This window comes from Lissotriton vulgaris, unplaced genomic scaffold (genome assembly GCF_964263255.1).
Source record: "Lissotriton vulgaris unplaced genomic scaffold, aLisVul1.2 SCAFFOLD_6136, whole genome shotgun sequence".
NCBI classification, from domain to species: Eukaryota; Metazoa; Chordata; class Amphibia; order Caudata; family Salamandridae; genus Lissotriton; species Lissotriton vulgaris.
Window position 1 is genome coordinate 5,001 of NW_028254148.1, and position 102,220 is coordinate 107,220.

Genomic DNA, 102,220 nt, shown 5'->3' on the forward strand with positions numbered 1-102,220 from the left:
TCACTCTCACTCTCACTCACTCTCACTCACTCTCACCCTCACTCACTCACTCTCACTCTCACTCTCACTCACTCTCACTCACTCTCACCCTCACTCACCCCTCACTCACCCTCAACCCCCTCACTCACCCTCACTCACCCTCACCACCTCAGCCTCACCCTCAACCCCTCACCCTCACTCACCCTCACTCACCCTCACTCACCCTCACTCACCCTCACTCACCCTCACTCACCCTCACTCACCCTCACTCACCCTCACTCACCCTCACTCACCCTCACTCACCCTCACTCACCCTCACTCACCCTCAACCCCTCACCCACCCTCAACCCCTCACCCACCCTCAACCCCTCACCCACCCTCAACCCCTCACCCACCCTCAACCCCTCACCCACCCTCAACCCCTCACCCACCCTCAACCCCTCACCCACCCTCAACCCCTCACCCACACTCAACCCCTCACTCACCCTCACCACCTCCGCCTCACCCTCAACCCCTCACCCTCACTCACCCTCACTCACCCTCACTCACCCTCAACCCCTCACCCCTCAACCCCTCACTCACCCTCACCACCTCAGCCTCACCCTCAACCCCTCACCCTCACTCACCCTCAACCCCTCACCCTCACTCACCCTCAACCCCTCACCCTCAACCCCTCACTCACCCTCACTCACCCTCACCACCCTCAGCCTCACCCTCAACCCCTCACCCTCAACCCCTCACTCACCCTCACTCACCCTCACCACCTCAGCCTCACCCTCAACCCCTCACCCTCACTCACCCTCACTCACCCTCACTCACCCTCACTCACCCTCACTCACCCTCACTCACCCTCACTCACCCTCACTCACCCTCACTCACCCTCACTCACCCTCACTCACCCTCACTCACCCTCACTCACCCTCACTCACCCTCACTCACCCTCACTCACCCTCACTCACCCTCACTCACCCTCACTCACCCTCACTCACCCTCACTCACCCTCAACCCCTCACCTCACTCACCCTCAACCCCTCACCCACCCTCAACCCCTCACCCACCCTCAACCCCTCACCCTCAACCCCTCACCCTCAACCCCTCACTCACCCTCACTCACCCTCACCACCTCAGCCTCACCCTCAACCCCTCACTCACCCTCACCACCTCAGCCTCACCCTCAACCCCTCACCCTCACTCACCCTCACTCACCCTCAACCCCTCACCCTCACTCACCCTCAACCCCTCACCCTCAACCCCTCACTCACCCTCACTCACCCTCACCACCTCAGCCTCACCCTCAACCCCTCACTCACCCTCACTCACCCTCACTCACCCTCAACCCCTCACCCTCACTCACCCTCAACCCCTCACCCTCAACCCCTCACCCTCACTCACCCTCACCCACCCTCACCCTCACTCACCCTCACCCTCACTCACCCTCAACCCCTCACCTCACTCACCCTCACTCACCCTCAACCCCTCACCTCACTCACCCTCAACCCCTCACCTCACTCACCCTCAACCCCTCACTCACCCTCAACCCCTCACCCACCCTCAACCCCTCACCCACCCTCAACCCCTCACCCACCCTCAACCCCTCAACCCCTCACCCTCAACCCCTCACTCACCCTCACTCACCCTCACCACCTCAGCCTCACCCTCAACCCCTCACCCTCACTCACCCTCACTCACCCTCACTCACCCTCACTCACCCTCACTCACCCTCACTCACCCTCACTCACCCTCACTCACCCTCACTCCCCCTCACTCACCCTCACTCCCCCTCACTCACCCTCACTCACCCTCAACCACTCACCCTCAACCACTCACCCTCAACCACTCACCCTCAACCACTCACCCTCAACCACTCACCCTCAACCACTCACCCTCAACCACTCACCCTCAACCACTCACCCTCAACCACTCACCCTCAACCACTCACCCTCAACCACTCACACTCACCCTCACTCACCCTCACTCACCCTCACTCACCCTCAACCTCATGCTAAAGATTTACAAAAAAAACCATAAACAATTCTAAAAGCACTAACTCTAATGCTGCGAGACCTATTGCATTTCTAATGCTTGTCTCTTCTGTTATTCTACATTGGAGGACACGGCCAACACGCACTTTTCACAGCGCTTCACCCCTGACAGCTGTGTTTTTCATATCTTAACATGCTCAAAGCCCTGAAATACTTTTTCTCCTAAATGCTCTTCCTCATGGCGCTCTACTAACAATTTTCTCTGAGACTTTCTGGTCATTTTTCATGCGCCTCAGTTATTTCATGATGCACTTCCACATGCTCCCATTTTAGTCACCCTCTCTTTTGTAGTCACTAAATATTTTTTTCGCTCTAATTCCCTGACGCTCTCTCATATAAGTTACAAGCACTTCCTTAGGAGATACCTACGTCTTCTCATCGACATCTATTTTTCGGAGTATTTTGTACTTTATGGTGCTTCACCCTCTCTCCAGAGGTATTTCTGGAACATTTCAACCGCACCTTTAGTTGCCTCTCAGGGAATTGAGATTACTTAGTGGCACGAGAACTCATTTCTATGGTCAGACTACGTAAACCTCAATTTGTCTTTACGCCCTCAGTGAGTACTTCGGTGGCTTCTTCATCTTGTACAAATAAAGCCAATTCCTCTACAAAAATGACTTCTCAAAAATCATCATTGGCTCATGCAACTGCCAGTAAGTCTTCCCCACCTGCTCCAGCGGGCAAACGCCTTAAGCAAAATTCTCCTACGCCAGAAGACAATCCTTCAACTTCTCCTACTGACCACATTCTGGAGGAGCTGCGAGCACTGCGTCCATTTATTGAAAAAACAAGTACAGATATGCAGCTTTTAAAGGACAAGTGGGAGAATATGGATGCCCGACTTTCTACTGTTGAACAACACCTCCCTGAGCTTCAGTCCAACACACAACGTATAGCCACCTTAGAAAAGACTGTCCTCTCACTGCAAAAACACACAGAAGATTTGGAAAATCGCAATAGGAGGAACAACCTCCGTATTTACAATTTGCCTGAAAATCTTGAGGGTGACAATCCAGTGTCTTTCTTTACCACTTTCCTGCCGAAACTTCTGGACCTGCCACCTTCTACCTCCATTAGTATACAAAGAGCTCATAGACTAGGCGCCAGAACGGATTCCTCTTCGAAACCTCGTGGAGTCATCATCCTATTTTTGAAATACACGGATCTCCTATTGATTCTCTCAGCTGCGAGGAATAAAAAACAAGTGACTTGGCAAGGTCAACGAGTCTATTTATCTCAAGATGTCTCTAATGTCACTGCCTCCAGACGTAAAGAATTTCTGGCTATGCGTCCTTCTCTACGCTCCCTGGGAGCAAGATATGGCTTGTTTCACCCTTGTACTCTCAGTCACCTATCGGAATAAGACTTGGTCATTTCAGGAACCTGGAGAATTAAGGAACTTTCTTCTTCTACAAAGTGAAGAAGGGATGGACGCCTCCTCCTCTGCTTCGAACAGTGGCTGAAATTTGACTTTTATTGTCTGCATGTCTTGTTCTTCTAGTAGTTTGTCTCTGACTTCATGTACTTCTCCATTCTCCTTATCTCAGTTTCTTACCTTCTCATTTTGCGTATCTTCTCTCTGAATATCTTTCTCTTGCGTATCCTATATATATCTACTTTCTTTTCTAACCTCTGGACCTATACTTTACGTCACATGTTCTGTATGTTAACAATTTTTCCTTTTTTTTTTTTTTTCCCCAGACGGATATGTATCGGATATTCCTTTCACCATTTTGTCCCATCCTATGTTCCTTTTGTGCGGTCTCGATGTGGTTCTGCTCCTGATCCTGGTCCGTCCGTCTTGTAACGCATTACCACCTCCCCACCTTCCCTTTGTGTATACTTCCCCTTCCAGGTATGTTCAATACAGTCATCCTTTTGGATTTGTACTGTCTTCTATGCCTTCTCTCTTTTCTTCCTTCTTTCTCCTTCCCTGATCATCTTTCCCTGTTCCTACCCCTCTCCCCTTCCCTTTTTCTTTTTCTTCTTCATTCTCTACCTGTTCTTCCTTCTACCTTTTTGACGAGCTTTATGGTTATTATCTCTCTACAGTTTGAATTACTAAATGTACAGTATGTTTTTGCATTTTTCGATTTTGATCAGTTTAATAAGCTTTCACCTTCAAAGTTGTTTCATGGAATGTGAAAGGATTTAATCACCCTATCAAAAGGCAAAGAGTACTCTCCCACCTCTCCTCTTACAATCCAGATATTGTTCATATTCAAGAAACCCACCTCTCAGATATTGAATCCTTAAAACTAAAGCGATTGTGGGTTGGAACTGTCTTATTTTCTCCTGCTTCTCAAAAAAAGAATGGGGTGGCTATTTTGATTCATAAACGCCTTCAGTGTAAAGTAGAAAGAAAAGGATGATGAGGGGCGCTGGGTTTTAGCTAAACTAATCATTAATAATATCCCAATTACGGTATTCAATGTTTATGGTCCTACATGTTTTGACTCCTCTTTTTGGCCCTCCATTACAGCAAAATGTGTTCAATATAAAGATGATTCTTTCCTATTAGGTGGCGACTGTAATCAGATCGTTGACCCATTTTTACACCGTAGATCCTCTGTTCGCTTTTCCCCTCACAAACCACATAAGCAATTCCTTGACACTATCACTCAAACTCATCTTGTGGACTCATGGAGACTCACTCACCCAGATGTTATGGATTTCTCCTTTTTCTCTCCTCCTCATGCTTCTTTCTCCCGTTTGGACTACATTTTTCTATCTTCATCTCTATCTCAACACCTTATATCCTCCTCTATTGAATCTATAGTTATCTCTGACCATGCTCCTATTATCACTGTTTTTGACCTTCTTCCTCCTACTCCTAAATCTTCTCGCTGGCGTTTTTAACCCTTCTCTTCTTGCTGATCCTCTTTTTTCTTCCTCTTTTCGTTCTTTCGCTTCTGAATTTTTTCACCTCAACTATACACCTGATACCCCCCCTCATTCTTTGGGACTCTTAAGGCCACAGCCCGAGGTTTTATTATTGATTTTGTCTCTAGAAAGAAGAAAAAATTCCTTCAAAAACGTAAAGTTACCCTTGCACACATTAAGTCGCTGGAACATCAATTCTATACTTCCTCTACTAAGATTATGTCTCCTGAACTACTTAAAGCTAAGATTGCTTTTAACAAGCTTACTACAGACTCTGCCTCCTCTTTTCTCCTCCGGAGCAGCGCACGATACTATGGAGGTCGCAATAAATCAGGTAAATTATTGGCTAACTATTTATAATCACGTAAAGAACGAACTAATATTGACTCTATCTATTCCCCCTCTAATACTCTTCTTCATACAGACGCGGAAATTTTAGAACAATTTCACTCTTTTTATGAGACTTTATATACTCCAGAACCCCCCCCCCCCACCCCAGAGCTTATTCAATCTTATTTTGACAACATACCTCAACCAGATACCTCCCACCTTAATTTTTCGTCCGTTGATTCTGATCTCACTATTTCAGAGTTATCCTCTGCTCTATCCTCCCTCACTAAAGGCAAGACTCCAGGACCCGACGGCTTTCCAGTTGAATTTTACCTACATTTTTCAGACCTCCTCTTACCTAAACTTCTATCTCTTTTTCAGTCTTTTTGTTCTACTGGATCAGCCCAAGGCTCATTTCAGGATGCTACCATATGCCTTATCCCTAAAGATGGTAGAGACCCTAAGTTTTGTAAAAATTATCGAACTATATCTTTAGTTAATGTGGACTATAACATTTTTTGCAAAATTACTAGCTCTTCGCCTTGACCCGCTCCTACCACATCTTATAGGGAAAGAGCAATGTGGCTTTGTTAAGGGCCGCCTAACATCGGATAACTCTAGACTCTTCCTTAATGTTTTAAGTAAAGCCCCTTCACCATCAATTCCCCTTGCAGCCATTTCAGTAGACGCTGAGAAAGCCTTTGATCGGGTTGACTGGTCCTTTCTCATGGCCTCCTTAAAATGGCATGGCTTCAATCCTAAATTTATATCTTATATTTCTTTGATATATTCTATGCCCAAAGCCTCTGTTCTCGTCAATGGTCAACTCACTTCCCCATTCACACTCCAACGTGGAGTTCGTCAGGGCTGTCCTTTATCACCTCTTTTATTTTTTTTTGGCGCTTGAACCCTTCCTTACTTCCATACGTAATAATCCCTCCATCTCTGGTTTCCCGTATGGTAAACAACATCTTAAATTGTCTGCATATGCTGATGTTATGTTATGTTATGTTATAACAATTTATTATGCGCACAGCGACTCCAGCGAAGGAGCATCCCGGCGCAGAGACACTAAGCAGTCATAACACAGCATGGAGATAGTGCTACAGAAAGTACTAAAAACAGGGAAGCTAAAATAGGAAGGTTTTTATGGCTCTACGAAACGACAGCAAGTCCTCTATCAGCCGAATTTCAACTGGGAGGGTGTTCCAGATTGACGCGGCTCTCACCCTGAAGGAACGGCCCCCCATCCTGCTGAGCCTAAATCTGGGGACAACAGCACGGGCCTGCCCTTGAGATCGAAGATTGCGGGTAGGGACATAGAAGGAAATGGAGTTGGCCAGGATCTCGGGGCCTATGCCTCTAAGGATTTTGAAGGTCAGACACAAGACCTTGAAGAGAATACGCTTCCTAACCGGGAGCCAGTGCAGGGAGCGGATGACATGAGACACCGGGCAGAACTTAGGAAGTCCAACAATGGCTCTCGCCGCGGCGTTCTGCACCCGCTGCAGACGGGTTAACTCAGCCTGGTTGGCCCCCGCCAGCAAAGAGCTGGCGTAGTCCAGACGAGAGATGATGGTTGCCTGGACCACAAGCTGTCTGGTAGGGGCGTCGAAGAACTTAAGCACCGGCCTTAACCCTCTTAGGAGACCGAAGCAACAGGCTGCGATTTTTTTGGTGTGCCCTGTAAATGTAAGACCAGCGTCTAACCAGACCCCGAGGTTCTTCACCTCCAACACTGGGGTCGGAGTGGGGCCCAACTCCGAAGGCCACCACTGATCGCCCCAGAGCTCCACTCCCTTCCCGACAACCATAACCTCTGTTTTTGTGGCATTAAGCTGGAGACAGTTACCTGTCAACCAGCTGGCCACCGCCTTCAGTCCGGACTGAAACCTGGGGGCATCCTGTTCCGCATCCCCGCTGAGAGTAACCGCCAGCTGTGTGTCGTCGGCATATGAGACCATGGTTAGGCCCCACTGCCTTGCGACATCAGCCAGCGGTCTCACGTAGAGATTGAACAGCGTGGGACTCAGCGAGGATCCCTGCGGAACCCCCATGGCCAGAGGCTGGAACCTGGACTTGAAGGGAGGGATGGCAACACAGAAGGAGCGGTTGTCTAGGAAGGAGCGGAACCATTGCAGCGCCTGGCCGCCGATACCAATCTCCTCGAGCCGCCCAAGGAGGATGCTGTGCGATACAGTATTGAATGCGGCGCTGAGATCTAACAAAATCAGCGCCGCCGTCTGCCCAGCATCCAGCCTTGCACGGAGATGTTCCACCATCACCAGAAGGGCAGTTTCTGTGCTGTGGCCAGCACGGAAGCCATTCTGTGTGGGATCGAGGGCATTGGACCGGGCTAAGTGTTCAGACAGGGCCAGATTGACATGGGCCTCTGTCAACTTAGCTGGCCAGGGCAGCAGCGAGATGGGACGGTAGCTTTCCGGCTTGGACGGGTCAAGAGATGGTTTTTTAATGATCGGAGACACCACCGCCTGCTTCCAGCTGATGGGAACGACCCCAGTCTCTAGGGAGAGATTGACAAGAGAGCGTATAGCCACGCGCCCCACAAAGGTCTGGTCTCGAAAGAGGGCAGGCCTCACTGGATCGGATGGGGACCCAGATTTAACTTGCGTAGCAAGTTTGTCAAACCCTTCCAAGGTGAGGGGGGGAAATGAGAGCAGAGCGGGCTGGTAAGATGTCTCCTTAGGGCTACCCAGCGCTGTACCAGTGCTCGGGAAAGGCCGATATATAGACTGGACTTTTCCCAAGAAATAGGAAGCGAGGGATTCACAGTGTGTGACAGAGCTCTCAACCGTTGAGATAGACCGCTTAGACATAAGATCTTTCACCGCCTTGAAGATGGCCTTCGACGGGTTAGTGCTGTTCCGGAATTCCTCGGCATAAAATGCCGCTCGGGCACGACAAATGGCCCGGTGATAGATCTTGACGGACGCGACATATGTTGCTTTTAACTCAGCCCCATATGTCTTCCGCCAGGCCCTCTCCGCCCGTCTACAGGCTCCCTTCAGAGCGCGCAAAGCGTCGTCGTACCAGGGGCTTGACACTCGAGGGTTGATCTTCGTTGTTACAACAGGTATCAAAACATCCAGAGCCCTGGTGAGCCAAGAGCAGAAGAGATCATACCCCTCCTCTACGTTGTTAAATGGGCCCAGAGGTTCCACTGACAAAAGATGGTAAAAGTCATCCAGCCTGAGTTTACTCCAGGATCTCCTGGGTACCCGCTTGGCTGAAGAGGTGGAAATGTTGGTAGTTATAGGGCAGTAGATGGATACCAAAGAATGGTCAGACCACTCTACAGGAGCCACCGACGTGACTTTAGCCTCGGTCAAGTTGGTAAAAAAAGGGTCAAGAATATGCCCCCCGGAATGAGTAGGCTGGGAGACCAGCTGAAAAAGTTGAAAGGCCTCTAAGTCCATAAGAATACTACGTGCTGTCAGGCAAGATGGATCATCGAAATGCAAATTTATATCGCCCAGAATGGAAAAATTAGCACAGTCAGTGACCAAGGTGGCGACAGTCTCCGGGAAAGCATTCCTGAACGCCACATCACTGCCCGGCGGACGATACACCACCATCCCAGAGAGTGTATATTCTGGGCTGACAAAGACTTTAAAAGAGGCGCTTTCACAGCCAGCGATCTTAAGAATGGTCCACACACAGGAAAAACTAGATCTCACTATCAGGGCTATACCCCCGCCTCTAGATAGCCTATTCGCAATATACATAGAGTAGCCGGGAGGGCAAACAAGATTGGGAATAGCAGTGTCGGCTTCCTGAAGCCATGTTTCGGTTAAGGCTAAAATATCCGGGGCTTCATTTTCAATCAGGTCGTACACATTCTGTCGATGTTTAAGGATAGACCTGACATTAAGATTCAAAATCCGCAGTGAGGGCGGTAGTCCCGTGTTGTGCCGGACGGCAGAGGGACAAAGCCGGGAAAGAAGCTGCGGAGGGTCAAGCACCAGGCCATTACAGGGACAGCGGTAGGGGCCGCATAGAGGATGAACGGGCTGTAGAGTGCAATGACCGCTCACCTTGCCGATGGAGTACAAACGCTCCCTGGAGTATGTAAGCATGGCAACAGTGCTGGGTGGACGAGAGCAGGCCAGAGCCCGCCACGTCCCGCGCGTCCTTAGCGCGGACGGGCGCAGACGGGCAGGACTCTGGCACGACTCCGGCCACACGAGGACACGCCCGCTGCGCGATCCCGCTGCGCTAGGGGGCAGAGAATATGTAGATTGGGAGGTGAGGGAAGACTAGAGCGTCACCCTCTCAAGATGGCCGCCCGCCGAGGGACAAACAGGAAGTAGGAGCGCTCTATCTCCCTCCACTCCAACAGCATCAAAGAGCTGCGGTGGACCGGGGAGACAGCGCTATGCCTGGCAAGGTAACAGTAGTATTAAAATAAACTTTGCAGTTTTAAGAATAGCCCAAAGGTTAAGAACACACACTTTTAAAAATTCGACCTCAGTAGTGCAGACACGCTCCACACCCAAGCGCTAACGTGCTAGTAGTCATTCAGCACGAGCGCCAGTGTAAACAGCCCTAAATAGTCAGGGAGGGAGGGAAGACTAGAGCGTCACCCTCTCAAGATGGCCGCCCGCCGAGGGACAAACAGGAAGTAGGAGCGCTCTATCTCCCTCCACTCAAACAGCATCAAAGATGATATCCTTTTATTTATTTCAGACCCGACCACCTCTGTCCCCTCTTTATTGAATGAATTTGAGAAATTTTCTTTGGTCTCGGGTTACAAAATAAATTCTGACAAAACAGAGATCCTTCCCTTAACCAAATTTTGCCTTCCCCACTTTTTCACAGCCACTGGCTTTGCTTGGAATTCTACGAAAATTAAATATCTTGGTGTTCTTTTTTCTAGCTCTATTTCTTCTTCTATTCAACTCAACATGAATGCAGTCATCTCTAGAATAGACTCACTACTCACTTCTTGGAACCCACTATTTCTTTCCTGGTGGGGCCGTCTTGACTCCATCAGGAGGATGATTGCCCCCATTTTGATCTACTTATTATCCATGCTTCCACTTCGCATCCCAACCTCATATTTCCGTCGCATTGACTCTGTGTTGTCCAAATTTCTTTGGAAGCAGAAAAAAGCTCGCATATCTCTTTTACACCTACGTAAATCTAAACTTAATGGTGGAACCAACTTTCCACACTTTCGCCTTTACCACAAGTCCTTCTCCCTTCGACAGGCCTCCCGCTGGTTATCTCAGGAATCCTCCCCTTTTTCTCCCCTCTGGCTTTCTGTTGAACAGGAGTTATTGCTTCCATACTCTTTACAAGAGGTAATTCGCTTCACTTCTAAAGCCCCATGCCTTAATCCCCTTTTATTCAAACATACTTCTTTTCTTCTACGACCTTTAGTCTCCCCTACCTCGGTATCACAGGAATCCTTCCTACTATTGCCTATATGGTACAATTCACTCATATTAATAAATAACAGACCTATTGCATGGCCCTCATGGAGAGCGAAAGGTATCATCTGGGTACATCATCTTTTTGATGGTTCATCCCCCTGCTCATTTCCTAAATTTCGTTCTCAATTCCACTGCCCTCCTTCTTTTGCAAAGAAATTCCTCATCCTTATGGAAACCATTCTAGATCGTTATTATTCTCTTCCTTCTGAAAGCCTATCAGCTTCGTCTTCCTCCCTACTCACCGTCCTTTCTACTATTCCTAAAGCTTCCATTATTTATCGGACTTCTCAGCCCCCGATCCGGACCGTCTCAAATCAAAATTGGAATTGTCTTGGGAAACAGATTTACATTCTTCATGGCCAACTTCTCTTTGGGACAAAATATGGGCCAGATCCTTGAAGATTTCCCGTACTGCCTCTCTTACTCAATCCCTATTTTTCTTCTACCGCAGACTATACCTTTCTCCTCTTTCTATTTCTCGCTTTCAACCCAATTCTGTATCTAATTGTTGGACCTGTAATGCTCCCTCTGCAGATCTTTTACACCTCTTCTTTTTCTGTCCTTCAACTCGTATTTTTTGGTCTCAGATATGCTCTCGCCTTTCTCGTATTTTTAACATCTCTATTCACTTCTCCACCTCTTTTGTATTTCTTGGTAGCCTTTCAGAAGACTTAGATCTCCCTCCACATTCTCACGGTCTTTTTGATCTTATGCTAGCCCTTGCATTACAGCATATTGTCTCTAATTGGAAATCCTTGAACACTTTGTCTCTAAATTGTTGGTGGAATTTTGTATGTCAATCACACAGACTTGATGTTGCCTTTGCTTCCTCGTGCAAACCCTCCCGAAATGTTGAACTTTACTGGTTACCTCTTACTTTATACTTAGATCAATCTGCCAAAAAGATTTATTCTCCACTTTCCTCGGATAATTTCAAACCCCCCTGAACACATATGCTCTTGCCTGTAGTTTATGATATTTTTCAATTTTGCTATTGTGATTTTTTAGCTTTATACTTGTCTCCTTTGCTACACGTTCTTCATTCAAGTAATTGCTAAATATGATGTTTTCTACTGTACTTTCTGATTGACATCCAGTGTATTTTCTATTTTTATTTATTCATTCTCTATGATAATACCATGTTTTCTTTCCCTCCCCCCCCCCCCCCTCCTCCCCGTCAAATAATTCAAAATGCTTTGTTTTTCATTGTGATATTGGTTGCTTCTGTTTAATTTATCCCATCATATATCCTTTTCTCATATTCTGCCGATGTCACCTTATTGTAATATCTGTTTTTCTTTTAATAAAGCTTTCAAACATAAAAAAAACAAACAAGTGACACAGATATCACACTATTTAAGTTATGTAAAATATGCTGAGCACAATACTGGCGCAGACTGGCAAGCGTACTGTTACCCAATTAAAGAGGAGGTCTCTAAGATGTTGGCGTTAGGGGTGATCGAGCCTTCCAACAGTCCTTGGGCCAGCCCAGTGGTCTTGGTCCCAAAGGCTGCTGCACCGGTGCCACTCTAGAACTGCGGATTTGTGTGGACTGCTGTGGGCTCAGTGCTGTCACCAGGACTGACGCACACCTCCTCCCCAGAGCTGATGAGCTAATTGATTGGTTGAGAGCTGTCAAGTTCCTCCGCACATTTGATTTAACGTCTGGGTACTGGCAAATTGCCTTAACCTGTGGGGCCAAGGAGAGGTCAGCATTTTCAACCCCAGAAGGACATTACCAGTTCCGGGTGATGCCCTTTGGTTTGAAGAATGCCCCTGCCACCTTTCAGAGGTTGGTGAACCAGGTGTTGGCTGGGCTGAAGGATTTCAGTGCCGCCTACCTGGATGACATTGCAGTGTTCAGTTCCAGCTAGGAAGAACCATTGTTGCCCCCTTAACCGGGCTGACTTCCAGGAAGAGCCCAAGAAAGTGATCTGGACTGAGTCCTCCTAGAAGGCTTTCGATGCCCTGAAGGCCACCATGTGCACGGCACCCGTGCTCAAGCCATCCGACTTCTCCAAGGAATTTGTTGTGCAGACTGACGCTCCAGAGCATGGAGTGGGAGCGGTCCTCTCACAACTGAATGAAGAGGGCCTAGACCAGCCTGTAGTCTTCCTTAGCCAGAAACTACTCCATAGAGAACAGAGGTGGAGTGCCATAGAAAGGGAAGCTTTCGCTGTGGTCTGTGGTCTGTGGTCTGGGCGCTGAAGACGCTGAGGCAATATCTTTTTGGGACTCACTTCCAGGTTCAGACAGACCACTGGCCCCTTAGATGGTTGCTGTAAATGAGGGGTGAGCTGCTGCGGTGGTCCATCTCCCTACAAAGAATATACTTTACGGTGGAACACCCTCCTGGCACAGGACACACCAATGCAGATGGTCTGTCCAGGTTCTTCCGCCTCAGTGAAGAGAACTCCCAGGAGGGTGGGTAGTTCTCCCTACTTTCAGCTGGAGGGGACATGTGTTAGACTTGGCATCTTTTGGCGTGTTTCCCCTGAGTTTTTGCTTTCTGACCTCCAAGTTTTGACTCTGTTTTTGCTGGCGTAGTGTTTTTGCGCACTTTTGCACTGCTGATCAGTGGTAAAGTGCAAGTGCTCCTGTGGTAAAGTGTGTTATGGATTGGATATTTGATTTACTTGTCAGTCCTTAGTAAAGTGCACTGAGTGTGCCAGGGCCTGTGAAACAAATGCCACTCGTGGGCCTGCAGCACTGACTGTGCCACCCATGTGAGTAGCCCTGAAAAGGTACCATAGACCTGCCATTGCAGAGTCTGCGCGCAGTTTGTAACTGCCATGTCCACTTGGCCAGTGCACACACTGGCCGATCCCTAAACTTCCCTTTTCTTACATGTCAGGCACCCCTAAGGTAGGCCCAAGGTACCCCTCTGGGCAGGGTGCAGAGTATGTAAAAGGTAGGACATGCCCTGGTGTGTGTGGCGTGTCCTGATAATGAATTACAGCCAATTTCATTTTTCACTATTGCAAGGCTACCTGCCCCCCCCCCCCCCCCACCTCCCCCCCCAATACGACAGATGGGAAGTTTGTTTATAACTGACTGACTGAAGATATTTGTAGAGCGCACTATTACTGAGGCATCTTGGCGCTGGATAATGTGGAACCAAAACAGCCTAAAAAGATTAGATTTGTGTGAAGAGCCAAGTTTTTATACTTTTCCTAAAAAGCGTGCAGCAAGACTGGAGTCTCATTTGGACGGGGAGGGAGTTACTTAATTTAGCTGCTTGGAATAAAAAACTTTTTCCTCCCCATCTTACTCTTTTTATCCTCGGAAGAAGTACTAGTGCAGTGTCAGTGGATCTCCGGCAACGCAGTGGGACGTAACTGGGAAATAAAGATTGTAGGTATGTCGCCCCTCCTCCGTAGAGGGCTTTATGCACTAGGCAAACGGCTTTAAACTCCACCCGCCATCTTTATAAGATAACATCTTATAAACATAACTGGCCCGGGGAATTAGGTAGGAAAATAAAGTTTTGTATGCCTGAACTCAGAATATAAAGTGTATCTTTTACTGAAGGTGATTTTTACATTCTTTGTTTGAAAATACCACTTTTAGAAAGTGGGTATTTTCTTTCTCAGTCTTCCTGTGTGCCTATGCTGGAATGTGGATTGCCTGTCTGGGTTTTAGATGACAGAAGACTGGGGGAGTAGGATTGGTGCCAGATAGTCTAGATGGGTCAGGAAAGGTCTGAATAGACCTGGGCTGCAATGAGGGAAGAGGGATGAGATTTCCTTGCACCTCCAAGGGCCTGGTCTGCCTCTGACAATACCTTCTAAACCTCCTGCCAGGAAATCACACCAGAAAATGCAGAACTGGTTCTGCCTGGGCACACTCTCTGCCTAATAAATCAAAGGATTTTGAGATATAAATATTGGGGCCTAGAACACTGAACTTTAGAACTCTTTTGGATCAAGAAGACTGCCAAGAAGAGCCCGAGAAGCTGTGAAGATGAACTACCACTTTGTTGTGTGCTTTGCTGTGTTGGCCTGCAGTGGCTGCTTCTGTCTTGGGGCGTGAAAGGACTGGACTGAACTTTCTGCAATCCACTTTGTGAGTCTCTCCAAGGGCTGGAGGTAGAGCCTCTGCCCTCGCACTGGGAACTATGTGTTTTGTGCTGCAACTGAAGAAAAACAACTTGACGACGTCTAGGATGCCGCTGCCGACTCCGTGTCCTGAACGCACCGCAGAGGGCAACACAGCGCAGAGGGCAACACAGCAACGCTGCACTGCGACCCTGGTCTCACAGACTACGCCTGCTGAGGCCGCCACCGAGCCGCTGCTCGTACCGCAAGCTGTGGGCACCGCACTCTGCCCCGCTTCGCTTCACGATGACGCCGTGGCACCGCATAGTCAACAAATTAGATGCCAGTACTGCACAACTACTACAAAGATGCACAAGAAAATGAGTTATAAATCTCTCATTTTCACAGACCACTCTTTCAGTCAAGATTTCATCTAATCAAATGATTTTATTTTTTGTATTTTAACTTATTCTTTTTCTTAAAGATTTTTCTAGTATTGCAAAAGAGGAAACTATAGATATTTGGCTTTTTACTCAGTCCAACATATCTTGCATAAATACATGGAAAGGGGAACAGGGGCCCTAGGTGCTAAAAGTTTAAAAAGGTTTGTTTGAAGTGAAAGTGAGTGAGAAATTTAGTGAGAAATTTAGAAATGGAAGAAGGTTGACCTGACTCGATTCAAAACATTCAACTGATACACACAAAATTACATTCAGACAAACAAAAAGTGAGGGAAAGAGAGAAAAGAAGGTGTTGACGTGTGATGGCCCTGCACTGGTCCTATTTAAAATGGCAGGTGAAACCAACTCCACTAAATTGTGAAAGATATTTTCTATACAATCAACAATTAGACCATCAGCAATTATTTCATTTGAACAACAAAGTTACAAGTAATTGGCCTAAACATTAAGGTAAACAAGGTCCACGCGTTTCGAATCCCCTAGAATCATGGGATTCTCCTCAGGACCGTGTGACAATCAATCTGAAAGACATAAATTCAAAAACCATACTGTCAGTCATATTCTCGGGCAACTCTCAACTTAAACATTCAGTCCAGCAAACACTCAGATCGTACCTTTTCTTCTACTGAAGCCTTGTCTGTCTGGGAGTTGTGAAGGAAGGATGGAGAAGGGGGCTAAAAGTTGTCATAATCAAGTGAGATGTCCTTGGTAGAGGAAGGGCGTTTTTTATGTTACTCACTTAATTGCTTCTGAAAGCGGCCTCCTGGGTCCACTGTGATCCGGTAACGTTGTACAGAATGCGGATTTAATGCAGTTTTTGTAAATGTTTCTGAAAAAGATACCAAAGAGGTGCGTGAAACATCGTGCTTTGTTGTTCGTGCTGAAAGTACATCCAATCTCTGTTTGTTAAAAACATTCTGGTAATCAGAAGTACTCGGTCAGCGGCAAATCGTAACGCGCGCTGTATTATGGAAAAGGTGACATTTCCTCTTTCTTAAAAAGCTGGTTACTATTTTAGAAGAGCGCTGTTGCGCCTATTGAATTCGGGGAGGTGTCACTAAGTACGTCTGTTACGAAAGACGACTCGTACTCGCAAGCGTGAGGAAGTTGTGAAAGTTGCACATACCCTCACTTTACATAAAGTTACTAACTATCGCCAAGCAGACGGCGGTTACCTTTTTACTTGAGAAACCGATTCCTCATGGGGCGTTGCTTCAATCGGTGAAACGCCGTGAAACTGTTCCGGGTAGGCGGGTTTAAATCGGAACTCCGTTCTGGGCCAGTGGAGCACTGGGAATTGTAGTCAAAATTCTAGTGCGCGTTGAACACTAGAAAATGAAGTTGACTGTCAAATGCACGTGAATGGACTGGCGACAATTCGGAGGGGCTGGAACGAACGCATGCTCTTGTGTGTGATGAATCCGATTTATTGTAACTTTGCGGACATGACCGATTCCTCATGGGGTGTTGCTTAAATCCATAAAACGCCGTAAAATTGTTCGAGGTAGGCAGGTTTAAATCGGGACTCAGTTCCGGGCATGAGGAATCGGTTTCTCAAGTAAAAAGGTAACCTCAGTCTGCTTGGCGATAGTTAGTAACTTTATGTAAAGTGAGGGTATGTGCAACTTTCACAACTTCCTCACGCTTGCGAGTACGAGTCGTCTTTCGTAACAGACGTACTTAGTGACACCTCCCCGAATTCAATAGGAGTTTAGCAACAGCGCTATTCTAAAATAGTAACCAGCTTTTTAAGAAAGAGGAAATGTCACCTTTTCCATAATACAGCGCGCGTTACGATTTGCCGCTGACCGAGTACTTCTGATTACCAGAATGTTTTTAACAAACAGAGATTGGATGTACTTTCAGCACGAACAACAAAGCACGATGTTCCACGCACCTCTTTGGTATCTTTTTCAGAAACCTTTACAAAAACTGCATTAAAAGCCGCATTCTGTACAACATTACCGGATCACAGTGGACCCAGGAGGCCGCTTTCAGAAGCAATTAAGTGAGTAACATAAACGCCCTTCCTCTACCAAGGACATCTCACTTGATTATGACAACTTATAGCCCCCTTCTCCATCCTTCCTTAACAGCTCCCTGACAGACAAGGCTTCAGTAGAAGTACAGGTACGATCTGAGTGTTTGCTGGACTGAATGTTTAAGTTGAGAGTTGCCGGAGAATATGACTGACAGTATGGTTTTTGAATTTGTCTTTCAGATTGTCACACGGTCCTGAGGAGAATCCCATGATTCTAGGGGATTCGAAACGCGTCGACCTTGTTTACCTTAATGTTTAGGCCAATCACTTGTAACTTTATTGTTCAAATGAAAAAATTGCTGATTGTATAGAAAATATCTTTACCAATTTAGTGGAGTTGGTTTCACCTGCCATTTTAAATATGACCAGTGCAGGGCCATCACACTTAAACACCCCTTCTTTTCTCTCTTTCCCTCACTTTTTGTTTGTCTGAATGTAATTTTGTGTGTATCAGTTGAATGTTTTGAATCGAGTCACGTCAACCTTCTTCCATTTCTAATTTTCTCACTAAATTTCTCACTCACTTTCACTTCAAACAAACCTTTTTAAACTTTTAGCACCTAGGGCCCCTGTTCCCCTTTCATGTATTTATGCAAGATATGTTGGACTGAGTAAAAAGCCAAATATCTATAGTTTCCTCTTTTGCAATACTAGAAAAATCTTTAAGAAAAAGAATAAGTTAAAATACAAAAAATAAAATCATTTGATTAGATGAAATCTTGACTGAAAGAGTGGTCTGTGAAAATGAGAGATTTAGAACTCATTTTCTTGTGTATCTTTGTAGTAGTTGTGCAGTACTGGCATCTAATTTGTTGACTATAATATTGGCGTAACCTTACTGCGCGTAAGCCAAAACCCTTGTTGTCTACTCATTGGCACCGCATAGGGCAACGCCGCAACGCGACCCAGGTCTCACTGAAGACGCCTGCTGACGCTGCCACCGAGCTGTTGCTTGCACCGCGACCTGTGGGCACAGCGCTTTGCACCGCCTTGCTTCAACACCTTGGTATCCTGGACAACACCGCTCTACGCCAAAATTGACGCCACTGCTTGCACCGTGGTTCAAGGGCACCATCCGTAAAGTTACACGACGCACTGCAGCCTTGGCTTACCAATGCCGGCGCCATCGACTCCAGTTCGTCAGCCGACTACAGCGCTTCAACAATGACGACTCAACTGCTTGCACCATGACTTGCCAGCACCATGACGAGCACTGCCTTCATCTCGCACCTCAACACCGGTCTCACCAACGACCCCATCTGACTCTGCCACCGAGCCGCTGCTCGCCCCGCGACCTGAGGGCACCGCGCGCTGCACTTCGTACTGCAGCACATGATGCCTGCCTATGCCAGCGCTCCAACAGAGAGGAGATCTACCTGCAATGCATGTGACTTCAAGGGCCCGACAAATCATAAACCGACCTCCGGAACTGGCGCCTGCAGACGCCATTTTTTCGGAAGCTCAACGAGAGGTCAACAATGCCCTGCATTTCTAAAAGGTATTGTTTGCAGGTGTTCCTGACACTGTAGCTGGCCCGCGGCGACGCGGTCAGCCAGAACTGTTTGGATTTGTATGCTCGAGCCGTGAAAGCTCCGGACGAAGCTATTGACATCAAGGAACTATTTTTAAAGCGTATTTTGATAACTGTAGATTTTTACTGTATTGTGGATTTTTATCGTTTTTGGTCTTGTCTTAAATATATAAAAGTACTAGCTTGACATCGCACGTTGCGATCTCAGAAGAAAGGAAATTCAAGGAAACTTGTTATGATAACATTCAATTTACATTGTGTCATTTTTATTGAAACCTAGCTTACCCGTCGCGCGTTGCTGCAGTCTCAGAAGAAAGGAAATGCAAGGAAACTCGTTATGATAACATTCAATTTACATTGTGTCAATTTTATTGAAACGTATTGATTTTAAGATGGAGAACGTTTCAAAGTATCGTTTTAATTCTATTTATTTATTCGAGTGCTTGTGGATACACGATTTTTTGTTTTTCCGTCTGGTGGGTACATCAGTATTCGAAAGATAATGAGCGCCCTGGGGGGCCGATATTGAAAAAAAATGTACGCCAGAAACCTTCGCGAGAGTGTACTCAACAACTTCCCAAAGTTTCCTGGCGATCGGATGAATGCTGCTTAATTCCATTTATTTATTCGAGTGCTTGTGGATACGCAATTTTTTGTTTTTCTGTCTGGTGCGTACATCAGTATTCGAAAGATTATGAGGGCCCTGGGGGGGCAATATTTAAACAATTTTTATGCCAGAAACCGCCGCGGAGTGTACTCAACAACTTCCCAAAGTTTCATGGCGATCGGATGAATGGTGTAGTAATGCATAAAGGACAAACAGACAGACATACCTTCGTTTTTATAAATATAGATTGGATATTTTTCTAAACTGGTGTGGTATCCTTTTTTAGTGCTTACACTGTATTACTGTTGGTTATGAGCAAATACGTTACACACTGCCTCTAAGATAAGACTGACTGCTCGTGCCAAGCTTCCAAGGGGTTTTATTTTAGGAGTGTAACTCCCTTATCCTGACTAGGAAGAAGGGTCCCTATTTGGAAAAGGTGCAATCCCTTGCCAACTAGATACCCCTATTTCTAACAGTGTGCATCTGACTTGTTTCTTCAGGTATTAGATCCTGAGGCAACATGTAATTTTTCCTGTTGCAATCTTCCTGGTGTGTTTGAGGCTTGTTCCATGTCTGATGTTTCCATCACGGTAAGTGCTCGGGATGAACAGAGGACAACTGTGTTATGTTGATCTGATAAAGGATCACTCTGAAACCGTAACAAGTCTTTTATGGTGATTTAGGTGGTGCAGGCAACAGTTATTCACTGGTGTGTTGGACTCCTAAGATCTGGCCCTTTCTATAAATTAATCCAAATCTAACATTCCCCCTCCCTAATTGAGTTATCTACTACCCTGGCTGTTTGTGGCTGTGTCTTGAGCATGGATGGTTCCTGTTTCTGGCTTGAGGTGCGAGTGTTTCCCTTGGCATTGTGTGTCCTAATCAGGTGTATTCCCCCTATTTTCAGGGTAGCCTTCTTCATGCAGCCCCATATTAGTTGCAGGGTGCTGCACAGCAAGAGTAAGATTGTAACCACTGGCAAAGAGGCCTTGCTTAGACCTGCGATCCACTTTTGTAGCCAGGTATACAAACCTGTAAACCATTCAATGTTTGAGGCACCTTTTTTTAAATCCTGATCCACTGTAGGTTGTATAGTGTTTGGAAGGCGATTGACAGTGTGTCCTTGTCCAGGTCTTTCATGGGAATGAAGGTACAGCACACTGTACATATCTTGACGCATATGCCCCCTTCCATTGTGGTATTGAATCCAAGACATACAGGTGCCACATCACAATGAGGCAGATGGTACACATTTCTTCTTTGCATTTAGGCCAGTTTCAGTGGTGTTCATCATTTTGAGCAGTTCTCACCTGATGATCTGCAGCCACCAACCTGCCACTTTTCTGATATCCACGATCTGGTCCTGGATCACAAGCTCAGCGTCTTATTCCTCACCGAAACATGGCTCACTCAATCTACAAATGGTGACCCTGTTTGGACTCCCCCTCTTTGATATCTCATTCAAAGATGCGATAGACCCTGTGGCAGAGAGTTTGGTATCCCAATCATGCACAGAACCTATATTAAGGGCATTTTGTCCCCTGGTCTTATTTAGGACTGAAAGCATGCCATTTAAATTGCATTTTAGCAAAACTATTACATGTGCATGCTTTCTGATTTATAGACCACCAGGCACCTCTAAACAGTACAGGGAATCTCTAATAGAGTGCCCTACCTTGCACTCAATTAATCAAATAAGTTTACTAGCATTTGGCGAAAGCATAAAAGTACAAAGAAATATCACAATGCAAATTGATTGAAAAGCATTTAAAATCAGTAGTTATTTTTAAAATAAAAATATTTGCAAGCATCCTCGCCAATAAAACTAACAACAATTCATTATGGATGTATAAACCTAATAAGAACACATTTTTATGACAAGCAATTTAAAATGACGCCAACCGTACGCAAACTCTTCCTAATCCTGTGTCGAATTCTAGTTAACATGTTTAAAACCTTACAACAATTCATTATCAGTAATTAAGCATTTAACGACAGGCTAATGAAAATGATCAAATAAAACAACCCCCTTCTCTAATGAACGTTTTCCTAGTCCGAATGACTGAGTATAACACATTTGCAGTCATAAAACAGATGAAAGGGGGTTCCAGGGAATTAAGGAAGGCCTGAAGAGTAAGAAAATAGACTCAGCGCTGTTAACATTGGGAGAATTCTTTTTTTTTCTTTCCATTTTATAAAAACAACATAAGAATAAAATGAGACATTGTTTGAATAGACTTGCCATCACAAGGACATAGCAATAGATTATTTAGTGAATGTTCTGCCGAAGGAGTCCACCCTGATGGCATTTCATAAACTCCTGAAAACTTATCTTTTTAACATACCTTTCTAACATCTGCTCCTTGCCCGCTTGATCTGTCCACAGTGCTGGGAGGTCTCAGGGTAGCCATGCGCTATATAAGTCTCATTTCATTTTTTTCAAGCTGGATATCCTACCATCAGGGAAAAATTCAATCTCATTCTTGTTAAAAGATATCGATGCATGTCGTTAGAGACAAGGGAGAGCTATGAATCATATCCTCTGGGCACTCTAGGCAGTGTCTGGTCGAATATAACTGTGACTTTACTTTGATTACATTGCCATCTTTTAACTCACATTTATTAACTAAAGCCTCTCTTAACTCAATTTTGGAGAAAGATACGCATTTAGAGGGTGTTGTGTACCCAAAAGCTAGGCCCAAATCTGTGAAAGACTTCTTGACATTTGCTAGCCAAGGAATACTAATGGCTCGTTCCAGGTTGATTATATCTTTATTACAGCTTGATTCAACATAACCAAGTTTCCAGCCATAAGAGGCGCGGGCCATTTTGATCAAGTCAGTAATAAAAGGGAGGTCAATTTCTTTGTGGACAATCCGATTCGAGCAAGCCAGAGTAACTGAAAGCAGCTTGTTAACATACATAGCCTCCACTTAATGCAGAACACCCACTTCAGCTGTGCCCCATATTTCTGCTCTGTAAGGGGCTATGGCTAAAGAGTTTGCCAAATAAACTTATACCATTTCCCTAATTTATGTTTTACCCAGTTTAGAGGCAAATTTCCACAGAGCAGCTATGCTTCTTTGCAATAAATAATTCTGTTTCCTACCATAGCAGACCAGTCAAGTTTTGAATCGAAGAAAAGGACTAGAACACAAGCATTTGCAATGCAATAGGTTTTGCATTCATGCAAGTTTAAGCTTTTGGCAATGTAAATGACAATGCCTTTTATTTATGTTTTGAGTTATAAAACCTAAATAAAAGGCATTGTCATTTACAATACTAATAGCTTAAGCTCTAGCAAGACCTTTTGCATTGCAGTAAAGGCCTTTTCAACCGCTTGTTAGATTGTAAATATCGGAGGATGCGACCGGCCTGCAATGTCTTCAAAGTAGTGATAAATAGTGCAGTGAAGAAGATTTGTAAATGTTGTAAATTACACACACAAAGTGTGAAGTGAGTTACATATGGTCCAAGCTATAAACACTAACTAAGCGCTCCAACGCCTTTCGCTCTATGATTACACTGTCGTGCCTCAGGAGGAAGAGCAGGGGGTGGGCTATTTCCTGACCTCTCCGTGATTTGAGTGTGCAGTGTGGTATTGCGTAATGTCATTGCTATCTTTGGCCTAATAAAAAACACTCCAGCTGGGCCCTGGCTTCACCTCCTGGTGCAGGGCGGGCTGTGCTTTATGGCAGGCATGGAGGGAGGGAGGGAAGGAATCTGCACAGCTCCGGCCTCGTACCGAGCTCCTGCTATTACTAGTGAGCGAGAGGCACTGAAGTGGTGGTATTGGTACTGGTGGTGGTGGTGGTATTATTGGTGGTGGTGGTGGTGTTGTAAATAAAACCGGCTTTTGAAAACAAACGGTTATGTGGCTTTAATACAGATGACGTGTAACACAAATTTGCTATTTTCAGCTTCCTGCACTGAATATGGAGGGTGGGGCATTTTTTTCAAGGTTAAGAAGCAGAAAAAGTATATTGTTAGATTAATGGAAGAGCTCTTGGACTTACTGGGAAAGGCACTGCCAACTCCATATTATTTGTGGTCAATAGCACATTCCTATCCAGAAGTTGAACCAAATGCAGAAGATAAGTAGTCTATGCTTCTATATGGGCTCAGTGCATGTCCAGGTCCAGTATTCAATTTACATACAAACCAATCACGTTGAAAGTTACCAGATTTCCCAACTGAATACGAATTTAAATAAATAAAACAAAATTCATTGCGCACGCTGCAAAGCCAAATGCGAAGAAGCGTGCTCAAAACAATTTGTGTTTATTTATACGTTTTCTTACATGTAATCGGCCATAATCTGCGGTTTACTACTCCCCACCCTGTCCCTCCCCCGGCACACGTCAGCGCCCGGCAGCACTCCCACCACCGGCCGCTACTGATCAACAGGAAATTAATAGCAGCATATTCCACAAGGCAAGCCATGGGTGTTTGCTAAGCATTTTTTTTTTAAACAATTTTTATTATTTTCAGCGTAACAAACATACACGTTGACATTTAATACGACCACTGTAGTATGTATACTGAAATCCACGGGTACACATTTACAAAATTTCAAGGTATTGTAGCAAGCATGATATACCACTATTCATTTTATGCAGGTCATTAGCCCCCCAAGACGTATCTTATTCTAGATCTTCTTCCTCGTCGGAGCTTGTAACGTCCTCCTCCGGCAACGGGTCACATATTTCTCCTCTATATACATTCCACGAAGTCCACACTTTGTTCCATTTGCGAGGACACACCCTAGTGATATACACCGCCCGTTCTGTCAACATTAGTAGATCCATGTTTCTGCTCCACTGCGCCAAGGTGAGTATGCCGCTTTAATAGCTCGGACTCCCATAGGTCTACAAAAACTTTTAAATGCTTTTAATGATTTTATGTTATCATTAGACCTAGTGATAAACAACTCCAAATCACACGTCATGGCTTTTGGGGCTGGTAAAAACAACTCCAGACAGTTTTATTGTAATGGTGACGTGATCACTAATGTTAAAATTTTTACATACCTGGGTGTAATTTTTGACACCAAGGGGAGTTGGGCTCCGCAAATTGTAGCTAAAACTAAAGCGGTCAGAAGCTCAGCCACTGCTATCCTAAGTTTTGCTAGGAGACTGGGCGGGAAGCCAACAGGTGCCTTACTTAACTTGTACAGGGCAAAATCAGTGGCAATAGCCAGGTACGGCTCTGGTCTGTGGGGCTATGTAAATAGTGAATCAATTCAAAGGGAAGAAAATAAATTCCTGCGTTCCACCTTAGGGCTTCCCCAATCTACAGCCACGTTTTCAGTCCACCAGGAAGTTGGGTTTGGTTATATATCGGACACCCTTCTTATGGCTCCTATCTTGCTATGGATAAGGCTTTGGACCAATAAAAACTTGGGTCTTAATCATAAAATACTGGCGCACTGTTTAAAACTGGATAATTATAAAAATATTAATTGGCTTTCACATATAAAGAAGTGCTCTTTGGATCTGGGTCGCCCTGATATTTTTTTTACCCCTCAGGGTCTTAAGAAATCAGATTTAGTTTGGGTGAAGGCCAATTTTATAACTAGGAAAAACGTGGAGAGGGAAGAATGCCAACTACTCAAGCCCACGGTCAGAGCCCATTATCTGACCATTACGCGTCTTACCATCCAACCGTACCTTACTATCGTCACTATCCCCTTTCATAGGTGGCTCCTGGTTAAACTTCGGTTTAACCAGATTTATACAGTTTTGTGTGACAGTCACGGTTGGTTTAAGGAGGAGGATGCCCCTGTCTGTAATTGTGATAGTTTTTCTGCTCAAAATAATATGCACTTTATGCTATTCTGTAATTTCTTCATTGAGCCCAGACAGAAATACCTTGTACCATTATTGAAGGAAAAAGCTTTTCTTCAGGCAAAACCTGCTCTCCTGTACCTCCAATTAATGGATTCTACGTTGGCCATGTTTAGCGTGGCCAATTATCTTGTTGCTGCGGTTAGGATCAGGAGGAAAAGACTTAAAGATGTAAATATTAGTGTCTTGTGAAGATAAATGAAATGGATGTTGTTCTCATTTTAAATGTCTATTTTATTGAGTATTTTCTCTTTTACGATGTACTTTTATAATGTATATTAATTAATTATTATTGTTGTTTCCTCATATCATGTATTTTTATGAAATTATTACTGATTGATGCTTTTGTATTTGCTTATGAATTTGTTCTGCCCTTCCTGTGATGTGATTGTAGAATGCTTTTATGATTTTTAACTAAATCGAATAAAGTGGTTTTGACTTGACTTGCTCCACTGCGCCAAGGTGAGTAGTTCTGCTGCACCCCACTTTTGCGCTATATCTCTTTGCTACCATTATAGCCAATGTACCCCATATTTGGCCACATCTGGATAAATCATTCGGATCCCAAAATATTCAAAATACATTTGCGTGGCTCTGGTGTCAGGGAGACCTTAAGTGTTTGTGAAATAGTGCGCATCACCTGTCGCCAGTATTCAGTTATGAATGGGCAGTCCCAGAGGGTATCAAGTAGTGCACCGTAAAGCACAAGCAGTGGTTTGGTATAGGTAAATCGGCGCCACTTAGAAAGTCTCACAGTTTAATTTGATGTGGAAGTTATCTTTTACGGTGCTATAAGGTAGAAGGAACCACTTAATCCTCCCAAACATGAACATACGCTTCTAGCAAGAACAACTCCTTAGCACACGTATATCACAGTACAGTTATGTTTAGGCGTTGCCACCCCTTTGACACAATCACAGTACGTAGTTCTTAGTAAATGCACGTATTATATTTATTCTTGAGTTCTGGAAGTTCTCCACACAGCCGACACGTGTTTCGTCGTGAATGGGAGTATAACCCAACGACTTTCAAGGCTATTTCCAGATCTGTTCTCTTATTGTTGATATGCGGTGATAATTCCAACCCGCATAGGGGTTCTACCGGGGTCTTCCGTTAAAATATCCACTGTCTCCTGTCCAAATGACTCAACTTCGCACTTTGTTTAAGTTAGCTTTCGCCCGTAGCGTAGTGTATTTCGGTTCCCCGGTTCGTAATCGGTGTGTATGCTCGATTGTGAAGTAGTGCACCCTTTGCTAAGCATTTTGATACACACTGTTATTCTTAAACAAGTATGGACACTTTGAGGAAACAGAAAACAAAAATCCAGCAGAAATGCAAGGTGCAGGAAGACTAACAAACTCTCAAAAAATTAAATTAACAAAAAACACTATTTGTGAATTCCTTTATTCTTCCCGAGTGGGTATGGTGCCAGAAAACTGGTTGTAATATTGTCGGATGTTAATATTGTGCCCTGTTGATTCAAATCCATTGCTACACTGGAGTAATAACATGAAATCTACCCCAATGGGACAATATTTTTGTAAACTATATTTAGGACAAAATATTTGTCAGACATTATTTTTCATTACGATATTCAGACATAGAGCCCAGAGTCGGTTGTACGAACTTATAATGATATTATTTGCAGTTTTATATAAAATACCGCCAAGATTGAAAAGGAGTAAGAGTGTTTGCTTCTTAAATACTAATTTTTCAAGAAGAAAGTTGTTTTTGAAAGTCTGCAGCCCAAGTAAAATATCCAATTTCTAGAACAGATAGTTGCGGGTTCTCAAAAATATGCCTGATGACTTTTTTTGGGGAGCTTAATATAGCTCGAACTAGACCTGAAGGTATCAGAGCCCTTTACATGAGCACCAGTTGCTTACAGACAGACACCTTAATTTTTTTTGTTTGTAATGCATGGGGAGATTAAGTGATTTGCCCAGAATCACAGGATGTTGAGCATCCCTGCTGAGACTCGAACCCAGCTTTGAGCCTTCACTCTAAATGTTTTTAAAGAGGCCATCCAGTGTAGAGATAAAAAAAGGTTCACTTTTGCAATTTGCATCTTGTGTTTTTACATTTCTTAAAACTTACTTACTCCTCCCCTGAGGTTAACTGCACCTTTTAGCCTAATTCAGGGCACCCCACGAGCAGCGGAGCTAGCGCTGCATCGCGGGAAAGACAGGGAAAGGGCCGCCATCGCTGCTTCGCGAGGCCACGCCCATCTCTCTGGCCTCGCCCACTCCCTCCCCAAATGTGCCAGCCTCGCAAGCGCAGCGGACGAGGGCAGCGGGAGCGCCGTTTGCGCGCCGAAGGCAAGCCCGTCTGCGCCCGTCCGCGTCCATCCGCGGCCCAGGCCCTGTCCCCCTGTCCAAACCATCTCAGACCAACATGGGAATATAACATATACGAGGCAGGCATTACTTCAGCTGCGCAGGAGGCTGCCGACGGAATGCTATCACAAGCTGCGGGTGGAACAATGGCCCCTGAAATGTGTGGGCTGTGGCCATACTATCCGCAGAGACCTAGCAACGAGTAATGAGGGTAAGGAACTATCTGCCGTATTACTGAACTGCCGCTCAATGAAAAAACATAGCCTGAATATCTATGACCTACTGACTGACGACAGACCCGACTTGGTCTTCTTGACCGAGACATGGCTGGATGAACAATCCATCCCTGATATAGTAGAGGCCCTTCCTCCCGGCTTCGATATTCTTCACATCAATAGAGGGGACCAAAGAGGGGGGGGGGGGATAGCTATTATTCACAAAAGCGACCTACCAGTCTCTCTTGAACCAACTTCCATTAGTAAATGTGAATCAGGACTCTTCTCTATCACGGTCAGCCCTAACTGTACCATTAAGGGCTTCCTTATATACCGCCCACCGGGTGTGGCAACGGCGTTCATTGAAAGCCTCCTGGATGTTTTAACGCAATCGGCCTTACGCCATAATAAATTCATGATTGTAGGAGACCTCAACGTGCACTTAGAGGATGTCTACTGCAGAGAGGCCGTTTCCTTAATCAATGAACTCAGAGCTCTTATGTTTGAGATAGCTGACAATAGAGCCACCCATCAAGCAGGACATCTATTAGACCCTATTTTCACTAACTGGGACGATATAAGGGTCTCTGCTCCGATTAAGATCCTATGGTCAGATCATTATCTGATACCATTTCAATTCAGAAAACTGCCCAACAGGGGGCCCTTACGGAAACCTCCCGCTATTAGACGCAGGGACTGGAGGAAATTCAGTCACAAGGCCTTCCGTCAAGCCCTTCAACAGGACCCCCCAAAGCATAGTGACAATTTGGTGGAGGCATACAAGATGTATGAAGAATGGGTTCAAGGTGCGCTGGATAATGTAGCCCCTTGGACTCACAAACCCATGGCAAGGAGCACGAAATCCGCTCCGTGGTTCACCGCTGAGCAACGCGCCGCCAAAACCAAATGCAAAATCTTGGAGCGTAGATGGAGAGTGGATTACGCCCCCTCACTACGCGAAGCCTAGAAGAGCGAACTCAGAGTCTACCACAGCCAGATCAGGAAATCTAAAAGAGAGTACTATAACAACAGGATAGGCTGTGCAGAGAATACATCGAAAGAGCTCTTTATGATTCTAAAGGAACTCTCCACTACTCCTGCGAGCTCAGGGGAAGTCCCACCCACGACCGAGTCATGCAACGAGATCGCAGACTTTTTCATAGGGAAGGTAGAAAAGATCTATGCTTCTTTTCAGACTAATTTAGAGGCTACTAACTTGCCCGACCCTAACCGCGGTAATATGGTCAATAAAGAACTCAGGAAATTTGCGGTTCCCCAAACTGAGGAGTTTATCAACATCTTATCGGACATCCACTCGGGCTCTCCCCTTGATGCGGTACCAGCGAGAATTCTCCGTAATCATCTTCCCCAGGTGGCGAAGCAGATAGGCAATATGGCCACGCTTTCCTTCGATGAATGTCTAGTGCCGGACAGCTGGAAACTGGCCCAAGTCGTCCCAATAAAAAAGAAAGCCCACTTAAGCATAGCGCAACTCGACAACCTAAGGCCTATCTCCCTTCTCCCCTACTGCGCGAAGGTAGTAGAAAAACTGGCCAATCGACAGCTGGTACGTTTTATGGAGGAAAACTTGCTCCTGCACACGTCTCAATCGGGTTTCAGAGCGAAACACTCGACTGAGACTGCCCTCCTCCTATCAACAGAATTGCTGCGGAGCAAGGCGGATGAAGGTCACACGGCCGCACTAGTCCTATTAGACTTAAGTGCGGCGTTTGATACCGTATCACATCCCGTACTACTGGACCGACTGAGGGAAAAGGGAATAACCGGTCCTGCTCATGAGTGGCTGGTATCCTTTCTGAAAAACAGAAGATTTCAAGTGCATTGCCCACCATGCAAATCCAGTGTAAGGTGTCTCAGGCAAGGGGTTCCCCAGGGCTCTATTTTGAGCCCTACATTATTCAATCTGTACATGGAACCCCTTGCCAAACTGGTGGAGTCATATGGTGTGGCAATAGTCTCCTATGCAGATGACACACAACTGGTGATCAATTTGTCCCGTGATCCAGTTGTGGATGCGGAGAATTTCTCGGCTTGCCTTGTGGCTCTTGACGGCTGGATGAAACAAAACTGTCTCCGCCTTAATGGTAACAAGACGGAAGTTCTTATTGTAGGTCCACGTCCTTCCATCTGGACCTCTGCTTGGTGGCCCACTGAACTGGGCTCTGTCCCGGTCCCAGTGGACACAGTTAAGAACCTTGGCTTTCATCTGGACTCTAATCTCGCCTACACCAATCATGTGGGTAAGGTTGCGGGAAAATGCTACGGACTTCTGAAGGTCCTAAGGAAAATCCTGGATCTATTGCCCCCTAGCTCCAGAAAAACCATGGTACACGCCTTGGTCACCTCCCAGTTAGATTATGGGAACTCCCTCCTATGTGGACTTAGTAAAAAGGGCCTCACACAGCTTCAACGCGTCCAGAACGCTGCAGCGAGGCTGGTCCTCAACCTCCCTAGGAGAGCCTCTGGGAAACATGCATTACGCACCCTTCATTGGCTCCCAATAAAGGAAAGAATCAATTTCAAAACCATGTGCATCACCCACCGTATAGCCCACAAAAAAGCACCTCCATATCTCCAGGACTTGCTTCCAGTATATCTCCCTACACGTTCTTTGAGGTCGATGGGTAGCATGCAATTAGTGGTACCTCGGATACATAGAGCAAGGATGGGAGGACGCTCTTTCAGACACCACGCCAGCAACAACTGGAATAACCTACCTATCGAACTGAGGATGGAGCCCTCTGAAACCAGGTTTAGACAGAGGTTGAAAACCCATCTCTTTCCCAGGTTAAACTCAGCATAGTGTACCCTTGCCCCTGTGTCCAGCCTCTTTGAGCCCGGCCGAAGAGTTGTAGGTAGGGTTGTCAGCGCGGGGACGCACTGTTCTCTGTGCAACCAAGCGCTTAACAAATGCCATAAACTAAACTAAACTTTGCCCAATTCTGCATCTTCATCAATAGGCCTTCCAGAATGTTCCTTTGTTCGAAGAAATCAGTTTGGGTGTGGATATCCAGTGTAACATAGTTCACCGAATGGCCCATTTAATGCTTAACCACACTGTACAGATTTTTGTGTTTCCAAGCTCTTCAACAGCAGAGAACCAACAGAAACTAGAGTGCTGCAAGGTGGCACCGGATACAGCATAACACTTCCTGCAAAAACAAAGTAACCGATATTACAAATTAGCAAAAGGATATTCACCAGGAGAAAACAGAATATAATACTGATTTATTGACTCGCGCACATTAGACTAAGCTTGGTTGGGACAGATTTTTAATCGCAGCTGCTAGTACAGAATCACAAAACAATAATCACTTCAGATGAAGGAGCCATTTAATTAGACGTGGTGGAAACTGGAAGACAAATTATGCCACCTTAGCATTATATGTAAAACACAACAAGTTTGTGAAAGGATAAAGCAACCACCCAATTTATATAGCATTGCTAGTCAGTCAGTCAGAAATACTTTATTTCGACTCCAAAAGAGCCATAAAAGTTTGTACACACAATTTCATTTTTATAATAAAACACTATTTCAACACGATCAATAATTAAAGTTTTAAAAACAGTTAGTATTTGCTTCGAATTTTAAAAGCAATAAAAAGATAATTTAAAATACAGTGCATTAGCTCAACTGTACCTAGGCAAAATAAAAACTCTATTGCCATATTATGATTCGCAATCCCTGCAGCAAGTAATAATGGACAAATAAACTGCTTTCTCTGAGGGAAATAAAATCTACAGAAAAGAATAAAGTGCATATTGCTTTGAAATGAGAAGTTACCACATGGACAAACTGTGAGTGAGGGAAACCACGAGCCTTGAATAGGGAAGGCAACTAAGAAGTGTATTATTTTTAGCCCCAGCCTTGTCAACAAAAATGTCCTTCTATTTAGATTGATTCGAAGGTACAAGGCAGGTTCTCTTCATGGTTGCGCATGACACTCTAACTGATTGGTCTCTCTACTTGTGAGGCCAGCCTGGGTGTAGCTTTTGAGAAAGAGTGACTTTATAGTAGCAGAGGATACATTTTGTAAGGTGTCAGGGTTTGTATAATGTTCTGGAACACCCATTTTGGAAAAAACACTTATGACATACTTAAGCCAAGGTATGTCTAAACTATTGTCCAAATTCATGCAGTCTGTCAATATTGTTCTACAAAGAGCAGCCTCAGGGTTTTTCCAATTTTTTTGTCAGAGCAACAGTGGTTGAATCGCAAAACAGTCTTTCAGATAATTCAGACTTACTTCTCGTGACCGAATAAAATAGAAATTTATTCTCTACTATTTGCAATGATTTACAATTTACATATCCCCAGCCCTAAAAGTTGCCACAAAGGCTTTTGCTCTTGTAGATACATAAATCTCCTTAGTTGGTTAGCCTCCTAGCCTTTTAGCAAATCTAAAGATTGCATCAATCGACTTTTGAAATTGCATAATCCTAATATCCCCCTTGAAAGAGTGGCAGAATTCGATTACCTGGGAATCCGTTTAAGTGATGCGATGAGCTGGACCGCCCACATCAACAAAATGACAATTGGTCACAAAAGGGTGGGGGGGCCCTCCTCAAGGAGTACAATAATTCAACCAAACAATGTGTTGCCCCTCTAATAGACATTTATAAAGCCCGAGCCGTATCTGCGTCACTTTACGGAGCTGAACTGTGGGGCCTAGGTAAAGTGGATTCACTGAGCAATGCCGAGAACAAATTCATTAAAAACCTCCTTGCCATCCCGATGAGTAGCCCGACACTCCCAGTCCTAATGGATGTAGGCTGTAAAGCAATTGGGGACCAGGCCCGCCTCCGACCTCTCTTGCTTTGGGCTCGCCTGTGGAGGGTTCCGGAGCTAAAATCCTACGCTGACGGACTAGCAGAGGTGATGCGCTCCGATGGTTGGCACAAGATCAAATGGCTCCGGGAAATTAAACAACTTTTAGGGGATCTAGGTCTGGACTCCTGTTGGCTTAGTCACTCACCCAACCCCCCCCCTCCCCCCCCCCCCCCCCCAAAGGAGTCCCTAAAAAAACTTTCCTGGGAATGGGTCTTCGCGAAGCGCATCAGCAATCAGCAGCACTGCAAAGCCACCGTAGCCTTCTTGCTAATAAAAGATGTCGTTGCCTTCAAGCCTTACATGGACTTAATTGCCATCGCCATGGACCGGTCTTTGTACATTAAATTCCGGTTAGGAACCCTACCCCTTGCCGACCTTTGCTCCAGGTGGAACAAATCCCAGCCCGCATCACGCCATTGTGCCCTTTGTCCTGACAAACCAGAGACGGTGCCACACTTTCTTTTTGAATGTCCGGACTATGGGCGCCCCAGATCACGATGGCTTAAACCAATTTGCAGAGAATTGGGCACTCGCCAGCATTCGGTCGCTCTCCGGATCCTTTTAACCAATACAGCCCCTCCCATTGTTTGTGCCGTTTCCAAGTTTTTAAAATGGGCTTGGTTGATTCGACTTAAAAGACTGTCCATATCAATTTAATTCTGTCTTAGTTAATTTATGCTGATCAAATGTGTTTTTATTCTTTTTATTCTTAATGTACAGTCATATTTTTTCGACATGCTGCTTTTACTCTTTGTATTGCTTTTATGATATATGCATATCGAAATAAAGCAATCAACCAACCAACCAACCAACCAACCAACCAACATCTAAGGCATGTTTCCAATTAAAGTTAACATTGAATGGTATCCCTAAGTAGGTAAAGCAAGTAACTTTCTCAATTACTTCTCCCCCTATAAAAATGTTCTGGTTTTAGCATTTTTAGGTGCACATTTCATGACAAATGATTTAGTGCGATTCACTTTTAACCCCAGGTTGTTCATAAAAAATATTAAAGGAATCTTGCAGTATTTCTAGTGCATTTGCTTTCCTGGCTATCAGGACAGCATCGTCCGCATATAAGAGCATGGGAATTGGACCCTTATTACATCTTGGAATATCCTTTCCCACCTTACACAGTTGATCTCCCAGCCCTTTAATATATAATAAAAAGAGAAATGGGGCCAAGACACACCCCTGCCTTATACCCATTTCAGAGGGAAAGCCTTCCGTCAGATCTCCCTCACAGCTGTAACGGACTGTGGCGTGTTCATAAAGTCTACTAAACAGCATAATAATTGGTTTGTCAATCCCCATTTCTGACATTATGGACCACAACTGACTATGGTTAACTGTGTCAAAAGCACAGGTTAGGTCCATAAAAGCTAGGTGAACACAGCCTTAGTATACTTTTGAAAAATTAATGATGAATTAATAGATTGTTCCACAGTTCCAAGCCCAGGTCGGAATTCAAACTGGTAAATTGAGAGTGCCCCACATTTCGATGCCCAGAGTTCCAATTTCGCCAGAATTACCCCACCAAATATTTTTACTGAGCTATCAAGAAGGGAAATTGGGCGATAGCAGCAGGGTTGCGTTTTATCACCTTTTTTTTTAAAATCAGCACTATAATTCCCTCCTGCCGGGTCTTGACTAATGGGCCTACTATTACAGCTTTTAAGACATTTGTAATCAGTGGTGCCCAGAAATCTGGTAAGTGCTTGTATAGATCCACGGGGATTCTCTCTGGACCAGGAGCTTTCTCTGGGTGGCTTTGTTCTATGGCTAAAAGTACCTCACTCACCTCTATAGAGTTACTTAAGCCCTGGGCTAAACCCATATAAAAAGGAGCTTCCATTACAAAGGGTAAATTTACTGTCCTAGGCTGCGGGGAGAACATTTTTGAGAAATGGGTAACCCACGCTTCAGCTGGAACTTTAGTATCAATTTTGTGCACCTTGGTGCCGTAAGTAGACACTGAATTAACCACCTCCCAGAAATCACAAGAGTCTTTCCGAGCTGATGCTGCTTTTAAATCTTCCCAGGCCTTTTCCTTCAGGGACCGTTTCCTATCCTCGATTACCTTCTTATAGTCTTTCCTTACTCTAGTTATTTCATCCTTGTTCCTCGGGTTCCTTTAAGTGCCACCCATAGCTCCTTATGGGCTTCAGAACTACTCTTATTGAACCATCTCGGGTATGCGGACATTTCCTATGGCATTTCGTTAATTTGTCTGCCGTAAGGCCATTTATATTTGAGAAAGCAGATATAATGTCCACTGGGGTGGCAGTATCTGAACTGTGACTATCTCCAGCTGTAGGAAATGGGACCCCCGGCCGGCCAGGGCTTGCGCCACAGCCAGTCAGAGACCGCCACTCCTATGTAAAGTCGACCCCCTGCTCACCCATCTAGGTAACGCGGCGCGAGCAGCCAGGCCTATCTCGGAGGACATGTGTGAAGCATTTGCGCACGCACCCACCAACAACATCATCCCAGGCCTCCCACAAAAGGAACTCCACACAAAGTATATATGAAAATAGTCTTTGTATTAGGAAGGACACACAGGAACATACACTTTACAATGTGCTCAAGGCACGGCAGGGGTTACCAGGGGAAAGGTACAGAGCAGGGCCAAGGGGCCCCTGCCAGGGGTATGCACATGATGGATCTAGCATTAGAACACATATCCACTGGGAGCTTCCTCGGACTAGGACTAGAACACATAATCACCAGGAGCTTAGCATTAGAATACGTCACGCCCCGGGGTCTCATAGAACTAGCAATAGAACTCACTCTAACCAGTATAGACATACATGAGGCAACTTATACAGGTGACGTAAATATTTTAATTTACTCTCTTAATTTCTATGCAGGTAAGTACTTAATCAATAATAACTCAGATCGGAAGAAAAAGACAGAGTCCGTGGTGTTAGAGTTCTTAGGGGTTTTATTCCTTAAAAAGGAATGGTCATGGCCAGGATATCATGTTCTGACCACCACAGGGGTGTCAGAAGGGATAGAGCGCTACATTTTATTAACAGTACATAGCTTATATACTTAATTTACACCATTGGAAACAGTATAGAAGGCGTAACAGCTGAGAGAAGACAAGATAACAGTATACACGTGGTACAAGTGCGTAATCAAGAGGCGTGAACTAGAGGTGTGTGCTAGAAACGTCACAGGTAGGTGTCACAAAAGGGGTGGCACTAACAGAAAATATTGCAATGTCAGCAGAAATCGGAAGCTTGGATGCGCGCGCAGCTGCATGACGTGTGATTGACGTGAAGCTGGAGGGTGCAGGGGACTTGACATTTACACTGACGGAAAGAGACAGAAGTCTGGCATGTCAGATCAACTTGTGCTTCTATCATATCTGATATCTGGTGTTTAGGAACTAAGCTATCTGGGCGGAAAGGTCTCTAGGGCAGAAGCTATTCTATACTTGCTGTGAGTGCGTGTATAAGCGCCTGAATGTCTGTATGAGAAGCGTGGGGGCATGGGCCTTCCACGGGAGCATGGCAACAAGGGCTATGAATTACTTGAATTACTTGCATAGAGACAGGCCGGCCCTTTGGCTCTTCAGCTGAGGGGAATGTTTACTGAGACTGGCAGGCAGGAATGTATTTTCAGGGAGCGGAACAGATAACTCGAAGGTTATAGTCGATCTTGGCAGGCAGCAGGCTGAGCTGAGCGCGAGGGGCCGCGCTGAAAGTAAGTCAGAGTTCACGGGTACAGAGGCAGCCTGGGCAGAGGCCCTCGGAGTCAGAAGCCAGAAAAAGGCTCGGTGGCAGAGATTCAGGGCCTACTTCAGCCAGAGCTGAAAAACGTAGAAGTACACTACGAAAAGACGTTGGCATAGCATACTTAGGAACGGACCATTCAACCCATTCATGGTGGGTCTGAAAGAAAACATGTTAACGTTGGACGCAAATGTATTTGCGTCTTCATAGCTGGTACAGGAGGGAGGTTACATGCACTTTAACTCGTACATGGAGACGGTGGGGTACGCGCTAGGGAACACATCTTGACCATAAAATTTATATTTCCTCATTCCCTCCTTGTTCCCTACGGACCCTTCATGATATATCAATTCTCATGAATCGATCAGTCTGTTCTTGTAACATTATTTGTTCATCTTTCTTTCTTTGACGGGTTGAGAGGAAACTGGAATGTTCAATGCATGATGTGGCACACAGTCCACATATCGCCGGCCCACACTGTAGGCACAGGCAGCAGCTAAATACTATGACAAGGCCAAAACCTAGGAATGATAGGATCTTCCATCCCCAAGCGGATAACGTTGTCCAGAACCAACCGGACCAGGTCCAGGTGCCTGGATTCTGATGTATCTGATTTGCAATTTTATGTAGACGGGTAATAGCTTGATATACAGATGGCGCGTTTTGTGGGATGAAAACGCAGCAACTTGACCCGATGACCTTACAGGCTCCACCTCTGTCTGCCAAGATGACGTCAATAACAAGACGATTTTGAAGGACAACAACCCGCATAGCAGATTGCTCCTCTGTTAAGTTACCTAAGGCGGAGGCAGTTTCATGTACTACAGCTTCAAGTGTTCTAGTTAATCTGCGTATTAATTTACTGTTTTGGACAGGTCCTAGAAAGAAAAAGAATCCTTTATTGAAATCAGTGTACTGTTCCCATGCCGTTTCTGTGTAGTCGACAAGTGGAATATCTCTTCTGGGTCTATTCTTTACTAGATTCGTATTTCTATGGTAATCTGGGGGAGCTAGAAAAACAGGTGGCAGAAGGAATGCAATATAACAGGTACCATCCCAATCTGGGGGCAAACGTATGTATGCGGTATGACCACAAACAAAATAGGAATGATTGATAGCTTTAAAGGACGACTTACCATGGTCACTGAATTCGACCACAGTAGTGCATTTACTATGACCTAAGTGTACTGAACCTTTCTTCCGGACACATAATTCACCAGTGACTGGTAATACTAGCATGTGGGCCAGAACTGGAGCAGCTTCGGATTCAACAGTAAGGATCATGAGACTAATTGTGTAGTTACCTAATCCATATACTTCATTTTCTAGATCAGTTCCTATTCGAGTAGGGAGTCCCTCCTTATCAGGGTAACAGACGTCGAGCAGGACTAAGTTCAAGTTTCCCCAAACCCAGCCCCCATCGAAAACAGCAATATCAGGATCTAAGGAATTAATTATTTTAAACCATGCCCCACAGGAGTCGTTGTGAGTGAACGGGTACGGAAAGAGGGGCAGAGCTCCCTTGTAATTCTGGTAGGGAGGGAGTCGGCCACATATCCAGCAGTCTGTAGCATTGTTCGTCTGATGGGAGTGGTGTAGCATACTAATGAATGTGTTATTGCGCAGCGCAAGTCTGTAGGAGAGTTCGTGTGCAGGTAATTCACTAAAAGTGTGTTCAGCAGAGACATTGTAAACAGATTGTTCACGCCTGAGAATAGGCCAATAGATAGGTAGCAGAATACTGGCAATAATGATTAGAACACTTGGAAAAAACATTATTAACAACGTCACTATACAGTGACTACGCAGTGATTTGCAATATGTATTTCTTTTGACTTGTCTCTCTCTCTCTCTATCTCGATCTAGGGGATACATGTCAGAAACTATTTAACCGATTCACCTAGGGGAGGACTTAAACAATTAAACTGTCTGACTTGCTAGATCGGAGTTTCATACGGTACTCTTCTTGGGGAGTTTTTTCTCGTTCGGATACTGTAAAGTCTTTTTCCTCAACACAGTCTTTGGTGGGGGTGGACGAGTCTCGATCAGGTTTCAGTCCACAAAATTTCTTCACATGACTCGTGTGGACCCACCCCTTTCTCCCCTCAATCTTCACGGCGGTCCTCGTGGTGAGAAGGACGGTCTTCGGACATTTCCAGCGGGGCTCCAGCGGACCTTTCCGGTCGAAATTCCGGACGAGTACCAGGTCCCCAGGACGGACCTCGTGCGGCTTTACATCAGTGTTGTCAGGGAAAGCTGCGGCAACCTGTGAACGACATGATTGGAGTGCAGACATCAAGGAGGCAAGGTAATCTGTCAACATATTACAATCAACATCAGTGATTTTCTTCGGAATGGGCATCCCCCACATATTCGGTGGTCTGCCAAAGACCACTTCGTACGGGGATAGCCCTGATCTCGAGTGGGCGACCATCCTCATGTAGAATAGCGCCACTGGCAGGGCGACTATCCAGTCGACCCCTTTTTCCTGACATATCTTTGCAAGGCGGATTTTTAGTGTCTGATTATGCCTTTCTACAAGGCCTGCTGCTTCAGGATGTCGGACACAATGGAATTTCCACTGGTATCCTAGCAAAAGGGAAACCTGCTTCATTAACTCGGATGAGAATGGCTGTCCATTATCTGAATACACGACACGGGGCAAACCGTACCGTGGGAAGAATTCACGAACCAGCTGCTTGGCAGTGGTCGGAGCAGTGTAGTCTGGAACTGGGTATGCTTCGGTCCAACGGGACAGAGCACAAACAATTACAAGGACATACTTGAATCCTCGACAACTGTTCATCTGGATATAATCCATCTGGAGGACTTCAAAAGGGTGATCGGGAGGATGAAATCCACCTTGCTCTACAGGGACGCTTTTACCTGGATTGAACTGACAACAGATCATGCAAGTACGCACTTTCTGTTTTGCTGCTGCTCGTAAGTGTTTGTTGTACCAGAGATTCTGTAGACTGTCTAACATCGCTTTCTCTCCTAGATGTGCCGGACTATGTGCTGTATTTATCATGCTTTGAACCATTGAGTCGGGGAGAAACCATGTAGATTTTCCCTTCGTCATCCAACCTTGATCTGTCTGAACCCCTCCTAGTTCAGTCCATTTCTTTATTTCGTCTGGAGTAGCGTGTGTCTGGATATCGATTACGTCTAGGGTGGGATCTCTAACTGCCATACACTGTGTTGGTACTATTGTCTTTGTCACATCAGTAATCTGGGTGTGAGTCAGTGCTGTATGTTTTGCTGTCTGGTCTGCCAGGCCGTTACCCTGGGAAACAGAATCTGTAACTTTAGTATGTGCTTTACACTTCATGACTGATATGCCCGAGGGCAAATGTATTGCTTCTAATAGTTCTTGAATGAGGGGACCATGTTGTATCTTGGCCCCATGAGAGGTCAGGAAACCTCGTTCTTGCCAGAGGACTCCGAAGTCGTGTACAACTCCGAATGCATAACGTGAATCTGTGTATATGTTAACATTTCTGTTTTTGGCTAGAATACAAGCTCGGGTCAGAGCGATGAGCTCTGCTGCTTGAGCAGACAGTGTGTCAATACGATGTGTTTCTTTAACTTCAGTTTCAGTGGTCACGGCATACGCGGCCACTAATTCTCCTGTATTTGTTCTCATGCATGAACCGTCCACATAAAGTGTCAGGTCTGGATTTGTCAGTGGGACATCTGTTAAGTCTCGTCGTGGCTTTGTTACTGCATTAATGATTTCTATACAATCATGCGGGACTGAATCTGTCATAATTGTAGGTAACAGTGTTGCTGGGTTCAGGATGCTGCAGCGTCTGATTTCTATGTGTGGCTGGAATAACGTTAATTCATAACCTGTCAGTCGTGCTATAGTTAAGTGCTTAGTCTGGGTTCTGTTTAACAAAACCTCTACAGAGTGTGGTACTTGAACTATTAATTGATGGCCTAAAACAATTGAATCACTTTGTCTGATTGCTAACGCTGTTGCTGCTACGGACTTTAAGCACGCAGGGAGTGCCTGGGCTACTGAATCCAATGTACTAGAAAAATAAGCACAAGGCTTATGTGAACCTGCTTGATCTTGGGTGAGGACAGACAATGCTGTACCATCACGTTCTGTAACGAAAAGTGTAAACGGTTTACTGTAACATGGTGTCGCTAAAACTGGTGCTTGGCATAATGCTTTCTTTAATTCTTCAAAAGCTTGTGTGTGTTCCTGAGTCCAAGGGAGGGCAGTCGAAGTCGCTGCCTCCTGCGTTAACTGGATGAGTGGTTTAGCTAGGAATGCATATTGAGGAATCCATTGTCTGCAGTACGAGGTGAGGCCTATGAAGGCCCGCACTTCCTTTTGTGTCTGGGGTTGCGGCATATTTATGATTAACTGAATGCGATCGGGAGTGAGCTGTCTCCCCACTTTGGACAGCAAGTGACCCAAGTACACAACTTGCTGAACACAGAATTGTAGCTTCGAAGGGGACACCTTGTGCCCCTTGTCGGCCAGGAAATGTAAAACTGTCAGTGATGCTTTTTCACATTCGGGCTCACTTCGTGCGGTGATCAGTAGATCATCGACGTATTGCAGTAAAGCGGTGTTAACTGGCATTTGAATACAATCTAGTTGTCTTTTCAGTGCTTGACTATAGATGCTGGGGCTTTCTGTGAATCCTTGAGGTGCGCGTGAAAATTTGAAGCTGCGTCCATTTAAACTGAATCCGAAGAGATATTGGCTCTCTGGATCAATAGGCACGCTGAAGAAGGCGTTCTTGAGATCAATTACAGTAAAGAACGTTGCTTCTGAATCAATGGCAGTCAATAGGGATGAGATATCGGGGACCACAGGATACTGTGGAATAATGCATTTATTTAATTCTCGAAGATCAATCACCAGCCGATATACTGGCGGTGCATTGGGATCAGTACGTTTAAGAATCGGAATGATGGGTGAATTACAGACATTGGAGTCGGTCTCTACGACCACTCCTTAGGCAATGAGCTCTTCAATTATTTTCAGTAAAGCCACTACAGCATCGGGTGGTAACTTGTATTGTCTGATTCGGGGTAATACAACACCTGCCTTGAGTGTAACACGGTATGGGGTGATATGCATGCAACCTACATCAGTTGGGCCTTTTGCCCACAAGTAATCGGGTACATTTTTCAATCTGACATCGAATTCTCGCAAAACATAATGACCCTTGAAATCCCGCAGAAAGAGTCTAACTCCCTCCGGGGAACAGCATATTATAGCTCCTAGAGCTTTCAATGTTTTAATTCCTAACAGATTTTCTGGACATGATTTTGTAAGTAACAAGTCTGTAACACGTGATAACGGACCCACAGCCAGGGGGACTGGTTCGGATACTTCGTTTACAATGGGCTGTCCTGAAAAACCCAGGGAGACGTTCTGTGAGCCTGAGAGGGGTGCCCCTGGGACTTCATTATGGCTGATCGTAGTGCGACTTGCCCCTGTGTCAATTAAAAACTTTCTGTCTTTTCCCAATACTCGACTGTGTACATAAGGACCTTCTTGATCTACAGGAATCTCAATAAGAGGCAAGCCACCTTCCCTCTCTAGGCTGTTTTCATGTGTATCGGGAATATTCGGGATAAGCGGACTGGGCATACTGATACATCTGTTGTGAGACTTGCTGAGACGCGGCAATGGGCTGTGGCTGTGGTACCGCTACTGTCTGTGCTGGGGGTGAAGAAGCATGCATAGGCTGCGTATTCTGTGTATTCTGTGAAGACTGATGCTGGTTATGGTCTTGTCTAGGCGGATGCGGTCTTTCTTTAGTTTTACCTGTCGCTATGTTATGTTTCAGAACTGGGCATTCATGTACGTAGTGACCTGGCTGCTTGCAATAATTGCATGTCCCTTTAACGGGAGCTGCGGTGTGACCTGTCTGGGTCGTACCTTTTCTATGACCGTCGGCTGGGACCGTCTGAGCTACTAACATTTTCATCTTCGTGTCTTTCATACGTTTCTGTTCCTGTTCTTGTTCTTCTCTAATTCTGTTCTGGTGATATTGTAACATTTGTAACATCTGGGATGGCGTATTTGCCTGCCAAGTACTTTCAACTTTGTAAACTCAGTTTTTAACTAACGGTAGGGAGTTCTCGACTAATTTTGATACAAAAAGATGCGGATATGATTCGCTACTTGGTTTGAGACCACTATTAATAATGAAACATTTCTCGAATCTTGAATAGAAGTCACTAGTATCTTCATCATGTTTCTGTTTACAGGACGAGATGGCGTCCCAATCTTCCTTTCTAGTCGTCAATAATCTGGGCAGAACCTGTACTATCAAACCTGGTAATGCTTTAGTTTTGTCCCCAAGGCCTACCCCTGGGACCCGTTTCTTTTCTTCCTCTTCTATTTCTGCCCATGCAATCTTTGTGTCCCCCACCTCCCATTCCTTTTCCTTCAATTTCTCGAATATACCCGTGGGCAATAATACTTTTAACATTTTCATAATGTCATCATATGTGTAATCCCCCATCAGTAACATGTCTTTAAGCTCTCGGTGAAAACCTGCAGGGTCTTTATCATGACACGGGACTAGTTTCTTCATTTCTAACAGTTCTAATTTAGTCAATGGCGTGTGTACATACACGCGTTTCAAGACACGATCCTCACCCATAACCGGGTGTACTTCTCGTAAGGGGTTCTGACTTTCAACGCCACTCAGGCGTTGCATGTGATACATTTTCCTTTCTGGGGGCGGGGCGGGAACATATTCAGAACTTACAAAGGTATTATATCTGTGTCGTTGCTCTAGAATTATTTGAATTAATTTGGTGCTTAAACCTCTCCATCTATCCATGAGTAGTGCTTCTAGTGTTTCGTGTAAGGGACCTGGATCAGAATAGTGTTTTCTGTATTTGATGAGAAGGTGCTGAATCATGTATACACCTGCTAATTTCTGCTCGTCTGGGGAGAGGTTCAGAAATGTCTGCGCTACTGTGTCATCATTATATATGTCCGCATTTTCGGCCCATGATACAGCTGATCGGGCTAGTTCTTGTTCATCCATAGAGTTGAGTACGTGGTACCCAACTCGATCTCGAAGCCTTTTATCAGTTTCCTGGAACTGATGCTCAGCAGAATTCGGATTTGTCAAAGCAGAGAAGAAAACTCTCTTGCTTTCTGGACGGATGCCCTTCCTAAGGTAATTTCCCTTACCTACATATGCTATAGTACCTGCAGCTCTTTCTGGTTCTTCAGATTCTCCTTCCTCCTCGGAGGAAGCTTTGTCTTTCTCTTTTTCGTGTATCTCTATTACTGTTTTTCTTATTTTCTTGTACATGCTAGCTATGCAATTTTGTCTATCATGTTTACCTTCCGATATATTTTGACCCCACTTGTGGAGTGCCTCTATTTCATCCTGGTCTGTCTCAGGCCTGTCTCGTTCTCTTATTAGACAATTTATGAAAAAACGTAATATATATGCTTGAGTGTCAACTTTCTGATGCTCCAAAGCATCTTTAATGCTTTCGGGATCTTTTCCAGTCTGTATAAACCGGTAGATTCTGTCTAGGTGTTCTTTCATACCTGGAAACATTAACAGAAAATCAGTAGCAGCTCGTAACCGCAATGATGCCATCATCATTCTATCCTCTTTTCCGGGTACTGGATCATATCTGCAAACTGTAAGTTGTCCTTTCAGTATATCAAGACGGGGTGATTTGTACATAGTGGGACTCCGCATGTCCCCTAGGGATAATCTGTGCGTTAAGGGCGGGGTCTGAAGACCCGCGGTCGCACCTCCTGAAGCGGAGGCTTGGGCATCATCTCTGCGTGGAGTCTGTATTTGAATTTGTCTTTTAGTAGGATCTGGTAGACGTGGTTTCGGTAGGTCTGTTTTGAGTGCAGGAAGTGGCGGGGCTGGCGGAACGGGGGAGGTCTGTTGCGGTACCGGCGGAACATGACCTGGGGGCGGAGTGCCACCCCCGTCCCTGTCAGTAGGCAGGGCACGAACGGGCAGATTGGTGTAAGCTGGTGCTACATCCTCTAAATATGAATTTAGGAATATGTCTTTAGTAGTCTTATGCATTACTTTAGTTGGAACTAATGGTGGCGGCAAATTTTTCGGTATTTCTGAAATGGCGTCAGGTGTACCCTCGGCCATAAGATACATGCCGTTTACTTGGCTACTTCGGATGCGATCTATTTGTTCTGTTTTTACTCGGATTCCTTCAGTAACTAATTCGTTTTCTTGAGCTTTATCTGATTCTTTAAGTCTGTCTTCTCTACGGAGTGCTCTTTCAGCACGTTTATGTGATTCCTTACGCCAAAATTCTATGGCGTCTTTCTGAGATTGTCTGGCTTTCTTTTTCCGTAATGCCTCTTCTACCTTCATGATGCACTCGGCATCCCATGTTCCATTAGCTGGCCATCGGTGTCTTTCGTCTAGGTGCTTTGTATAATCGGTCCATAATTCTAGATATAATATGGCATCTATGCCATGCTTGTTATACATAAAGTTACCTGGAGTGTCCCTAGGGGGGATAGGAATTTCTTCCTCTAAATCCCTTTCCTAGTTCCTATCTGCTTTAACTTGTTGAAAAACGGCATTTTGCCTACTTGAATGCGAGATCCTTGATACTTAATTCTGAATATAACTAGTTATACAAGAAAACACAATAATGCACATAAAAACAGTCACATTCATACCACGACATTAATCACATGAAAAGACATTTGAGACATAGATGACTACCCCCTATACCGGATGTACTGCTAAACAGTACAGATACACTGGTGTAACAGTGCAGAAGTTAATACTAGATATACTGCTAAACAGTACAGATACACTGCCTAGAAACAGTGCAGACCGGACTTGTGTACCCAAACCCGTCTAGATACGTCCCAGCAATGGTACTCACCGGGAAGCACGGAAACAGAAGGCCTCGGAGAACTCGACTGGACTCGACTCGAAACTTCGGAAAACTTCGGGAAAACTTCGGAAAACTTCGGAAACCTGGTGGGCCTCTTGACACCTCGGACCTTGTTTCTTTCGGCTAGGCTCTGGTCGGGATCCTCCGCACTCCTCACCGCCTCGTCTGGGCACTGATCGCAGTCTTCGTCACCTCCGTGGGTCAGAGGGAGATGCAGGAAATCCTGCCGGTACGCGTATGGTCCATCTAACTGATGGCAGGGGACAGAGCTTGCAATGCGCCAACCGGCGCGTGAGGTGGGGGAGGGGTTCCTGTTCGGGCGCCAAAATGACGTAAATATTTTAATTTACTCTCTTAATTTCTATGCAGGTAAGTACTTAATCAATAATAACTCAGATCGGAAGAAAAAGACAGAGTCCGTGGTGTTAGAGTTCTTAGGGGTTTTATTCCTTAAAAAGGAATGGTCATGGCCAGGATATCATGTTCTGACCACCACAGGGGTGTCAGAAGGGATAGAGCGCTACATTTTATTAACAGTACATAGCTTATATACTTAATTTACACCATTGGAAACAGTATAGAAGGCGTAACAGCTGAGAGAAGACAAGATAACAGTATACACGTGGTACAAGTGCGTAATCAAGAGGCGTGAACTAGAGGTGTGTGCTAGAAACGTCACAGGTAGGTGTCACAAAAGGGGTGGCACTAACAGAAAATATTGCAATGTCAGCAGAAATCGGAAGCTTGGATGCGCGCGCAGCTGCATGACGTGTGATTGACGTGAAGCTGGAGGGTGCAGGGGACTTGACATTTACACTGACGGAAAGAGACAGAAGTCTGGCATGTCAGATCAACTTGTGCTTCTATCATATCTGATATCTGGTGTTTAGGAACTAAGCTATCTGGGCGGAAAGGTCTCTAGGGCAGAAGCTATTCTATACTTGCTGTGAGTGCGTGTATAAGCGCCTGAATGTCTGTATGAGAAGCGTGGGGGCATGGGCCTTCCACGGGAGCATGGCAACAAGGGCTATGAATTACTTGAATTACTTGCATAGAGACAGGCCGGCCCTTTGGCTCTTCAGCTGAGGGGAATGTTTACTGAGACTGGCAGGCAGGAATGTATTTTCAGGGAGCGGAACAGATAACTCGAAGGTTATAGTCGATCTTGGCAGGCAGCAGGCTGAGCTGAGCGCGAGGGGCCGCGCTGAAAGTAAGTCAGAGTTCACGGGTACAGAGGCAGCCTGGGCAGAGGCCCTCGGAGTCAGAAGCCAGAAAAAGGCTCGGTGGCTGAGATTCAGGGCCTACTTCAGCCAGAGCTGAAAAACGTAGAAGTACACTACGAAAAGACGTTGGCATAGCATACTAAGGAACGGACCATTCAACCCATTCATGGTGGGTCTGAAAGAAAACATGTTAACGTTGGACGCAAATGTATTTGCGTCTTCATAGCTGGTACAGGAGGGAGGTTACATGCACTTTAACTCGTACATGGAGACGGTGGGGTACGCGCTAGGGAACACATCTTGACCATAAAATTTATATTTCCTCACAGGAGGGAAGGAATGGCAAGGTACATAACACAACAGAGGCCCCCATCAGCAGGGCAACACATAAGAATTCTCAGCATTACTTTGATCATAGTCAGTAGCCCCCCCTAGGCCAGATGGCCTTCCTGGGGCGAGGGCGCCTTAGAGTCTCGATGTCCAGAGTGGGCTGCAAGGGACCCGGGGCAAACCTAAACGTGGCAGCGGCCCACGAAGTGCTGGGCCGCTGAGGGACTTGGACATAGCCCGGCAGGCTTGGGGGGACAGGGGGGCAATGGTGGAGCCCCTCGCAGGCTCGGCAGGGTCAGGGACACGTGGTGGGGCCTCTCGGGGCCCAGGCAGAGTCAGACACGTGGTGGGGCCTCTCGGGGCCCAGGCAGGGTCAAGGACACGTGGTGGGGCCTCTCGGGGCCCAGGTGTAAAAAGGGGTTCAAAGAGAACCAGTAACCAAAGACCCTTTTATGTTGCCCGGCGGTGTCGCCTCTATGACCCACCAATATTAATCAATGAAGAAGCAGGCGCTGGAGACTGGAAGGCAGGAAACGAGGATTTTATTCTCTCCGGAGGAGAACACATCAATTCAGACAGCAAGTATCATCACGAGGTGCTCTAACCACATTTCTGAGGCCTGGCCTCTTATACTAGGGTTTATGACCTTTATTGCACGTAACACATTCTCGCCACATTTTGGTATTTGAAAGAACATCCTCGGAATCTCCCCTACAGGCCCGTTCCCACATACATTTACAGTTGAATTCCCCACCCCGGTCACAACAGGTGATGATTGTCACGCAGCAGGGCATTCCGCCGATTCACGGAATGCATGGGGCTGATCGGATCTCATAGGGTGGGGGCTTTGATCGGCTCGAGGGTCTTTTGATGGGGAGGGGAAGCTTCCTACGGTACGGGGTAATAAACAGTATCCGCAGGGCCAGGTGGTGGCCTGGGAATAAGGAAGACAAACGGGGACGCAGGAAAAGGGGGTTTGCATCAAAAGGATCTGAGACCATGAAAGGAATGAAGGGAGGTGTCGCGCTGGGAACAGGATGGGATTCTGTGGCGGAGCTGCGCTGAAGAGGGGTTTATGACCCAAGGCATGAGAGAGCGGAGGTTGTCAACGTGCGGGGGATGTTTGCGAGGTTAGGAGAGAGAGAGACGCGCTGGCTGTCAGCGAGGGGCCGGGAGACCATGATGCTCAAAATGGCTGCTGCTTACGCGCACGAATGGGCTCGAAAGGGGCAAGATGGCGCCGATAATGTTGACGTTTGTAGTCTAATCTTTAACAGTCCTCCCTTTTCAACATATCTTAGCCAACTTGCTTACTCAATGTCAATCTTCATCAAATTCCTAACCTCGGCATCATATATTGCTCTCATATGTTCGTTCCCAAAGTCCACAGTCTTGAGGCAAATACAATTTACGCATAATGTACACAGAGGTGGCAGACATTGAATTCCTAAGCATAGACCGCATATTACAACTATAGGAATCAGGATAATGGTGAATAGTCTCCAGCCCCAGTTCTTAACAGTGCTCCAGAACCAACCACCAAGCGACCATTCTTCTTGCTCTTGGTGGACTTCCGAAGAGAGCCTATGAAGATGTTCGATGGCTTTGTACACTGAGGGTGAGTTGTCTGGTATGTACGTACAGCAGCTGGACCCAATAATGCGGCATGCTCCACCTCGATCCGCAAGAACCACATCCAGGACAAGGCGGTTCTGGAGGGTCACCAAGCGGACCGCTTGAAGTTCAGCGGTGTTGTTAGCAAGGATACCAGCCGTGATGTTCATTGTCGTCTCAACTGCTTGAGTCAGATGTCGGATGGCACGGCTGTTCGCCATCGGGCCCCAGAGGGGGACAAGTCCCTTCATAGCATCGAGGAACTGTGCTCCTGTTGAGTCGGCTTGTTCAATGTCTTTGGCTCGTTTTTGTCTGTGATGATTTGCTGGTGCCACATATGTCGGAGGAAGGATGAAGGAAATGAAACCAGTGCCCCCCCAGCCTTTGGGGAGCCAGGTGTAAGCCTTCGTGCCGCAGACGAAATACGTGTTTGGAGATGCCACAAAGGAAGGTGGGTCGGTGGAGTCCAGAGTTCTGGAAAACCGGCAAGCACTGTGGCCTACCAGTTGAGTCCCAAGCCCTTCCATGCACATGTGGCCGGTGACGTTGATGACTGACAGGGCCACAGTTAGAGTGGCAGCCGTTCGTTTTCGCAGGTAGGAGAAGGTGGTTCTGGTTGGATTATTGAACACTTGCATTTCGATTTGTTCTTTAGCCGGGATGTCCAAGTGGATTGTTTTGTTGGTGGTCTGTGGGCAGAAGTGTGTCTTTGTTCTGTTCCGCCAGACCCCGTGGTAGAAATGCGTTACGGTTTTGCTGGAGGTGGCATTGTCCTTAAAGCTTTCTTGCAGAAGCATCAGCCAAGCAAGACAGGAGCCGTGAACTGAGAAAGGTGAAGGGATGAATGGTATCGAGTGTCCAGTGGCGTGGGGTAGCAAACCACAGATCCAGCAGTTGGTGGCATTGGTGGCGAGGTTGTGCTGGTGAAGTAGTTGTACGAAAGAGTTATTCCAAAATTCCTTTCGCCTCTCTCTGAGTTGGGGAGAGAGCGAAATCAGATAATGTCCCTTCATGGTGGTAGGCTGAGCAGTGGTCAGGAATGTTTCGTGAGCAGGTGCATTTTCTTCCACAATCCAGAGTGTGGTCATGAGGAGAAAGCAGAAAAGGATTGTGATGAAGAGCGCAATTGTCTTTGAACTGTGGAGTCCGTCTGCTTTTGGGTTTCTGTGGTGGGTATTTCCTGTTGCCTTCGTCATCTTCTTATTTGGTGCTTCCATCATCTTCTTATCTGGCGCTTCCATCATCTTCAAGGTGCTCGGTAGCGGGCAGAACCACAGATTTTGTTTTGTTTCTCTCCGGGTAACCCTTGGTAGTGTTTAGGTCACCGTTCTGAGATTTAACTCAGTCCGTGGTCTACTTAGCCGAGGCTCCCTCCTTTCGACGCAGGAAATACCCTTCTCTCGATGGCACAGTGGGATCAGAGAATTTTGAAAGTTCAAGCGTTTCGGTATCAGGATAGCAGGTTAGTGATGGTCGGTCCTTGTTCAGGAGCTCTTCTTGGTTGTCGATGTTTTCGGTCGAGGTCAGGGTCGAGGAGACCTTCTTACAGTGGTGTGCATGCAGCCAGTTGCGTTTTCCCTCCACTCGAAGTGCTGTTCGGGTGGTGATGAGGACTTGCCAGGGGCCCGTCCACCGGGGTTCCAGACTCTTGGCGCGCTGAAAGTTCCGGATCAGGACGAAATCCCCTGGCTGGATGGTGTGTCCGGGACCCCTGGAAGTGTCAGGGATGGCATGCAGCACCTGTTGATGGATAACAGACAGTGTTTTAGTCAACTGGCATAAGTAATCAGACATTAGGACGTCCGGGACGTCATGAATGGAAGTTGGTTTCGGTGCAGACCAGACATTCATAGGCCGGCCGAACACAACCTCGTATGGTGTCAAGTGGTGTTTGGTAGGGGTGGAACGCATTGAGAGCAATGCCAGGGGGAGTGCGTCGGGCCATTTCAGTCCTGTGGTAGCCACTATTTTGGCCAATTTTAGTTTCAGTGTGGCGTTATGTCGTTCAACTAGTCCGGCAGATTGGGGGTGGAAGACTGCGTGGAACTTTTGTTTTACACCCAACCCCTTCAAAATGAGTTGGATAACTTCGGCTACGAAGTGGGGGCCATTGTCGCTCCACAAAATTCGACAAAGGCCGTAACGGGGGAAGAACTCCTTTAACAGTACTTTTGCTGTGACCATAGCAGTGTTGTCACGGGTTGGGTATGCTTCCACCCATTTGCTAAATGCGCATACCACAACAAGTACATATTTCAGGCCTTGACATCTGTCTAGTTGGATGTAGTCCATCTGCAGGACTTCAAACGGGTGATTTGGGGACCCCAAACCCTCCCCGGGGTACTACAGTTCCTTTCCCGGGATTGTGTTGCAGGCATATCAAGCATTGTTGGACCAGGCGCTTGGCGGACTCTGTGATCTTATCATTGTGCCAAACTCTGGAGACAAGCTCAATCATGGGGGCTGATCCTATGTGGGCAGGGGAGTGTGCCATCGTCAGTATGGGGATCAGATACGAGTCAGGTAGCAACCATTTGTTTGTGTCTTTTGTCCGCCAGCAGCCTTCGTCATCTTTCAATCCCACCCGTGTCCATTCAGTCAGTTCGTGTTGTGTGCTAGCCATTTGAATGTCTCTAATAGTGTCCCTAGCGTCAGACCATTTTTCTGCTTGTGACCTGGTCGCGTACATGCGTGTTGTCGTCCTATTTTCAGCTGTCGTTCGGGCAGTGATGTCGGCTAGTGCATTTCCCTGTCCAATAATGTCTGTCACCCTTTTGTGTGCCTGGCATTTGATGACTGCAAGCTTTTTGGGGAGAAGGACAGCTTCGATCAAGGCGGAGACTAGATCCCCGTGCAAAATGGGGGTGCCGTGTGAGGTCAAGAATCCCCTCTCCCTCCAAAGGAGCCCAAAATGGTGAACCACCCCAAAGGCATACTGGCTGTCGGTGTAAATGTTTGCTGTGGTTCCTGCTGCTAGAATACAGGCCCGTGTCAGGGCAATCAGTTCCGCTGCCTGGGCAGATCGTTGCGTTATGCGGGCTGTCTCGACTACAGTTCGAGCCGTGGTGACTGCATAGGCAGCTGAAGTGGTGCCATCGGGGAGTTTGATGCAAGAACCGTCCACCCACAGCTCTCCGTCGGGGTCGGGAAAGGCCGTGTCTCTGAGGTCAACCCTACTTCTGGTCTGTTCGTCTGTGAGGGTCACACAGTCGTGTACAGGGTGTACATTGGGATCGTTTTCTGGTAAGGGCAGCAGGGTTGCTGGGTTCAGTGTGGTGCATCTCTTCAGAGTGATGTGGGGTGCGAGCAGAGTCAGTTCGTATCCAGTCAGTCGTGCACTTGTCAGGTGTTGCGTTTTGGTTTGGTTTAGGAGGGTGTCAACTGCATGGGGTACCAGTACTGTGAGGGAATTCGAGAGCACGATCCCCTCACTCTGTCGGATAGAGATCGCAGCTACGGCTCGAAGGCAAGCAGGCAGGGCTCTGGCTACAGGATCAAGGGTGGCTGAGAAGTAAGCGCATGGTCGTTGCTTTGAGCCGATGGACTGGGTCAGGACAGATAAGGCGCACCCCTCCCTTTCGTGAGTATAAAGGGAGAAGGACTTTGTGTAATCGGGGGTACCCAACACAGGGGCCGAGCAAAGGGCATCTCGTAGTTGCATGAAGGAAGCCTGACACTCAGGGGTCCAAGGGAGTGGGAAAGGGATATCCTTAGCTAGCAGTGAAAGCAGTGGTTTTACTACGAGGCTAAAGTTGGGTAACCACTGTCGGCAGAAGGAGGTGAGGCCTAGTAGGGAGCGGACCTGTTTCTGGGTCCTAGGGATGGGGGTGTCGAGAATGGTTTGGATTCGGTCAGGAGTTAGTTTCCTTCCGTCTTTGGATAAAAGGTGGCCTAGGTAAGTGACCTGGGGTTGGCAGAATTGCAACTTCTTCTTAGAGACCTTGTGGCCATTTTCTGCAAGGAAGTGCAGGAGTTGAATGGTGGCTGTGACAGCTAGTGGAGTGGTGTCGGCTGCCAAGAGGATGTCATCGACATATTGCACTAACACCACTCCATCGGGTAACTGGACTTGATCCAGTTGTCTCTTGAGGGCTTGGCTGTAGATGCTAGGGCTTTCTGTGTAGCCCTGGGGTGCTCGGCAGAACCTGTACGAGCGGGCTTTTAGGGTGAAACCGAAGAGATATTGGCTGTCCGGGTGGATGGGGATGGAAAAGAATGCGTTTTTGAGGTCAATGACAGTGAAGGTGGTGGCAGTGGAGGGAATCAAAGTCAGGATGGTGGTAATGTCCGAGACCACAGGGTACTGGGGTACCACCACTTTGTTGATCTCTCGAAGGTCAATGATGAAGCGGTATGCTTTCTCATCTCCTTCTCCCTGTTTCTTAATGATGGGCAAGATTGGGCTGTTGCAAACGTTGCTAACCACTTCCTCTACCACTCCTGCGTCTATCAGTGATTGGATGATTTCTACCAATGCCTTCTCGCCCTCGGGCGATATCCGATATTGTGGAAGTTTTGGGAGTGTTGCATCTGGTCGGACAGTAATGTGCACTGGGTCAATCATCATGCGCCCTACATCCGAATCCGTTTTGGCCCATAGATACGGAGGCAGAGTGTCAAGCAGGGAAGTGTCAGCGTCGGTGATGGAAAACATGTGTCTGGGAGGGCAATGTCTAAGCAGAACAGGATTGTCGTAAAGGAAAACTCGGACTCCATCTTGGGAACATCTAATCGTTGCTCGGAAGTGTTTCAATAAGTCAAGTCCCATAATTGCGTCAGGGCTGTTGGAGGAAAGCAAAAACGTAGTGTCAGTGGTGTTGTTTTCTAAGTCAAAGAGGATCGGGGCGGACAAAGGGTTAGTGGAGGGCGTTCCATCGAAACCTGTCGAGGTTATTAGTGAGCCAGACAAGGGTGCCCTTGGAATCAGTCCTTTAGATAATGCACTACGTGTTGCGCCAGTGTCTACCAGGAATGGTGACTTTGTACCCAAGACCTTAGCAGTGACATAAGGGCCTTGCTGGTCAACATGGAGCTCGACTGGATCCCTCCCTTGCCCTAGGCAGTCCTATGCAAAGTCATGAACATCATCGTAGTCAGATTGTTGGCATTGGTTCTGTCGGGGTCGATCAAATGTGTTTGGCCTACTCGATCTATCATTAGTTGCGTTGTTTGGGGGCCCTCGCTGTGGTCCCCTATTTCTTGGGTCGCTTGCTGTATCTCTAGGATCTCTATTTCTGATGAGATCCAAAAGAACTGGGCACTGGGATTTCCAGTGGCCCGTTCCTTTACAGAAAGCACACTGGTCCTCTCTAATGTCTGTACGTCCAATGTGGGGAGTCGAAGTACGGTCTTTGGGAGGTGCAGTTTTAGGGACGTTCATCTGATGGTTTCCCCGGTATTGGTCTCGTCCCAGAGTCACCCCTTACAGTTGAGCCATCATCACCCTCTCTTTTAAATCTTTCTTCTTTCTCTCTGTTGTCCTATCGTTTTCGTTTTTCTGATGTTCATAATATTGGGCCATCTGGAGGATAGCCGTAGGTTTGGAGGCTGCCCAACTACTTTCGCTGGCCTGCAGTTTCTGTGAGACCTCCGGTGATAAACCCTTAACGTAATTCTGGACAAACAGATGGTGTCCGGTTGCAGTGGTCAGGTCCTGGCCGCTGTAATCGGAGAATACCGTTTCAAACCGGGAGAAGTATTCCGATACATCCTCCTGAGGTTTCTGGCGACAAGCCGTTACTATCGACCAGTCCACTTTCTTTTCTGGGATCAGGGTTTTTAATTTCTGTACGATTTTATCCGGGAGGTCTAAAATGGCTTTCAAAGGCTTTTGTCCGGGTTCTCGCTGTCTGTCTATGCCATCGAGTTGTGACCAGTTATGTCCAAACAGCTCAGAGTGGTCGACTTTTCGGATTTGTTTCCACACATCAGCTGGTAGACATAACCCGAAAAACAAGTCGATGTCAGCCAGAGTCATAATCGTCGATCCTAGGGCTGTACCCAACTCAGTATAGAAGGCAGTGGGGTTTTTACGTAGGTCAGGCAGAGATTTCCGGAAGGTCAGAATCTCTTGCCGGTCCCATGGTTGGTAGACCCAATTGTACACTACCCGTCCCTTTGCGTCTTTGTTGTTTGCGTCATCGTGAGTCCCTTCACCTCGTGGAGGAACCCAGTAAGGGGCAGCCTCTCGTATCGGCATCATGGTGTTAGATCGTTCAGTCTGTGGTTCGGTTGCTATGGAGGTTGTGGATTCGATTTTCGGCTTTTGTTCAGTGAGGTGGCGGAAAACCTCAAGCGTACGCGTAAGGAGGTCCGTCACATCACTCTCACTCTCATCCCCGATATCGACCTTCCGGTACAGAGTCGTTAGGCTCTGGGGACCTTTTTCTTGATACCGGTCCTCGTATGCGTTTAAGACGTGGTAACACAGTTGTACAGTAAAGTGTCGTCTGTGACTCCCTGTATAAGAATTAAACACATCCGTGACGGACTCTTCATCTTCCCTCTTCTCTACCAGTATCTTTGCTATCTTGTCGACCCCTGCTTGCTCATTTTTGTTTAGTCTATATGTTCTTGCAGGACCAACCCTTCGGGCCTCTGGGCCGCCCAACGTTGTCGTTTGCGTAGCATCTAATACAAGGAGTTCAGCCGGCACAGAGGCCATGGGGGCTGAAGCCGTGGTGCTACCCTCGCTTGTACCTGGGGGTAGTGGGTGCTGTGCTAAGGGTTGGGAAGGGGCATATGGAGGGGGCATGTGGATGATCGGAGGACCTAGCAGCAGATCATCGTTGGTTCGCTGTTTCGAGTGTAATTCAGGGTAGAGCGCGGAGGGTGTTCTAACCAGACACTGGCTTGATGTTTCTATTTCTAGTTTCTGTTTGGTATCCTCTCTTTCTTTTATCTCTTTCTCTAGTTTCTGGGCCGCTAGGTGGGCTGCTTTCCGCAGCTCTTTTCCCAACCTACTCTCAGTTCTCTTTTTCGGCTTCTTTTCGCCACATGCCGAAGCTGTCAAGCATAGTGGGCGTCGTCTTGTTTTTACCAAGGGCTGTTTCTAGTGCGTTTATTTTATCGTCTTCAAAGGATCCTACCAGTGGCCACTGACTTTCTCGATCCTTTTTCGTATATTTATGCCACAGCTGGCTATAGGCTATAGCGATTAATCCATGCTTCATGAACATGTCCTTATTAGGGGTGCCCTCCAGCGGAGCCGGATGGTTCACCTCTAATAAGCGGTCCGGGCTAAACCGGCTACTAAACAGGGGGGAGAAGACAGGCATGACGGATCACAATGGGATAATAGTCAGCACTACCTATCTTATCACTGCTTGCAAAGACTAGACCGAATATTTCTATTCTACGTTGTTTGCAGGTAGTGAATACCTCATGAACCAATCTTGAGCAATCAATGTTAGGTCAAAAATAAAAAATCAATATGGTCAATGGGGAGAATAAGTAGGCTCGCAAAGGTCCGCGTCACCTACCCTTTCACTATCTGCAAAGAGGGGACCTAATCTTCCCTGTTTGCAGACAGAGAATCTCCAGAAAACAATCTATAACAGTTAATCAATGGGGGAGGGGCAATTGTTTAGTGGGGGAGAAAGATAGGTCCGACGGATGCGTACCTATCCTTCGCGGTTTATAAAGGGAGAGCCTGTTGTTTCTCCGTTTGCAGACAGGGAATCTCCAAATAAATTAACAAAAAGTAATACTAGTATTTTCTCATCAATTATCAATCACTTTCAATTATCAATCACTTTCGCAAATCGTCGTGTTTACACGACCTTACCCGGACCGCATGGATAGTTTCTTGTCTTCCGAATCCAGCGCCCGATCGTCCTCTTCTCTTCGTAATCCACGTGGCACTCCTGATGGTTCCCAGTCAGGACCGCAGATCACTCGGGAGAGGTCTGTTCGGAACCAGTGAAGTTCGGATGATCGGCTGTCAGACGAGGGTCTATCGGACAGGGTACCTTCCGATCGTTGCAGTCGTTCACTCTGTCGTCAGGACCTCTCCCACTGGATCCACGAGTCGCTGATGGGCCCCACGTTTGGGACGCCAATTGTAAAAAGGGGTTCAAAGACAACCAGTAACCAAAGACCCTTTTATGTTGCCCGGCGGTGTCGCCTCTATGACCCACCAATATTAATCAATGAAGAAGCAGGCGCTGGAGACTGGAAGGCAGGAAACGAGGATTTTATTCTCTCCGGAGGAGAACACATCAATTCAGACAGCAAGTATCATCACGAGGTGCTCTAACCACATTTCTGATGCCTGGCCTCTTATACTAGGGTTTATGACCTTTATTGCACGTAACACATTCTCGCCACATTTTGGTATTTGAAAGAACATCCTCGGAATCTCCCCTACAGGCCCGTTCCCACATACATTTACAGTTGAATTCCCCACCCCGGTCACAACAGGTGATGATTGTCACGCAGCAGGGCATTCCGCCGATTCACGGAATGCATGGGGCTGATCGGATCTCATAGGGTGGGGGCTTTGATCGGCTCGAGGGTCTTTTGATGGGGAGGGGAAGCTTCCTACGGTACGGGGTAATAAACAGTATCCGCAGGGCCAGGTGGTGGCCTGGGAATAAGGAAGACAAACGGAGACGCAGGAAAAGGGGGTTTGCATCAAAAGGATCTGAGACCATGAAAGGAATGAAGGGAGGTGTCGCGCTGGGAACAGGATGGGATTCTGTGGCGGAGCTGCGCTGAAGAGGGGTTTATGACCCAAGGCATGAGAGAGCGGAGGTTGTCAACGTGCGGGGGATGTTTGCGAGGTTAGGAGAGAGAGAGACGCGCTGGCTGTCAGCGAGGGGCCGGGAGACCATGATGCTCAAAATGGCTGCTGCTTACGCGCACGAATGGGCTCGAAAGGGGCAAGATGGCGCCGATAATGTTGACGTTTGTAGTCTAATCTTTAACACAGGCAGGGTCAAGGACACGTGGTGGGGCCTCTCGGGGCCCAGGCAGGGTCAAGGACACGTTGGAGCCTCCTCGGGGCTCGGGGGTCAGATGCAGCGGGAGCCTCCCGGGGCTCAAGGAATATCTGGGCGCGGGCTCGGAGGGCCAAAACTGTAGAGGGAGCCTCTCGGGGCTCAGGGGGGGCAAGGTATGGCCAGGCGGGGTCCCCCTCGGGGGACCCGGCATTACTGGAGGGCCCACGGGCCTCTAAACCCATGTTTGCCCACGCGGGAGGGGAGGGGCGGCCACCGGCAATGTGGCCCGATGCCCCGCCTCCCCTCCTGCATCACTCACCGGTCGGCGAGCGCGCCGGTCTCTCTCGCTCTCCGGGGCGCCCTCTCGCTCCTGGGGGGCCCCGGGTGGGGAAGCGGCAGTCGTCTTGGGGGACGCAGGGGCGCGGAGTAACTCCCGCCGCCCCCTGCATGCTCGTCTTGGGATCTGCAGCTCCCCGGGCCGCCGGCCAATCAGAGCGCGGCCCGGGGAAACGTCATCGGGCCAGCCGCCAATCAGAGCGCGGCCCGGGGGCGGGCTTCACGCGGGGTCCTGGGCTGCGGCGGTGAACACAGGGGAAATTGACGAGGGCCCGGCTCCCTCGATAAGGCAGCCAGGAAGGAACCAAGGCGAGGTAGGCACTCGCTGGGCGTCTGGCACCTCCGTGGAGCAGGGCAAATGCCGGGTGGCACCGGCTCGATGACTCCAGCGCTCTCAAGCGCTAGAGTATAGATACAGCGCTCCCAGCGCCATAGGGGCAAAATAGAGCGCTCCCAGAGCGGTAGAGGGTGAAGGGAAGCAGCGAAGTCCAGCAAAGAGTCCAGGACTCAAGGGGAGCACAGCAGCTCCTAGCAAGGAAGGGCCATCAGGAGTCCAAGGGCTGGGCAGGGCCCAGGGAGGCAAGCCCACCCTGAGCCCAAACAGCAGCACTCCCCTGGCAGGGTTCCAGTCAGGACAAGCAGGAAGAAGAAGAGAGAGAGAAGAGGGCCCACCCTCCTTTTATACAGGAGCTTCCTTTGTCTCCAAAAGGGGCAGGCAGGGAGAGAACCAGCCAGAACTGGTTATAAGGAATTTCAGGTTACTGGCCAGGCCAGGGACACTGGACGCACCCGAGGGGGGTGGAGCCAGCCTGGTGGGGGAAGGCCCGGCCGGCTTCAGCCAATCAGGCGCCAGCACACCTACTGCACACACACACCAAGGTCTAGAAGTGGCACTTCCCTTCTAGTCACACACATGCCGCATACATCATCTTGTAGCATTCAACCTCACGAGCGCACACATACCAAACACGACCCGGCATGCCCCACGCATCAGGAACTACCAGAGCCACATACATTCCCCATGCATTCCTATGGGAGGCAGGTCTCTCTCACCACACACACACTCAGAAGGGGAATCACCATTCCCCGGACACATATAATAAGCACAAAACTTCAGGGGTGGACCTGCCAGACGGGCCAAGTCCAACACCAGCTTATTGTTTGTCATAAGATCTTCCAGGAATGCAGACTTATCGATCTTTACCCATTTGATATTAATACCCTTGCTCCTATTATACACAACTTCACTCTTTGTTTTTTTTTATCCCGTATTTTTGCCAAAGGCAAATGTAGAGGTATGAAATGGATTGTGGTCACTCATGTAACTTGCCCTCACTACATAGTTCTTAAAGAATTGGTCTAGATCTTTACAAATTAAAATATGATCTAGAATTGAGGACCCACATATGTGGGAATCTGGGAAGAAGTAACCGCATTTACGTCTTGGGCATATTTCATATCTTTAGCTATAATAACTCTATTCAGTGAATCCCCATACGGCGTGTGTTTAAAATGGTTCACGGACTGCTCTCTCTCATCACATGTGCAGTCATATGGTGACTACTTTGTTTATAACAGATGGTGACTATAGTAATTAATTCATAGTATGGATAGATTTTACCTCACAAAGCAAAAGATTTTTTGGACAGCCCTCGGATTTGTGTATTTATCGTGTGTGTGTGTGTGCACAGAAGAGCAACTATATTGTGAAATGTTTTGAGAAGGGCATGTTTTTTCTGTGGTTTTACAGAAAACATTTACGCGCCCCCTGGCTGCTGACATAGGACCCGGGTGTGGCTAGTTGATCTGCATAGGTCTGGGCAAGGGAGGGATGTGTACAGCAGGGGCAGACGGACACCGCCTCATGCACAGGATTTTCAGCCCAAGCCATATCTGCATGGCTTGCCCTCACGCCCCGTCCAGACTCACTGCCCCTCCTTCAGACTTTTCTGGCTGTTCAGATCAAGGCATTACTTGTCTTTCATGACTGCTTCGAAATCCTCAGCAGGTACAGATGTCCTGAAAGTCCTGCTGGTGGTGGTGCTGCTGTTGTTTTTGCAGCTATCTATCATGTTGACAGCCCTTCAGAACAGCACGGGAGAGAGGGAGGCCAGATTGCAAAGCGACCAGTTCTCCGGAATCCGCGAGCCCCGGGGTCCAGAGCTGTTGCAGTTATGTGTTGGAGCAATAGGAGGCAGCCATTACTTTCACGTTCCCAGCATGACCTGCACATGTGGAACGAGCAACACGATTGCTGGTTGCAGGACAACAATCTTCTTGCTGAATGGCCAAAATAGCTTCAGAGGTGGGGGGAGATTAACAAGGTTGGTTGCAAGAGAGCTCTTGCCCATTGTTTTCCACAACCTTTATTGAAAACTGAAGCTTTATAATTAGGTTTTTATGTCTAATTTGGAAGCATTTTAGTTGGGATGCATTTCGGAGAACTAACGTGTACACGCGGTGTAGATGGCATAAGTGTACCATTTGCGAATCTATGTTAGGAAGTAAGCTGATATTTTACATTTAACAAAATCAGTACTGGAGTGCATTGCGTTCCTTGCAGCCACATGGGCTGTTGGTCAGCTGTTGCAGGGGAGTACGGGAGGCGGGCCTTTCTGAGCCCAGCTCAGTGGCTGATCACTATGACCGGAACAGGCTCTTGCCGCTGATGAAGACGTGGGTGGGGCTGGAGGAGGAGCCGAAGCAGCTTTGAAACTGCAAATAAAATGTAATTGCAGCTCTTGGAAAATTGGCTACGCCATTGTCCCGGCTGGGTATGTTGTCGTGCTTGCTGTAGGAAAAACTCATTACAGAAAATAGAGCACGCACCATGTAACAACTATGAAATGGTGCGGGTAGCCACGGCAGAATACAAATGGGGATATGCCCTTTCTAAGGAGGGACTAATAAGCCTCATAATGAATCAGACGTCAGCATTTAGGAAGGACAAAGACACAAGCCAATCAAAAATAAGGTCGGAGGAGTGAGCAAAGTTTCTCTCCGTACCGTACTGAACTACCACAGATCTCCACTGAGCAGTGCCCTCATGCTGGCTCAGGCTCGACCTAATAAAGGACTGTGCCCGTTCCAGAGAAAACCTATCTAGATGGAATGAAGTAGACTTTTTCCTTCCCAGTCCCGCTATCATAAGGAAGGTTGTTGATTTGTTAACAAGCAGACCCAGTTCAGCATTGAAAGTTGAATGAGACCCAATCAAGCGGTGTAGGGCCAGGGGTGTCCTGGCCATCAAAACTGCATCATCTGCATAGAAGGGAGCAGGCAGCGATTGTCGCAGGGATTCTGCTCCTACACAGAACTGTGCATAGAGACTTGGAACCTCAGTGAATTAGGCTGTGCCAAAACTCCCCTTAGTACCCAAAATCCCCTACCAGACTAGCAATCAGTGTCTCATTGGTTCTTACAAACTCCCAATGTTTAGACAACCCAGAACTTGGACTTAGAACACCTCAGGTAACGTGGAACACATGAACACTCTTTCGTTATACAATCATATCAATCCAGAACGAGGAGTAAATGAGAACGCGTGCACATTTGAAATGTTTATTTTCTTTTTTTTATTGAGTTTTTACACCAGCAGACAGACAATGAAAACTAAATACAAAAATAAATATGCTATAGCTTCATAAATTATAGAGCATCCACAGCAAAGTACACAGTAATACATACATTAATATAAGCAACAGAATCATTACTGCCCCAACCATTTCTCAAATGTTTATTTTCTAATGCAGTGTTCTCAAGCGCAGTATTTTGGCTAATACAAGTAAACATATTATAAGAAACAAAGTAATCAGCATAGTTACTAGTCCATAGAATACAAAGGGTGAAAGCTTGTTAAAATGCTAGAGGGAAGAAGGCTAAAAGACACCTATTTCTCACCCTCCCTTGCTAGTATATTATATTATATCTAAGAAGGTCTCTTTGGGATTTAGCAGGGCGGCCCCATACCTCTGATCCTAGTGGTAAGGGATCACATCATCTTCCACCAGTTCTCTGCATGCAAAGCATCATCAAGTGTGTGTTAATGCTCTGTGTAGTGCAATATTAAACGCGCCTAAAGCCAGAATTTGGCTGCAGCTACATATGTGTTATGTCTAGAACGTGCGAATATCAAACCTCACAACAACCACTGTGTTGAACTAACCTTGAAGGCCTCGGCACTCACTGTACAGACATAGCTTAACAAGCAAAGCTGGTACTAATAGCAAAACATATTATTCTCGTGTGAAGCAAAATATCCTACTAGGCTAAAGGCTCTAATAACAATATGTGCCGGGTGCAGAACCAGCAGAAAGGTAAAATGGCGTTTAAACTCCTAATAAGCTCATGCTAACTAAACACAGTGCGAAGGCAAAGCATATCAATATAACACCCTCCCTTTGATCCGAGCACGGATAACACAAGAAGAAATAAGATAAGGGGCAAACTTTTGAAAGCAGAGTCCAAGAAAGACAGTCAGCTCAAATTTGCGCATGTGAAAAAAGTAAGAACTTTCACTCACAAAAATCTCATAAGCAAGAAAGTTTAGTCATTGGCTTGGGCAAAGTCAATAGGCCTGGGGCAGAGAAAATTGTCATATGCCAGAAAAAATAAAAATAATGTATAAAAAAAAGTTCAATGTCCAACTAATGGTGAAGAAATACTTCATTCTAACATTGAATATGCTAAATACTCAGCAACAGCTTCCAATAGGAACCGACTGTTCTCATCCGAAAATAGTTCAGCCATCCAATTTAATAGTGGGAAAGAACATACATGCTCTTCAATTACCGGAGAGTTTAGCACCATCAGAGGGCAACTCGGTGGGTTTTCAATGAAGCGGTGTGCCAAGAAATCTTGCGCCGCTGCGAAAACATTCCAACGACACAGTATTCCATGCATCGCTGCAAAGGCCATAATCCCTCCGTCAGAACAAAGCAATTCATGAGCAACTGAGGGGCTCATGAGCTGGTTATAATCCACATCAGGAGACACCGTATTGCAGAGACACAAATCCAGGACCCAGTCGAAATCGCAACTCTGGCAATGAAAGACGGGCTGTACACAAGTAAAATAGGAAAATCGAAACGATAATCCATAAACTACACTTAAGGTGGCGAGTGGCAGCGCTCCTTAGTATTCAAGCATTCTGTTATGAAACGGAGCCAGTCGTGACTGCTCGTCGTGAAACACAGGATGTGCATCCATTTTGATTGAAACAAAACAGCAAAAGAAAGCCGGCAGCCAGCGCCAGTAAAATGGGAAATCCACCAAACAGGCTGGAAAAGGTTGAATGAAAGAAAGCAGGAAAGACCCCAAATATACTTTGAAACGATGTCACAAGGCCGCTGCTAACTACTTTGAAAAAGTGCGCCAGCCCAGTTGTGGAGGATGCATTAAAGATTGAATGAATTAATTCAACATAATGTAATGGCAAGTCAGTATTTACAAAGCATGCACCTCTGGGCAGGTGTTAGCTACGTGAAGGACAAATGTTTCACGAGCAGATGTGAGGGCAACTTCTTTTAGGGACAATAGAGCTCTTATGCGACTCATCTTATTGAACTCTGCTTTCAAGGTCGGAATCCTCGGCCAGATGGAAACATCCAGTTTCCCATGTCTACACATTAATGAGTGATCCGGTGTTTCAGTGCATTCTTCACCATTCAGATAAACTTCCTTGCCCTCCCTAAGGCATCTATATGTAAATGGAAGCGACCAGGCTTTATGGAGATAGGAACTACCAAGAGGCTCGTATCTACCAATGGCAAAATACTTTATACAATTTTTAAACTCGAACAGAGGAAACTGTAGAGTTATTAATCCGTGGATAAGCCACGTTTCAGTAGTGGCCTCTGCCACAGAAAATGGTACGGACTCTTAATCGTTCAATGTGTAACATGGAAAAAGAAGCATCCTTCATTGAAAGTAAATGTTGCCTATCAGTCAAATTAAACTGGGCAAATAGGTAAGAGGTATTCATGTAATGCCATGGCACTTTTCCGGCCTTGAGCGTCTGCAGGGTCCAAGCAAATTGCATAAGAGAACGCAATTGATTTTGACCATGGTACTATACAGACACTTCATCTTGCACAATATCAACAACAGATGACACAATATTATCCAATGTGTAAATGCGGGAAGAAAGCGTGTTAATGCTATTATCTACCACTGCTAGCACCTTTTCTAAATTAGCCTGATCTATAGCCCTAAGGCGGGTAGCCGCCTCAATCTGGGATGTTTTCCTGAATTCATTATAAACAGCATATATCCATCTTTTAGATCTACCTTTAGCCGGGCCTTTTATGAAATCATTCAGATCAACATCGTCAGTCGGGCCTGTTATGAAATCATTCAGATCAACATCGTCAGTCAGTTTAGATAAATGCTGTTTAACTGACGCCAAGGTGGAATGTTTGAGCCAATTCTGACTTAATTTGCCTACAGAATAGGTAGTTACAGAATGGTCACTTTCAAAACAGGGATCCACCCTGACCTGTGTAAAGCCTTGGGCCAAACCCAGAAAACAATGTTGGTACGAGTCAGCACTTCTGTGCCAGAGCAACCAGCCATTCGGATCCAAACTGGATATGTTAAAAGAAGAATTTAGCAACAGAGTTTGCAACTCTCTGATCGAAAATTTTGTAGTATTACCCCAACCTGAATATTCTTCTAAATCAGGGAAAGGAGCATTTAATTTTTTAGTGGTAGCCAATCCAAGGCATGTTGTCTGTGAAATTGTAGAATTCAAAAACAACATATGATTCGGGATGAGACTTGCACGGTGCAAAGCCTCAGTGCCTTGCACCTGCCAACTTTTAGAACCCCAAACAGATTTAAGGTCAACTGTTTCCTTCCACAACTCGTAGCCACCAACAGCTAGCTGGTCTAGAAAGGACTTCGAGTACAATAATTTAGTATCAGTAAGTCTAACCTTGGATATGGACTTTTCGGTCATTTTAAAATAAAATGCTTTGGGATTGGACTGATTAAAACCAGTAAAATAAGTGTACTTTTTCAAAAAGGCACTAGAACTGCCTTGTATAGGAGCTGGACAATGTTCCCATTGTGTGTAATTCACATTGCTCTTCCTAGTATTAGTTTTATGTAGGTAGTGGTTGCCAAAATGTTGGTAACAAAATAAATCACCGTAATTAGCAGATTCTAAATACAAATCTTCAGCATCAAAAGCAACATAATATTTCAAATCAGAAAGCAATGCTTCTACGGCCTGAACATCCCAATCATCAGAACGTATATTTTGTTTAACTACATCCCCCATGTTAACTGTAAGCACATTAGGGACATTTATAACCTCAGTGGGGCCATGGATTTGAAATTTAACAGCATTCCATACAATCTCATCCAGGACAGGCCAAGCTGTGATGTTAACAAAAGCCAAGTCTCTCTTCAATCTGTGTGCAGTATGCGAGGATGAATGAGGTGCCAATGTTCCATTAAGATGTTGAATGCATGTTCTCTCTTCGACATAGTGTCCATTGACGATACGAAAAAAATAAAACCCAAAACCAATTGACATAAAAAGGTAAATCGAAAAAAGCACTAGCCAAATATATGTCCAAGGGGGAATCAAAAATGTTATTTAAATAATCTTGTATAAACAGTAATCCGTGAAGGCTTTCTTGATGTGTGTGAAATGGTGTCAAATGAAAATCTGGATTCTGTGGCCAAGCGAGTTTGTAATTCAGGCATTGATAAGTCAGTTGGGTAAGTGTAGTCAGTACCAGGCAATGTACTCAATAAAGGACTAGAAATTGCAGGCATCTCAAAGGCAACCTCAGGCTCAGGAATCTAAGCCGTGGCCAATACAGAATTTCTCACAATCTAAGGACATGAGACTGCCGGTGTCCTACTAAGAAGAATCGGCCACTCTGTGTATCTTGACATTGTCGATGGAGATATGCCTATTTTCCTTACGACCTGGAAGTGGTGGTAAAATGACTGTTCTTGTGCCCTTCACACCAAGCACAGGAACTGGAGCTCGATAAGAGGGACCAAATTCTTTCTTGTTTTCGATCTTCTCCCAAACCAATTCTCCAACTTGGGGTAGCCAGCCAACTACCGGGATCTGCAACGCATCATCCGAGGTGGAGGGCAAGTGTTCCTTTGCAGGACTGTCTCTCGTCTCTTGTAGAGTCTGTAAAACATTGCAATGTTCATCTACGTCAAAGGAGGCAGCAACAGCCGGCAAGTCTAGACCGTCAAGGTCCGGTACATACATCTTGATACCAAAGAGCATTTCGTATCGGGTCCCCCTACCCAGAGACCTTCTAGGGAGGTTATTAAGTGCACGCTGAACGCCATTGAGGTGGGCCAGCCAGTTCCTGCCAGTGCCTATAACTCGTGCTGTCAAAGATTGCTTTAAGTCACGGTTCATTCGTTCCACAACACTATTACCCTCAGGTCTGCATGGAGACGAAAACTTGACTTGGACCCCCAACGAAGCCATGGCATCCTTATACGCCTTAGAGGAGAAAGCAGGACCCTGATTCGAATGGAAGGTACCACAGGCAAAAATCCCTACAAAGACACGCAAATCTCTTATGACAGTCCGTGAATCAGAGCTGCGGTGAGGCCATACCCACACAAAGCGTGTGCATGAATCAACTGCTACTAAGATAAACTTATACGCAATATCAGAAGAAAAAAGGACAGCAGTGATCTAAATTAACACAACCAAGTGGTTTATTAGAAATGAATAATTGTGTCTGGGGCGGACGTGCAGCAGTTGAAGGCTTAATCTGCTGCCAAATGTCACATTGAAGGACATAATCACGCGTCTGTTTGTACAGTCCCCGCCACCATAAACGCTGTTGTAACTGAGCCACAGTGGCTGAAAAGCCAGCATGCTCAGACGCAACCCCTTATGGGCCGCTGTGAGCAATGTGTGCCTGCGACCTACGTTGGGAATCAATCTCTCTCCAACGTCGGGTATTTTCACATAAGGAGCCTTCTCTGGACTTAAGTGGTATGAACACTTCAAAGGGAACCCCTTAGGATATTTACCTCCCTGTGAGAAGTTGGCCTGGTATATGATGCTCACTAGTTCTAGTGATCACCTTGTACCATGCCAAGCAACCCTTATGATGACTGGTTGTAAGTCAACCTTATAGACCAGCTATCCTAGTGGTAGCGTGAACAAAGCAGTCTTAGGCTAAACTCTGAAAGGCATGTGAAGCAAGCTGTTTTACCATATACAACCCCCTTGAAACCAAATGAAAGGACACCACACAGATACATATTGAAAATATATATATTTATTAACTACAAATATCCCATATACTCTTTATGAGCACAGAAGCACAAGCGTTAAAACAAAACACAGTTGAAATACACAAAAGTTGCACAATATGGATGAGCCCTAGGGGCCACCTAAACCATATACTAAGAAAGTGGTATAAGAGATACCAATCGAAAAGGAAATAGGCCTAGGGCCTTGGGAATCGCTGGAGCTGATCGGGACTAGCAGTGACTAAGTCGGGAAAGGCCCGCGGACTCGGGTGCAGTGTTTAAAGTGCACGCACTCTCCAATGCAATGTCTATGGTGCGTAAAAGTTATAACGTTAGTTATTTAGGAACCTTCCGAGTGACCTAGAGGAGTGAAACTTAAGACACAGACACTAGAGGTGTGTACCAGTGTGGGAACACCGGCGTTGCTGAGTTACCTCACCCACAGGACGCGGGTGCATAGGGTCGAAGTAGTGTCTGGTTTTGTCACGCTGGTCGATGGTGCTTGGAGCTGAAGATGCTGCAGGCGGCTCGATGTGAATAGTTCCGGTGGATCCAAGGGTGGATCTGATGTTGTGAAGACCTGAAAGCAGAGGGGACAATATTCAAAGTCACTAGCCCGTGACTACCGTGGAACCAGATTGGAACCAGGCGATGTTGGGTGCAAACAGGGGATGAGGTGTAGCTTCTCTCTGCAGCCACGTGGACACGAAGAGGTCGAGGACGTCTAGGAGTCGATCACGAGCTGTCTCACGCAGGCTTCTCGCTGTTGGCGGTGTCGGCAGCTTGATTGGAGCAAACAGGCTTTGGCTAATGCAAGCCTCGCAGGAATCGAAAAAGGCTTATCATTCGGACCAGCAAGGTCAGAGCGGGTGCTCCCTTTTACAGGAGCGAGGGCAAGTCTGGAGCAACCAGACCCGCAGTGTAGTTTGTAGGTTTCGTCGCCAAGATGGCCACTGACCACGTGGCAAGTGGCCGGGATGGCGCGTCGAGTGGCACAATGCAAAAGGGCCCCACGCAGATCGTGGAGATGCTGGGGGGCTGATCTTCGGTGCAAGGGCTGCTCGGTGGTGGGGCTTCTCAGACCCCAAAGCACAAAGTCGAGGGTGCCTCGGATGCTGCGCAGTCAGCTCTTCGGGGGTCTTTCAAGAGGTCCGGTCCCACGTGTCTCGGTGCCTCCACGGGTCCCTTCTTTGCAGGGACTGTGGATCGGGCTGCGAGAAGTCTGGGAGTCTGGGTCTGGTCATGCTCTGGGCTCTGGGCTCGGGCTCGGGCTCCGGCGGGAGGCGGCGGCGGCAAAGCAGACGTCGAGTTGCTGGATGGTGCCTGTGCTCACAGGGTGGCACTGGCCACTCCTAGGCCACAAGGGAGATGCTCTTCAGTCTTCTGTGCAGCAGAATGTCGAAGTCCAGTCGTCGTCTTAGTTTCAAGTTGATCCAGGATGATCTGAGGTGCTATGGCACTGCTCCCACTCTTATTCCCAATCTGAGGGGTGGATCACCTGCTGGGTCCCTCCTCTGGGTGGGACCAGGAAGGGGGGCGGTTACACCCCCTTTCCTTTGTCCAGCTCCTCGCCAGGCCTGGGTCTGGTAAGTCCCAGGACCGGTTTGGACTGGCTTATGCACGGGGACACCTTGTGTGCCCCGGGCATGTCTGTTTCTATTCAGCCCAGTCCTACCCAATACACAAAATCCTGTCTGGTGTGGTGCTCTCACCTCCAAGGCAGGAAACCCTTTGTCCAAGCCTCCCTCGCTGGAAGGACTCCCAGCAGCAGGAGGTCAGACGTGTGTCTGTGGTGGCAGCATCCATTTTGTGATGCTGAGGCTCTGGTTAACTTTAACCGGGGTTAAGGCTATGTACATGTCGTGTCCCTCTAGAAGGGTGGAATGCTATCCCCGTCGACAGAACTGTCGAGGGGATAGTATTCCAAATCGTATGACACCTTACTCGACATGTTTTGATAAAGCCAAAACAAAGTTAGCATATAACCGCGAGGATTATAATGCACTTAAGAGTATATGGTATGGCAATATCCCGGAACAGCTAAGGGAGTTGTTCCCGACAGCTGCAGACAGGCTCAGCTCATGCTAGAGCACCATCTCACATGAAACCATGCACTCTACCCCCAGGATTGCAGGGGCCTTCCATAGGAATGGCTTATAGGTTAACATGTGTCCAGTTAAGGTTAGATATAGGGATACTATATCTAAGCAAGAGGTGAATACACCAACTTACCCTAGCTGAGTGATCAGCCAGTTGTGTCAAATATGGAGGCCAGGCCAGGGGTGGCACAATACATGCTGCAGCCCCTGGTAGGCCTTGGAAACACCTATGCCCTGGGTACCTAGGGTACACTGTTGCAGGGGCCAATAAGGTGAACCAGTTCCAATTGTGTATGCACTTAAGGTACATGGAGTTGATTTTAAGGAGAGAGCAATCAGCCTGGGGCCCTGAATAGCAGGTTCCCAGGCAAGCTATGTCAAAAACCAGCTAAACACCAGGCAAAAAGTTTGGGGGTAACCATAGTCAGATATCCACCTTCCTACACTCCCCTCTCAGTCGTAGCAACAGCTGCCAAGATATCATCATCATCAATCTTACTTTTGGAACGTGTAACTGCTGCAACCAAATATGTCGATACTGCTGATTTTGCTGCCTCATCGGCAAGCGAATTGCCGACAGCGTGGACTCCCACGCGCTGATGACCAAGAGTATGAATTACAAACACGAGTGGCAACTGCTCCTTAAGCTCAGCCACTCGGACCCAGATAATTTTATGTTTTATTGTGCTATCCCTTGGAATCACGAAAATCATTCTGAATCCAAAAGAACAGGTTTTCATTGTAAGACTGGACACAGTAATACGAATCACTTACAATAAGAGTCGTCACACTAGGATCAGCGTACTCCAATGCAAGCATCAGAGCACGTAACTCTGCCAATTGTGCGGTGCAGTCCTCTAGAGTCTGCGTGTGGACAACTCTGGACTTGAACTCATCATTTACCATGGACCTACCACAATGGCGCAAGCGGAAACGCATGTGTGCTTAGACCCATGCGCAACCTGCGCTGAACCATCAGTGTATATGATGCAATGGAAATCCTCCAGAGGCGGCATAGCCAAATTTGCAGGATGAACTAATTCATATTGCAAAAACTCCTGCGACTGTAAGGAGGCATCAAAAATAAAGGTGACATCCGGAGATGTCAATGATGCTGCCCATTGTATCCACCGGGGGTGCAAAGCTTTAGAATTTGGTACACTAGCTTTCGTAACTGCCTCGAACGCAGGAAACGGGGTAACAACCAACATACTTTTTCCCTATGACAGAGCATGTTCTTTAAGAATCACCATCTGCACTGCTGTCAAAACTTTATCCACAGTGGAAAATTGCATTTCAGCGGAAGTGTACAAGTGTGACTTGTAAGCAATAGGTACTGTGTCCCCTTCGTTAAAAGTCAGGTATGTGAAACCCACCGCCACAGGGATGATTTTTATCACCAGGTTGGTGTGGTTATCACGAGTCAGTAAGAATTTAGATTCTAGCAGATCAGCCTGCAAAGATTGCAGAATAGCTGAGTGTTCTGGCATCCAGCACGATTTGTAAAAGTAGGTTGTATCAAAGCATACAAAGGCTTGATACGCTGGGCATATTTAGCAATTTAAGTTCGCCCGAAATTAAAAAATCCCAGCAAAGACTAATTTTTTCAGAGTTGTCGGAGCGCGCAGTTGTGCGCATTCCTCCAAGAAGTGAGGAGCCAATCCTTGTCCTTCATTGTTGAGCTCGTAGCCCAGGAACAACACTGTGTACTCTGCAATGTGAGACTTTGCAAAGTTGAATTTGTAGCCGAAGTCTGCAAAGCTACAAATTATGCGGTCAACGCGACACAGATGCGCCCAAAGTTTGTCGTCTGTGAGATAAATGTCATCCACATACGAACACGCATCTGGGTCTACTCTCTCCAAGAGAGAGACTATGCGGGCAGCAAATAACGCCTGGACTATTCTTATAGCCCATTGGTAAAAATTTGAACTGTTTTTGTTCGCCGCCGCATGTAAAACTGGTCCATTGGGAACTCAGACCATCCAAATAGTGGGCATAAAAACCGTTTGATATGTGAAGCGTGGTTTTAAACCGCTTACGCACAAGACTATCCACTAAGGCAGAGCCGTGTGTATTGGTATGGCAATGCTAGTTTAAATGCCGGTAATCCAATACCAAATGATACCATCCGTCAGGCTTCGTCACAGTAAAAAGAGTTATTCATCGGTGACACACATGTTTCAATCACCTCCCTGATATTCCAATTGTTCAAGGATTTCCGCAACGGAAGCCTTCGCTTCGCGTCCAATGGGATATTGAGGTTGAGGCTGTGGCATAGACCGTAAAGGAATCTCGTGGTGTGGGGAAAATGTATCCCAACCACAGTGTGTACGGTACAGAGCTGGCGCAAGGGCTTTAGCTCAAAATTCAGCGCATGCTCCTTCGAGACCGTGTGCACGAAACTAGGAAGGGAGATGGTAGAGAAGTAGACTGGTGCCACCCGTCGGAATCATCACAAAATTACATTTGGACACATTTGCTCAACTGTAAAACACTCCCTACTATGGGTCATTTAACAACTTGGGGCTTTGGGGTTAGGTAACCTGCTTAGGATGCTATGTAAAAGATTAAATACAAAAATGTATGCAATCAAACAGCACTGTGAAAGCTGACACGCATTCTGGCATTTTGTATAAATAATGTTGATTTTCTCATAGATGCGAGTAAAGTAATCTTAATGATATCTGCACACTTTTAACTAATAGCACTGCGCTAACTTTGACAACTAGGCAATGACTACATTTTCATGTACCCCCAAAACCCCCCTGTCCCAATCCCCTTGGCAAACCTCATTGCCTCCAAGTGTTTGTGGGATAAGCAAGACGCAAAAGAGTGAGTCAAATAGTCTAGAAAATGAAAGAAGCCGGGAAACGGATTCACATGCTCCGATCGCGTTGGTTAGTCTGTAAGCACTACTTTTATTAATGAGTTTCTCATTAGTAAAGCACCACGGTGTAAATGTGTGGCGACACTTCACCCATGAGGTACTTGCCAAGCATTTGTTGACACACCTTGTGTCTTTTTCAATATATTTATTACGAAGTGCAGGACCTTTCGAAGGGATTTTGCACACTACATACATTCACTCTAAAAATATAACGTGTAGGTAAAAGATAATTGGCATTCACAACATCAATAGCTCTAACTCTCAAATGCGAGACCTATTTGCATTGCAAATGCTTGTTAATATTGACATCAGACCTCTGGCAGAGGTAGTGAAATATTTTGGAATATCTCACTAGAGTTGTGTGCTGATGACACTCAGCTAATTATTTCCCTGTCAGCAGAGTCGACTGGCTTTTGTGTCAAATCTAAAAACTGTATCAGCGTTGGCCAAATGTATGCATGACAACTGTTTAAAACTTAATTAAACAAACAGAGCTCTAAGGAGCAACCAGCCTAGCTGCCTGGATGCAACTTTACATGCCCTCCAGAACGCTACGCTCCATCCAATCTAAACCTGGCCCACATCCCTCGTCACAGGAGAGACAGAACAAAAGGTTTCTCCTTCCATGTCTTAGCTCCAACCCAAATGAAATTCTTTGCCTCCTAACCTTAGAAAGATTCAATATCACTTACTGTTCCGGAAACAGTGGAGGACCCAGCTCTTCTCCATCTAGGCTGACGATTTCGCCTCTCTGGGGCTGTGTTTATTAGGATCCTTTCATGTCTCTTGCTGATATTTTCTGACACCTGGACCCTCACCTTCAGGTGTTGTGCTTTCTAAGGCTCGGCTCCCCTCTTGTAAAGGGTCAAAGTGGTAACACCCTTGCCGCAAGTGCCTTTATCAGCCACAGGATTAAGATACAGTGCACCCCAATTCCCAGCTCAGTAAAAGCCTGAAATAGACACAAAATGGAGTATGTACCTACATGTTCGTCTCCCCTGTTTGTACCTCATAAGTAGCTACCTGTGCACTTCCTCCGTTTTTATGTCCCTGGCAAGCTTCTCTAAAGATGCTTTTGATCCTTCTACGCTATCATGGCGTTTGTCTATTACTTCATTACCTGATGTCTGCTGTGTTCATTGTGTCACTCCCCTGCTTTAGTGGTCAATGAACCCTGCTGAGCGAGTATGCAGCCATAAGGGAGCTGAATGTAAGAAATATCCAGAGGTGTAAGTGCTGCACTCACCCTCAAGCAATGGACATCTTGTCTTACTCTTCCAATGCTCCATCCACTGACCGAGAAGCATGCTGGCACCAAACGGAAGACATTGTCAGATACCCCGGTAAAGGCAGAAAAAGATAAAAAGCATACACGTACTGGCAGCAGAGATATCGCAGGTATATTATTAGTTGTGATGGAATCACTGTAATAAATGGTGAAATCTTCCAACAAGTGCTTTAACCATCCCTAGGAATGTGGCAAAAATAACTTAACAAACAGAAAAGTAAAGACAGGAGTTAGAACTTCAGCTCCTCCAGTGTAAACTGTGAAGTACTGTCAAGAAGAGTGTGAATGGAGCTACATTTGTTATATACTTCCTAAAGCGTTACGTTTATTATATACTTCCTGGAGCATTAGCTTTATTATATACTTCCTGAAGTGTTACATTTATTATAAACCTCATGAAGAGTTTTCTTGGTCATTTAGTCTTGAAAGGGTTACTGTTGTCATACACTTCCTGAAACTGAAGTGACAGCAGCACATCCTGGTCCATCTCTTTTTACACAATACCTTCTTGTTTAAATGAAATCTTAGCCATGTGTGTCTTGGTAAAGCTGTACTTCTAGCAAGTGGGCGCTCCATGTGTGCTCTTTCTGTAGTAAGTTACTCTGTGAACACTGGAAAATCGCCTCCTTTTCTGAATTAAGTAAGATGTACATGTTCAATAGAACATTTAGTTAAATATCTGTGTATGGGGAAATATCTCTTGGTGACTTTCATAAATGGTCTTTTACAACTAATATTGTGTATTCACATGCTCTTACATTTCCATTTAGTGATTTTAAATCTCTTTTACATCCAATAGGTAACCAGCCTTGAATGCACAAATGATCGTGAATAATGACCGTAATCGTGCAAATCTGAAAAGTGGTAAAAAAAAATGAGCTCTAATATTCAGGAAAAGATCTGCACAGTCAGAGACTGAGAAACCTGAACATAAACTGATAGATCCTCGAAGAGGCAGGCAAGAGCAATTCAGTGGATGTAAGAGTCTGAGCTGTGCACCTCCACGCAACAGGACTAAGAAATGACCTCTAGAAAATTAAGGCAACAACACTGACAAACCACTTCCTGTATTAACAGGCCTCCACCACCAGCTTTGATAATGTGTTCGGTATGAGGTGGATACAGCATTGCTCTACTTCCTGTGATGATGACAGACCCACCATTGAGCACGCTAGGTGTATTGTAAACTCTTCCTGGCCAAACCACAGGAGCAAGAGAAAAGCCTAAGGGAGTGGAGCCAGACAACTAAGGGCAAAGGAAAGAGGGTCTCTGAGACTGTCCAAATTTGCTTCGACCAGAAGGAAGACTAATCTTCACTCATAAACATGCAAAACCATTCCTCAATCTAAAGACATAACCACCTACAAAGAAGCTTTACTTGCCACAGTTATCATATGTGTAGTTGGTGAGTCTTGTATTTCATTGTGAAATCTGAAATCAACCATCCAAAATACCACACACATACAAGGAATGTGAGAATAACACAAGTGCTTTATCAACCATGTTAGCTCCTCGGGAAACCCAGTCATTGGATGCAGATAATTATAAACCTGACCCAGAGACTCTAACCAAGAAAGAGAAATCATACACAAGCAGCAAGAGCTTTAGTTTATCATCACTACTAAAGAGCCATCAGCACACACACACAGGAGAAGCAACATGCAATTGCAATGAATGTGTGAAGAACTTTAGTCAGTTAGCACTCCTAAAAGATCATCAGCGAACACATGTGGGGGGAAAACCATACCATTGCACTGAATGTGAGAAGAGCTTCAGTCGCTTATCACTACTCCAAATACATCAGCGAACACACACAGGGGAAAAACCATACCATTGCACTGACTGTGTGAAGAGCTTCAGTCAGTTACCAAACCTCAAAAGACATCAGCGAACACACACAGGGGAAAAACCGTACCATTGCACTGACTGTGTGAAGAGCTTCAGTCTGTTAGCACACCTCAAAATACATCAGCGAACACACACTGGGGAAAAACCATACCATTGCAATGAATGTGGAAGTATTTTTTGTGATTCCTCAACTCTCAGGAATCATCTGCAAACACACACAGGAGAAAAACCATACCATTGCACTGAATGTGTGAAGAGCTTCAGACGGTTATCACACCTCAAAATACATCTGCGAACACACACAGGGGAAAAACCATATCATTGCACTGAATGTGAGAAGAGCTTCAGTCAGTTTTCAAACTTCACAATACATCAGCTAAAACACTCAGAAGAAAAACCATAGCATTGCAGAGAATGTGTGAAGCGCTTTAGTGGGTCATCAGACATACAAAAACGTATTCGAACACACACTGGGGAAAAACCATAGCATTGCAATGAATGTGGAAGCAGTTTTAGTGATTCCTCAAATCTCAGAAATCATCAGCGAACACACATAGGGGAAACGCCATGTAATGTAATGTAATGTATGTGTTCTTGTAAAGCGCACTGCTGCCCTGAGGCGTTGTGGCGCTGTAGACTGCTGGGGAACCCGTCCTGGCTATCCCTGTGAGATGGTCCCTACTGGGTATCTCCAAGGTGAAACCAGGCATCCCCGGTGAATATGGGGGGCCGTTGTAGAGATGAGGCAAGCTAATGCCCAGAGTTGCCGAGTGTGATCACTGGTTAGAGTAGGCACCGAGGCAAGAATTATCGAGTCCGCTGACCTGGTCCACGACCCTGCCGCGTCGGGAATTGAACCCTGGTCCCGGGCCGTTCTCTGCTTCCAGGTCAGCCGCCTCTAACCAGTGAGCCACACCACTCCACTCCACAAATTATGATACAGCAGAAACAATCACGAGGCTATGAAATGTACACAATGATGACTAGATTTTACATATTAATATGAAATGTATGTTTTTAGAGTGCCAGGAATGTATGAAGAGCTTTAGTGTGTTATCAATTCTGCGGAGACATCAGTGAACACACACTAGATCATAGTATTCTGAATGATCTGTAAGGTGCTTTTGTGTTGCTGGAGCTGCCAAATAAACAGTGTTCTCATAGACCAGCCTTGCCTAGAGGAAGGAGTTCTTCGATATAATATGTACATCAGAAGAAAGGCTACATCTTCATTAGCCAAAGATAGTAGAAACTAATGCTTTCCACCGAGTTCATTTTAACAAAGTGCTGAGTCCGGGAAGTTCTTCTGCTGCCGACCATCATCATAATCACCACACCACCCAACCACACTGCCAGTCAGGAACAGGAACAAGCCTGCTCTTCAGCACACCCATCCTTATACATAACACACTACAGGGGTTTGCTTCAGGGTCAAACTCACTTGCCTTGCACGTTATCAGCTACAAGTTATAAACTGAACAAATTATATTTAGGAACAAGTGGTTTGTACAGCCATCTGTGGCATAATACATTTGAAACCCAATACTTTATAAATCTGTATGAATGATACATAACCAAACATCCAAACACCACCCATGTATGGACATCCAAGAGCCTTTAAAAACCACACTACAGAGGTGTGTATCAGGCTTAAACTCTATTTACTTTAACATTAACATGAACTAAATTATGATACAGCAGAAACAATCACGAGGCTATGAAATGTACACAATGATGACTAGATTTTACATATTAATATGAAATGTATGTTTTTAGATATGTAATAAAACAACAAATGTATTTGAATTCATGGTATTTGACTGCTGATTGTATAGGAGATCTTAAATGTGATTTACTCCCTAAATTTTAAAGATAATTTGTGATGTCAACAAGGAGCCTAGTTTATTTGGCAATAGAGGGGTCAAATCTCAGTAGCGTGACTGCTTTCAGCTGGGATTCTGGCGCAGGTGGAATCAGAGTGGACATTTCTCGCCAGTGTGCCTTCTCTCAGAGTGAGAGGCGGTTCTTTGCTTGAGATGGTAATACCTCTCCGTCTGTGTTAATGAAGAGAGAAGTGCTACCTGTAATACTGAGATCTGGGCTTCACTCCTGTTTTGGTAACATAATTCAGTTCTACCCAATCCATACCTGATTTGTTTAGGAAAGCTAAAAACATGTCTGTATCCTGGCACTACTCTTGTTAATAATCAATGAAAATACCACAGAAGGTTGAGCACTTGAAAGCAGTGTGCAACACCAGGATTGAAACATGAATTTGTCAAATACAAAATGTACTTTTTTTTTAAGGTTCTTATATAGTTCTGCTATATCTAATAATGTCTGATGGGTTTTCTTCGAAAGCCCTTTCTCCTTCGAAGAAGTTTTCCATCAACAGACCCAGTGGGAATTCCTATGAAAGGCTGACAATCTCTCAAACTATAAACAGGACCGGTGGGACGACCGTTGGTATGGCTGGTATAATGTTTTGTTGCATTTTTGTTAAAGTGCCCTGTCCACCATACCCTGAATCCAGCCCGTCTTTCTTTAGTGATTTTTCTATTTTGGGTTACATTTGAAGACTGTTCCTTTCCTTTATAGTTTGACAGATGGTTCATGGTCTGTCAGAGGAGCAGGAGTAACAGCTTCCACTACCCCGTTGGACTACCGTTAGCGATCTCCACCAATCTGGCTATCCCTGTGTCTTCAGAGGAGCAACAGGAGCTCCTCCAAAAGCACCTAAGTGTGCTAAGTGCCATATTTCACATGGGTGACCAACAGACTTTTTTGTTTTACTCCTAAAGTGAGTTTGCTTTTGCTTTTTGTAAAATCAATAATAATGTACTTGATACACTGAACTTTCTACAAGGAAGTCTGGGTCATTTTTTCCTAGTTTTTTTCTGTTTCAGACAGTTAGTCTTTACATAATGTTCCTGAAGAAAAGCAAGTAGGTCAGAATGCCTACCATAAGTAGGACGAATGGTCTGATGTACGTACACCAACTGCCCCAGCTATGTCGGTCATTGTTGTGAGGGTTCCTGAGGTTTTGACCTCAGTTCAAACAGAGGGGAATAGTGACAGATTCTTCTCACCAACTTCCAAAATTCTCCAATTTATTTTTATAATCCATTCTTCCTTAGAAACCTTGGTTGGAAGTTTGCAACTTTGTGTCTGATGTTGTGTAAAACCAGTGTGCCGTTCTCCAAAGCTGTACTGTGCATCAAATGTTGTATAAAAGCAGTGTGCCACCTTCGGTGGCTGTGCTGTTGAAGCAGATTATGTGTAGAAATAGTGTGCAGCCTTCTTCGGCTGCATAAAGACGTATGTAAAACCATTGTGTCTCTATAAGCTTGCTGCCGACTGCGGTGTCATAGTGTCCACCTTCTATCTGGGATTCTATCTGTTTGCTGTTGACTGCAAGCGTCATAGTGTCCACCTTCTACCATGGACTCTCTATGTTTGTCGCCAACATTATGCGACGCAGGAGCTGCATACAGAGGTGCTGGAGCATTCACTAATAATGTGTTATTAAAATGTTACAGGTCACAATGAAAAGTTAAATTAAATGCTGTGGCTGTCGCTATTGTGGCAATTATCTTAAGCTACCTAGCGTCTTCATGTACATCTTGCAATATAGTGAGTAAATATAGATTGACCATTCAATGCACCTCACTTTGTTGATGGGAAACCTGTGGGGGAGCATCCCTTAATTTGACTATTAAAAAAGGAATAAGGATAAGTAGACCTCCTTTGTTGAATTATCAAATGTTATGATATAGTAACATAGTCTTTATTGGGTTAAAAGCCTGTCCTGAAAATCCCGATCTCTCTCTGATATGTCTATTAGCAAAAATGACTATGATTTTGTGTTTCAGACCGCAGCCTTATGTATGTTTCAGCTAGGCAGTGTTCTCCTAGAATTCTGTTCTCAATTTCCAGCTGTACAAAACATTTTTAACAGCAGTGGATTATCCTGCCTTTCCTGAGTGGCCAAATCTCTATGTAGCTAGATGTCTTAAAGAATAGGAAGTTTGAACATCTGTCTCAGAACGCTTGATCCTCAAATCCTTATTTACTATAGGAAACTTCATTGTCCTGTATCCTCTGCTCCTGTTTCCAGATGGGTTACGTGGTCCATGAAACAATCTAGAATTGATAGAACCCGTTTCATTTGGTCATTCCTCTAGGTCTGCCATGGCTTCCTAAGCGTTTGCAATAACAGAACATTCTGAGAGCTGCTAATTGCTTTCAGTTTCCACTTTCAAAACTTTCCATTGCAAACCAATTGTTCATGCTTCTTCTGTTAATAAGCAGCTTTAAAATAGCACAATGATAATCTCCAGTCTTGCAAAATCCAGGTGTTCCCAGTGTCAATGATGGAAAGTCCTTATTTCTTTAAATGTAATTTACTGACTTTAAAATACGGAATTTTACCGATTCGGTATTTTAGAATCGGTAAATGCTATGCAGATAAAAATCAGTATTTTTTACCGATTCGGTATCTGTCATTCGGAATTTACCGAATCGGTAAATACCGAATCGGAAACCAAGTAAAACTGAAACTGAATCAGGCAGCCAATCAGGTGCTACCACCCTCCCCCTGCCTACCAGGAAGTGGCTACACAGGCAGCTGCAAGTAATTAGAAGGTTTTGGAGAGGCAGTTGGAGCTGAGCTGAGTGCAGGAGCCACAGAAAGAGTTTTGCACTTTTAAATTGTGAAAATGGCAAGCAGCAGTGAAAAGGAGCAGTCAGCGAGTAAGAGGAAACTAAAATTAAGCTCCATGGAGCTACAGGTCCTTCTGGAGGAGGTGGTGAAGGAACAACAGAATGTATTTGGCAAGCTGTCCCTGACTGTGCCTGAATCTGCCAAGAGAAAGATTTAGCTGCACATTCAAACAAAGGTTAATGCTGTTGGAGTGACTCCAAGGGACATAGAGGACCTGAAGAGGAGGTGGTATGACCTCAGGAGCCTGACCAAGAAAAAACTCTCTGAAATCCACAAACAGGCAAACAAAACTGGAGGAGGGAAGAACCGTGCACCCCCCCTGACTGACCTGGAGGAGCTGGTGGGGCCACCATTGAACCTGAGAGTGGACTGGGAGATGCAGACAGCTCAGCCAGAGCTGCAACCAAAAAAGGTAAGATACATGCACAGCAATCACCCCCACCCCATCAGCCTTCCCTTTTCCCCATGTGGCATAGTTAACCCCAGTCTAGTAGAGGTTGCACTATACAGGAGCAATGCATCATGGGACATGTAGTCAGTAAATGAAAGACCATGTCATTCAGCCCAGCAAGCAAAAAGTCAGGCAAGTCATGTCAGACATAAGGAAGCGCAGGCAACATGTAAAGTGTTAAAGTGTGAAAAATGTAATTGTAGTGGTTGTGAGGCAGTAGCACTGAGCTAATGTTCGTTTAGATGTCCACAGGCGAGACATCTCGCAAGCACATCAGGGAGACAGAAGGCACGGCACCAGAGAGGGATGACAGCCAGGATCCAGGACCAAGTGCAGGGAATGTCACATCGGACACAGGTGCACCAACTACACAGCCACCATCCTATGACACAGAAATGGCTCCACAACTGCATGCGTCCCCAGAATGTTCAGGATCCCCTCTGCTACTGTCCTCACCTGAACTGCCTGCATCACTGCCTCTGACACAAAAGAGCAGGAGGCATGTAGTTGCCCCACTAGTTTAAATGGAGTTATCAGCAGGTGACATGGAGGTGGATGACACCCAAAGCATGGCAGGTGAAGGTAGCCCTGCAACACAGCAGCCCACTGCAGAGGATGCCAGTACAGCTACCAGACGCTGCAGGCACAGACAAAGCATTGTACCAGCACATGTTCAGGGTCCCAGTGTCTTCCGTGGCCTTGAGGGGAGCATGGTCAAAAACCAGAGGATCCAGGGGTAAGGCCATCCAGTCTGTGCAACGCCAGATGAGTAACCTAAACACACATATGGAAGGAATAGAGAAGGGCATTCGAGAACTGGTAGATGTGAACAAAGAGATGACAGTCGGTGCAGCTTCTGTGCACCAAACTGGACCAGGACATGGCAGCTAGGCGCAAGGAGAGGCAGCAAAATAAAGCTATTTACCGCCTGGCCACAGCCACTTCCCTGCTATGCAGAAGATGCATTAACATGCAGGATGGACTCACACACAACAGCAATGAGGTGTCTAGGAGCATTTCTAGTTTGACAAGTGCTGTAGAGGTGCTGATTAATTCTCAGACTATTATAAAGAACAGTGGTCCCTATAACAAGTATTTTATGAACAATGATCATACACTTAATAGATTGTATGTCTTCTGTCCATCCGGACAGGAATTTATTTTTGATCAGAAGAGTAGTTTTGGTTGTTAAAAATGTCAAGCGGGCACAGCCGTGACCTTCAACATATACAGGTCACGGCTGTGCCCGCTTGACATTTTTAACAACCAAAACTACTCTTCTGATCAAAAATAAATTCCTGTCCGGATGGACAGAAGACATACAATCTATTAAGTGTATGATCATTGTTCATAAAATACTTGTTATAGGGACCACTGTTCTTTATAATAATTAATGCCCAAGGTCCCTATGCTATACCTTAAGGGTTCCCTTGTTTGTTTGAAACACAGATTAATTCTCAGACAGCACAAACTGCTGCTCTGGATGCACCAGAAAGTGAGGAAAGCACCAGTAGAAGTAGCATGACAAGCCCCCTTGTTGTGGAGACACGGAGGAGCAGCAGGTGCCATGGTGAGCCAGCAGCCCAAACGCACAGTGAAGAGAGCCAGCCCCTTACATCTGACACTGGTAGGTGTTGGACTTGGCCCTTCAGGCAGGTTCACCCCTAAAACGTTTTGCTTCTGAATGTGAATTGGTGGTAGTGATTTTTGGTTTCTGCGCACTTTCACTGTGTCCTAGTGGAAAGTGCGTGCGCACTCTGAGTGCGTGGAGAAAGGTTGGCCTGCCCTCCCATAGGAATGCATGGGGAATGTCTGTGTCCCTGGTAGTTCCTGATGCATGAGGTGTGCAGGCTCGAGTTTGGTATGTGCGGACTCGTGTGATTGAATGCTGCACAATGATGTGTGCGGCGTGAATGTGTCTAGTGTGGAAGTGCCACTTCTAGACATGGGTGTGCGTGTGCAGTGAGTGTGCTGGCACGTGATTGGCTGGAGCTGGCTGGTGAGCCTGGCTCCAGGAGTCTGGGTGGGTCTGCCCCGGAGGTGAGTGTGGAGATTAGCATGAGTGATGTGAGGGAGGGGTGCACCTGGGTCCTGAATAGGGCTGGGCTTTTCCCACACAATGCTGGCTCCGCCCCCTGTGGTGCGTCTAATGACCCTAGCCCTGCCAGTGAATAGAGTGAGGGGCTGAGCACATCAAGAGTGCTCACAAACCAGCTGCGATTGGTTTTTCCCCTCACCCTGAAGCCAGACAAAGGATTTATTAGTATAAAAAGGGGCTGTGTCCCCTTACAAATGTCTGTTCCTGATCTTGACTGGAGTGGGGCCTTGTGCTGCTGGGCGCCAGGAGAGACTGCCACTAGGACCACCTTCCTGCCTGGAGGGACCAGTGAGCTGGCCCTGGGCCCAGCCTTGCCCCCCCAATCCTGCTGCATTCCAAGAACTTTTTGCTGGATTTTGTGTTGCCCTATAGCGCCTGGAAGCGCTTGACTTTGGCTTTTAGCGCTTGAGAGCACCTTATTTTTCACTAGTGCCTGGGAGCACTTTTATGTCCGCTAGCGCCGGGGAGCGCTTTATTTGCTAAGGCCGGGCCCACCCGGCATTCCTTGCGTGCTGTGCAGTGGAGTGGAGCAGCGCGGGTGCCCACTCCGCTCATTGCCGCACTTTCTCAGCCGGTGCCCACCCAGCATTTGCCCCACTGGATTGGTGTCACGCGGCAGTCTGCTGCTTTCAAGCCGCTTCCAGGGACAGAGGTACGCCTCGAAGAAAGGCGTCGCCCGCCAAAAGCGTACACCAGGGTACGGCCCCAGTACGCCACGAACGTACGCCTGAGGCGTACAAAAACGCACCAGCCTTTGCTTTTCTCCCTTGCGAGACGTACCGCCTTTGTCCTTTGGCAGTACGCCTCGCACCAGCCTGCAGTGACCGGAGTATGCGTCTCACGCGGGATGCGTGAGACTCGGTAGGCTCCTGTGCCGGTGAACCTACGAGGCGCACAGAAGCGCTACGAGGCGTTCCGGTCTCAACGCACAGCGCACCCAAGTGCAAGAGAGTTCTCTCGAGCCCCCAGAGTGGGGGGGGGCTTCACCCGCGGGCACCATCCTTCTCTAGAGCCACAGAGGCTCTCAGTGCCAGAAACCTATTTCGAGCCCCCAGGAGGGGGGCTCTATCATAGCGGGGGATTTCTGAAAACAGCCACTGGGCTCAGAGGGCGGGGTGCGATTCCGAGCCCACCAGAGTTCCAGGGGCATCCTTTCTCCGAGTCCCCAAGGGGGGACTCCTACGATTTCAGCGCCACAGTTGTTTCCAGAGCCCCGAGAGGCTCAAGGCGGCACAGTTGTTTCCAGAGCCCCGAGAGGCTCAGGGGGCACCTTTCTTCAGTGGTAGAGCGGCCCCGGAAGGCAGCGGGCCGCTCCCACCTTGCCCCACACTGTATTAGAGCCACGAGGGCTCCAGGGGCATACTTTGTTCAGAGCCTGTGAGGCTCCAACGTTGGCCCCATCATTTTATCTACAGCTGCCCAGCACTTAGTGGGCAGCTGCCACGTTTAGGCCCCCCTGACTTTGGGACACAGGGCGTCCTTGCCCCAGAGCGGCCAGTCGGCCTAGGGACAGTCACAGGTGGTGGCTTATGTGAGTGCTGCGCAATTGTTCTTACACCGCTAAATGTTTTTAGGCATCATGTGTTTTCCTTCCCTGCTCCTCTGAATGTGTTTTGATGCGTCATGAGCCTTGTTCTTACACCTCTGAATGTTGTGATGCATCATGTGTAATATGTTCATGCATATACCCCTAAATGTTTGGTGATACTTAGGTGGTTCTTCTTTCTAGTACAGGTGTTGCTAGTGAGGTCCTGGTTCCCTGCGTGTTATTTTCCTAAGGTGGTTAGGGTTGCGTAGGTGGTACCTACCGGTTACCAGTGGTTACTGGTTGTGTACTTTGTTATATTTTGTGCTACATTTCCTATTTGGTTCTACAAGTGTTCTATGTGCTAATTACTATTCCTACAAGTGCTAATTCTACCAAGTACTAAGTCTAAAAGTGCATATTCCTGACAGTGATCCATGTGGCCCTGTCTTGTACATATCCCCTGTAAATTCCGCCCGTGCCTGTTGGCACATTGTAAAGTGTGTTTTTTTTATCTAATGTGTTTTGGTGTAATACAAAGGCTATTTTTATACATACTGAAAAAACAAAGTGTAACAATGGGTCAACAGAAAAGAGAAGCAACTCTCAAGACACCTGTATGTGTATTTTTAGAAGAACACAATCCCAGAATCCAAGGTATTCTTGGTGAAAAATAGTTCCCATCAGATACCCGTCCTGTACCGCCCTACATCACTTGGGATCCTTCACCAGAAGGAAGTGGAACGAACCACTTAGGATTAGGTGGATTGTGACCTAATCAAAATGTGAAGGAATGTAGGGTGTATGGATAGACTCTTATAATGGTATCAGGGGGCATAAAGAAATCAAAGGCAGTGCATTAAGTGCTCGCTGTGGCGTGTGAAAGTGAGGAAGTTAATATTGGGTTGAGGGAGTGGAGAAAGAATTTATTATGTTCCTACCCTCACCCAAGGTTAAAAAACAGTGCAAGTAGTAATAACAAATAACTACTGAGATTTAATATTGGTCGACATGTTTCTGCAGTATTAGGGTCAAAGGATACCAGTCTGCTTCATCAGGACCTAGTTGTTAAAGAAGTGCTACTGCTCATCTTGAAGTGTATGGTGTGTATAAAAGATCATATCACCTGAAAAACACCGATGGAAAAAATCCAGTCAGTCAACAGTAGACGAACATACATGTAAATACAAAAAACATACAGTTAGTGGCGAAAGCTGCGAATGCACAGAGATAATCTCGTGATATTTAATTGTATGCCAAACATTTCAAGGTCATGGGTTGTATCAATAATCAACTCGTTCAACCAGGTACCTGTATCCTGGGTTTATGCAAAGTTTTGAACACTCACCCATGTTCTGGGGAATGGACTCTCCACCTCACCCGGCAACAGCTCAGGTACAAATGGAGCACCGCTCTAGTGGATGTGAACAAAAAAGAAATGAAAGAGGAAGAGCTCGCTAGAACTCAGTCTGTAAAACACATTCCCTCTGTCACTGAGGGTTTATAACCAGGAATCAAAAGACATTTTCTAATGTTTGTAGTACCCTGTATGTACATTTTCTAATGTTTGTGGTACCCTGTATGTATTCAATCATGGGCCAAAAGAAGATCTCGTGGATACTCTTTATGTAGTTATATAGTTAATCTAGCAGGGCTAGTTATAGTACCCTGGGCTCTAGTAGAGTCAGCACTCTTACGATCTCAAACAAAAGATAACAATCATTGTAGACTCGTATTCGTGCCTGTCCTTCATCTAGATCGACTTGTAAGGACCTCCCGTTTTTAGTAATCAACCAAAAGTCCGAGCGTGGTCTCAAAAGGCTCACACCTTCATCTAGATCGACTTGTAGGGACCTCCCGTTTTTAAATAAACAACCAAAAGTTCGAGCGTGATCTCAAAAAGGCTCACACCCTCACGCATTGCTGCCGCCATCACCGCTTACCTGTCCGTCGGTACTCCGCGCCTTCCTCTAGGCTGACTGTGGGAGGTACCGACTGGACAGGAAGCGGGATATTTAAAATGACTCTGGTAGGTCAGGGAGCAGTACGCGTGCAACGTGAGCCCGCGCGTCTCTGAGCGCGTCGCAGCGCTCATGCTCCATGGGAAATGTAGTCTCTGGATAGGCACAAAGTGAAAGTGTAGTCCGGAAATGTATTCCGGCGATTACAACGGGGTGAATTGTCGCCTTCTTGTGCATTTAAGGATACACACGTTGGGTTCAGTTTAAGCAAACATTTAGAAACAGCAATTTGTGGCAGAGTGATTGTATATATTTAACCGCCCTATTTGCATATTAATGCGTCTGATTTGGAATACGCACTGGAACTGACAAAGTGATGGGCTTTTGTGGCTACTAGGTAATTCTGCCTTCTTGTCGGTAACCTGCCGTTTTGAATACATTGTACCTTTTTAATGAAAGCCTGTCTGACATATTGCCTCACTCAATATGCTGTGTATAAGTTTTGGATGTCGGAACAACTGCATTTATGAACTGTTCTGTCTTACTTAACAGGAAATATTTTACTATTGAAGATTTATATTTTATATATTGGACACTGTACTCACTTTGAATTGGATTTTCTATGAGACTTATCCTATCTAGGTATTATGACTATGTTTCATTGACTAGACTACTTTTTTCTATTTCCCCATCTTTATTTCTTAATCTAAAAGAGTGACACTCGTTCTTCTCTTACTTTGCTCCTACACTTAACTAACTATGCTGCACTTTCTCTAGTTTATAATATATTCACACTGCTCCTTCGGAATCCCAATCTCTCGTGGCTTTTTGGATTCTTCCCAAATCACTGCGTTTTAAGTAGGCACTATCAGTTTCCCTAAGCACGGATACCGGACCGCTAAGGTGATGAAGCATCACAGGACCACTCTAAACACTTCCGCACACCTGGTGTTCTCTAGGTTCTCTTTGGGGTCAACTGCTTTTAAACCACAGTATATTAAACACATTCTCTCTCATTCCTCTTCAACAGCCTTGAGAAAGCCCCGGCGCAAATCGCCAAGAGGGGGCGAAACACGTGTCGGCTGTCTTTGCTGTGTGAATTAAAATAAAGAAACTTTTTCTGCAAACAGAAATGTCTCTGTCCTCCATACTACGAGCCGAAAAAAACGGATATTAATCCTGGCTAATTGAACTATTTCTATGTGGAGACCACACTCACAACTTTCCTAACGCGTGCAACGTGAGCCCGCGCGTCTCTGAGCGCTCATGCTCCATGGGAAATGTAGTCTCTGGATAGGCACAAAGTGAAAGTGTAGTCCGGAAATGTATTCCGGCGATTACAACGGGGTGAATTGTCGCCTTCTTGTGCATTTAAGGATACACACGTTGGGTTCAGTTTAAGCAAACATTTAGAAACAGCAATTTGTGGCAGAGTGATTGTATATATTTAACCGCCCTATTTGCATATTAATGCGTCTGATTTGAAATACGCACTGGAACTGACAAAGTGATGGGCTTTTGTGGCTACTAGGTAATTCTGCCTTCTTAGTTAACAAATCATTTTGTCATTATGGGCCTGCCTCTAAGAGAGAGAAAGTAGATGACAGATGTATAACCCATGCCAAGACTAATTTGACATTGATAACCTTGGTTGTATGCACAATGTTTTTATAGAGCCGTAAGCTTAGTGGACATGGTACTAGTATTCCATGCAACGTGACTTATAGGAACCTTCAGTTTTTTAGTTCACATGAGCCCTTTAGAGAATTGATAGAAATGAGAGGGTGTTCACAGTATAATCCTACCCCATGATGGAGGATTGGTAGGAACGGAGGGTGGTCAGGGTACACCTATAGTGCGTTGCACCATGTATAGTAGATATAGGATTAAGATTCTGTGTAACAAGACTTACAGGGACATCCACGAGATATCTTCATTTAAACTCGTGATGTCCGTTTGGAGTTTGTACACCCATCTCTGCTCTCTGCGATGTAGAAATGTGCTGACATCAGTGATATGTTTGGGGATCATGGGCTGTTCCAGCACGGTCCATTGTAAATCTGCTGGTGCATGATGTGCCTCCAAGAAATGTTTAGTCATGCGGGTTGTTTGTTTCCCACAGCGTATTGAGCTCTTGTGCTCTGATATTCGTGTCTTCACCTTTCTAGTGGTCATGCCCACATACTTTTTTTCACAGGGACAGCTGATTAGATAAATGAGGTTAGAACTATTACAGTTCGTAAACCTCCGCTGTTCCCAAGGATGTTCTGTACCGATATCGATAGTAGTGGATTTATGGGTCTGCGGGCATGCAGCACATTGTCCGCAAGGGAGGTCCTTACAAGTCGATCTAGATGAAGGACAGGCACGAATACGAGTCTACAATGATTGTTATCTTTTGTTTGAGATCGTAAGAGTGCTGACTCTACTAGAGCCCAGGGTACTATAACTAGCCCTGCTAGATTAACTATATAACTACATAAAGAGTATCCACGAGATCTTCTTTTGGCCTATGATTGAATACATACAGGGTACCACAAACATTAGAAAATGTACATACAGGGTACTACAAACATTAGAAAATGTCTTTTGATTCCTGGTTATAAACCCTCAGTGACAGAGGGAATGTGTTTTACAGACTGAGTTCTAGCGAGCTCTTCCTCTTTCATTTCTTTCTTGTTCACATCCACTAGAGCGGTGCTCCATTTGTACCTGAGCTGTTGCCGGGTGAGGTGGAGAGTCCATTCCCCAGAACATGGGTGAGTGTTCAAAACTTTGCATAAACCCAGGATACAGGTACCTGGTTGAACGAGTTGATTATTGATACAACCCATGACCTTGAAATGTTTGGCATACAATTAAATATCACGAGATTATCTCTGTGCATTCACAGCTTTCGCCACTAACTGTATGTTTTTTGTATTTACATGTATGTTCTTCTACTGTTGACTGACTGGATTTTTTCCATCGGTGTTTTTCAGGTGATATGATCTTTTATACACACCATACACTTCAAGATGAGCAGTAGCACTTCTTTAACAACTAGGTCCTGATGAAGCAGACTGGTATCCTTTGACCCTAATACTGCAGAAACATGTCGACCAATATTAAATCTCAGTAGTTATTTGTTATTACTACTTGCACTGTTTTTTAACCTTGGGTGAGGGTAGGAACATAATAAATTCTTTCTCCACTCCCTCAACCCAATATTAACTTCCTCACTTTCACACGCCACAGCGAGCACTTAATGCACTGCCTTTGATTTCTTTATGCCCCCTGATACCATTATAAGAGTCTATCCATACACCCTACATTCCTTCACATTTTGATTAGGTCACAATCCACCTAATCCTAAGTGGTTCGTTCCACTTCCTTCTGGTGAAGGATCCCAAGTGATGTAGGGCGGTACAGGACGGGTATCGGATGGGAACTATTTTTCACCAAGAATACCTTGGATTCTGGGATTGTGTTCTTCTAAAAATATACATACAGGTGTCTTGAGAGTTGCTTCTCTTTTCTGTTGACCCATTGTTACACTTTGTTTTTTCAGTAGTTATAGGGACTGTAACAATGCCAGGTCACTAAACATTTCCCACATATGCCCCCCTTGTGTTTTATTATTTTTATACATAACCTTGTGTGGAGTTTCCTTTGTGGTGGGCCTTGGGTGTTGTTGCTGGGTGCGCGTGCAAACACTTAACTCCCATTGCCTCCGAGTTTAGTCTTACTGCTCGTGTCATGTTACCAAGGGGGTGAGCAGGGGTTATCTTGGTGTGTAACTCCCTTGCCCTGACGTGAAAGTGGTGGTCTCTGATTGACATTGGCGCAAGCCGTGGTCAGCCAGGGATCCCATTTCTAACAGTAGGCGTGGGCGTTAATGACTTGTTCATAAATGGGGAAGTGATCCAGGACTACCATTATTGCCTGGATGACATTTGTGTTGCACATTTGTGCTTTTGACCACCTGCGTAGTGACAAATATTAAACTACTTTGGGTGCATACTCCACTTGTCTGTGTCTCCTTACTTACGAGTAGTTGCGTGTGATCTCTTCCCGTCTGTGTCTGCCATCTGTCGGTGTCGCAACTCCAGCTGTGTTGGGTTCAGGCAGTGCTTGTTCGTCATCATGGTCCTCATAATCAGATAATTCCACCTCGGTGCCCATCTTCATAGCAAGGTTGTGCAACATTGCACAGGTTGCAATCATCTGGCAGCAGGTGACTGGTGTATACTGGCGTGCCCCTCCACTTTTGTGGAGGCAGCGTAACCTGCTTTTCCACATCCCAAAGCTGCGCTCCACAATGTTCCTGGTAGATTTGTGTGCCCTGTTGTTTCTCCTTTGGCTGGGGGTTGAAGGATTGAGGTAGGGAGTAAGGATGAAAGACCCGACCCCATAAGCACTATCCCCGTATTTGTAAAAGAAAGACATTACTCACATGCACACATACACATAGATCTGCAATATGTATCAAGGGAGTGTCGCACAGTGTTTTATCTAGCAGGTTTCCTTCGCCAAATTCTTCCTCTATCAGGAGTGTGTAGATCATACTGTTTTGAAAGATGTATGAGTCGTGGGTACTTCCAGGAAACTTGGCAACTATGTCCGTGATGATGTACTTTGCATCACAGATCACCTGTACATTTATGGTGTGGGTAGACTTCCTGTTCCTATAAATGTACTCTGTGGCAGCAGGTGGGCATATTGGTATGTGGGTGCCATCAATACAGCCAATGCCATTGGGGAAATGTGCCATTTGATAAAACTCTGTCTTGGTCCTGAGCAGTTCTGCGTGCGTTGCAGGGAAGCTGATGTAATAATGCATTCTCTGCATCATGGCCTCTAGGAATTTCCTAAAAAAAGGGACAGGCACCTCTGGGACACCCCACCTACCGCAGCAACCCCACTCTGGTAACTCCCAGAGGCAAGCAGGTGTAGGCTACACAGCACCTGCACATGGGGTGGGATGGCGTGCGCCCTTGGGATTGGGTGCTCCAAAAGTGGGTGGAGGTCCCTGATCAGCTCCAGGATGGTTTAGGGGTGTAGCCTGTACCTTTGTAGGATCTCTGGCTCAGTCCGTTGGAATAGGGTGATTCTCTGCCTGTAGACCTGCTCCTCCCTTCTCCAGACCCTCTCTCCTTCTGCCTGTAGCCGCCTCACAATCACGTAGAATGCCGCCATTCTGGTCAAACTGTTGCATTTTGGGCCCTTTTTTTTTGCCTGCACCTGGTTACCACCTGATTTCAAATCATGGTAAATACAGACTCTTAAATACATAATTTCATGCAAATTCGGTATTTTAGAGGTTACCTACATCTCAATAGTCCTTTTTACCATTTCTTATTTACCCAATCGGTAAATTTACCGAATCTGACGTTTTTGTCGCCCCTACATCTCAAACACCTAATACCGGTCGGAAACGGCTGAAATTCGGTATTTTCGGCCATTACCGACCGGTATTTGGTTACCTACATCGGGCCCTAAGTCTACTATTTTTAATTTTGTGGATAGTGGTTCAAATCTTTTATATGTATTGTCTAACCCTGGACGGGTAACTCCACTCCGCCAGCGGAGTTTGCCGAGATTTGCCTACTCCACGTTCCATGTCGAATGCATAATAGGCAAAAAATCTGCCTCCGTGGCAGAGCGGGGTTAGCGGCTCCCTCCCAAATGCTGTAAAAGGATTAAAAAAGACACTTACCTGTGTTTCTGCTGCCTCCCTGCCTGGCCGCTCTCCTTTCTGCTCTTCTTCTTGCGTCCCCCATTGAAATTAACTCGCAAGACTTCCAACGTAGTGGTTTTTTCAATGGAGAAGGATTCAGGAGGACATGAGACGGCGAGGAGCAGGGAGGAGAAGCGCGGCCAGGCATGGGAGGGGATTAATGGAAAGTCCTGCAATGTAGAGTAAGTCATTGGTTAATACTATATGTACCTCATGATTTGACCACTGAATTAGAGAGGTCTTCGCCCCAGTTTATCGCAAGAGCTCCTGCCAGATGGCTGCAGCATCTGTTCCTATGTTGAGAGCTGATTAGAGAGGAGCAGAGCTAAGCCGGCTGATGTGTGTTTTTCTTCCAAGGGAACACTCTTTCTCAACTTAAGTCTGGCAGTCACAGCTTCTCCAATGTGAACAGGTGTGCAGTGTGCCAAGTCCCAAGAAACTCTAGAGGCAAGTTAGCTACTCCAAACTCTCATAGCGTAGCACAAAGAAGTAGTCTTCCAGTTGCTAAGCGACTAGGAACATCCTACTCTTGTTAGAAATGTTCATATTATTCTTGCTGCTAGTAACATACATGAGTGCTGTTTGAATTATATTCTGTGTAGTTATTACTCATGTAGTAAGCAGCAGGATTAGACGGTTGAATCAAACACTTTTAAACATAGATGGTGTATTTTCCTTGTACTTGTGAGTGCTATTCTAAAGAAAAAATGTTGGGGTATGCCCAGTGGGGTTGTGTGGGGGTACAATAACTTGGAATTCTGTTTTAGCGATGGAGCACTGAACTTATTCCTGGAACCTGTGGGTGGGAAAGCCAAAGCCTACTGAGCTAGGCCAGAGCCCTAGTTTATGCGATACAACAATATTGTTTACATGATTATTGGGTTATCATAAGCAATATCTTCTATCCAAAAAAGATATAGACAAACACTTATCATATGTTTCACCTTGCTTCTCATTAGACTGTCTCTTCAAGACCATAATAAATACACAAACAAAACATTTTATAATCAAAATGTCTATTATAACTCAAAAAAGAACATAAATCATTCAAGATATCAAAACAATTGTAAATAAAAATGACATCGCAAATATATGGTATAAATTCACAATACATTTCCACAAGATTATATTGCTCACTTACTTTCTTTTAAACCTCTGCACATTTAATTTAATTATTTTCTGAATAAAATATGACACTAAAAGTTAAGTCACAGGATTTGTCTCTGTTAAATATATAGCCATTCATATTTAATAATTCTCCATAAAGCAATTGACTTAAACAATATATATTTACCCAATCCCTAAATATCCACTAACTCTGTAGAGTAGAGATACTAGTTCTACTAAACGGAACTGTTTAATTTTGTTAATTTATCTCAGAAAATAAAGAGATCTTTGGGTCTTAAAAATGAATTCCTACTCCTAACTTCTAGATAATTTTTTTAACTCTGCTAAAAGAGAAATCCTATACCTGTTTCTAATAGATTCATTTAATTGACAATATGTGTGCTGAATCAATGAGAGAGTCTCAATATTGTGTAACATTAAATATTGCATTAAGTTCTCAGCCTACCATTAGTGTAGATAAGTATACCTTTATTTAATATACACATTTATTTTCAGGATAATGTCCTCAGTCTTCCAACGAACACAATATTATTATCAAGTCTTTATTTCTGAACAAGGACAGCATTATGACTATACGTCACGTTAGTGGTGGAGTAATGCTGTCTCTAATATAAGTGAGGCTTTTAGTTTCTGAAAAGACACTTAGGTGGGTATTATGTGGGTACATTAGAGAACCAGCATGACAGAAAGGAGGCCTGGAGGCAGCTGTAGTACTAAAGGTGCGGGAAAAGGCATCTGCGTTGAGAGAGTGGACTGATAGCAAATGAACCCTTGGACCAGTGGTGGGAAGCCCCCCGAAGCAAAGTGTTTCTTAGTAGCCATGTATTTCCTGTGCTTGACGCCTTAGCCTGGCATCGACCCTAGGGACGGGCTGTACGTGTCCATGCAAGAGTACAGAATCAGAGGAGACAGGAAAGCACAGGATCAGAGCTATGACTGACCACACGATAAGCCCCGTTCAGCCTGGCCTGGAGAGCACACTGTTGTGCAAAGCACTGATTATCAACAAAGAGCTACTTGCACTGTCAACAGACTGCCTGCTAAAAGGACTTCAAATCCAAGGATATCTGTTTGTCTGCTGGTGGAGGAAGAGGGGCTGCATCATCTACACCCTATATAGCGCTGGACTTTGACCCGCAGTGCTGGACGCCAAACCACTGCAGCTGCCTGGTAAAGGAACTATAAGTCCCAGAGTATTGGTTTGTCTGCTGGTGGAGGGGCCGCATCTTCAATGCGCTATTTGGGTTTTCGCACCACGCTTAACAATCACATACTTATGGCTAGAGTGGTCAACTGGATTGGATCTTCCCCCAAAGTATTGCCCTGTGATTGCACTGTTGTGAACTTAAGGATCCAAGTATTGTGGGCCATCTTCTGGCCCGACCAGCTTTTCCACCTCTGGGCGCTCTCAAATACCCCCCCACCAACTTAGTATGATAAACCCTCTCCCAATGTATCCTCGTTTATTACAGACCCTGTATTTTCCCCCACCTCCAGGCCTACAACACATCCCTTGTCTGCTTGTGCTGGGTTGCCATTTGCTGATAAATTTGTTGCTTTGAAAGTTGTGTCTGGAAGTGAATGACTACCAGATCAATGAGGGGCTAGGCATATGCCCAGTAGGGGCGCTCAGGAAGTTAGCTCAGTGGAGGGTGTTATTGCAGGTGAAACATTTTGGCGGATTACATCCGTAAATCTAGATATATTGACTGGTAGCAAATGTTCCTCTATTGAGAATGAGCAGGTATATAACATGTAAGCTACTAGGGGTGTGGTAAACCTGATGCATCACGTTATATTGCAGCACTTTAAATCGCGTGTTGGGTGACATGGATTTCACTCCCTGATGTATTCTCTTTCAATCTTTTGTCGAGAGGGGCGCCTCCAGAATCTCTTGCCATTTGTGCTGTACTGAGAGCTCAGCCAAAATGAGCGTCCTCCCTCAGAGCCCTGCATATTTGGGAGATCAGTCTCCTACCACCTGCCATAGCAAACTGAGTTTCTAAGGAGTGGTAAGTCTGTGGGATCTCAGGAAAGACGGCCAAATCCTGTGTGCAGACGCCTCTATTGTAGCGGGCCGAAGGAATTGTTCTGTTCCAAGCTGAAACATATCCATGGTATCTGCAACGGTAATATACCTGTCATTTGGGTATTAGTCTACACTGCTAGCCCGCCATTTCTCTATGGACATCGATTGTTTAATACATTTAAAGGGATTCTCTGCCCAGATGCTCATTTCGGGTGCAAAGAGAGCTCTTTCACCACTATCCTGACCGCCCTCTCCCTGCCTCACACACCTACCTGCCCACATAAGGTAGGGTTTCTGGGGCTCTCGCCCCATCATCAGTAACTCCAATAAGGGAACCCCAGTACAGGTAGCCCTTGGCAGTAGGCTTTTCCAGTTTTCTTGGCCATCCAACCAGTGGACCATGTGCTGCAGTTGTGCAGCAAAATAGTAAAGCCCTCCCTTACGCCAGGGGTGCTTCAGAGTGGCCAAGCTAACTCTTTGTCTCCCATTGACCCATAGTAATTCCATTATCAACTTGTCACAGTCCAGAAAGAACTTCCTGGGGATTTCAAAAAGGATTCCTTGGAAAATATACAGGGAGCAGGTAGCAGTATCCTCTTTACCAATGCCAGCTTCCCCATCAAGGAGAGGTGAATTGTATTCCAAAATGTTACTGTGGGCTTTAATCCATCTATCACTCTACCTATATTCGCTGCTTCAAACTCCCTAGCCCCATGTGTAACCCATATCCCCATGTATCTTACCATATCGGTCTCTCACTGGAGGTCCTGCTGCAGCAAGTCCTGCACCGGCCTTCCCGCCAGCCTCCCCAATGGGAAGAGTTGGGATTTAGTGTGATTCACATGTAGCCCGGTGAGTTTGCCAACCTCAACCAGGTCCACCAACATGATATGGCCCGAATATGATGGACTGCACAAGTATAGCAAAGCATCATAGGCATTTAAAGAAACCACTTGTGTGGTCCCCGATCCGTATCCCTGCAACACAGCCTGCAATCAGCAAGTCAAGGGCTCCATTGGCAAGACAAAGAGCAGGATAGACAGGGGGCACACCTTTTGGGTCCCCCGACTCAGAGCAAAGCTCGTCAAGACCATACGCCCCACCCGCACCCATCGTCAAGGAGGTACAATATAACAGCTGCACCCATTTAATGCAGGTCCCTCCAATGCCAGCTTTGCACAGCATCTCCCATAAAAATTCCTATGACAGGGAATCAAATGCTTGCTCAGTGTCCAGCAGTGTGAGCGCAAACTGGTCATCCTGTAGGAACGGTGAGTGCATCACCAACAATAGTATCCAAAAGTTAGAAAAGGGTATTCCTGCGTGGGATGAACCTGCATTGATCTTCTGCAATCAATTGAGGCAGGTACTCAAATAATCCTGGGGTTAAAATGTACTTAAAATTTTCCCATCTACATTGACATCGACAAAGGGCAGTAAAAGGTCACCACTGTACTATCCCTGTCGGGCTTGAGGAGCCTAACTGTAAGCACCCCCCTCATGGAGGCTGGGAGTATCCCCTTTCCATAGGCTTCGTTCTAAACCTCCAGTAGCCAATCGGTGTAGGGAGGTGGAATCTGACTACATGGTTACCCCTACTTTTTACCTGGTGTGTTGCTTGTTTTCGACTAGTCTGACTAGGATCCTGCTATTCAGGACCCCAGTCTATCTACTTTCTCCCTAAATTGGTTGTTTAATGTACTTAGCTACACTCCAGATTGGATACTGGGGTATGCTTATAAGTCCCTAGTATATGGTACACTATGTACCAAGGGCATAGGTACCCCAGAGGCCTCCCAGGGGCTGAAACGTGTATTGTGCCACCCCTGAGAGGCCATTCAAAATGACACACCGGGTCTGCTGCTGCAGCCTGGGTAAGGTGATGATTGCACCCCTTACTTCAGATATAGGTTCACTACATTTGTTCTAATTCACTGCACATATAAACCTATCAGTCACCCCTATGGTAGGACTTATCAATTCTGAAGGCAGGGTGCTGGGTTTCATGTGCGAGGGTGCTCCTGCATGATTTAAGCCCCTCTGCAGCCTTCGGAATCCATTCTCTGGGGTTGTCTGTGATGCAGCCAAACCATATATACTTAAGTGCATTATAACCCACGGTAAATGCTAACTTTAAAATGGCTGCTTAGAAACATGTCCTGATTGGTGTCAAACACCTTGGAATCATACCTCCCCACCAGTACTGGCGGCGGAGGTATGATTCCACCCTTGTAGAACTACCTACTATGGGTCACCAGTCTACCCTGTACCACCTTTCTCAACCTGGGCAGCACAAAATGGATGCTGCCAGCCACAGACACTAGTCTGCCCTCCTGCTGCTGAGCCAAGTTGAGCAGAGGAAGGCCGGACAATAGGTTTCCTGTCACAGGGGGGAAGACCACCTCCGAGACAGGCTTTAGTGTATTGGGGCAATTGGGTGGGTGCACTCGTAGAGTGCCAGAAAGTCTGCACTGGGGGCACATTTGGTGTCCCCCTGCATAGTCCAGCTAGAACCAGTACTGGGAGCCGTTGGCTCCTGCACTGGTGAAAAACTGGACAAATAACAGGTGTAGCCCTCTTCTGTCCTCCACCTCCCCTAGGAGGGTCCCCAGGGCCGTCCAACCCTTTCCCTTGGGTATAAAGTGGGAAACCTGGGCTTTAGATTATACCTGGATAAGACTCTGCTCAGAAACCAAGTACTTTGATGGTATACACTTCGCTGGATGACAGAAGAATCTCCCTAAGCGCAACTGACCTGCTTGTATCTCCAGTGTTCCTGTGGACTCTGAAGATTCCTGCAACACAGGAGGTAGGTTCCCTAATGTCCTCGAGGTAGATCTGCCCTCTCAGCGAGTCTGAGACCAGTATCCCTCGTGGGGGCCATGCAACCCATACCCCTGTGCACTGCGTCTATTTGCAAGGGCGTGAATAACAAGGACCCCCTGTTTGAGCAACAGAATATGTCTGACAGGGAAAATTAGACAATGTGAAAAGAAGTACCAAATATAATATAACCAGGGAGAAAACGACAAGTATAAAGCACAACAATCAATTAAAAAGTGCAAAATTTTGTTTATTATTAAGTATATATACTCAGGATAAAAACATAAAAATTCTGACACATAATAAAATGAGACACATAACCTATTCTAAGCAATCAACGCAATACAAAATTAAAAATGACACCATTAATTCTTAATTCATAGAACAGTGGCGGACAATTATAGTCCTCTTCTCGACGCGCGTTTCGGCGTTTTCACAGGAACGCCTTCTTCAGGAGCCACATACACAATCTGAAAAACATACATAGCAATTTCAAAATCTTACTTAGGAGAGTTCTACTCGCCTGTCGTAAATACCTCAATACAAGTACATATCAACGTATAACAAAAGACTGCTTTACATATCGAAAACTCCCTACTTGTGTAGCCAAACTATAAAGCTACACAAGGTACAAACTATAAGATGTTATATTTGAGCAGTGGTGTAGTTTATACACAAGAGGGCCTTATAGGATAGATGGACCCTTACCCCAATTGTATATATGACTCAGAAAGCTAGATAAACTGGAGTCATATTTTTAAAGGTGACAGATAGGGAAATTTTTCTTCATATGTACGAGTACATTCACCTAACTGAACAGAGATTACTTTAGATAAATTTTATACGCCTAGTTCTAGTTCTCTTAATTCCTGCAATTAATCCAAGAAAAAGAGTGAACTTATAAATACATCTCCTGAAACTGAACAATACTTGCCAAGTGCGATTGTACACACATGCCTAATAAAATTAAATGGTTGTCATAAGTTCAGCTTTATGGTATAGTTAATCGATAAAGTGGCTGCTTCTAGATGCTTATATTGATCAGAAGTTGTTGCTATATAATACATTGCATTCCTTACCAAGAATCTGGATATTCTGTATAATTCTGACTGATACAAGGAACACAGGACGGAGACCTGTCCTCAGTGGAAGTGGTTGAAAGGGCTCAGATTCTTATAATTGTAACCAACCATCAGGCCGAAATACTAAACAATAAAGTAATATGTAACATTTTAAGCTCTTTTATTCGTGAACTCAATTTCTTTATAAATGCGGCAATATTGTATCAGACTGTTGATGTATCAATTCTTACCTAATACTAAACAGGTCGATACATCTAGTTTAGTACTTGAAGGAACCTCCAATCGATCCCAGTACTATAAATCACAAAAACATAAACAGAGACCGGATTAATTATTCGAGTGTCGAGAGGCTAGAACCGCTAGGACATTAGGAACAATGCAGCGACTCTTACCTAATAGAGGTAAAAAGGTGGTTGTAGGTATCGAAACGGGACAGCTGCTTGTAAGTCTAGTGCTCGTTTCTGCGGATGGTTTGTTCTGGACTGCGGGCGTAAAAGTGAAAAAGATCTACATTTACTTATTTGCTGGATAATAATAAAATTGGGGGCAGTTGCAGAGCGATTAAATCACCGAAAAGAATAAGCGGGACAGAAGGCGTTTGGGAGCTGTCTCCATACTAAAGTTTGTTCTAATGCTCAGAAGTATAGGCAGCGAACTTACATGAATAGTGTTCGATAGAATCAATAGTATTCAGATGACCAGGGACCGCAGTCGATAAATCTGCTCCCTTAGCGTTGTCTTATACTGCTAGGGGGCAAAAGAAAGGTACAAATGATCATTACTACAGGGAGCCAAAATTCAAGAATGGAATACGTTAATCTTAAAACGGTTTAACAAGGGAGGGGGTGCTGTTCGCTTACCGATAATTAAAAAGAATTCCGCGTGAACATCAACCTGCGGGCGTCACGATCGATGAATCTAATGGCGTCCCGCAGCCGTTGGAAAGGGTGATCAACTTGCAAGTGTAACTCCCTTCTTTTAAAAGGACATAGCCTAATTACCTTTGTTAGGTGATTGGTTGACCAAACTGACCGCGTCACGGAGGGAGGTCCCAAAATAAAGGATACAAATGAAGGACTCCAAAAGTGCGTGTAACAAGGATGATAGCACTAAATATCAAAAACGGACTGCACGTCGCGAGTAACAATGTTGCATTTGTCACTTGCGCTTAGAAATAGAGTCCTTATTCAACAAGGAAGGGAATACATATAAAAATCTGTGAGTCACTGAACATAGTAAAAATAAAAGAACATATTTACGCGTGTGGGATGGGCGGGGTTACTGATAACTTGATAAGTATCAGCAATGTTGTTGCATAAACAATGATTGCAACGTTCCTTCCAATGTACTAGAAGGTATTCTTGGGTTTTCAAAAAAGCATCATAATGAATTAGTGCCAGAATCATTGTCATTAAAAGGATATTAAAACTGCAAGGGATTATGCCACCAGGGAATAGATTGATGACGGTACTACCCGTGGGGCAGCACTACCTTTAAAGACAGATGGCGTTTTCCCAAGGGTTTTCATTATTTAATCCCTTTCTATGTGTGTCCAGAATAAAAATCCAAAAAACTTCTCGTTTTTTTCTGATGGTGCATCCTCCTTTGCTGTCTGGGGTCATGATCTTTTCTAGGATGCGCCAGTGTATGTCTTCTGGTTTAGGATTTAAATCCAGAAAATGCTTCACTAGTGGTGCGTTCAATTTTTGGGTTTTGATGGCTGATCTATGTTCCGTGAGACGTGTTTGGATGGACCTGCACGTCTCACCAACATAGCCCATACCACACGGGCAACTAATGAAATAAACCACATTTGTGGTTTTGCAATTCCATAGATCATGTGCCTTAAATGTAGCGCCATTGTGGGTAAACATCTCGCCACCCAAAATGTTTTTACAAGATTTACAGGAGGAGCATAGAACTGTGACCCGTACTGGTAAATTAGTTAATAGTGATCTTTGTGTTTGATCACCATTCTGTTGTTTAGAATAAAATTTTGAATGAACTATTTTGTCTTTCAAGTTCCTGTTTCTCCTGTGTGCAAACAAGGGTTTAGTAAGGGTGGAGGTCGAAGAAGGATTACAATTCAAGATGTGCCAGTTGGCATTGATTACTTGCCTAATTCGTTCGTTCATGGTCGAATGGGTGGTTACACACACAATTCGATCATTCTCCTTTTTTCTCTGGGGGTGAGTAACGCGTCACGGTCAAAGAATCTAGCACGTTTGTATGAATTCCTTATTAGTCTATGCGGGTATCCGCGTTCACAGAATTTCGTGCGCATAATTGCTGCTTGTTTGTCATAGTCTTGCAAATTTGTGCAATTCCTACGGACCCTGAGGAATTGCGAGAACGGGATGCTCTCTCTTTGGCATTTTGGGTGGAAGCTGCTAAAATGTAGTAGGGTGTTTCGTGCTGTTTTCTTCACGAATAGGTCCACCTCTAATTTATCAACGTTGACTCTAATGAGAAGGTCCAAAAATTCAACTTGGTTCTCATTGTAGTGAGCAGTGAATTTCAGATTGCTATCTGTTAAATTAATCCACTCCAAGAACTCCAGGAGAGTATCTTTCCCATTGGTCCAGATAAAAAAGATGTCATCGATGTATCTGGACCAATGGGAAATGGACTCAAAAAAGGGCGCTACTTCGTTGTATATGAAATGTTCTTCAAACCTCGACATGTATATATCCGCTATCGATGGGGCAACTGAGGCACCCATACTGGCGCCTCTCAGTTGGCGGTAGATATTCTCACCAAATTCAAAAAAATTGTCTGTTAAGACAATGAAGAGACAATCTATTAGGAATTTTTTGGGGCATTCGATATTATGTTTCTCTATGAACCAGTCTGTAGCCCAAATGGCTTCGTCAATGGGGATGTTGCTGTAGAGGGATTCTATGTCAAGGGTCACAAGTATATCCCTCCCTGGGGTGATGTCCAGATTTTCAACTGTGTTAATCATGTGACAGGTGTCCTTAACATAAGATTTAATTTTTGGAATGTGGGGTCGTAAGAAATGATCTACAAATTTGGATAGGGGTTCTGTAGGGGTACCTAGGGTGGACACTATTGGTCTGTATGGGGGATTTGTTGAATTCTTATGAATCTTGGGTAGACACATAGTTTTGAATTTATTTGTATTTAAAAATTCATGATCTTTGACGTTGATTTCACCATCGGATAGAGCTCCATTAGTCAGAGTCATGATTTTTTTAATAGTGGTATTGATTGGATTGCATTTAATCTGTAAATAGGTGGAACTGTCACTTAACATCCTCTTCATATTGTGTTCATAGTCATTAGAGTTAAGTACCACAATGCCTCCTCCCTTATCTGCGCTTTTGATTGTCAGTTCTTTATTTTCAGATAGGTCTTTAAGGGCACGGGATTCATTCACAGTAAGGTTGTATTTGGGTTTGGGTATGTATTTTAACGTTTTCTCCAATTTTTTCATTACAACCAGCTAACTGGATAACTTTACAACACATAGACAGGCTGCAATCTCTTTACCCTCCACATTCACACCAGGGTTAGATCAATTGGGACCAGAAGTCGCAGCTTTCGAGCTGGTTGTAATGAAAAAATTGGAGAAAACG

The 102,220-nt window shown here is 45.7% G+C and overlaps 1 protein-coding gene across 1 annotated transcript; it reads left to right on the forward strand.

Annotated features, from left to right (window-relative positions):
- The first annotated feature begins 3,723 nt into the window (after positions 1-3,723).
- Positions 3,724-76,888, forward strand: LOC147659663 (uncharacterized). The gene is made up of 2 exons (XM_086951567.1): positions 3,724-3,879; positions 74,034-76,888. Exon 2 carries the CDS (start codon positions 74,736-74,738, stop codon positions 75,483-75,485), a length of 750 nt encoding a protein of 249 aa, XP_086807693.1. The 5' UTR covers positions 3,724-3,879; positions 74,034-74,735; the 3' UTR covers positions 75,486-76,888.
- Positions 76,889-102,220: the final 25,332 nt, after the last annotated feature.

Coding starts and splice junctions, on each gene's coding strand:
- LOC147659663 (XM_086951567.1), top strand. CDS start 74,736: ATGTTAGCTCCTCGGGAAACCCAGTCATTGGATGCAGATAATTATAAA.